Here is a 128,067-nt window from a genome sequence, read left to right on the forward strand (position 1 = left end):
GTCTAAATGGTCAATCTTTTTCCCCTTTATCAGAGCATAAGGTCCTTCTTTCCTTGTTTTTTCCACAAGGGGCCAGAGTTTTTCTCGAGCCCTCGATCCTCCGGGGAAAGTGTTCTCTTTTTTCAGTCGTTCAATGTCTGTTTCAAAATGCCTTTGTGGTGATTCAAATCCACCACAGTTCAACTGTATAAGAGAATTTTTCAGTATGTTGAGACGTTGTTTCTGTCCTGAATTCAATCACTGAAATCTTACGGAACGTCTCGTCATGTTTATTGGAGAGTTCTTGGATAGCCGCCAATATGTTGGTGCTGGCATTTGCACTGTCACCGTTACCTGTAGAGTCCCGTTTCTTCCACTTGTTGACATATTTCGCTTGGGTGTCACAGGACTGGGCCGAAATTGCGTCCATTGTATATCCCAGAGTAGTTTCTGTTTTCCTCACCTGGTGCATTCATTTCTACTGACTTTTAAGTCCCTCACGTTAGCATTGGAAGTCATCTTCTTTCTTTCTGTTGGCACGTTAGCTAGCTTGCGTTCAAATTTTTACTGTCTCAGTTTTCCGGAACTTTTTCTCTTTTTCACGGAACATTAGTCCTGGCACCAAAATGTTAATGTGTTAAAGTCACATTTTTTAGCATTAAAACGTTAAAATTGACACATATTCTGTCTGCCTGTTCACAAAGCCTCAAATTGTTTGACGGAGAAACTTTGCACCCAGCATCCTTTGCCACCGCCATCTTGGCCCCGTTAGCCTAGTAGTTACGCCTTATAAACCAGCCAACATAACATCACTGATTTTATACAGCCCCTCTCAAAACAAAGGCAGATTAAACAGTTTGGAGGCAATTTGGAATACAAAAATACATCTGCTCAGCACAGCAGCCACTGCTGCAATTGCGATTCATACATTTTAAAAACGATTATATTTCATAACGAAATTGAACACTACCGCAGCGGGCGGAACTAATATAAGTCTCCCATGCCTTCCGGACACCTTCAGAAACGGCCCAAGTGTAGATGGCGGCTACAGTTAAGTGTGGTGGGTGAATTTGTTTAGTGACAGCCTTTGCGAGAGTGTGAGAGACGATGGTCCGTGTCACCATGTCAGCTGACTGTGTGTGTGTGTGTCTGTCTGTCTGTCTGTGCGTGGCCGCGGCCGTGTTGTTTCACAGCTGATCTCCAAGCAGTTTTTGCTGTTTAGGCGCTGCAGCAACAACAGCCGCTACTGAGCTGGAGTCAGACGCAACGCGAGACACACGGTGCCGATGTCTCACAATGTTGACTACCGTTGTGTTGTGTGACTGCAGATACAGAGGGAGAAAGAGCGAGGTGAGGAGGGAGTTTGGGGCAGACAGACAGGTGAGGGATGAAAAGGGGAGAGAGGCTGGTGTTTGAGAAAGGGAGATAAGATATTTTATTTTTGACTAAATGTTCTTGTTGTTGACTTATGAATAGTGGAATAAATATTTTATTGTGGAGTTTAATGTGCTACGATGATACAGTGAGTTTTGATATCATGATATGTCTTAAAATACTGCAATAAATATCATGGGCTTGTAAGATTACATCCCTAGTAGAGCACAAAGAACAGAAAAATAGGGTGAAGATACAGTTAATCTACCGTAAATGTGAATGTGGGTGAAGAAATAGAGCATTTGGTAAATAAATATTTTTACGTGAGTGGTACTGTTGACTTAAAAAAAAAGAAAACAGCAAGACAAATTAAAAATGAAATAAAAGTACACTTGCTAAATGGTGGCTGGTAAAAACATTGAGTGGATGGTAGAATAGCATTGAATAATCGAATTGTGGCACCCTTAATCGTAATCAAATCAAATTGTGTGGTGCCTTAGATGGCACACCCCTAGTAAAATAGTACATCTAGACCTGTCTGTGTTCATCCTAGCTTTTATTTAGTGCCATTAATTAACAGTTTAATGTTGCTGTCAAGGAGTTTAATCATAGTTCTTTCAGTTATATGTGTGAATTCACCTGAGATTACTGTGAAAAAAATATGGCAAATCCAAACAAAATAAGAACTCGTTCTTTTTCTAGGGTGGTGGTGGCGATAATTTTCATCTATAAGAGTCAAAATTGGGAATTTAACCTGAACACACAGTATTTACCTATGCAAAAACATAAATTAAGTGCCTCCTGCTGACTTCTCTCAACCATTGTCTCATGGACGCATTTAGATTTGTCGAGATCACAGTAGTTCACACACTGTTGGAAAGAGTTGTTCTTTGCCACATAAGTAATTTGATGAATATAATAATTTGTCAAATATTCACGTCAGTCCATGCTCAATTGTCATTTTCAGTTCTGATATTATTGCAGTTGCAAGCTCAAAAAATGTAGCAGGCCTTGTGGCGTGCATGATGGTGGACAGTTGCTGCCTGCCTCTGCTCAGTGCTTCTGTAAGCATGTGTGTGTCTAAGATGAGGAAGGAAAGAACAGGGTCAGCAGACTTCCCATTGCTAGTGTTTTGATTGATAAACACAACATTGGATTTAATTAGATAGAATAGTGTTGTTTGTTTAAGCTTACTTATGAAACAATATTAACCCTTGTGAACCCTTTAAAAGTAATGCCATTTTTGGAATATAAAACCAGATTTCCTTGTGAAATAAATACAAAATATTTCAGCCACTGAGTAGTGGGTAGGTAGTTTCCCCATTTAATTATGTTAAGTTGAACCACCTCAAAGAAGGCTAGGAAATTGATTTTAGATTAGACCTACAGTTTACATTATATTTTTGTTTAGTAGGCTTTGTTTACATGGAAGCCTTAACAGTTACCTCAAACTGAAAAAAAATTATGATGTAGTAAAAGCCATTTTACAGGTGACAGGTAACACACCTGTGAATTTTAGTGAAATTGATTTTTTCCATGGCAATACAAGGACAAGGAGAATCAAAAGCAGGGTGCAGCAGCATTTAATGACCCTTGCCATTGAGGCTTTGGACCAGGTAGACCTGGCAGACCTAGCAGTGCAGCTATTGGATCAAGAAGTTCATTTGGTGAAATGCAGGCTGTGGATCCGGATGTGCAGGTTCAGGAATATATGGAGAACAATTCAAATGAGGCTGTAAATCAGCAGTTGGACTTAAGCAATGATGTTGATGACTTGGGTGCCTCATTCTGCACTGTCAGAGTTACTGGCAATACTCCTGGAGCTAGTTCTGGATGAGACCGTGGACCCCAATTGGACAAAAATTAGTAAATACCAGAAATACACATATTTGTTCTGAGACTGAACGTTACTTTTTTAGTCAATGTAAATTCAAATCAGGGTCAATGGTGTGAATCTTTGGGGAAAAGTGCTACAATTTATCCAAAAAATGTTTTAAAAAAATACTACAAAAACTGAAAAACTCGCAGAAATTGCATAAGTTATGTACATGATACAGATCTTTTCAGAGAAGTCTAGAAATTAGGGTCTGGAAAATGTCTGGAATTTTGACATTTGAAATGTCTAGGAACCCTGTCACGGCTGTGCCATCGGTGCAGATATAGCTGCAGTTTTTCACTGCAGATCATGTTCTTTGAAAAAACTGTCCTTAGCCTGGAACCTTTCTTTCCTGCTTGTCTTTCCTGGCAGAATTTTGCAAATAAAATATGCTTGTTGATGTGCGACATATCTTTGTAATGAATGAAGGCCAGGAGTTGAGCATCTCCACTCACATCTGTCATTTCAACCAGCTGCAAAGTGAACTGACTGGCTTGTATTTTTTTTGTTCACCACTTTCCCAATAAAATTAACTGACCAGAGGGGACACAGGTGTTGTTTGACAGGGGAACTTTCTTGAGTGTGTCAGCTGCTTTCTTGTCAATGATAATTTCAACCATAAGAGTTGACAAGAGACTAATAAAAGATATTAAAAACATAGAGTTAAATTAACTTGATGTGACACCTTTGAGTCTTGTTTTCCACTTTTATGAGTGATTCTGCGATGAACAGAGTCTTGTTGAGTTTCAGGCATCCTCAGTCCCGGGACACACACAACTATGGGAGTGCAAGCACACAGCTTATTACGTTCAAGTACTTCATAAATACTTATGAAAAATATGATGGAAATATGATGGAAATAAATATTTTTGATAATATGGCCATGTGTAATTCTAAATGGTGTTTGAAGAAAATATGTTATTAGTGTTCATAGCTCATACTGTCAATCAAATTTGTTTTACAGAGGCTCTTAAGAAGAATTCACTGACAACACAGGTGAACCAGCAGAAAGCAGAGAGGGCACTGTTGAAATGGTTCACTGGGGCAAGAGACAGAGGGAGGACAAAGGGCATCCAGCCAGTGCCAAGTGAAATTTGAGTGCAATTTCTTTTCAGTAGTTATCCTGTTAAAATTTTAGTTACATTAGTTACTTGTTTAAAAGTAAAACTTGTTAGAGGTAGTACAGAACATTAACTTCAAGCCTATCTTGTAATATTGGATTTAATTTATTTGGATTTTATTGGTTTTTCAAGTAAAACTACTAAAAGATGGTAAAGACCTTCAAGGCTAGTATTTTCATAAATGTTCATAAATAAAAAGTTGTGAATGTGGTAATTTTTTTAAAATTAGCCTGACTCAGACTGGTTGGTGATAAATATTTTTTTAATTTAATTTCATTGTTGCAGCTCTAGGTTGGATTATTTGAAAATAATCCAAATCCTTTAATTATGGTCAGTAGAGTAGCGTAGATCTTAAAACTGGGACTAAGATGGATCTTGTGTATTTAACCCAGTTGTAGCCCATCTAATACCTAGTGTAATCCTGCATTAAACCCACATGGTCAGTTGGCATGTGACCAACATGGAGCCCGCAGACAATCCCACTTGCAACCCATATTTCAACCCATACTGTCCCCATGTATGGCCTATACAGGACTAAAAGCTGGGACCAAGATGGGTCTGGTGGTTTTTGCTCAGCTGGGGCCTACCTATAACCTTATCTACTCCTGCCTTAAACCCACATGGGAAATTGGCTTGGGGCCATTTAAGAGTGTATAAAGCGTGTATATATGCTTGCAACTCCCCCTTAACCTGTTCCCTCTTGAACTCCTGAATGCAATTTTTAAGCTTCAGCTGCAAAGCATCTTTGGAGAAGTGTGCATTGCTTTGCATATATTTTGCACACTTTTTGAGAAAGGTTGAGCAAGGGCCAGTGATTGAAAATGGGGTTGATAGAGGAAGCTGGTCTCAGCAACATTATGTCTTTGCTATTATTTGATATATTAAATTCTAAAATAAATGAGAAATCATATATGGCCTTTTTTTTTTGCTGAGATTTACATTTTTTTTCTCCACAGATTATAATTGCTATTTATTTTCATGGAAGAGTTAATTTTATATTTAAGTATCAATATCAGTGTTGCAGGAAATAAATTAATCTAAATGAATTCCATTGTATTCAGAGTGCCCATTGCTTCCCCTACATGTCAACTGTAATGTTGTTCTTTTTTCATAAATATGGGAATGATAGTCAAAAATACCATCAAAATGCTTATGTTTTATGTAGAATCAAAAATTTTCACTGCTGTGTTGGGGCCAAAATCCCTAGAGTTCTTGCTGGCAACACCTGATAGTGGAAATATGTTTGGATAAAAGCTTGGACATAAATATACAAAACTGGAAGCTGAGCAACCAAGAGGAAAGCTATGAATCAAAAAGAATAGGCTTTGGAGAACAATTTAAGAATAATATATATAAAAACATATTAAAAATATGACTATATACTTGATAAAAAACATTAAAATATTAATATATTAAAATACAAGAGTGCACGACAAATTGAGGTATTCTTCTTTTATTTTCCACTATACAATGTCTCACAAAATGAAAAAAAATTATCATGCGGGGACCCTATAAAAACCCTCCAAATTTAGTGAAAAATTAGGAAGTTTCAGAGAAAATTCTGAGGAAGTAAAGAGGGGCATGATGATATGGAGAGTGATGTAACTGGGGGTCGGAGAAAAGGTTGTCGTGACAGCCAACAACAGATGTGGGTGTAACATTTTGTATATATTTTTTTTTACTTTTATTATATCCCTACATGCAAAGTGGTTTCGGTAGCACTGATTTAGGAGGGTGGTGGTAGGTGGTGTCAGTCACCAAATGGAAAAGGAGATTAGAGTTGGCAAGAGGTGGACAGAGGACACAGATATGAGGTCAGTGAATAGCAAACTGACTCTGTGGCAAAACTGTCCTTTGACAAGTCAAATATGCTAAAAAGAGGTAGAATGGAGATGACCTTCAGGGAAAAGTGGGTGGGAGAAAATTTATGAAAGTTGTGGTAAAATGAAGCCAGAGATGGTGGAATTAATCTGAATCATAAATAGTTTTATTGCCAGGTATGTGTAAACATACTAGGAATTTGACTGGATTTGTTTCAAGCTTGGACAAGGAAAAGAGGTTGTAGGAGGTTTACAGTAAAGTGAATTAAGTGTGTGACTGTTGGACAGCCAGCCAACATTAGAGAGGCTAAAAAGGTCAGGTTACCTGTCACATCCATATATAAGGTTTTACAGATGTTTCTGAGCCATCTATCTGAAGCTACATCGAAACTTACTGAAATGGAATTAGAGATAGAGACTTTCAAGGGATTTATTGTATGTCAGAGAAATGAGGGAGGAGGGAAAATTTAATACCACATCAACAAAAGCAGAATGTGAAACACCATCAGTGGCAATATATCAGGTAATTGACTGTTTGCAGCCAGGCATGTGACAAAAAGGGAAAAGAAACAGAAATTATGTTTTAAATCCTATCTATCTCACCTACCTATATGAAATATGAAATTTTGTTGTAACTTTGGCCCTGCAATGGATTGGTGACCTGTCCAAGGTGTACCCTGCCATCATCCAATGTGAACAGAATTTGGTTCCAGCACCCACTGTGACCCAGAATCAGATAAGCAGTAGACGATGAATTAATTAATTTTGTTGCAGCTGTATTGCTTAAGATAACATATTGTTTGTATCATTTTTTGACAGAAAACTTTTGTAGTTTAGATCAATTTCTGTCTATCAGTCACAGACTGTCTGAACCACCTTAAGTCACCTTTAGTGCTTTATCCCAATTAGTGAGATTGAAAAAGACACTTGAGACACTTAAAAAAATTAAAGAGCTTTAAAAGTATCATTCACTTACATTAAAGGTTCATTAATATATAGACTCTCAACAGATAATTGGGAGCCAAGGATTAATGGAATAATCTCACAAATTTGACGCCATTAGTTTACAATTTCTCCCCTGAGGGCGGCAGTAATGCACCGACAAGGACATACAACGTCAAAGAAGAAGACGAGGAAGAAGAAGGAACTTACTTTCAGCTAGCTATAACAACGAGTAGCTAGCCTACTTGTGAAATTTGATAGGAATTAAGAGAGAAAAATAATCGTGAGGAGGGACACGGTAACTGCTGCCAGCGGGTCATGCAGCTCTCTAAAAGGTAATGAGCCGTAAAGCCCCGGGGTCTCGGCTCAGCGGCGCCCACAAACTGCAGCCACGGTGGAATGACTGGCAGGCCAGGTTGGTGTTGGGCTCCGGGAGAGGCTAAGTAGAATAAAGCGGCGACTCTTTGGGCCTGTGTCGTGCTGCTTAATTTAGTTGCGGCCACAGTAGATCAAAACGTTTGTGTGTGTCTGCACCATGAATAAACGCTGACAACTATCTTAATACTCTGTCTTTGAACTCGAGTGTTTAGTGTAGCTTGAACCGAGCACTGGTCGTTAACGAACCGTTTCACGAAGCGCGACATTCACTTTAGCTCGGTCTGTTTAGCTACATGTTGATAGGCTTCCGGTGCTGCTCACTCAGCCAACGCGAACAAACAGTAACAAAAACTAGAAAAACTACAGTGTTTCTGTGATATTCCCAATCACGAGCCAAGTATGTGACATGCAAGTTATTACGTGGTGATAGAGATTGTGAATGGGCTGTGGTTCTCAATTGTGAACCGCAGTGTTTAGCCTGTAGCGTGACTACAATACTGTCTGCGCAGCTTAACGCTAGCCAGCTAGCACCAGGAAGAAGCCACCCCACTCTAATGTTGCTTTCTCAGAGAGCCTGTGACCATGGTTTCGAGACATGTTCACTGAAATCTGTGACGGCATCAATCTGGCAACTTTTAAAGCTCACACCACATACGTAAAGGTATGTAAACTACAGAGGCTGAGCGACCCTTGTTAGTACGATAATCCCCCCGCTGCTTCCGGCGCTTGGTTTGTGGAAGTTTAATAAATTGACTTTGTGACATTATTTATGGTGGGTTCTGCACAGATGCCAAGCCCTGGCGTCCAGGTATGGGAGCCATGTGTCCAACACCAGTAAAATATTTGCAGCAATACTTGGTTGACGTTGTGCTTAGTATAGTCAATGTTTCATAAGTTACATGGATGTGGATACTGCGTGAGATCTCAAGATTGGATATGGAACTCATTTAGCCCAGAACCACCATTATGGGTTTTACCAGTAGAATATGCCAGAGCAGAGGCAATATCAAAAGGTGATGTAAAAACCGTTTATTACACTTTTACCTCGACTTGCCTGCCTTCTTTGTGTCAGATTGATCACTGAAAATTATTGCAACTGTGTCATAATTGGGGAAAATGAGAACAAACCTGCCATAAATGAATGTCCAAGCGACACTACAAACTGCCACCTGTAGTATTTCATTTACTTTTCTCTACTTTGTGGGCAGTCAAAAAAGCCATGCTCTGGATATTGAGGAGGTGCAGACAGTTCCCTGTTTGGTTTTCAGCGTTCTTCATGTGTGCATTACTGCTGTTTTGAGAATGTCACATTAACATTGTGCATCATTCCTCCAGTAATGGTGCTATGTTGAGTAGGTGCTTTCTGGAAGTGGGAAATAAACAGCTGGTGCCAAAATCAAGTAGAGTTGTTACCTTTTGGTTGACAGGTATCCATTCCTAGTAAGGCCAAAGCCTAAGCTTTGTACACTTGTAATGCCAGTCCAATTGCTCACCATCTTGAAACCAAATAACCTTTTTAAATTTTTTTCTTGCATTGCTTTGAACGTGTATACCCGAACCTTTTCAGCTGAAATATAAAAATGTTCATTGCTTGTGAGTTAAAGTTAATTAAGTTATTGCTTCTGTGCTGATGCTAATTTTGCAGTCTTACTTCACTATAGTTTTGGTTTTCCTTTCTATAACTTTTGATTACTGACTGTAACAGGGTTAGTTAGTGCCCAGACAACCATGAAGTAGATTATTAGACTAGGCATTTCAAGTGTTTCCAGTAACCAAAACCTTGTGCAGGTGATGGGGGGGGAGAAAAAAAAAAACATTCTCAAACAGAAAAAAGATTGTAACACACAGTTGTAAGTAATTAACAGACATAACAGACTCAAATTTCCAATTTCATATATATATGTGTGTGTGTGTGTGTGTGTGTTAAGAGCTGACAGTGTGTCATCCAGCCAGGACGGAGTGAAGTCCAGGGAGCCTCGTCCAGGAGTGCTGTACGACGTGTTGCCCTCCAGCTGCCCTGAACAGCCAGCAGTGCCAAGCAATGCTTATGCTGCTGCAGAAAATTACCAGGAAGAGGGTGAGAGCTGCAAAATTTCCCATTAAACATGTTTTAGGTTTGCTATGACACCTAGATATTCAACTAGTATTAAAGTGTATCTAAAATTTCAATTGACTGTCTTAACAAAGGTCCCAGATGGCTTATTTTTACTCTTACAAATGTGTTGTTTGTTTGTGGCTAAGCAGCATCTAACCTAATTGCTAATTGGTATGCTAATGGTTTGAGCTGCAGATTATTATGATACAAAACGTAAGTACATAATGGACATTTTAAAGGTTCAACTAACAAAGGACAGTTGAAATATTATCAAATCACCACAAGTATAATGAATTAGCCAGTACTGAAACACAGCTGAATGGGAAATAAATTAAGAGCTCTACTATGATTATGGGACAGGTTCTTTGTTCCGGGAGAAAAAGGAAGTACTTAAGGTGAGCTTATTTCCTTATTTAACCTCTGTGGGTGGAGATGCAGGCAACAATAGGCCAGGAGAGAGAGAGAGAGATTCATTCATTTATCTTCTACTGCTTATCCATTTCTGGGCCTTTGGGGTTGCTGGAGCCAATCCCAGCTCACATTAGGAAAGGGCAGGCTACACCCTGGACAGTTGGACAGTCTATCGCAGGGTAAATACAGAGAGAAACAGTGACGAACAACCACTCAAACTCACACACCTGCCTACAGTCAATTTAGAGTCACCAGTTGTGCGTGTCGTTGGACTGTGGAAGGAACCTGGAGTACCTGGAGCAAACCCATGCAAGCACAAAGAAACCATGCAGACTCCTTACAGAAAGGCACGAGATCCAGGAATTGAACCCACAACTTTCTTGCTGTGAGGCAACTGCGCTAACCAGTATGCCGCTGTGCTACATGTTATGACATCAAATTTAAAAACTTTTTGAAGAGGAAATAATTGGCTCTATCAGAATATCTGGGTAGGTTGAATTCACTCTAATCCACAAATGACTCCTTACTGAACAGTGGTATAGACATGCTAATGCTTACTGAAAGTGTGTCCAGCTGGCCTGTGAGGATCACCTGAAGTAAGAGGTTGTGCATTTACATTTTGGGCAGCTGATAAAACCTGCTTGTGGAGGTGTCAGGAGTGACCTGACAACTTCCTGTCGTCACAGCCTCTCCGTGCTGCGTTGATATTTCATTCAGTCATTCATGCTTATCCACTTCTGGGTCGCGGGGGGCTGTGGAGACAACCCCAGCTTACATTGGGCAAGGGCGGGGTACAACCTTAACTGGTTGCCAGTCCCTATTCGTCTATCATCATACTTAAATTATTTGACTTCTCTGAATCTCAACAGCTATTTAACAATAAGCAATTAAATATGACTATTCTCCACCAAAACCCTAAAGAACTGTACATTGAAATTTTCCTGACTAACCATGCCATCTTTCCCACATTTTACTGTGATTCCACCAATAAATTATCATTATTTATTTATCATATGTTTAAATATGAGTATAGGGAGATGAAGAGTTACTGATTTGGTCATTTGATCATAGAGATACATTTGTTATAGTCCTCTTAGCAAGGCAGAACAAGCCATGTCTGATTTTTATCCTTTTGTAATAGCCTTTTAGTAAAAGGAACTTGGTTGGTTTTGCCAGGGAGACAAAGCCTGCATTAGCAGGTGTTTAATACTTGACATGAACTTAAGCCCCTGTCACATTTACAATTCAATAGAAACAATATGGTTGCTGCTGTCACTGAGGTGATTAATCAGAATCCAGACCTGATAAGTTGTCAACAAATCACACTTTCTTACCTGAAATAGACTGTTGAATAAAAGTTCTGATGTAGTTTTTTCTTTCTCACAAAAAAAAAAAATAATTCAAAAGCTCATGGAATTTTGTATGGGCAAAGTTAATTTTTCCCCAAGCTTTTTATGTACTTCACTGATTTAATTCAGCGTGATGTGTGTAGGTGGATATGAAGCTGGTCAAGGTGTCTGTGATACTACATTTGGTTGGAAGTCGCTGGGGCAAGAGTTGAGGCCCAATGACGTGACAACGGATTTGAATCCTTTTCAGCATGGAAACCGTGCTTTAGCTTCAAAGGACATGAGGAAATTGCAGGGTAAGCTTTTTTTTTTTTTTTTTTTTTCATTTTTACCTGTTATTCTCAGGTATCTTGCACAGCAGCAGGCTCTGCAGTACTACAGTACTATTTACTTGAAACTATAACCATGTTTGTCATTGTAGTAGTCTCCTTGTCATGGTAAAAAAAACCTGGTGTCTCTTTTTTTGCATACTGAACAGTATGAATATGTCACCAGTGAAATATGCATACTGAACTGTATGAATATGTCACCAGTGAAATATATAGCTGGACAAACAATTGCAATATGGGCAAGGAATCCAATCCAAGGAAGCTGGCAACATCAACAAAGTACCTTGATTACGTATCATATTCTGCAGATATAAGGAAAATAGTTATGTGATTAAAATAAAGTGTAATGTTCATTCTAAGGAATATTGGAGTTACTTTTAACCAGATTTTTCTGCATATTTGTCTGAAGTGTAAAAATGTGACTTCAGCATGTAATTTCAATTGAAGCATGATTGAAGATGATTTCAATTGTAAGATTTAAGTACCCCATACATGTGGCCATGTATGGGATATGTCAAGTATCTCAGAGCAGTATAAGACAAGTTCAAATGTTGCCTATACATCATTCAGAGGCTCTTCATGGGAGAAGATAGTGGTGGTGAGGCACAAGGATAAAAGTGTTTAAGATTGTAACCTCATAAATAATGATCCAAAATAACAAAGGTAAAACAATTCAAAGGACTTTGGAAAGCTAACACTAGGAGTTAAAGATTTGCAATTAAAAGGACAAAGCAATAATTTTCTTCTCCCTAACTGTCAGCACGTGTAAATGGTCATTTCAACACTGACCACCACTAAGCAAAGTAAGGGCACTTTCTTCACCATGGTGTTAACATAATAAAAATTATAAAAAAAAAAAAACAGCAAATCACTGTGTAGTCATGCGAGTCTACTGATGATAAACATTTTGAACATGTGCTTTGGTCCAAGTAATAGTGCAGATGGAGAAACACTGGAGTGAGTGTCGATACCAACATGTGATGTTGCTGTTGTTGCAGACAGAGGGGTGGCTCACTCAGAAGAGTCTCGGCTGGCCAACCTCCTACGGCGAGTCTCCAGGGAGGATGATCGCGAGCGCAGATTGGCCACCCTCAAACAGCTGAAGGACTTTATCAGCCACGGAGAGAGTAAAGTGGTCAGTAACAATAGCTACATTGTGGATTCATTGAAGTGTGTCCCTCTAACTGATCGGCAGCATTATTTAAACTCCCATCCTGTCTCATTATTTTAACGTAACTCTGTGATCTTTACCCACAATGGTGGGACTGTGCTTTAGTCGTAGCTTCATCCTCAAACAAATATGATAATAAATATTATACAAATATTGGCCAGATGCAGATTATTAGAGAAGTGATGTTTTTGATCAATCAGTGGCACTATGAATGCTAAATATTTACCTTCATCACTGCTTGAGGTTGTTTTCTCAATTGAAAGATTCTGTTGTAATTGAATAATTCTGCATCAGTTTTAACTACAGCTCGTGTCAACTGCATATTAATTAAAATTAAAGAATTAATTTTAATTCCAATTTTAACAAAATTAAAATTATTAATTTTAATTTTGTTAAATGTTTTTGCACAAAACTGGTGGAAAACTGTACAGCACTGTGATAACAGTACTACCATCATATAGCATACTGAAATAATTAGATAAACTTACTTGTAATGACGTTTCAGCAGGTCAGTCTTCAAGCCAGCCTCATGTTATTTTTTTTTTTTTTTCCCTTCATTCTTTCATACTTCAAGTTCTTTTTAGCCTAAACACACATCCAGTTAAATCTGGAGCAGGTGCCTGACTTGTTACTTCGGAGTGTTACTCAGTTTGAGCACAAAAATGTTGACACTGTGTTGTTTTTTCATTATTTTGAAGAGAAGTGAAGGTCTATGTCAAAACTCGCACATATTGCCTGCACATATTGCCTGCCTTTATAAATCAGATGGGGAGTCTTCTATAGCTTCCTGAATAAACAGTTTTCTGAATCTGACCCACAGAAAAGACAGAACCTGGAGCAGGCTCAGCTACTACAGTGGGATTTTACACACATTTTAATTTGTGCACCAGCTAGTTCCTCTGTGAGATTATCAAGAATTGTGTTGAAAACAATATGGAAGTGATGATCAACGAGAAATTGACATTACACTTTGTTTCTTTTTTACATAGACCCTGGTCAAGCAGTTGGACACCATCCTCAGCACCCTGAATGACATTCTTAATGAGAGGTAAGAGCAAACTGTGTGCAAAAGCAAGCATCTGCCTTGTGGTCTGTGTGGGAGGAGGCCAATCTGTTCCAGATCTGTCTATCTGATCACAGGACTGGAGCAAGACCACCCTGTCTCCAATTTAATTTTATAATGCACCAATATGTCAGTGTTTCTGCGGGTATTACCACAACATGTCATGTATTGTCAAAATGTATTTGTATTCCATTTAGAATAACTGTTTCATTCTAATGTGGTTGTGATGTATATATTCCAGTGATTGAGATGTGTAAGGTTTTGAAGGTTGTAATATCTTCAGAAGCATGGTGTGACTCCCAGTGGCAGACCTGTAGTTCACTCTCTCGTCAGGCAGCTTTCTTATTCCTAACTTATGTGTTGATGTGTACAGCAGTAAGTTGCTTTGGGAGCACCGCCAAGATGCGGCAGCCTGCCTGGGTCTCCTTTGCACTGTGCTCAGCTATGAGGCTGAGCGCATCTTCAAGTGGCTATTCCTCAAGTTCAATTTAAGCTGTCGAGATGAGGTAAAGCTGTTGTACCTGGTGGCAGCGCAGCGTGCTTTGGAGACAGCTGGAGAGAGGAAGGCCTTTTCTCATGTCATGCAGGTAACTGTGTACAGAGAAGTGTGTTTCTGTATTAGTCTAAGATTAATTAATAAAACAGGTAACCTTCATTGGAATGTTGTGGGTTTTTTTTTTTCTATATAGACAGTATTTTTTGGCGTATAAAGTTTGGCTCCTAAAAGTTGGACCATATCGGACACACTTCCGAGATCTTTTAACACTGCTGTATAATGCTCCATCCTATTCAAGGAGAGGGAAGGTGTACTGGCTGTCAGCTAAAATCCTGTTGGGTCAGTGTTGTGGACCGGGTATGTTGTGTGTTTCAGCTGGTGATGAGCAACTTGCAATCTATCCTGGAGAATGTCGACACACCGGAGCTGCTCTGTCAGAGTGTGAAGTGTATTCTTCAAGTGGCTCGCAGTTACCCTCATGTCTTCAGCACCAACTTCAGGGTGAGCGTTTCAGTACTGACTGGTGTAGCTGCCAGCTATGAGTTTGAGGCAAGAAGGTCATCTGAAGTCAGATCATGATCCTGCAATGTTTGCGCCCTTCACAGGACACAGTGGACATACTGGTGGGTTGGCACATAGACCACACACAGAAGCAGTCCCTCACTCAACAAGTGTCAGGTCAGTTATTATGCCAGTTTGCAGATTTGTTGTTATGCCTGTGTTAATACTCCCAAATTTGTAACCCAGTGGGATTGACACTGAAAATATAAAGAAATAAACTTGTTTACTTATTTCTCTTAAACATTGCATTTCATGCCACCTGACCAGTCTATTTTCTCCTGTTTTACACACAAAACCACACGTTGATCATGGTAGTGTATGGGTGACCTAGATATGCCATTCTGCTTTCACTATAGTAGGTATTTTGACAGCATAATGAGGATAATGCATTGTTCTTCATCTGCCACTCGGCTCTTTCTTTTTTGGTTTAGGCTGGTTACAGAGTCTGGAACAGTTCTGGGTGGCAGACCTTACCTTCTCCACCACCTTGTTGGGACAGTTTTTGGAGGATATGGAGGCATATGCGGAGGTAAAGTTTGTCTGAGGTCCTAAAACATCTGTTCATGAAGCTGTGTTTACATACTTTTTTTCTTTTTTTTAGAGCCTGTGATCAAATATATATTTGTGCAAATTATTAGATTATCAATAACTTCTATATTATTGAAAGTAGCAAGGGAACTGTTATTTTTCTTTAACCTCTTAAAACTGACAGGAGCACCTGTGATCATATTTGCATATTTATTTTTAAAATTTGGTGGAATTGCAACCAAATAAGATGATAATTTTAGTTTTTTTTTTCATCTAAAACCAGAGGAGTGACACTTTAATACCAGGCATTCAATGTTTCCCAGAGCGCTGTTTCCTTGCACTAATGGGTTTACAGAAATCAACAAAAAACAACAAAAATATTATACTGCCGCTGTTTACAGCACTTCCTACATTGGAATATTCGCCATCTCATTGTAAACATGAACTATCACATGATTTTTTTCCCCATGTGTTAAGACAGGAATTGCCATCATTTCCCCAGGAGTTGTAGTTTTTCCACGATAAACAGCCTGCAGTTACTTTCACTCATCTAATCTCTTGCTCTCTCAAGAATTAAGCAATGAAATTGAATTGAAAATAAATTTTCTGTGGTTTGAAAGGATTTTGTGCTTTTTTTTTTTTTTTAATTTTGAGGAATACAGTATAGTAATACAATATTTCTGTATTTGTGAAAATGTGTTTTAAAAAAGGATTTTTTTTTTGTGATTAATTCCAGTTTCAGCGAATTATTTAGTTAATATGAACATAAGTCCACACATATTATTAAAATTTGGGATCTAAGGGTTGTATTGATGTATAGCTAATTAAAATGCTCAATAAAATGGCACCACAGCATGTAAAATTGTAAAGATATGCTCTGGCAGACTTATTCTATGGTAGGTCTTATAGTAAGCACAGAAAAGCTTCCTATTTATTTTCTGATTGATAAATTAAAGACACTGTGATAGAACTGATGAGTTCTTTAGTGAGAGACTTGACTATTTGTCATCTGTCCAGGATCTGAGCCATGTGATAATAGATGAGGTGCTGGATGAAGACATCCCTCCTCCCTCTGTGTCACTGCCTAAATTGGCTGCTCTGCTGAAGGTCTTCAGTACAGTGGTCCGGAGCATTGGAGAGAGATTCAGCCCCTTCAGAGGTCCACCCATTACCGAGGTCTACGTCACTGACGTAAGAGCCACGCACTACATAATATGGAAATTATGACTCCAGTCAGTCCAAAAGAGTCAGTGTCACAGGTTTGTTTCTGAAGAGGGACCAATGATGGCTCAGACGATGAAACTTCAGTGTGGTGATTTTTATTCACACCAAGTTCCCAGACTGCAGTGACAAAGTGGCAAAATACTTAGTGTAGTGTAGTGTAGTGTAGCAAAAAAAATATTTACAGGACATGTTTTGTATGGCTTACACTGGCAGCTAGTACCCCACATTGCTACTAGGCCAAGGGAAAAAACCCAACAACTGCTAAATGGGCAGAACTCCCCCTTAAATACCGTTACCCCCTTCCCTAGGCAAACCATTTAACAAACTGTAGTGTCCTAAGGTCCAATTAGTAACACAAAAAACAACTAGAAAATTCCAAAAATTCCAAAAAAATCTGTGTGTATGTGTGAGTGCGTCTGTATATCTCTCTATTTGTGTCTGTATATATGTGTGAGTGCATCTGTATATCTGTCTCTATTTGCGTCTGTATATATGTGTGAGTGCGTCTGGATATTTGTCTCTGTGTGTGTCTGTGTACATGTGTGAGTGTGTCTATATCTGTCTCTGTGTGCGTCTGTATATCTGTCTGTGTGTACATCTCTATATCTCTGTGTGTGTCTTTGAGAAGAAATCATTCAAAGTGATGGCCATAGCCAATAGACAGAGTGAGATGAGACCAGCATGACAATTGATCTATGATTGTGTAGTAAGCGTAGGAGCTATCATAAAGCCTGTTGTCACAAACAGAGTTCAAAGTCTTCTGACCCGTTTAAACTTTGAACGGCGTTTCTGTGACAAAGTATGATGAAGTAGTGAGGCTCCAAAGAGGGGTGGGTTTGATCCACAGCAACAGCAGCACACAGACCTGAGCTGAAGGACCTGTGGTTGCCACGGTGATTTGAGAATTTGCTCTGGTCAGAGCTCAGACTCTCCCCAAAACTCTCTGAAAAGTGGCTTTTGACCACGTCCCGAACTACTGCGAATTGCGAGCAAACCGTAGCTGCGGTCTGAAAAGCGAAAACACCGTGAGAGACAGAAGAGTCTGGGTATTCTGACAGTCTTTATTTGATTTGAAAACTCCTTTAAATGAGCGTGTAGGGCCAGTGCGAAGTCAGAGTGAAATTGTTTTGAGGGACAGCCTTGATTTGCGTGACAGTCAATTGGGCCAAAACCAGGTGTTGCTGACGCTCTGAGCCCTCCTGTTTAAATTTGGTGAGGAGTAGAGCTCTCAAACTTAGATTTTATGAATCCCAAGACTTGTTTGTCTCCTTTGCATGGTTTGGCCGTGAGCTCGAGTTAAAAATGAAAATGTGGGTGAGTTTTTCACAGTGCTCTCACTCTAGTTAACGAGCGTCTCCACTCTAACTTTGAGGAAAAAGTGAATTGGACTGCTCCTTTGAAAGCTCGTAGTTCGAAAACTGTACCATTTGGGAGAAAAAGGTTTGATGTTCTGGAAAGAGCACAAGATTTCTTTTTGAATGACATTTCTAGGTGCACGTATTACAGAGCTACGTGACTGAGAAAATAGGTGTAATTTGGAGGCGATTTCTCTTCGGCTCCCATGCATTCTCTATGGAAAATTTCGGTTGGTTTTTTGGAAATAAATTTTTGGAAAAATCGCAAAATCTACTCACCAGAACTTAGCACACTTGTCCCGATCGAGCCGCACGTTTTGATATATATATTGTTGGGGTTCGTCCAGCGGTACGACCCGCATTAATTGCAGAAAATGTGACGGAATAATAATAAGTATGGAGAAGATTAAGTAGTGCCTCGTGCTATGTACAGAGGCCACAAGTAGTGCCCTCTGAGCTATAGCCCGTGGCACTAAATAAATGATAGACATCCACTTAAATGAAATTGGCACTAATCACTCTCCATACAGCTGTTGCCAAATACCCCCAAACCAGAATAATTAATAAAATATCAGTCAGTTCCCTGCTCTCAACAAAATTTTCCAAACCTGACTCTTACTGACATATTTTTACAAGCCCACCAGTAAATGAACTTTTGTTCATGTTTTTGTCATATCTAGTGCTACTTAATTTTTTTTTTTTTTTTATTGTAAAATCTGTGAACTCTGTGGCTCATGGACATTGGTACAATGTGAACTATATGTTGGCTAAATATAAGCACAATTCAGTCAGCAAACTTGATGTTACCAGGTTTCATTGTTGAAGATTTATATGTCCTCTGTTCTGTGTTCCTCAGGTCCTGAACCGGGTTCTGGCCTGTGTGACCACAGCAAAGCAGGTCCAATTCTCTGAGATGGTTCTCACTGCAGGGAATGAGTGTGTAGGTGTGTTGCTGGCCAGTGTGGAGCCTTGTGGTCAGCTGATGGAGGCCATCCTGGCCTATGGCCTGGACCAGCTGGACATCTGCCAGGCCTGTGGCTTGGACTATAACCTGGCAGTGCTTAGCCTTCTCACTCTGGTACCTTCTCACCTGCTGTTTGTATCACCTCATGTCACATTCATGTCCAAACCGTTACTCAGCTCTGCCATGTGGCAGTCGAGCAGCCTAAAGAAACCTGGTTATCAAAATCAAATAAATTTTATTTATATATTATCAAATCATAAGAGTTACATGGAAGCACTTATCTAATAGAACCAAAACCAAACTCTTTATAGAATAAGAGAATTAAAGATACCCCCAAAAATCTCACCATTAGCAAGCACTTAGTGACAGTAAGGGGAAAATTCATTTAAAATTCATTCAACTTCAGACAAATCCAGGCTTGGCCTGGGAGAAGTGGCCTTCCTTGTCTGTTAAACACTGTTAGCTGTAGGTTCCGTGACTTATATTATTCCTTCTGACAATCTGTAGTGCAGTATTAATTGTGTCTTCCTTGAACTACAGGCATATTGATGTGAATGAAGTTTATTAATGTTAATTTTTAACAATGCATAATTGTCACACAGTGCTTATATCCCTCCTCTTATCACCCCATAAACACTTCACAAATGTAGTTGGAATGTTTCACTGCTCTGTTGCACATTTTCTGAAACACATTGTTGACTCTTCTTTCAGATTGTGGACCAGATCCACACAAAGCTGCCTGCTGCCTTTGTGGAAAAGTTGTTGGCCCCTGACTCTCAGCTGCTCAAGCTGCGCTTCCATCGCGAGAAAGAGGTGTGTGAAAGGAGGTGACACATTTTCTGTAGAGCAAATATACCACAGGCCATAAGTATGTAGGTTTGCAAATGTTTCTTACATATGTGGTATTTAAATGTTGACAAAAGAAGGAAGATTCTGAAAGCTATCCCCATTTTGTAATGATTACTTTTTTTAAAAACCTGCAACAACTGATTGAAGATTTTCTACCAGGTCTACACTTTGTTCGGTTTTGTTTGTTGTTTGTTAGGTTCAGTCATCAATACTTCGATAGGTTTAAGTTCTTTAAAATTTGCAACTCTTTCAAACATAACACTTCAACATTGCTGAAATAAGAATAGATCATATTTGCTCTCCATGGATCTAGACAAATTCTATAAACGCTGGCAACCTCATCTCTCACCTTGAAGCAGCACAATCTATCATATTAAACTAGAATACCAGATAATAAATATATATATATATATATATATATATATATATATATATATATATATATATATATATATATATATAGATATATATATATATACACACACACACTCTCCACTCCTCTGGAAAGAGACTTTTCCCCAGATGTTATAATGTAGCAGCTGTAGAACCTCAGTGGACTCAGCCTTCAAGGGTTTTGTGGGTCAGAAGATAAAAATTAAATAAGATGTCTTCTAAAATGTTAATATTGGTGTGTGTGTAATTGTTTTCCTGCACTCCATAGGTGATGGCAGCTGTACATGGTGTGTACCAGGCACTGCTTAGCCTGAAGAACATACCAACACTGGAGGCAGCTTATAAAATGGTACTTGGTGAGATGGCATGTGCCATGTCCAGCCTGATGGAGACACTGGAGCCCAACAGTAGAGCCTTGGGCCCTGACAGTCCATGCACCAGTATTCTGCATCCAGCTTTTACTTCCATCACTCTTCCACTGGAGAAGGCCCAGTTCACCCTCATCTTCAACCTCAGCACCCTCACCACAATTGGAAACACCAAGAACTCTCTCATAGGGGTGAGCCACTGAATAGCACTCCAAATGACACCCCGGTGTCATGTAGACCTGGTTAAATTATTAGTTTTACCACAGTGTTATGACTCTAGCATCTCTCAGAAGGCAAGTGGTTTCCCATATTAAAAAGAAAAAACAGTGTATGACCTTGCGCTTCTGCACTGCCCTAAAATGCACTAAACACCTGAGCACAAATCTAATAATTTGAACACCCTTTGTGGTTTTGAGAGATAAGAACTTAGGTAAGAGTAGACAGATAGATTCCAATCAAAAAAAGTCTGCATCTTAATGGGAGTTGGTGAATTTTTTTAAGCAAGAACTGGCAGCCTAAAAAACAACTTGATCTGTCAACGGGTATCTTCTAACAACAGGCGGCTGATCATGAAGTCATGTGAACTAATAGTGAAATGTCTGCTGTTTTCAGATGTGGGCGTTGTCGCCGACGGTCTTCGCTCTCCTCAGTCAAAATCTGATTTTGGTCAACTCTAAGTTAGCTGTTTACTACCCTGCCATTCAGTACGCTGTGCTCTACACCTTGTACTCCCACTGCACCAGGTAATACACACACACACACACACACACAAATACAAATACTAAGTATAAGAATAAAAGTCTCTTTCCAAATGATGTTGTGCTTCGTGTATGTGGTGAGAACAAACAGAGGCCCTTCTGCAGGACCAAGAAGTGGTGAGATTGCTAAAAACTTTACTAAAGCAAAAGTGCTCTTATCTTGTAGAATAGGTACTGAGGTAAAAATGAGGATTAGTCATCAATAGAGCTACTTGAGATCTTTTATTTGGGGCTGCTATAGTAGCAGGGATCAGGCTGTTCTTGAAGGGGAGTGGAATGAGTTGGATGTTTAATTTTATTTGTTTGGCCTTTATTATACCAGGTAAAATGTTTGAGAAGTGATTTTAATTTACAAATATTACCTGTGAATGAAGGTGGAAGTTGCAACACATATGATAGCCTGGTTGTTTAGGTCACTAGGTTGGGTGTGGTGATTCTGTGTTTGGCCTTGTTTCCAACAGACAACATGTTGAAAAATCAGGTGGAACAGTACTGGAGAATGGATTGAATCATGCTTTTATACAGTAGCAGAGGAGATGGAGGACAACTTAGAGTCCTTTCAATTTGCGGATGGCTGACAGTCTTTAATGGCTTCTTTTCTGAATGTCACTGGTGTGCTGGTCGAAAGTGAGTTACCACTCGACTGCATCAACTTTTTATGCTGCACGTTAACCTGTTGTCCAATGGCCTCTGGCTTGACGGTACAGTCAGAAACAGACTTAACTGAGACTTTAGTCTCGAAGAGGAATACCACATCAGCGGTGTGGAATCATTTCGGTTTTAAAAAGGAAGATGTTGTGCAGAGCATGCCGTGCTACTGTTGCTACTTCACGGGGCAACACTGAAAACCTCTTCCAGCACTTAAAGAAGCACCGTAAAGCCATTTACGACAGTTGTATGGCTAAAATTCTGAGCACCGGTGTGCCACACACACTGAAAGTCTCACTCCGTATAAGTGTAGTTCTAAACAGCATGGGGAAATCACTCGGGCAATGACCAAGTTTATTACTAAAGATAAGGTGCCTCTCACCAAGACGACCAAGCCTGTTTAAAAAGTGCATGCTATTAAATGGTAATTTTTTTTTTTTTTTTTTGTCTTTCAATGACTTTGTAAGGTGAATACATAGAGGCAAAGCCAAAGATTTGTTGTTCTTGCGTTTCTGTAATGAGCAGTTAAATAAAAATATTATGTATTTCAACTGTTGTATCTTATTGTAATATCTATTCTAACAGACACCCGTGTTATAGGAAAGGACATTCTATACTAAATGTATCTAATATTGTGTTGGCCATATTAAAATAATTCTTGATGTTTTGTTGGGGGGGCATTTTAAATCGCAATATTGGAGAAAAATTCAATTTTTACTAATTACTATTTCCACTGCTTACTTGTTGATGAGGATCGGGTGCTGAGGTGAAGGGGGACTAATTATTAATTCTTTGGTTTTGGTGGCGTTGAGATGGTGACGAGTATCCTCACAACACTGGGTGAAATGTGCAATGGTATTGTGGTAGTCCAGGTAAGAGTTGTTCATAAACAGGGCAAAGAAATGCCCTGTTGAGAAATGGATTTAGCACGCAACTTCGTGGAGCTCTGGTGATGATTGTGATTAGCAAAGATGTGGTTGCTCCCGCTCACACTGCTGGGAGCCTGACACTCTGGAAGTTGGGATGAGATCAGATGGAGAGAGGTGTTGAGCCGGAGTAACTTCTGTATCATCATTTGCTTTTTGTTTGTATTAAAAGCAGCGTTGAAGTCAACAAAAAGTATCCTGACAAAGTGACCTGGAGAGTCCAGGTGCTGGAAAAGGTAAATTGGCAAATTGAAGGGAATCAAGCTGATGACCAGCAGAATGCATTAAGTTGCAACTTCTCTGTGCACTTCATTATTATGGATGATAGGGCAATAGTCGGTCAGGGTTTTTTTGGGTACAAGATTTATGATGGAGGTTTTACATAGTGCAGGTATGGTTGCAGTGCTTTCGTATTCGCAGAAGAGTGAATGGAGCTCTGGCGAGAGGTCGTGAGCACAGGCCTTCGGTACCCTTGCTGGAATGCCATCAGGCCCTGGGGCCTTGCCCAGTTTACATCAGCTGCGCTGGTGCCATATATATCCTCCTCTGTGAAGGGGGCTGGCTCAGCTGCTTCTGGTAGAGGGAGGGCTTCCAACAAGGCTTCACTCTCAGCTGTGAAATCCAGTGTGTCAAAATGGGCAAAAAAATTTGTTCAGATCTTTTTTTATTTTTTATTTTTTTTGTTTTAACAGTAATGCTAGTGTTTATACAGAAGTTGATGTAGTCTGTAATGACGGATTTGATTCAGATTTCCATCAAAAATACTCTAGTATGCATGCCAGGGAGCCTTGGAGAGGCTCAGTGGCATCTTCCAGCCATTGCAGGGCACTGTAGCATTGTGGTTTATAGCAATTCAGTACTTGTCTATACAGCGGAAGTAAACAGATGACATTGTGATCTGCAAGTTCAAGTGGTGGATGCAAACCGGAGCAAAATGCTTTGGTAATGTTACCGTAACACATGTCCAAGACGTTCCCCTCCTTTGTGGAAATATACACACACTGCTGCCACTAATGCTACCACTGTCTTCTGTTTTTGTCCAGACATGACCATTTCATATCATCCAGTTTATCATCTTCCTCTCCTTCCCTGTTTGATGGTGCCGTCATCAGCACAGTGACCACAGCAACTAAGAAACATTTCAGTACACTACTAAGCCTTCTAGGAGGTCTGCTTGTGAAGGAGAGTCTTTTCCCCGAGACCAGGTTCTTTTCCTCCCTCTGTCGAATATGGTTTCATATTAGTTTGTTTGTTTGTTTGTTTGTTTTTACAACTTACATTTCAGTAGATACAGTTCCTCTGACACAATTGTGTTGGTGTTAGGAAGCTGCTGCTGACCTGGGCTCAGGAAATCTCTGTGCTGATGAAGAAATCAGACACTTACAGCCCTCTATTCTCCCTGCCCTCCTTCAACAAGTTCTGCAGAGGCCTGCTGGCTAACGGTGAGACCAGCACATCCAAAAAGATCTGTTCAGCCTCTACAACCTGAAAGGGTATTTCTAAATACATAATTTACTCATCCATTCCGTGTTCAATGTTTGTCTTCTTTGTGTGGCTAGCTCTAAATGAAGATCAGAGTATCAGCCTCCAGACCTGCCACAGTATACAGGTCCTGTCGTCATCTCTATCCACTGAACTGCTGCAGAGGTGAATCACATAAACAACCACAAAGTGTTATTGCTCTCAGATAGTATCTAAAATTCAATCTGTAAATTGGTTGTATTGTGGATTTGTTTGACTGCACTTGATGGGAAATAAACCTGGGATAGCATGTGCCTGTTACGTAACGTGCATTTGTGGATTGTGTGTGTCTGTGTCCACCCGTTAGGTGTGTGGATGTGTGCAGAGTGCAATTGGTCCACTCCGCAGTGAGGGTGAGACAGGCCTATGGCAAGCTTCTCAGGTCAATCCCCCTTGATGTTGCTTTGAGGTAAGATGGTTATCTTATGTCTCTGTATATTCTCATTCAACCAGGTCATAGTCATATCTGGCCAACAATTTAATCGTAAGCACCTGGACTTAGATTTGTCAAAGACATTTCGCCTCTTATCCGAAGGGCTTTATCAGTTCATAACGAATTGGTTTGACTAGTCCTCACTAGTCTGTCGACTCAACTATATCTCTGTGTATATTCTCATTCAACCAGGTCATAGTCATATCTGGCCAACAATTTAATCGTAAGCAACTGGACTTAGGTTTGTTCAGTTCATAACACGTCGGTCTGACTAGTCTGACGACAACTGAGGACTGACAAACCTAAGTCCACTTGCTTTCGATTCAATTGTTGGCTGAATATGACTATGACCTGAATGAATGAGAGTATGCACAGACATATTGCTTCATCGGGCTAGTGAGGACTAGTCAGACTGATGCTTTATGAACTGATGAAGCACATTGCATAAGATGCGAAACGTCTTTGACAAACCTAAGTCAAGTTTCTTTAGATTCAGTCGTTGCCTGGATATGCTTATCTTACCAAACCGGTTGCACATCATCCCTGGGAAACTGGTCTTTGACCTCGAAACTCCACTTTACACTAATCGTATGTCATTTACAGTGTTAGTTCATAGTTTTGTTTTGGTGTTTTTTATTTTTATTCATTTATTTTTGATAAATGTTTAAAATTTTATACATTTTAACACATCATGTATGTATTTCTAACATTTACCTTATAAATTGCTGGATGTCTGTGGTTTTGTCCACAGTAACCACAGCCACCCTGAGATGAGGGAGATCTCCCTGGCCATCCGCCAACACATGAGTAGAGCACCAAGCAGCACCTTTCACCCCCAGGATTTTAGCGACCTCATCAGTTTCATCTTATATGGGATCCTGCACCGTGGAGGGTACATGCCACAGGGATTTTACACAAACCCTTCACAGGGGTTTTTTAAACTGCTAGAGAGATGTTTAAAAGTACACTAGCATAGTCTTTTTCCTGTACCGAAATACATTTTAATCCTCTGAAGCCCAGGGGAGTGTGTCTGCTACAAAATCATGTTGTGTTTGGAGCATCATTAGTCCACAAGAGACAGTGCTTTAGGTTAAATCAGCCAATTCTAATAAGCCCTTATTCATCTGTGTGATTCCCTCACTTAATTTCCCAAGCTAATATGCCAAGTTTTGATAGACATTTGCATGGAGCATTACTGTTTATCAATCAATTCTTGTCCCCAATCTTTGTTAGGCACAGACCTTAGTCACAACACTGAATTTGGCACACTTGTTCACTCAAGAGCATGCTGTCACAGCAGCTGCTAACATAAGGGAGGGGGGAAAAAAAAACAAAAACTTTACCACGATCAAAGTTGAAATGAATGCATGCACTTTTCCTTTTTGATGTTTTCTTTTTAATAATGCTTTTCTGTCATTATCATGGTGATTTATTGATGAGATGTGGAAAAAATTGTTACCCTCTCTCTGTTGTTCATGGGCTTTTGTCCCCTATTGCAGTGAACATACAATACAATACATACATACAATTTAGAGACATACATATAATTAAATTAGGCCCATGTCAGGCTTATGGAGTCCTTACTTACTGCAAGAGAATTCCCCATTCCATGTATATGTTCTGTAGCACATTGTTACTATGCAGCAAGTTTGGACCACTGCGCAGCAGGTACTGACGGCTGCTTTGATGAGACTATAAAATTCATTTTCTGTATAACAGTAAGGACCCCTGGCTGGAGCGTCTCTACTACAGTTGCCAGCGGATCGAGAAACGGGATGTACGAGGTGGTGCAGACAGCAGGCTGGGTGTAGTGCCTCGAGCTCTTTTGAAAACTGAAGTGGTACTGTGGCAGTGGGCATTGTGGGAGGCTGCACAGTTCACTGTGCTGTCCAAACTCCGAACACCACTCGGAAGAGCTCAGGACACCTTCCAGACCATCGAAGGTATAGGGACAAGATCTAATCTAGGTTCACAATGGAACTGTGCAATGCCATTTCTAGGTTTTGTGTATAAAAAGACACTGAAGATGTGTCATTCTTAGTGCATGGTCTATAGATTTTTATGTGGCAATACTAAAGAGTGGATTCACCAATATCAATATTTACGGGCATGTCCATTTCCCCCTTGACCCTCTTACAGTTTTTTTTTCTGCATTTGTCCTTATAGTTTACCACCACAGGGTGTCATCTTACAGTTTTCTATACCTGTGTTTCAGGTATAATTCGGAATCTGGCTGCCCACAGTTTGAACCCAGAGCAGGACGTTGGAGCTTGGGCTGGTGCTGGAGGTGACGGTGATGGTCACCACTCCAATCAGCTCCGCCTTGTTCTGCTGCTTCAGTACCTGGAGAACCTGGAGAAGCTCATGTACAACGCCTATGAGGGCTGTGCCAATGCTCTAACTGCCCCACCAAAGGTGAGAAAATAAGTTTATTTATATAGTGCATTTCATACACAGAGGTCAATGTGCTTTACATAAACAAAACCAAACAGTAATAGCAGATAAAAGCATAAATGGCAACAGTCAAAGAGTTTAAAAAAAAAAAAAAAAAAGATAATAATAAAGCATAAAATGAGGTAAAATCATTTAAAAATAAAGAAGAATTAACAAGAAAAACATAAAAGACACGGTGGAATAATTAAGACAGACACAGAACTCAGTGAAGTTAGCAGAAAGCATCTGAGAACAGTTTGGTTTTAAGTCTAGATTTAAAACTAGCTCTAGTTGGGGCCTTTGTAATGTCATCCGAAAGTTGGTTCCAGAGCTAAAAGCTGCTTCACCGTGTTTAATTCTAACAGCAGGTTTTACGAACAGGTTTTTCTCCTGAGACCTGAGAGGATGAGCAGATATGTACTGCTGAAACATGTCTGATAGGTATTTAGGTTCTGCTCCATTTACTGATTTATAAACAAGCAGTAGTGCTTTAAAGTCAATTCTGTGACTTACTGGAAGCCAGTGTAGGGACTGAAGAATCAGAGTAATGCAATCTGTTCTTGTTGTTTTTGTGGGAACCCTAGCTGCTGCATTTTTAAATCACCTGAAGCTGTTTAATAGTCTTTTTAGGAAGGCCTGTAAAAAGTCCATTGCGGTAATCAACCCTGCTAGAGATAAATGCATGAATGAGTTTTTCCAAATCATGTTTTCACATCAGCCCTCTAAGTTTGGCAATATTTTTGAGGTGGTAAAAAGCTAATTTAGTTATCGCTTTCATGTGGCTGTTGAAATTTAGATCACTGTCGATTAATACAGTATCCTTTGCTTTCAATCCTTTTGTGTCAAGGAGAGTGGCAACCCTAAGTCTTTCCTCCTTTTTTCCCAAATATAATTACTCCAGTTTTTTCTTTGTTCAGCTGAAGAAAATTTTGAGACATCCAGGTGTTGATTTGTTCTATACACTGACACAGATTCAAGGGGACCATAGTCATTTGGGAACAGAGATAAGTACATTTATGTGTCATCTGCATAGCTATGATATGAAATCAAATCATTTTAAATGATTTGTCCAAGTGGGAGCATATAGAAGTTGAATAATAGTGGCTGCAAGATCGACCACAGGTCAAGGACGTTGGTGTTGAGGTACAGTTGCCGATGGCAACAAAGAAGCTCCTTTCTTGTAGACTTGATTTGAGCCAGTTGATAACTATGCCTGTAAATCCAACCTGTGTAGTAAAATATTGTGATCAACAGTGTCAAATGCTGCGCTAAGGTCCAGTAGCACTAGGATTGACTTTTTATCTGAATCTACACTCACCGGCCACTTTATTAGGTACACCTGTCCAACTGCTCGTTAACACTTAATTTCTAATCAGCCAATCACATGGTGGCAACTCAGTGCATTTAGGCATGTAGACATGGTCAAGACAATCTCCTGCAGTTCAAACCGAGCATCAGTATGGGGAAGAAAGGTGATTTGAGTGACTTTGAACGTGAACGGCTGGTCTGAGTATTTCAGAAACTGCTAATCTACTGGGATTTTCACGCACAACCATCTCTAGGGTTTACAGAGTCCGAAAAAGAAAAAATATCCAGTGAGCGTCCGTTCTGTGGGCGGAAATGCCTTGTTGATGCCAGAGGTCAGAGGAGAATGGCCAGACTGGTTCGAGCTGATAGAAAGGCAACAGTGACTCAAATAACCACCCGTTACAACCAAGGTAGGCAGAAGAGCATCTCTGAACGCACAGTACGTCGAACTTTGAGGCAGATGGGCTACAGCAGCAGAAGACCACACCGGGTGCCACTCCTTTCAGCTAAGAACAGGAAACTGAGGCTACAATTTGCACAAGCTCATGGAAATTGGACAATAGAAGATTGGAAAAACGTTGCCTGGTCTGATGAGTCTCGATTTCTTCTGCGACATTCGGATGGTAGGGTCAGAATTTGGCGTCAACAACATGAAAGCATGGTTCCATCCTGCCTTGTATCAACGGTTCAGGCTGGTGGTGGTGGTGTAATGGTGTGGGGAATATTTTCTTGGCACCAATTGAGCATCGTTGCAACGCCACAGCCTACCTGAGTATTGTTGCTGACCATGTCCATCCCTTTATGACCACAATGTACCCAACTTCTGATGGCTACTTTCAGCAGGATAATGCGCCATGTCATAAAGCTGGAATCATCTCAGACTGGTTTCTTGAACATGACAATGAGTTCACTGTACTCAAATGGCCTCCACAGTCACCAGATCTCAATCCAATAGAGCATCTTTGGGATGTGGTGGAACGGGAGATTCGCATCATGGATGTGCAGCCGACAAATCTGCGGCAACTGTGTGATGCCATCATGTCAATATGGACCAAACTCTCTGAGGAATGCTTCCAGCACCTTGTTGAATCTATGCCACGAAGAATTGAGGCAGTTCTGAAGGCAAAAGGGGGTCCAACCCGTTACTAGCATGGTGTACCTAATAAAGTGGCCGGTGAGTGTATATTGAGGTGTATGTCCTTGAAAAACTTAATGAGAGCTGTTTCCGTGCTGTGATTTGCCCAAAAACCAGACTAAAAGTCATCAAAATACCCATTTGATGTTAGGAATGTGGTTCACTGATTAAAGACTACTTTTTCAATAATTTTGCCAATAAAAGGTTGATTGGATATGGGCCAATGATTGTTAGCATGGAGGCATCCAGGTTATTCTTCTTCAGCAGTGGCTTCACAACAGCTGTTTTCAGTGACTTAGGAAAAGTGCCAGACAGCAGTGATACATTTACAATGTGAAGGACAGCTGTAACTACAAGGTGAAAAACAGTTTTGAAGAAATTTGTAGGCAGAGTGTCTAAGCCACACGTGGAGGAGCTGAGATTCTGTACTGTTTTTTTTTCAAGTGTTTCGTAGTCTATCAAGTTGAACTCTTGACATCAAGTTAAGGTACCCTCTATTTGTAACTGGAAGTTCTGGATGTTGAATTAGTAATTAGTAATTAGAGCAGACATGTTGAGTCTGATTTTGGCAAATTTTACCTTTGAAAAAAGATGAAAACTCATAGCATTTATTAGTTGAGAGAAATTAAGGCGCTAATTGTGAGGGAGGACTTGTTAACTTATCGACAGTAGAAAATAAAATTCGTGTGTCGTTTGAACTTCTACTGAAGATGTTAAAAAAGAAAGATAGTCTTGCTTAGCATATTTCAGAGTTAAATGTGCGGAGCATCTCTTTATGGATTTCATAGTGGATCTGAAGTTTGTATTTACAGCATTTTCTTTCGGTCTTCCTACACTCTCTTTTTAGGTATTCAACTGCTGGATTTTGCTTCCATGGTGCTTTCTGTTTGTCCTTAACTTTCTTCAATTTTAATGGAGCAATGTCACCCATAATGTTTGCCATTTTTGCATTAAAGTGATCCAATAAGTATTCCCACAGCTGGTTAAAAGTATAAGAGCAGTAAAGTATGACCAAACAACTGGTCACAATGAAAACATCATCCACAGTGTCATTGATCTGTATATAAATAACATTGAATCCCTTCTTTCTGTGTCTCAGGGCATCAGAACATTCTTCTACACCAACCGCCAAACATGCCAAGACTGGCTGACCAGAATTCGCCTCGCACTGATGAGGGTGGGTCTTCTCTCTGGCCAACCAGCAGTCACAATTCGTCATGGCTTTGACCTGCTCACAGAGATTAAAAACAGCAGCACTCAGGTCAGTATGGATACATTGTTACAGCAGAATTTCAGATGAATTAATATCCTAATTCATGCAAATGCAAGTCGGTAAAATGTAAAGATGATTCCTTTAGTAGCTATCTTATACAAGCAGAGGTATTTTCCTGTGGATGCCTTTTAATTCTGTCTGGTTACCAATTAGTTTTTAAAAATTGATGAGCTGAACAAAAGCAAAGAGAATGCTGGTTTAACTTAAACTTGGACCACCTCCTGAAGATGGAACACCTCAACAATGTCAAACTTGACTGTAGATATGCAGAAGCAATTCAGCTTTCACCAGACTAAAATCTAAAGCAACAGATTCATACTTAATTTAAGTGGTGTTATTAACTATGCACTAGGCTTTTGGTCACTGTAAAAGTTCTCTGACAATCATTTTCATACCCTAATATTCCTAATGAAACCATATTGATATAATGAAAACATATGAATATCATATTATAAGTATAAGTACAGAAGTGAATTATTCAAGAAATCAGTCGCTATGAGAGCTCTGTGTGGGCCTTCTCTTGCTAGTATGTCTAACTTTGCGTGGTGTGTAATGTCATCATTTACCTCTATATTTTTCTTTGGTATCTTTTGATTAATTGAGTTTTGTTTGTTCATTAGGGTCTTGAGTTGGAGGTTCCTCTAACATTGCTGGTGGAGGCTCTGTGTGAGTTGCGCTGTCCAGAGGCCATCCAGGGCCTGATGGCCTGGAGCCTCACTGCCACCGGCAAGAGTCTGTGCTGGCTGTCATCAGTTGCCCTGCAGGCTGAAGGAAGGTAAACAACACATCAAGCAGCCCGATTGTTAACTCAGCAGACCAGTCAACTAAATCCTCCACATTCACGTCTGTACTTTGTGCATTTGGTTGTCCTCTACTAAATAGTGTATTTCTTTGTATGTGTAGGTTTGAAAAGGCAGCTCTGGAGTACCAAGATCAGCTGTCTGCAGTAACAGGGATTGATTGCAGCATTAAAAGCTCAGAAATATGTCTGCCCCAACTCTCTAGCAACATGGCTAGCCCCAAGCACAGCCACAATGGTAACTACCACATTTACTTCACCCCAGCTATTCTTCAGTAAAATCCATTTGTCTGCCTTCATTTTCCTTTAACTAGCAATTGTTTGAATGGAAAGTTGAAGTCATATAGAACAAGCTAGTGTTTAAGTTTGAGAGCTGCATTTGGCCTTAAGGGCTAATTATTATCAGTCCAAAAAACACTTGAGTTCAGCATTAAACCTATTTTTCTTTACCCATCAACATCTCAATATTCCTCTCCTACACAAATCAAATCCAATCTAATTTATTTGTATAATGCCAAATCATAACAAAGGTACATCAAGGGACTTTGCACATGGAGCATGTCTAGACCAAACTCTTAATACTCCATTAAGGAGTTTGGTTTGTAAATGAGACCCAAAATACCCCTCCAAAAGTGGAGGGAACTTTAGGAAAAACTTAAATTAAGAGGCAGAAACCTCATGGAGGGCAGTATTCTGCCTCGACTGGTTGGGTTGAGAGAGAAAGATGTTGGGGACTCGGGAGGGGACAGAGAGAAAAGGATGCTTTTCCATGCTTCTCTTCCAGATTGTTTTAAAGTCATTCAAATCTCGTATCACGTGAACAGAACCAGGAGACCTCACCTTCTGGCGCGTCTCATTTTCACGTATAGTGAAAACTAAAAGGAAAGACCAAAAAAAAAATCTTCAATAAAATAATTATTCAAGTAGTACACAGAAAGGTATTGTAAATCAGATCTTCCAGGTTTTGTGTACTCAGTCCATTTGGACCAGATCTTACTTTTTGTCATCTTAGGGAAAATGTCAGTTTTTCCATAATGTAAATTTCATGTACTATATCCACCCACTTCCCAATGGTGAGTGGTTCTACTTTAAGCCATTTCCTTGTAATAGTTCTTTTGGTAGCTGCCAATAGTTAACAAAGCAATTCTTTATCCTTCTTGTTCCAATTGTGAAAGTCAATATCTCCCAAATACGTAGATTCATAGTTGAAGGTAATATTCATCCCCTTTTGTTATATGTTTATGTATTTCTTCCCAGAATTCTGTGATAACCCGGCAGTCCCAGAAAATGAGGAGGTGATTGGCTCCATTCATGCTACATAGTCGCCAACAAAAATAACCATTATCCTGATGTTTTTTCTGAATAGGAGTGATAAAATATCTCACAATATTCTTCACGTTTGACCCTGTTGTTCTACTGTAGCTGGCACATTCCATCCCAACTCTCCACTGAGAACACTGCCTTTCCTTCTTTTTCACCCACTTCTCATTTACATGGTTTTGATATTTGGATACCATTGTACAGTCTGGATATAATTTTGTTGCAAAATCTGGACTTAAGATGCGATTAAAAACACCTGCAGGAAATCTGAGTTTAGTTTCACTAAAGCTTCTTTCATATGCTGATTAAAATAGCTTCTAACTTGCAGATACCTGTAAAAGTCCTCTTTTTCCAACCCTTGTTCGTTTTGCAAAGTTTCAAATCACTGGAATACCCTCTTGTGGGCAAAAGATAATAGGTGGTTAAACCCTTTGAGATCCATCTCTCAAATCTGTTGTTGTTTTTGTTTGGTTCAAAATAGTAAATTGTAGGCACACCACCTCAGGATTGTTAGACACATGTTCCAATCTACAAGTTTTTATTACTTCCTGACCTTTTAAGAAGGTGTCAGGCATGTGATCCTCTGAAATCTCAAGGTCATCTAGCAATTTCTTATCTGCTAGTAGGGCTGCTACTGGTGTGTCTTTCACCTTTGTACCTTCTATGTCTTTCCAGCCTGTGTTATATATTGGTTAGAGTAAACTAATTAATGGTCTCAGTTGGGCTGCATGATATTACTGCATATATTCTCTTAGGCAGGAACGGCCATCCCACCTTTTTCTTTTTTCATTTGCGAAGTTCTATATTCAATCCTGGCCTTTTCCCCTTTCCAAACATATCTCCATAACTACCTGTCCCATTCTAAAAATAGTTTAAGGTATTTCGATTGGCAGACACTGGAAAAGGTAAAGTAGTCTTGGTGGGATATTTAACCTAATTGATTCTGTCCTAGAGCCCAAACCTAGAGAGGGAGCAACATTCCACTTTTGCATGTCTGATTTTTATCTTTGAATCTAGGGGTCCATAGTTGAGATCAAACATCTTTGACAAATCCTTTGGCAATATGACTCCCAGATACTTAATGAACTCTGTATCCCATTTCTGATTACATAACTTCTTAATCTCCAACGATGGGTCATAGTTAAAGGTTAAGACTTGAATTTTACTAATAATGATTTTGTACCCAGACAATGTCATATTCCTTTAACATTTTCATCTAGAGATCATCAGCAAAAAGAGCCAATTTCTCATCCCCAAATGCGATTGTTATCCCCCTTACATCCGAGTTCTGTCTGATCCACTGGCTCAGTGGCTCAGTGAAGAGGGTGAAGAGAAGTGGCAACAAAAACATCCTTGTCTCGTTCCTCTTTCCAATGTGAATGAATGAGTTAGATCTCCATTGACGTTTATCTTGGCTGTCGGTTTATCATATAGTGCTGCTATTGTATCAATTATAATCGTATGAAAATTGAATTTTGTTTATACAGAAAGGACCATCTCACTGGATCAAACACACTATTTTGTACTATTCTGGGGTGAAACCGTCAGTCTCTGGGGACTTTTCTCCCTTTAGCCTTTCAGCCATTGCTGACTGTAGCTCTTTTGTTATTTTGGAGTCAATCTATCATTTTGTTCTTTTGTGACCTTGGGCAGGTATATCATAGATAAAAAGCGTCTATCTGATGATTATCATTGGGTTGGGGTTGAGAGTATAGTGTTTTGTAGAAGTTTTCAAAACATTGTTGAATTTTCTCTTTATTGGTTTCTGTCTCATTTGTTGTGGGGTTTCTTAATTTGTGTAAAGTTCTCTCTGCTTGTTGCTCTCATAACTTATATGATAGAAGCTTCAATGATTTTACCCCACTCGCATAGTATTGCTGTTTCAAGAAAAAAAGTTCTTTTTTTGTGTTTCCTGTGTATTTATGTCCTCAATTTCATTTTTGATTATAATTTTGGATTTAGTCCTGTCCTCAAGGGTTTCTGAGTGTTCTTTCTGAAGTTTCTTTAACTTACTCTAAGTTCTTGAGTTTTTGTTGCCTAATTTTCTTTGTGGCTATTAATCACGGCCTTCAAAGCATCCCAGAGTTGCTATCATTATATTCCAAATACTATTTGATCTCCATCTTCAGTTTGTCTTTGATGATTGGGTGATCTCAAAATAATCTAGTCTATAAAGGTCTTTTTTGAAAGTAAAGAAATAGTCGATCCGAGAGTACACATTGTGGACAGCTGAGAAGTGTGTTTAGTCAAATAGTTGAATTTCCCTCTCTCCACATGTCCACAATTCCCATTTCTTGCATCAAGGTTTGAAATTTCTTACTATTGTTCTGTGCATCAGTTATGTCGTTTGAGGTTTTAGGTTTTGGGTTTAGTACATGCCGCATATTGAAATCCCTTGACTTTTTGTTGCCATTAATTCAAATAAATGTTTTTAGGCATGCCAATCGCTACCAGGAGGAAGTCTCATTAATGAGACTTGTCACTGTTCCCTCTATTCTGCCTGTAATTATAAAAAATCTACCTTCCTTATCCTTATAGTCAGAGATATGTTCATAATTTAATGCAATGGATATCAGAATCGCCACCCCTCCTTGTCTCCCCGAATCATGTGAAGAAAAAAAAAATTTTAAAACCCATTTTATTTTATTTTGCGTGAGTCGTCTAGGTGGGTTTCCTTCAAGAATGCTATGTGGATTTTATCCTTCTTTAGGTTTGACCATATTTTCCACCTCTTGATTGGATTGAGTACTCCATTTACTTTGTTTGACCATTTTTATAGATCTGTTTTGCTTCTAAGTCATTGGCCTCTATATTTCTTTCATTGGCCTGGTAAACTCCCCCCTCCCTGCAATAACCCACAGAGAGTAAACAAATAACCAATTGAATATAATACAAATCAACGTTAATTGTCTGTATGACTCCCAATGTGGAGGTCCAAGTGATTTACCCTGTTGCGCTAATATTAGGTCATTAAGACCTTTGTACATTTGGAGCCAATGAAGAGAAGCTACTACAGGAGAAAAGTGATCTCTTTTTTTTTTTTAAGTTCCTTTTTAATATTAGTGCAGCAGCATTCTGAATCAACTGGAAGGCTTTTCAGAGAATAGTTGGGATATACTGATAGTAATGAATTACAGTGGTCTAGTCTAGAGGTAAGAAATGATTCAAGTAGTTTTTCTGCATCCTCTTGAGACAGGATGTTTCTGATCTTTACAATATCGTGTAGGTGGAAGAAGGCTGTCTTAGAGAAGTGTTTCATATGAGGGACAAAGGACATTCATTAAATTATTCATCTTCTACTGATAATCTGTTTTTGGGTTGCAGGGGGTGCTAGAGCCAATCCCAGTTCGCATTGGGCAAGGGTGGGGATACACCCTGGACAGATCTTCAGTCCATTGCTGGGCATAGAGAGAGAGACAACCACTCACGCTCATACTCAGACATAGGTGCAATTTAGAGTCCACAATCAACCTAGGCATGCATGTTTTTGGACAGCGGGAGGAAAAGTGCCTGGAGGTAACCCACGCAAGCACGTGGGCCAGGTCAGGCTCAGGCCTGGGAACTTGTTGTGGGGCAGAAGTGCTAACCAATATGCCGCTGTGCTGCATAGGAAATGTCCTGATCAAATGTGACTCCAAGATTCCTAACAGTGGTACTGGAAGCCAAAGTAATAACAGCCAGAGTGTGGTTAGGTGATCAAATAATACTTCTCTGAGGTACGTAGGGCCAAGTACAATGACTTCAGTTTTTTTTTTTTTTTTTTACACATCAGCAGTAAAAAGTTGCAGGTCATCCAGGAAAGTCTGATTAGTTGATTTTAGTTTCATTCGGCAAGTATAACTGAATATCATCTGAACAATAGTGAAAGTTTATGCTGTGCTTCTGGATAATATTGCCCAGGGGAAGCATATATATATATAGGGTTAGCATATAAAAGGATTGGTCCAAGGGCACAACCCAGTGGAACTCCATGATTAACTAAAGTGAGTGAGGAAGAGTCATTGTTAACATGAAGGAAGCACTATCTGTCTGATACATATGATTTAAACCAACTTATTGTGGCTACTTTGATCCTAACTTCATGTTTCAACCTTTCTAATAAAATATTATGGTCAATGGTCAAAAGTAGGAATGCAGCGATTATAGATTTTGATTGTATGATTGTAGTCAGAGGAATAATCACGGTATCACAATTATTATACATTAATTAATTTCACAACACTAACTAATCCATAAAATCACATGAGCATTCTACAGAGATTTTAATTTATGTATTTATTTTACACACGGCACTGTAAGCAGCTGCATCTCTGATGTAACTTTGTTTTAGTTTTGTGCAGGTTGCTGCGAAAATATTGTACCAGCATAGTGTCCGATTTTTGGGAGAGAACAGAAAATCTTGGTATAGCGGAGCCTTTGGGATTAAATTAACCGCAACATAGATTGAGAATATACATGTGAATTAGTGGTTTACTTGCTGGTTTAGATGATGAGACTATAGAAACTAGTTCGGAGAGATTTAAAGGTGAAAAAGATTCCAAAAACAAAGCAGGTGTTACAGTTGATTGAGAAGATATGATCGTAATACTGCCAGTTGTAGGTAAAAGCTGTTGAATTTTTCTGATTTTTGTTAGTAAAAAGCCCATAAAGGCATTGCTGGTAAGAGCTTAAAGAATCAATGGTTCCCACTGAACTAAGGCACTGTCAGCCTGGCTGCAGTACTGAAGAGAAACCTGGGATTGTTCTTGTTTTCTTCCATCAATGCTGAATAGTATGAGCTTCTGGCAATGCAAAGAGCTTTTTTATTACATATGTTTTTAAGATTTCTTCCCAGGCTAAATTGAATTTATCTGACTTCAACTAGATTACTAGACTACCACTTCCTTTTGAACTTCTGTGACAATTACTTTAAGGCAAGAATTTGAAGGCCAAGGTGCCAGCCTACTCTATTTCATTATTTTCCTCTTCAGATTTGAAGACAGTGAGACTATAGTTCTATTCACGAGGTCCTCAATCTCTTTGGGGAGAAGTCCTTTATTGACTATACATGGCAGTTTAGCAAATGAATAGTCTGAATATTCTCCTTATGTTTGGCCACAGCATTTTTAGATAAACATCTGCTATAGCTGAATTTATTCCCAGATGCTTTGCAGCCATTTATAAATAACAAATTAATTCATTATAACTCTTACTTTTAAATAAGACATTGCAGCATCAGAAGACTCTTGCTTTAAGTAATTTTATGTTTTTTCCACTTTAAACAGGTGATAGCAAAAAGACTGTGTTGATGAAGTCCAGTGAATGCTCTACTGAAGTGGTCAACTTCCTAGCCAATAAAGCCTGTCAATGTTATGTGGCACTCTGTGATTGGGCCTCAGTAAAGGAGTGGCAGACCACCATCCACAGCCTCAAACAGAACTCCAGCGGTCCAGTCAGCATCAGTCTGATGACAGATTTCAACTACATCCAGGCTCTGAGCCGCTTTGAGGAGGGAGATCTTGCAGAGTGTGGGTCTCAGCTGGAGTTGCTTCCTGGAGAGGACTACAGCTCACTGTCCAGCACCAAGGAAAAGCTGGGTACGTGACTCTGCAAAACCTGTTTGAAACTTTTTTGAGAAAACAAGTGTCATGACATTCAGATTGTTTGTTGAATAAAACCCTGTCAATTTTTAATCTTTCTTTTTCAGATCTAAAGAGGCTTCTGCCCTCAATGAGTCCAGATCCAACTGAGCTGCAAAGAGCCCTTGAAGTACAGCTCCTTCGAAGTGCTGTTGGTGCCATGACAAAAGCCAATCAGCAGGACCAGAGGACCACAGCCAATCCAGAGTGAGTACAGCATTGGAGATGGACGCTAGTATCAGATCCTTAAGGATTTAGGGATACAGGTACAACAGGAGTTCATTGATAGCAGGGTTCTCCAGCTCCAGTCTTTTTTATTTATTTTTTATTTTATTTATTCATTTATTTATTTCAGGGTTAATGAAGTTTAGGAGAACAGCTCCTCATTGAAACATGACGGATTAATTTTCTTGGTGGCCAAAAAACTGATTTTTAATTTTCAAGTCAAGTCCATTCACACACAAAAGAGTTGCACTTCTTTCAGTTAATTATTTTGTTGTGACTTTTTAGTACACTGGTGCGCTGCCTGAAACAGACTGGACGCATCTGCTTGGGTCCTCTTCGCCTGTCTACCCTCACTCTGTCTGATGCCCTGCCCACCCTGCCCACCATGCAGGTACACTGCACTGCCACCCTGGAGAATACACTCACTGGACAAGAGGTATGTATACCATTCATTCAACATAGTTTGATGTTTGGATTTACAAGAAGTTTATCCAGCTTTATTTTTTGTTTACTGGTTTCAACAGCAGAGAAAAACAAATATAATAATAAAATAAATTCTAAAATATAGCACAACCAAACTTATGTCATTATCTGCTGAACACCAAAAGACTAACAAAATAGTTAATGGAGGTAACTGAGACCATGTTAGTCTCAAGTAAACAGCTGAAAACAGAGCAATAACTTCTGCTATATGTGTTATGCATTTTGTGTATGTTGTTTTTAGGACTGTGTGATTCCTCTCTCCAGTGAGGCTCTAAACTCTTGTAAACAGCAGGACATCCAGCCTTTCCTCCAGGCCCTCAGATACACAATGTTCCAGAGACAGCTCCTCCACAAGCTCAAAGGTAAATGGATAAAAGTTGGTGGAGAAGGCACACAGGCTGTACTAATTGCTACAATCAGGCCAGCTTTTTTGCAACCATTGCTAAAGGCCCGTCAGTGCGGGGCAGATATCATGACATGTACTGTGAATGGCATATTCCAGTCTGCATTTAAGGTGCAGCAGAGAAAAGTCACCAGCAATGTTGAGATTCTGTTAAATTACAAACAAGAAAAGCCATATAACAATTAACCACAAGCACCTGAAAGACCTAATATCTGTCCATGTGAAGCTCTGACATTTCCCCATCTCTCCTGTTGTCCAGGTTACTCTTCTGTAGACAGCCATCTGGTGGAACTCTGTTTGACAGCTGTAAAATTTGCCAGGAAAAAGGGCAACATTGGCCTGGCGTCCCACCTGCTTAGCCAGTGTAGCGATGGGACACAAGAAGACAAGGAGCAGGTTGAGTCTAACCCACCGTTTAGGTGTATCACTCTGGAGGGAACTCTTGGAGAAAAATGGGGACCAGAGCTCCAGATAGAAAAAGCAAAAGTGCTAAGGACTGCAGGTGAGGAGCAGAGACTTTCAAATAATCAAATTTGTGTGCTGATACTGTGGGAGTAAAACAGTTCTCATCAGTGATGTGTTGTGTTGAACCTGGTGGAGCTTTTATAATGAGCAAACAGAATGTAATGATGCAAAAAGTGATTCTAATTGATGATGTCAGAAAAGAGTTAAGATGTTACATCCTCTGACTTGTCTCTATCCTCAGGCCAGTCTGTGACAGCTATGGAGATGTTGAGCAGAGCTGCTCTGTCCTATTGCCGTGTGGGGAAGAATGAAGGTGCTGCCTGCCGCTCACTGCTAACTCTCTGCAAATGGCTGCTTGCTGACTGGAAAGACATGACACCTCTGCTCAAACAGGCATGCTCGCTTGTCAATAAGTTCTCTTGTCTCTTGTGTTAATATCATGCTTAATGACATTTTGGCCATTTTGTTTGTTGATAACAGTTAAAAAACTGACCAAAGCAAGATCTTTGTTATGTTTGTGTGTAGGTGGTAAAGACTTCAGGAACAGTAAGCTCTTCCAATACTGTCGGCAGCATGTCACCTTTGAGCCGGAATATTGCTGCTTTGCTGGAGCTGCCCCTCGAGTATCAGGGTGGCCCCCACATCATCGCTGAGACTTCTGGTAACAGTTACAACATTGGAGCCTTTCAGAAAAGGGAAACGACTACAAGTCATTTCTATGGTTTTCGTAACAAAGACAAATATTCCGATACATTTTGGAATTACTGGCTATAATAAGCCTAAGCAAAAAATAGAATGAAATATTGTGAATAGCTTATTCATCATCACTTACAAGTTAAAATTACTTCTCATTTTACAAAATAGCCTCCAGATTCATGTTATTTTCCAGCCAAAAGCTGAAGTAAAGTTATTTGATTGTTGTAATAATCCCTTTGTAGTGAGTGTTGGTGTCAGTGAGCCAGACTTCGTGTTGGGCCAACTCTACCAACTCTCCACCAGCCTAGCTCCAGAGGTGGCCAAGTCCTGGGCTGCCCTGGCCAGCTGGGCATACCGCTGGGGCAGAAAAGTGGTGGATAATGCCAGGTTTGTAGACCCAGTATGCAGTTGGCTCTCATAGTGGCACTCATTTAACCCCTTTGGATTCTGCAGATGGTGGTGCCTCATATTGTTTGTATTTCTTGGCCTGCATTCATTATATTTTCCTCCTCAGCCAAGGGGAGGGGTTGCCCCTTTTGCTTGGGGAAAAGAAAGAGATTGAGGAGCTGCTGCCAACAACCACCAGTGAAGAGGACAAGGAGACCATCTTCAGCATTTTGGGACAGGCCATATGTCGACCTACTGGGATACAGGTTTGTTTTGTTTTGGTTCTCTTGTTATTTTTTTTATTAATTAATTTATTTTTATTCAGGGTGACGATTTTATTTCTGATTTTAGTCTTGGGTCAAATCAGGTATATAAAGCAATAAGCACTGGGTAATTACTGGGTAAGACTCTTTAACCCTTCAAATATAAAGGAACAAGACAAAACCCAGTTTTTATATTTGTTATGATTTTTTTTTTTTTTTTTTTTTTTTCTCTCCCCTCCATATACTTGCGACACCGGTTTAAACAGCCTGAACGTGTCCGGAACGCAGTGCGTTGGTGCCTAGACAGATCATCACGACCACGGGCCCCCTGCCCATGCCTACACACGCAAATAGTCTGCGTGCAAAGGCACTCTTCCTATTACTCACAAAACGGGCAACACACAATCAAACACACACAATGTGATAGGACTTAGCACAGGCTGACCTGGCTCTGCCGTTCGGCTACTGCCCGCCGTAGTACTGCTACGGACAGTGTCAATTTCCCAGTATATCTATCTATTTATCTAGTAGGAGGCAGTGCCGTTCCACCACTACCAAGTGTCTCCAGTGAACTTGAGCTAGCAGTGTTAGCATCCTGCTGGTCATCTGAGCAGTGAGGTGTAGTACTACCACCGCTGTTAGGAGTACCATCATCTTGCCTTTGTTTTCTGGTGAAAAATGTTGAGATGGATGGTATTTGGATGGTATACACCAAAGCAGCATTTTTGGCTTCTTTTTCTTTCTTAAGTTTTTGTTTAGCTGATCCACTGAGTGTCCGCTTCTTCTCTCAATCAGTGGAAAATGTGGTCAACACTTAATCATGCATGAAAGAAAGTCAAATACTGTGAAACTGGATTCATTCTGAAAAATACAGTGATATAGGATTTTGGTCATACTGCCCAGCTCTAACTTGCACAACTGATATTCAGAATTTATATCAGTGAGTGATTATTTAAATGCATGCAGATCATTAAATAAGACCTTTCATTACAGCAAGAAGCAGTTTCTGAAATTGTAATACATGTTAAAATTCTTTTCAAAAGTCAGTTTTTGTTTTTATTTTATTTATTTTTTTTTTTTCGATATGCTTGTACTTTAACAACCGACAAATAGTGTTTCTTAATAAGTAACTTTCAAGTCACTTAAGGATACTTTAAAACTAAGGGTAAAAAATAGATATAAATATAAAAATAGAAATGAGAAATTACCAAAAAAGGCAATAACAAAAAACTCAAAACAAGGAAGGAATGACTAAACAGTTCAACAGAATATGCTATTTTAAAAAATATGTTTTAAAAGTGCAATATGTGTCAAAGGTTTGGTGGAAGGGAGTTCCAGAGGTGGAGGCAGAGTAAGGGTTTGTAAAATGTGGGCAATGAAGCCACCACGTCAATGAAGGCAGACAGGTGGCCAGAAGGAACTGCTGTAAGGTGAATTTAGAAGGAAGATCCAAGCATGTGGGAGGGTGTATTAATGTGAAGGACTTCCAAGAAGCATCAAGGAGAAAAGTTGTGTGTGGCTTTAAAAGAGAGAAGCAGAATCTTACAATCACTCTAGAAGCAGTGGAGTTAGACCTCTGAGACAAGATAGTATCAAGGCACAAATTTGGGGAAAGGTGCAGTAAAATTTCTGCAGCATTCCCGCTGTCACAGTGGTCTCCATTGTCCGTAAATGGAAGTGATTTGGAATCACCAGGACTCCTCCTAGAGTAGGCTGCCCAGCCAATCCAATTAATTGGGGTAGAAAGTTCTTCGTCAGATAGGTGACAAAGAACCCAATGGTCACTCTGACAGAGCTTCAACATTGCTCTGTCAAGCGAAGAGAACCCTCCAGAAGAACAGCCTTTTCTGCAGAACTCCACCAGTTAGCCTTCAATGGTAGAGTAGTCACATGGAAGCCACTTCTCAGTGAAGGGCACATGGCAGCCCACCTGGAGTCAGCCAAAATGCATCTGAAGGACTCCCAGACCATGATAAACAAAATTCCCAGTCTGATAAAACAAAGATTTGAACTCTTTGACTTGAATGCCAAGCATTATATCTGAAGGAAACAAGGCACTGCACATAACCTGGCCAGTACCATCTCTACAGTGAAGCATGATGGTGGCAGCATCATACTGGGAGTTAGTGTCAAGGGGAAAGATAAGTGCAGAATTTACAGACATCCTTAATGGTAACCTACTCCGGAGCACTCTGAACCAGAGACTGGGAGGAAGGTTTATCTTCCAACTGGACAATGACCCAATTTATTTATTTATTTATTTTTATTTAACCTTTATTTAACCAGGTCAGTCCCACTGAGATAAAGAGACCTCTTTTTCAGGGGAAGTCTGTCCAAGATAGCAGCAGGGTAAGGAGTTACAACATTAAAACAGACAATGCATCATAACATCATAACAAGGACAGAGAACAAAACATGGACATACAGTAAAATTCGAGCAAAACAGACAACATAATAAAATAGGCATGGGCAGTAAAAGATCATAAAATCATAAAAAGCAAGTGCAAATGAGATAAGTCTGCTTCCAGGTCCAAGTTTTTTTTTTTTTTTTTTAAACGGGTGTGACCATAATAATAAGTGACCGCAGATTTAGGCTGCTCTGGAGCAGGTTCCCGGCTGAGGGAGCCTAATACATAAAAGCCTGTTTACCAAGTTCGATGCGGACTTTAGAAATAGTTAACCTGTATGTGTCATTAGAACGAAGACTGTAGTTGCTATGGGTTCTGATAATATAACCACACAAGTATGTAGGGAGTAAACCCAGAATGGCCTTATAATTGAATAAATGCCAGCGAGTAAGCCTGTGTGTGGCTAGGGACGGCTACTCGACCCGGAAATATAAGGAGCAGTGATGTGTAGGAGCTTTGCAGCCTGTAACAAACCTCAGAGCACCATGTCACACAGTATCAAGGGATTGCAGACAGTGTACAGGGGCATGCATACACAACAAATCACCATAGTCAAGCACAGGGAGAAAGGTAGCAGCAACTAGTTTTTTTCCTTGCATCAAAGGAAAAATATGACTTCTTCCTAAAGAAGAAACCCAGCTTAATTTTCAGCTTTTCTCAATGTGGGTTTTAAAAGTTAGACGGTCATCAATTGAAATGCCCAAATACCTACAATGTGTAACCAACGCAATCTGGTTTCCCAGCAAAGAAAATATGATCACTGACCTTCTTGAGAGAACATTATAAGTTTTGTTTTAGAGACATTTAAAACAAGTTTCAGGTCAATCAGTTGGAATTCCACAAGTTTAATAGCAGGCTGCAAATAGCCAAAGTCTTGATTTAAAGTTGAACCACAGGATTATAAACCTGTATCTATTGGTTCTCTGTAAATCATTTTATAAAGAGTTTGGTCTAGACCTGTTCTATATGTAAAGTGCCTTGATGTAACTTTGTTAGGATTTGGTGCTATACAAATGATTTAATTTGATTTGTATCATCGGTTTTATATATAAAACAAAAAGAGGGGGTTTTTTTTAAAGGAATTTGGGACAACTCTTTCAATGTCCTTGACTGGCCCAACAAGAGTGACCTGAACACAATCAACCATCTCTGGAGAGATCTGAAAATGGCTGTGATATTGACAGAGCTTGAGAGATTCTGCAAAGAAGAATGGGGAAAAAGTGCCCAAAAATAAGTGTGCCTAGTTTGTAGCTTGAGGCTGTAATTGTTGCCAAAGGTGTTTCAGCAAAATATTGACTAAAGTTGTATACATGTTCCATCAAACTTTTTATAAATTTATTATTGTATTATTGGGGCATAGAATTTAAATAAAAAAAATTCTAATCCATTTTGGAATAATGCTGCAACATCAAAACAGTATGAAATGTGAAACAGCACTTTGCTTTTTCCAAATTTAGTAGAGATGGGCAAAATTGGTCGATATTTCTCTGAACTTTTGCATTATCACAATACACAAATTTTCTTTCTCAAAGGTTTCTTTCTCACTCCTTTTCATAAATTTTAACATGGTAGTTGAATAGCATGAGCAGTCATTTACAACTTTAAATTTTGAATTAGCTTTTCGTTTTTGTGCATACAGAGTTTAAGTATATACATATTTTTTATTGTAATATTTGATAATTTTCTTACATTTTAATTATAAATATCAACACGTGTGATATAAAACAAAACTGCAATTTTGCTGCATTGATCATTGTTATTTTATGTTGTAATTTTTTTGTTAGAACAGCTTGCTTAGTGACAGGAAATGTGGGGGATCACATGCAGCAAATGACAAAAATTGGAAATTGTCAATAGTGAGGGGAAAACTGTCACATATGCTTAAGGTTGATTTGGTGTCATTAAATAAAATGTATGTTTTATTTTTTGAATTTTAGAAAGTTGTCAGAATACCAAGATTTGATTTCCTGTTGAGTCAGTTAGGCGAATGGGAGCATGGAGTAAGGGTTTGTAAAAAGGTAGCACTGGGGGGTTTCATCTACATAGCAATGAAAACTATTGTTAAATTTATAGAGGTTGACACCAAGAAGAAGCAAGTAGGTGATGCATAGAAGGGGCTTTAGGAGATAACCTTGGTGAAAACCGGCAATGACTGAATTGTTGGGATTTTAAAGATTGGATTTGAATGGACTAATGTCTACCCAGAAACCCTGAGCTTTCAGTTTGGGTTGTTCACATATGTGTCATAATAAATGAATAAATTATGAATAAATGATTGCATTCCTCAGCAGACAGTTTATTTGTTTTTGTTTTAGTTTTTTTTCCAACAGCAGTTCACTTTTTATGAATGAGGGAGTTTGGCCTGTGTTCTAATTTAAGGAATTAGTTTGATAGACTTTCTGGTGTTACCTCAGTACAGATTTCTCTGACTTTACTGCTCTGTTGTGCATCAGGATGAGGACATGGCTCTACAGCAGGAAGATGATGAGGACGACATGGTTGATGTGATCTGGCGGCAGCTCACTACTTCATGTCCTTGGCTGGGTGAGGTGGGGCAGCCTGTCACAGATGGTCTGATTCAGGTTTGGAGACAGGTGGTAGATCGTATCTTTGGCCTCTATCGGGTCTCCTGCCAAGCCTACTTCACTTTTCTCAAGCTCAATGCAGGCCAGGTGAGACTGAAGGATTCATAACTGCACTGTGGGATCCTTGACAGGAGTAACGGCCGCTTTGTGTACAATCTGACACCTGTGCTTTTTGTGTGTTTCAGGTTCCAATAGATGAGGATGACCCTAAACTCCTGCTGTCCTGTCACAACAACAAACAGAGCAATGACAATGTGATTGTCATGGCAACGTTACGTCTCCTCCGTTTGCTGGTGAAGCATGCTGGTGAACTGAGGGAGGGGCTTGAGTTGGGCTTAGCATCGACCCCCACAGCCCCTTGGAGGGGTATGTCATGGTTTTCTCCTTTTCCAGACTTGAGACGGACAGAATTTAACTTAAAAACTGCTCAAATCATGCAGTGATTGACTAACTGTGGGAAGAGTGAGAGTAAAATGTTTTGCTTTTTTTTTTACCCAAACATTCTCACTCAAGCTTCACTTCTCAGTGAAACTTGATGAATGAAAGACTGTGATGTGTGCAGCTCTCTCTTTCTGGTCTCTGCGTCTTCACTCCACCTATATGCAATGTAAACATAGTTGATCGACAGATTTGTTTTTCCTAATTTTTACCACTGCCCTTCATTTGATACATGCATTTTCAGACCATTTTTGCTTTCATTCTTCCAACAGTAGGAGTGGTAGAGTGTCAGAAGAGACAGGGAGTGGATGACATTTAGCAAATGGCCACAGATTGGTGACCCTTAGCTTCAGTCAGGACTGAGGTTTGCCATAAAGTGCTTTTTCTGTGCTGATAATCTGTGTCCTCCTCAGGGATCATTCCTCAGCTGTTCTCACGTCTCAACCATCCAGAGGCATACATCCGACAGAGCATATGCAGCCTGCTGTGTCGAGTGGCACAGGACTCCCCACATCTCATCCTCTACCCAGCCATTGTGGGTTCACTCTCCCTGGGAGGGGAGGCTCATAATGCAGGTATTGCTGCGATACCGTTGACTTAGTCATGTACTGCTCCTTATAAGACTAATTAAATAATCAGAATAGCTCATGTATTTATCCATCCATCTTCACCCACTCAATTGGAGTTGGGAAGCAGGCGCTTTAGCAGGCAGCCCCTGACTTCCTTTTCACCAGCAAGCTCAACTAATTCTTAGTGGCGCTCCCAGGCCAGTGAAGGGATATAATCTCTCCATCTGGTCCTGGGTCTGCCCAATGTCTCCTCCCAGTTGGACGTCCCAAGAGCACTTCCTTAGGGAGATGCCCTGGTGGCATCCTTATCAGATGCCCAAACCACCTCAACTGGCTCCCTTCCACGCAAAGGAGCAGCAGCTCTACTCTTGAGTCTCCCGGATGACCAAGCTTCTCACCCTATCTAACCCACCCACCCTGTGGAGAAAACCCTTTTTAGCGGCTTGGATCCATGATTTTGTTTTTTCAGTCATGACCCCTTGCTCATGACAATAGGTGAGGTTAGGAAAGAAGATTGAACGGTAGATTGAGAGCTCAGCTCCTTTTTCTCAGCGATGCAGCACCACACCGGCTGCCCTGACTCTCCAGTCAGTGAGTGAGTTCCCTCACTTGTGAACAAGACCCCGAGAAACTCCTTCACTTGGGGCAAGGTCTCATTCCCCACCTGGAGTAGCAATCCATCAGTTTCTTCATGAAGCCCATGGCCTCAAATTTAGAGGTGCTGATCCTTATTCCTGCCCCTTCACACTCAGCTGCAAACCAATCCAGTGAGCACTGTATCTCTAAGGCTAATGGCACCAAGAGGACCGCATCATTTGCAAAAAGCAACCATGCAGTCCTCTAGCTACCAGCCTGCAGCCCGTCTTCACCACTGCTGTGCCATGAAATCCTGTCCAAGGCCAACACAGACCGGAAACAAGTCAGACTTTCTGCCAAGTAGCCGCACAGAGCTCTCGTTTTGGGCATATAAGGATCAGATGGTGACTCCGTCACTCAATATTCCCACAGAACATCCCTGGGAACCTGGTCATACACCTTCTCCATATCCACAAAACACATGTGGACTGGTAGATTATATTCCCTGGCCCCATCCAAGATCCCTGCAAGCATCTCATATTTATTTTGTGGTAATTAATTTTTATCTTTATTCTGCAGTGGCAGTGCACTGACTGACTGAATAAGGAAATAATTAATTGATTGATGTGTTCAAAGGGAGCAAATTGCCATCTGCACTGCCCACCTTCCTGGGCAGCATGCAGGGAGAGGGCCTGGGTGGAGAGGAAGAGGAGCAGCCAGGGAGTGGAGGACAAGAAGGGGATGCAGAAGACCTGTCAACATTTTGCTCCAGTCAAGACCAGGCCATGATGCAAGACTGTTACAGCAAGATTGTAGAGAAGCTGTCTTTGGCCAACCCCACCATGGTGCTACAGGTACGATATGTGTGTGATGCACAGCAACACACTTTTCCGAAATGACTCTTCATCAAAATAGAGAAGATAATATTTTGCTGTTGCATGTATCACACTCTCATTACGGGAGCTGGTAACAGTCCTGTGTACTGAACAGGTCCAGCAGCTTGTGGGGGAGCTTCGCAGAGTTACCTTACTGTGGGATGAGCTGTGGTTGGGCGTTTTGCAACAGCAGCACATGTATGTGCTGCGGAGGATCCAACAGTTGGAGGACGAGGTCAAAAGGGTTCAAAACAACAACACACTACGCAGGTGAGGTTCTCCAACATATCTTGAACAGGCCTCCAACCTGTTTCAACCTTCATTAACAGGGTTGATCCTTCTTTCACTTTTTTTAGCGCTTTTTATATTGCACACCTAATGACCGGTGAATGTAGATCAGCCATACCTTATTTTGCATGCATTTTGACATTTAAGTATGCTAGTATGATTTGTTATACTTTTAAGGTGTGCAACAAGCTACACAATGTCCTGAAGGTTTCGTGGGTAGTGTTTTCCAACATTTCTAGCCTCTTATGGGGGGAGGGGTTCTTAACTTGAAAAGAAAATGCTTAAAAGTAAATTAATAAATAATTAAATCAAATGGCCACTGCGGCACCTCTTGAATGAATCTTTTACAGGGCACTCTCCAGATATCTCTAACACAAAGAGACAGAGACAACCAACCACTCACACTTCTACGACCTATGGACAATTTAGAGTCACCAGTTAATCTCCTCAAACAGTGAAATGTTCACACAGACAATAAATAAATAAAAGATAAGAAAAAAGGAAAAACAAATAGATGAATGAATAAAATATACAGCAATAACAGAGTAATTCAGTAAAATAGGATACATTGGATAAATTAATTAAATAAAATAGAACAAAATATAATACAGGCTTGTTATATAACAGTCAGTGTTGTCTGTTTCGTTGGTCAAGAGGGACATAAATGAGTCCCAATTACCAACAAACTCTGTCAGTTTACCTTAACGATGTATGTATGTGCAGAAGGTTTTGGTCTGCACACACAAGTCCTCACAGAAACTGATGTGCGATGTGTCAGTCAGTTCATTGACAAAGACGCTCCAATCAGTGCTCTCAAAACAGGCCTGTAACTCCAGCTTTGACTTTGGACTCATCTCTTCACTGTCTACACTGCAGCCTTTGTAGATTTTAACTTCTGCCTGTAGGTTGGGATGAGATGGACCATGCAATGGTCGGAGAGCCCCAACGCAGCATAGGAAACAGTGTAGCAGTGGTCCCAAGTGTTAGTGTCTTAATGTGCTGCCTGTACTTGGGGAGTTCTTGGCTGAGGTTCGCTCTGTTAAAATCCCCCAGTATGATGAGCAGGGAGTATGGATGTATTTTTCTCCACATCTGTTACCTGTAGGGGTGCAATTGTTTAAAAAAACTCACGGATCGTTTCATGGATCACAGATCAGATAATTTTTCAGATCAGCAAAAAAAAAAAAAGTAAACAATTATTGTCACATGGCTCTCTGTTCTCCTGGATGTCCACCCGTCTGTTGTGAGCAAAACAGAGGATGCTCGGGATAGTTCATCCACAATTTTTGTCTTTTCCTGCTCATAAAGACTTATGAGATCTTTTTGCTGAAGTGGGTGCGCAATGGGATGTTGAAGTTAGTGTGATGTTGGAACAACGTTGTGTCCCAACATTTGATAATTGGATTATGATATGGATTTGAAAATTGGGTTTACGTTAAAAACCTAACGTTGGCTTGACGTGTAATTATAGTAAGGTAACATTGACTAAATGTTGAATTGTGGTTGGTTGCCAGCACTACATAATTTAGTGCCACGGGCTATAAGCACAGGGGCCACTACTTCTACACAGTAGAAGTAAGTGGCCTCTGTGCATAGCACGAGGCACTACTTAATCTTCTCCATACTTATTAGTTATCTTATGTCGTCTGATGTTGCAACCCATATTCAACCAAGGACCGATGTTAATGCAACGTCCCTGTGTCAGCTGGGAATGCTCCGACAATCCATCAAGTGGAGCGGCTTCATCGCTTACCAAAGTTGCACTAAAACATTTTGACAGATTTTTGATCAGTGTACCTCATACAATTGGTTAAAGGTCAGAAAGCACAACAAGAACTCATATATAAGACGCACCGGATTGTAAGGCGCACTGCTGATTTTTTTTTTTTTTTTTTTTTTTTAAGAAAAGGCTTTTAAGTGCGACTAATAGTGCGAAAAAAATGGTACATAATTTTTTTTTTTTATATATATATAAACCATGTAGCACTTATCTGCTTCCATAAATTTAGGTTCACACATCCCAAGTTCGTACATATGCATTCCCGGTGCCACCTAAAGGCCTAACTTTGAAGACATGTATATTACATGACAAAAATCCACTGTTATTACAAAGTTTGACCCGCTGAAATTCTGAATGCAAGAGTGTTGTGCAGCACATCTCAAGTGTGCAAAGTTGGCACGGGGTGCTTTGAGTAGCCTAAATAAAGTTTACATTTTTGACCTTTATTGCTGGCAAACACAGAAAACCTGTTGAAAACAACAAAATAAGAAAATAGATAAATAAAAGTACATATAAAGATTGATGAAAAATGTAAAAGCAGGCCTACTGGGTGTGTGTGGTTGTGAACGATGGCTATACTAGGGACCTCATTTACAGAACAATGGTGAGAAGTAGGGCTGTTGAGACGTGAGTTCGGATATTAGTTCCAGACTAATACAGCCATTTGGGCTGTGTGGGTAGAAAAGCCAAATGGCTGGGCTGTGGTAGTTGTAGTATTAAATGCCACGGCAATGAGTGGTTGTTGAGCAGCCTTCGTTTTCACTCCTGTCAGTGAAACACCAGGGTGATGTTGCTTCAAATGTGTGCCCATACCCGATGTGTTTCCACTGTCCGCTTTCTTGTGCCACAGTGCCTACACACCGTCTCGGTTTTATCCACTGACCTCTTTCCATCATCACATTTGACAGGGAAGCCAAAATGCTTCCATACAGGGGATTTAAATGATGCGGGGGGTTCAAGCACCTCTGTTCCACTTAACTAGTGTGTGGATTGAACATGTGCCCTATACACTACTTCTTTTTTTTTTCTTTCCATAAACCAGTCTGCAGATCACGTGCGTGCCGAACCGTAGATGTTGATCCAAACGGATCACTTATCAGTGGTGATCCGTTGCACCACTAGTTACCTAGTCAGTCAGGTTAGTCTGACCTGAAACTTAAACTAGTTGGCTATTCAAAATATATTGTGTTATGTCTTTTACTTTGCCACAAACCTGTACATCATCCAATTTTGTGTTCAGACTTTCTCGTTGGCAGGCTTGTCACCTAGCTCATATTGCTCCCCAAACATTCAGTACACATTTGTGTTGAACCACATACATCTGCATCACCACTATCTACCACTATACAGCAGTGCTCTTTGCTTTACAGTTGCCATGTCAGTGAGCCTCTGGATTGTCATAATTTCCCAACAAGTGAAGTTTTTTGTTTTGCTGCAGGGATGAGAAAATTGCCATTATGCGTGAGAAGCACTCAGCTCTGATGCGTCCTGTGGTTTTTGCCCTGGATCACGTCTGCAGCATCACTGCAGCTCCAGCAGAGACACCACATGAGACCTGGTTCCAGCAAACTTATGGGGACGCCATCACTACAGCCCTGGAGCGCCTGAGAAACCCTGCTAATCCTGCCAATCCCGCCAGCAGCTGGCTGCCCTTCAAACAAGTGCGTATGCCAGTGCATGTGCGCATGTGTGTTATATAATAAGTGGGTCATTATTTTTATATATATATATATATATATATATATATATATTCACAAACCTGCAATCACAATGCTGTTCACATGAAAAAGACATTTTGCAGATTTGACCCATTGATCTATGTCTCTTGGGTTTGTTCTAGATCATGATAAGCCTACAGCAGCGCGCTCAGAAGCGAGCCAGCTACCTTCTCCAACTGGATGAGATTAGTCCTCGTCTGGTGTCTATGAATACCACAGAGATGGCCCTGCCAGGAGAGGTGTCTGCCTCAGACGCTGTGACAATACAGAGTGTTGGCAACACAATAACTATCTTGCCCACCAAGACCAAGCCCAAGAAGCTCTTCTTCTTGGGCTCAGATGGACGCAACTACCCATACCTTTTTAAAGGTTGGTGTGCAGCTTGGAGGGGATTCATTAAACAGTCCAGTGTGTTTTTTTGTTTTTTTTTTTAGTCATAATTGAAGAAAAGTTAATGGGTTTCAATGGGGTTTAGTGTGTGCTATTCAGGGATCTGTCATCACACATGTAGTTAGTTTCTATATACACATCCCTTTCTCAGCAGTGATCAAAATTTTATTATCTATCTCAGGTCTGGAGGACTTGCATTTGGATGAACGCATTATGCAGTTCCTGTCGATTGTTAACACAATGTTCACCAAGATCAACCAACAGGAACAGCCACACTTCCATGCCCGCCACTATTCTGTCACCCCCCTGGGAACACGGTCAGGACTTATTCAGTGGGTGGATGGAGCTACACCGCTCTTTGGCCTGTACAAGCGTTGGCAGCAGAGAGAGGCTGTGCTGCAAGCTCAAAAGGTTGCATTCTCCACTGTACTATTCTCCAGTTGAAAGAGACTTAGACCTGATCAGTTGAATATAAAAAACTTTTTGTTTTTTCTTTTTCTTCTTCTACTAGGCCCAAGATTCATTCCAACAGCAGCCAGTGCCTCCTGTTCCCCGCCCCAGTGAGCTCTACTACAGCCGCATCGGACCAGCCCTGAAGGCAGTGGGGCTCAGTCTGGATGTGACACGACGAGACTGGCCCCTGAGTGTCATGAAAGAGGTGCTGAAAGAGTTAATGGAAGCCACGCCCTCCAACCTACTGGCCAAGGAGTTGTGGTGCTCCTGCACAACACCCAGCGAGTGGTGGAGGGTCACCCAGGTAACCATGCTGTTGTGAATTTGAGAGGATTGGAGCATTTTCGTTATGATACATTCACACAACAGAACTTCTCATTACCATAGTTACGCAAATGTTTGCTCTTTGAACAAGTGGGGATTTTCAAGCCCCACTTGACACTGTCGCCCCAATTTATTGAACTGCGACTGTGAATCCTAGACCAAGATAGCGCTCATATTTTCTTTTCAGTTGGGTTTTTGGTTGACTTGGTCTTGGACCTGTCTGTCTTGTGTGTATGTGATGGTGCTGGCTCTTTTATGGTCCGCGTCACAAATTTATCCATGTTGTTTACCTTGTTGTTTCGCTGCAATTATCCTCCAGACGTCAATCATTTTTTTTGCACTTTAGTTCCAAGTTACATTTTTCTCCCGATCTCCTAATGCTCATTAATCATTTAAGCCATTAATTATTACTTTGTTTGTATTAGGGTGTTTTGTCTGGCTTGAATTACCTTTATTACCTTTAATTACCTTATTATAAAGAAAAGCATTGACAGTAAGATCGGCATGAAATTGAAAATTTCCTCCCGTTTGTCGCGCCCTACCTGTCATGTCTCTGTTCCCCACCAGTGGGTGGCGCCCCACACTTTGAGAAGCACTGATCTAAGTCTAGGTCTCTGACAGGATGTTACCGACATGCCCCTTTCTGTTGCAGTCCTATGCCAGGTCCACGGCTGTCATGTCCATGGTGGGATACATTATTGGTCTTGGCGACCGTCACCTTGACAATGTGTTGATTGATATGACCACTGGAGAGGTGGTACACATTGACTACAACGTCTGCTTTGAAAAAGGTCAGATTGCTAAAGTGATATTAAAAACCTCTTGTAGCTATAACGTGTCTGAACTCCCCTGCTTATCAGAGTAATGAATTCAGCAGGTTAGACACTGCTTTAAATATGTATGTGTCCCTAGGTAAGAGCTTGCGTGTGCCAGAGAAGGTCCCATTCAGGATGACCCATAACATTGAGACTGCTCTTGGAGTCACAGGGGTGGAGGGCCTCTTCAGGCTGTCATGTGAACAGGTTACTGACAGCTTACACTCTGCACCCATCTCCCATCACCATGCCCCATTACATTCAATATGAATTTATAGTTATGAGTAAGATCATTTCATGGCTGTTCAAACCTGTGTCTTGCTGACTGTTTTTACTTTGCTGAATGGATGCTGAAATTGGACATGATTTCAGGTGGTTCAAATGATGCGTAGGGGTAGGGAGACCCTACTGACCCTGCTCGAGGCCTTTGTCTATGATCCCCTGGTTGACTGGACTGCTGGGGGAGAGGTGGGCTTTGCTGGTGCAGTGTATGGAGGAGGAGGTCAACAGGCTGACAGCAAGCAGAGCAAGAGGGAGATGGAGCGAGACATCACACGTTCCCTCTTCTCCTCCAGGGTGGCTGAGATTAAGGTGAGATCCTAACAGGAGTTGGAACCTTTTGCTCTGTAAGAAAATACCGAGCATCAATGTTGTATACTTCTGCTGTGAAAGACTTCCTCTTGAATTTGCATTTTCAACATTTAATATTCTGAGGTTTTAGTTATGTACAGTTGATGGGCCCAGGTGAGGAGCTTCCGTGAGACCAGGAATCCGACCTGCATTAACCTGTAGAATAATGACCATTTAGGACTGGAATATGTTGACTGTGTACAGGTGAACTGGTTTAAGAATCGTGATGAGATGCTAGCAGTACTGCCACAAGTGGAGGAGTCTGTGGAGGAGTATCTAGTCCTTCAGGAGATGATGTGTCAGGGGGAGAAACTACAAGCCAAGCTCCAAGAGGAGTTAGCCTTCCTGGAGGGAGCAGAGAACAACCCAGACCACCTCATCCTCACCCTGGAGCAGAGGTCTGAGACTCTGTGACACTTGTTTTATCCAGCTCTGTTTAAATAATATGTGCCTCTGAACCATCATTTCACAATGAATATGCACAAGGAATATCTATAATATTTAGAATAGTTAATGATATTAATAGTTAATATTGAAATGAATGCCAAAAAGCTCAGTTATTTCTAACTGTTTCAGTTTCTTTGAATCATCCTTAGACCATCAGTGGCACCGAAACTGGGGATAAATACTATCATTCTGTTTGTGTTCTCATCCACGTGTTTATATTCAATAGGTCTGTTTTATTTATGTGGGATAATTTCTTTTTTCCATCTTCACAGTTAATATTAAAATAATATAATGTTCTTGGTCACCTTCTGTTTAAGTCCAGAGTTCCTTTCTATTGTAAATAAAAGGGGAGGCAAAAGTAGCACCAAACTCTGAGAACTTATTAATCCACAGGTACTCTGAACATACACAGCTGCAATCACGGCAGCAGACTGTGCAGGAAGCCATACAGAGCAAGCTGGCTGACCTTGACCAGTGGATTTCCCAGTACCAGGCAGCATTCTCCAATCTCGAGGCCACCCAGCTGGCCAACTTGCTGCAGGACATCAGTAGCCCCATTGATTTGGGTTAGTCCCACTAAAACATTAGATCTTAGATTGTAATTGAAAAGAGATTTGTTGATAGATTCGGTGGTTACAAAAAAATCTAAAGGCAATATGGAGAATTTTCTTTAAATGCCTGAGATGAGTTATACCTTTTTCTTCAGGTCCTCCAAGCTACATCCCAGCTACAGCCTTCCTACAGAATGCAGGCCAGGCTCACCTGATTAGCCAGTGTGAGAGCCTGGAGGCAGAGCTAAGCTCCTTGCTGCAGCAACGCCGTGGGGCTCTTCATGGCTGCCTGGAGCAGTTGCACAGTTATGCTACAGTGGCTCTGCTGTACCCACGGGCAACTCTGGTGCTCCATCGTGCCTACCAGTGGAAAGCCTGGCTGGAGGAGCTGATGAGAGACATGACAGTGGAGCGCTGCCAACATATCTACAGACAGTAAGGGACTATACAAGGACTCGTCTGCTGTCAAATTCTTACCACATTATCAAGCTGTTTGTAGTGTTGTCTTGTTCCATTGTTCAAGTCAGGACATGGAGAGTACTTACCGTAAACTGAGCTGTGCAAAAATACCATACAGGGGAGGAGCTTTTTCTCATTCTCTCACTCTTTACTACCCACTTCTTACCCGCTTCACTTTAGATAGTCCCACACACTAAAATCATTTAGGTAAATATTGATAATTTATAATATAATGATGGATTACACTACTTAGATGCCATGTAGCTGTTATTGTTGTCTGTTTCTGGTGCAAATGACTTCGGTAATACTGAGGTAGAGGCAGTACACACTGTAGAACTGTATTTATTATCATATTAACAGTTACAGTCACTGAGCTATGAGAAGCAGTAATAGAGTTTGACAGGCTGTTACTGTCTGTATCTGTTGCTAACCCCCTCTCCCAACCATTGAGTAACTGAAAGGTTGATTCAATTAATTTACAAAAACATAATGTCCTGGTTGTTCTCGACATACATTATGAATACATTAATGCATCAGGTTTATCGTGGACCTCATTGCCACAGCTGAGCTCTATCTGGCCCCTTTACACAGATACGAGGTGCTGTTTGCCCCGAAGAGTCCTGCCGCCTCTTGCCAGTTTTTTTCCAGTGTGGAGTTGACTTTGCAGCATCAAGTGGCTGACATCAATGACCATGTGATGCACCACGCCGAGCGACTGAAGGCTGAGGGTACCACAGCTGCTACCTGTGAGGAGCAGCTGCAGGAGATAGAGCACTGCATCACAGTCTACCTTAGCGAGAATGGAGAGCCTGGCTCCCTCAGCCTGGCTGGAATCATCACCTCGGCTCTGTGTACACTCTGCAGGTTAACACCCTATTTCACAGCTGTTTTTTTTTCTCTCCACTCAAACTAATGGGCTCAGTGGTACAAAGCTAATAGAAACATTATTTACTGCTGTATGTCTGGAACCGGTCTTATTTGAAATGTGGTGATTCTGGATAGAGAAGCAGATAAGTCACTGCGTTTTCCTCTGTCTTCAGGAGGAACTTGGTGATGGAGGGGGCAGCAGCAAGTGCTGGAGAGCAGCTAGTGGACCTGACATCTCGGGATGGGGCATGGTTTTTGGAAGAGCTCTGCAGTATGATTGGAAATGTCAGTGCATTGGCAACACTATTGCAAAGCTGCCCACTACTGCCACATGACCTGGAGCTGCCTGCACCGTCAGCTACCATCCAGGCTGTGTACCTAGCCAACACTGTGTACACCTGCTTGCAAGTAGGTTCACTCTCTACAGCAATCTATTCCTTGAAAAAGTATCTTCATAGTTTGATGAAATGTTTGATGAAAAATGCTGATGCGTCTCCTTGTTCATGGTAGGAACTGAACACCAACTTCCGCCAGATCATCTTCCCAGAGGCTTTGCATTGTATGATCAAAGGAGAGCCCACACTGGAGTCCATGTTGTCTGAGCTAGAGCAGCTGGTGGAGCAGAGCTCTGATGGTCTTGGCTTGCAGGGCCTGGCAGAGGGTCTGCAGGCCACCACAGGTTTGAGCCATGATGGGCACACCCACTGCCTCCGCATCTCCAGGTAAGTAGTTGCTATAAATGTGGATAATTCAACCTGTCGTGAATACTTAAAGAACAATGCAGATTTTCAGCCTGTAATGGTCTGTCTTGACCCCAGCCCTCTGAGATGCTAAAAATGCACATGGTTCTTGCAGAGGTTTGTAATCTGGTGTCTAAACTGCTGTTTGTGCTCAGGATGCTGCGTGCTCAGTACTCTGAATTGATCCAGCCTCGAAGCATGGACAGAGCAGGCCAAGAAACGCCAAAGATGTCTGCAGGTCAAATGTTGTTGGTGGCCTTTGATGGCATGTTCACCCAGCTGGACACTGCCTTTGGTCAGCTCACAGAAAAGGTAGCACTCATCTTTCACAAAATTCATGACCACTTGTTATGTCGGATTTCTGGTCCTGCATTAAATCAACACTGTACCTACGCTATTGCCGCTACGCCGTCGTGAACTCTTCGAACTTCTCCGTCACTCATTTCATGGCAGTGCAATTCACCTCCACAGTGGTAGAGGGCACCGCTTCTTTCCTGAATGGTTATCATTGTCTCTAGTTGATTCTTTGTGTAGCTTCCGGCTTGAGGAGTTGTAAAAGTGCTCATGTCTTCTGACTTCCTCAATGAGTTGTTCCTCAACTTGCTCCGTCCATGTATAACAACAAGATGTTTAAAAATGGTGGGGGTGACGCAATCAAGAAATATGTAACCGGAAATGCATTGCTACCAAGCAAAGCAATCACAGCCCTCTCGGTCTGCGTTGCCTCGACATTTAGTTAAATTTTTTGAGAGGTGCACATCAGGCTATGCCAGGAGCGACGGCGAGCTACAGCGAGCCTTACGACGTAGGTACGGCATTGATTTAACACAGAACCATAAACCAGGCTTTAGATATTTCAGATTGCTGATCTTTTTTGTTTTGGGATTTGAATCCAGTCTTGGTCCTCAGACCAGCATACAAATGCATCAGAGTTGATAATTCTCAAAGTTATTGTACTTTTATTAATCTTCTACCACTATCTGTTTTCTGCCTGAGCTAATCCCAGTTAACTGTTATGGTGTAACAAAATGTATGCTGGCTGGGTATACATCCTGGACAGGTCACCAGTCTATCGCCGGGCCAAGACATAGAGACAGAGACGAATGACTGCTTACATGCACACTCGTACCTATGAGCAGTTTAGAGTCACCAGTTAACCAAACATAGATGTTTTTTTTTTTTTTTTTTTTTTTTTTACCTGTTCTGTTCATCAGCTGGGACTGGCAGTATGAATACTTCTGGTGCCTTGCTGTGCTGAAACAGTTTTACTCTGTGAAGGAGTCGAACCTAAACCTGTCACCATCTGCGTTTGACTTTATTGGCAATGGTATTGGTTTGCTGGTAAAGCAACCGGGCTGAGGCTCAAGAGTGGATAGAAAAAGAGATCAGAAACAAGAGACAGAAGACATGGGTGAGACAGGGGGGCACACAAACGTGAGAGCATTGGTCGCAGCATTGTGTGCAGGATGAGTTGTGCACCTTGTATGCATACAAGTGTGTATATATGTGTGTGTATGTGTCTACTGCGGTTTGTCATTGGATGCTGTGGGTAGCTGACTGTAGCTGCTGCCGGAACAACATGCCCACGGCCCAGGATGGCAGGCAGGTCAGGACCAAGCCACCAGGTTGCCCTGTAACCCCCAGAGTGCAGGGAGCCCCAAGAGACAGCCCCAGGTCCAACCCATGCAAGGACACGCAAGAAAACATGGGCACAGCAACCCCCACTCGGAGGCAGCACACAGAGAGACAAAGGCCTGTTAGGCGCACCTACACAGCACGGGCTAAGCCCAGGGGCACAGAGTCCCCTCGGCCAGAGACCTGGCCAGGCCCTCAGCAAATGCCCCGCAAAACACTGGTGAGCTGCTCTCCCACTCCCCAATCCATCCATCCCCCCACCCCCCCTAAAAAAGAAAGAAAAGGGAGCGCTTTGCGTACCTGAGAGGCCCAGGCCCATCACTCACCCCCCCAAAAAGGAAACAGCCCCACCCTCCTCCACCCAAACAGGGGCCAAGCTTTCCTCAGGTGCTGATGTAGTCCAGTGCAACCCAGGCCCAGCAAGACCACCAGCCAGGGGCCCACTGCATGCAATGGCAAGGCCCATGACCAACCCCAGCCCAACCACTACGTTGGGAGCCCCCCGAGAATGCTGAATGGACCCACAGGCCCGGATACATGCATGTTTTGGATGGCGGGGGTAAACTGGAGTAGCCAGAGGAGACCCACGCAAGCACGGGAAGGACATGCAAACTCCTCACAGAAAGGGCCCGAGAACATGCGGCTTTCTTGTTGTGGTTTAACAATGCTAACCACTATGCTGCAGTACAGCCATCATTGCTTTGATCTGCCTCAAGACCAGCCCTCTTAGATGCTAAAAATACACATGGTTGTGCAAGATGCTCCATGCTCAGTACTCCGAGTTGATCCAGCTTCGAAGCATGGACATAGCTTCAATTCTTAATTTTCCTCCTGCTCCTCCTTTTCTTCTTTGAGTGTAATTAGCAATTGGCAAACAACTAATTGATGCATTTCCACCACCAGTTGGTATGTTTGTTTACCTTTTATGCTGTCATCCTATTGAGTGTTCACACAAGAGTTTGATGCATTCAGTTGGCTTTAGTTTGTTTTATAAATCTCAGTCTGTGATCCCCGGTCTTTCAGTCATCTGCCAGTATGTTAGTGTGTCCTCAACTTTTCTTAATTAAAAATAATCTGTAATAAAATACATTTCCAAAGGCATACAAGAGGCATGCAAATGAGGGCGTTCTAAAATTTTCAATGGGTGAGAAAACACTCATCCATGTGTTAATGAGCATTGTTATGTAGATGTAGTACGCTCAACCGTTTTATCTTCCTCAACCTCAGCTGAGTTCTCTGGAAGTGCCCTCAGCTTGGAGGAAGGTGGATGTGCTGAAGGAGGCTCGGTCCACACAACTCCACTTCTTTGACAGCCTTAGCCATAGGCAGCTGATGGAAGAAGTCTTCTTCCTGAAGAGACTGCAGACCATACGGGAATTCTTCAGGCTGTGCTCCTCTTTTGCTCAAACACTCTCTGGTAAGACTTGTCTCATCAGGTCAGGGTGATCACTTGCTTTCTTCAAAGAAAACAAAAAAAGAGCAAGAGAGAAAGTAGATGTGTTGCAAATACAGTGTTATTGGTCCTCTTAATGCTGTAGGAGTGTCCGGATGGACTTTTCACATTAGTGTCTCTCGGGTACAGAGTGAGGTGGCTATGATCCTCACTTGACTCTGATGAATGTCCTCTATCCAGGTACCTGTCCCTCAGTTGATGACCTGTTGCCTACAAATGGACCAGTTGGTCTTGGGAAGCCTCTATATCGGCGGCCGAGCACAACAGGGTCAAGTGTAGCAGTGGTGAGTGAGGAACAGATGATCCACCCCATCAAAGCCTTCACAGCAGAGTTTGTTCACCAGATGCTCATGGGTCTGCCAAGCCAAGCCATTGGTTTGGCCCTCTGCAGCACGCTGTCTGCCCTTGGCCTCGATGTTGTCACCCAGGTGGAGGCCAAAGACTTTGGTGCAGAGAGCAAGGTATGGTGCTTGTGGATGTTTATCTTCAGTCATACTCAATTATTTACTTTTTTAATAAATTGTATGAAATTGTTTTTGAAATGTTGGCTAAAGAATCTGACAGAATTAATTGGAGGCATCGTAGAAAATTGAGTTCTCATCACTTTTTTTTTCCTCACTTATTTTCACACACACACTTCTCCCTCAATGAACTCTTGCCTCTATAAAACCCAATACGCGTCTTAAGTACGAGTGATGTTATTAGTGTGCTGAAAGCACCATGAACTAAGCAATATGATCATCATCATGAGTCAGTCAGTGTCAGAGATGTTCCTCATCTGGACTTGAACATCTGTCTGTGGTGCTCTGCAGGTGTCTCTGGATGAGCTCTGTAAGAAGGCCATGGAGCAGGGCCTGTCTTCAGGCCGGGTCACCCAATTGCTACTTAATAGAGCCACAGTGTTAGCCTCATCCTATGACACAGCCTGGAAGAAAGTGGATCTGTTGAGGAGGCTTGAGGCCAACCTGGAGGCTGCTAAGGCCAGTCTGCAGAGGAGTCAGCTGCACATAGCCATGTTCCAGGTACAATGTGTGTGGAGCCTCTGATAAGGTGGATTCACAGTCTAAAGTGTTTTTTCACTACAACTAAAGTATTTTAGAGCTCAAACTGACTAGGCCATAAGATTTACTTTGGTATCAGGGATAACCAGCACTGTTTTCACTGGTTGATGGGCAAAGTCCTGTAGATAACAGATCCTACAGTAACCTTGATCTTTTAGGTTTTTGATTTGTTCAATTCTGTGATTTTAAATTCAAAATTATATAATTTTCTATTATTTTTTATAATTTTTTTTCTATTTTGTATTATTAATAAAGGCAAGCATGTGACAGTCTATAAATCGGAGGTATAATGACACATGTTGTTGTCTTCCACCACCAGTGGCAGCATGAGGATGTTCTGAGCCCCAATAATCAACCCCTGAGTGTCAGTGTTCCTCCTCGCTCTGTCATCCTCGGCAACATGAAGAAGAAGCTGTACAAGCTAAGTCAGGATGAGGGGGCCATCATCAGCATTCAGGTTAGTGTCACACGCCATCCCTCCTTCAATCAAAGGTCCTCAACCAGGGAATGGCTTGCTGGTCTGATTATATTGTTGCAAATGTTGCAAAATTGTTAAAATTAGATTCATGTGTAGAACAATAAATTTGGTGAAAAATCCCACAGGGAGATGGAACCACATTCTCGAAATAGAATAGAGCTTTGTCATTGTTTGTCATCAACATATCATACATATTATACACACACATACACGTGTGTGTGTGTATATATGTATGAACTAATGCATAAAATCACATGAGCATTTTTTAGAGATTTTAATTTATTATTATTTATTGCTGTTAGAAATAACACAATAATAATACAGTACAAAATAATAAACAAAGATAAACGTCTATCTCTCTCGTTGGAATGAAAGAAAAGTGACCTCTACTCTGTAAACATTTATGTCAGTACTGCCCTTTTGGAAAAAAAACTGATGGAATCAAAGGCTGCAGAACCTCTGTCTGCCTGGCTCTTTTGATTTAAATATCTAGTTGGCTTTTGACATGACTAACACTCTAACATTTAAAATAAAGAAAACATTGAACTCAACATTACGTGTTACCTTTACTTTGGCATGTAAAGCTGGGTGGTGATCCCACAAATGCTGCATCAAGTTTGATGTGCTGGAACAAGCAGCAACTTTTTTTCGGCAGGTTTTGCAGATGGCAATGACTCACTGGTCTTTCTTGCTGTATTCGAAATATTTGCATACTGCCTACCTTTTTTCTTAGGTGGACAGTCTGGTTCGCTGTCATTGTTTAATTCATGTAGCGCAGCCTCCATGACCCTTCATATGAACGCCACTGTAAGCAGCTGCACCTCTGGTTTAACTTTGTTTTTGTTCCGTCCAGATTGCAGCAAAAATACTGTAGCAGCATAGTGTGCAATCTTTGGGAGTGAGAACAGAAAAACCCAGTGTAGCGAAGACTTTGAGTTTAAATTAACCATGACGTTGTAAATCACAGTTAATAGTAAAATCGGTTAATCACTGCATCCCTATTTTCAGTATTAGTATTATTAACAATGAATATTATATCCATGATTATATTGATTTATACCCTTATGATAGGTCCCTGGAAATTCCTAAGCCTCTCTTCAGAAGAACAACTAATGTGGTAATTTTTGGATTTGAATGTAAATATATGCTGCGGTTCTCCTCAGGAGAAGCTAGCATCTCTGGAGGCTAGTATTGAGCAACGTCTAAAATGGGCTGGTGGTGCCAACCCAGCGCTGGCTCCCATCCTGCAGGACTTTGAAATGACTATCAGGGAGAGGCGTGGTGTGGTGGCCAGAGAGAACCAGCGCACCAGCCAGGTAACATGGCATGTTCACAAGAGAAAAGCCCATCTTGAAGACTTCCTCCAGCCATCACACATGATTGGTGACAATCGCAAAAGGGAGCTTCTCCTCCTTTGTCCTTTTCCAGGTTACCTTTTTGTGTTCTACCATCCTGAACTTCGAAGGCCTTCGGACGAGATCCCCAGAGGCCCTCAACATGGATGCAGCACTGTTTGAGCTCCTGAAGCGCAGTCAGCAAACCTGCTCTTACACAGTTCAGTTCAGCAGTTCAGTGTCACCACTGGAGCTGCAGCTGCTGCACAGACTGGTGGGTCTTACCTCTATCCAGAAATATCAGTTTGTACTGTTCAGCAGCTCAGTTTGTACATTTGAGGTCTAACAGGTGCAAGAATGTTGTTTTTGTTGTTTTTTTGTTTTTTTTATTTCATTGTTTAATTCATTGTTTGTCTGTCAGTACCTGTAAGCTTCTTGTCATCACTACAGAGTCCACTGCTGGACCTACCCATTGGCAGTCCTAATTGGTTGACCTGTGCCCAGAGGCAGCTAGAGGAGGAACTAAATGTGGAGCAAAGAGCTCAGGAGGAGCGGGAGCAGCAGCTGGAGTCTAGTGGAGAGACACTGCAGCTTCTGGTTGACAACATTAAAACCATTCTGTCCAACCACAACCGCCAGTTGGCTGACGTCAAGCATCTGTTGAGAGCTATGGCAAAGGTATCACAGACCCAGCTGCTTCACATCTGCAAATGCGTCCAGTGTTTGTCAAAGTCATTATGAGTGTGTGCACACGGATTTCACTGGTTTACAGATTAAACTTCAAATATCCAGACTTGTCTGTATCTGGTGCAACTCAGTCAGACAGTCTCAAATCTCTGTATGACGTGGCTTTTCCTCCATTCTCTGGATTCATGTCTGCATTTGCTGTATCCTCAAATAGGATGAGGAGGCGGCTTTGGCTGATGGTGAAGAGGTTGTGTATGACGGCAGCGTGCGTCACTTCCTTTTGGAGTACAAAGCATGGCAGGATAACATACAGTTGGTCTTATTCACTGTTGTCCAAGCCAGTGGGCAGCCCCGCAACCAAGAGCAGCTTGAGCTGCTGGAGGAGATTCCTGCTATTTTGAAAGAGCTGTATTCCCAGAGCCAGAGGTACCTATGCTCACTCAGACACAAACACACACTCACAATCCTTTCTCCATGTAAATGATGTCTTAACTCTCTGTTTGTCTGTGCAGTCTGTATAATGGCCTCGTAGGCTTCGCCTCACCACTGGTGACAGACAGAGACAGTGAATGTGCCAGTCCTGTTTCTGCAGCACAGACAAGCTTTGCAGCAGGTATGAATTAGGCCCAGTTGCAATACACTCCCTACACCTAAATTTTGTGCGTTCCCTTGAGGGTAGTGGTGTCCCAATTCCTTTTTTCATGTAGGGGTAGTGGGCGTAGCGGGCTATGAATCTATCCCTTCAGATCGAGGATTTTCAGATGCTGAAGGGCCAGAGAAAATTTCCCAGAATGCTTAACATCATCATTTGCATACTGAATCATACAACAATGGCAACCCCCAGAGAGGGAGAGGATGTAGAGAAGTCGGGCAAGAAAAACCACAAAAAATTCATGTATTCTTCTCCGTGTACCTCTTGGTTTCTTTATCAACCAAAGCATGATGAATCCTGAAAAACCGATTGCAACCGTTGAATTCATGTTGCTGCAGTCTCTTGTGTGCCCGCACGTAAACTATGCAGTGACGTAGCAAGTGGTGTCCCAATTCCTTGGGGAAGATTACAAGCCCTACCCCTTTTGGCTTACTTTCGAGAGTGAAGGGATAGTCGGGGAGGGCTAGGGGTAGTGAGTAGGGTGAACATTGGGAATGGGCCTTAATCTTACTGTCAGCTTCATAGAGGGGGGGAGGGAGTGGCCCCTTCTTAAACAGTGATGAGATAGAAATGTCTTCTTAGTCACTTTCTGGGTTAGCTTCAGTTTGTCCATGCTTCATGGAACAAAGCAGCATTTCTTTTTGAAGTGTTTCATCTGTGTGATCAATATGTTTTCTCTCACACCACAACTCCAGCTGTGAGGTGCAGTGGGGTGAAGACCCAGCCAGACTCAATGTCCCAAAATGCACGAAAGGGTCTGCCGCGTAACTTTGGGACCCCGAATGATACCCCACCTAGTACACTGCTCATGAACAGCAAAGGACTCAACCCCAGTCCGAAGAGGGCTGTACGAGACCCCAAAACAGGACGAGGTACAGATCTCCACACTCTTCACTCTGATTGTTCTGAGCTTCTGTTCTGTTGATTCTGTTGATAAACAAAAAAAAGAGCACACACACATCACCTTTGAGATAATATCTGGTGTGACTTCAGATATCAAACCTTTGGAATAGTATAACAAAAACATGCACAAAGCAGTGTATTTGTTTGTTTGTCTTAGACAAACAGGCTTACTAGTCTCAGAAAGATTTTGAGACAATTTTTTTTTGTCCAGTTGACGACATGACATGACAACAGGTAAGTTTTTTGAGCAGAGCTGTTCTCTTTGATAGAATCTGCTCTGAAGTTGCTGCTCTGTGTTGCAGCCGTTCAGGAGAGGAACTCGTATGCAGTCAGTGTGTGGAAGAGAGTCAAAGCCAAGCTGGAGGGCAGAGATGTTGACCCCAATAGAAGGATGAGTGCGGCAGAGCAGGTGACACTTCACAATTTGTCCATACCTGCCCCATCAGTCTGGGCAACAGTATCCAGGACATCTGTATTTAATAGACTGTGAAAGTGTGTGTGTGTTGTGTTTTTTTTTTGTTTTGTTTTGTTTTGTTTTTTTTAAAACAGCTTGGACTAACAATGGAGATTAGAGAAGTTTAGAACTAATTAAAGAAATTGCCTGTTGATTATCTGTATTTATTCAGTTCAAGATAAAGATTTTCTGGCTGTTGTAGGATTTTCTGCAGTCCACAACACCACCAAACAGCAGCAGGTGATTAGCCAGAAGAGATCCAGTCAGTCTATAAAAACAGCAGTTATTATCTGAAGTACCATAGTGTGACATAGGAAGTGAGTGACCAGTCACTCCAGACCTGAAACCAGATGTAAATCGTATTTCCTCCTCTTTCCCTGTAGGTGGACTTTGTCATCAAGGAGGCCACCAACATGGACAACCTGGCCCAGCTGTATGAGGGTTGGACTGCCTGGGTGTGAATATCATGCTACTTCATGTCTTTGGTCCAGCGAAGGCTTGGAGATTCACCAGCGTCCAGCAGGTCTGGGGTGTCGGAATAGCAGCACCGGGCCACACCAGGGGGAGGAAATGGGAAGCGAATGCTTCGTCTGCCCTCCCAAACTCCTGGGCTCCAAAACTGGGGTAGCGACCTCGTAGCACCGCTGCAACCACACTCCCCCAACCATAGGCGATCAGGCCAACACAACGCTTAGTGGGCCTGCGGCCCCGCCTTCCTTTCTGGGGTTTGACCGAGCAATGCGGCGCCGAATGGGGAGGGGGGAAGGAGGGCAAAGGCCTTCTCACCCTCGACTTGGAGATACCTTCCCCCCTCACCTGCATAGCTCACTATCCAGTTGTACTCTTAAACATCACTGCATCCTGTTGAGACAATCAGATCCACCTGACAGCAGGATGAGGCAGGAAGTGAGCGATTTCCTTATGAAGCACACAGCTCATACGCTGTGGGTGGGACTTCACTGGAGCTGAAGCTCGGGTGGATGTGACATTTAACGGCCACACTCTTTTTCACTAATCTTTCCTTGATGGCTTTGTTTCTGATTGCTCAGTGAGTGACACAGTTGGGCAGGAATGATGGGAACGTAGGTTTGGCAGCATTAAAAAAAGCGACATGGACACCCAGATGGAACTCTGAAATGAGAAGAAAACAATCATCAAATTGTTCTTTGATTGATCACCAGTCTCTCAGGTTTGTCAGATGTGGTCCAATAAAAAGTTGTTGAGTGAAGGTCTTTGTAGATCAGACTGAGACCTCCTGTCATGTGAACTCGCTTTGGAATGGGACACTTGAAACATGGGATAGCCTCAGTTAGATGCTTCTTTATTGTGTATCTTCAGTCTTGTGCTTTGTGATGCTCTTCAGTCGAGACTTCCTATTTTCTCTTGCCTGTCACAAACTGTAGCTGACCTCATGTACCCCTTGTTCGCCTCCTTCCTGGCAATGGCATTTTATTAACTTTGACTTTCTAGTTTTACCTTTTTAGTGGGAGAAGTTATGTTTTCGGTGATGGTGCAAAAATGTTCATTCTTAAAGCTTTTATTGGATTTTGTTAGACGCCAAATAAACATGGAACTGAGCAGAATTGTGTTATATCTTTAATCCACTTCACAACGTGAACTGTATCAGAAATCCATAGATTTTCCAGTGAAGTACAACACATTTCATGACCTGATGGAGATGTATTACCAGAGAAAACTGATCAGGGAAATGCTCAAAAATGTCAAACCTGTCATCCTTCTGCTCTTTTAGATCAAAATGCTGGAGTGATAAACATAATACGGAATGTGTATACAGTCGCATACCATGATGGTTGACACAGTGTATAGGGTTGTTAACATTACTGTTCAGCTCTTTTCTCTAAGTGTTTAACTTTGACCACTCATGTTAATGTTGCCATGCTGTCAGCACTTTGTCTTCCAAAGTCCTCTGTGTTCTGCTCTCACATGGTTATCTTGTGTAAACTGAGCAGAGCCTCCCTTAGAGGCAGTGATTTAAAAAAAAAAAAAAAAAAAAAAAAAATCTGGTTGATGATTATATAGCTGTGTGTGAGAGTCAGAGAGTTTCAGTCTAGTGTTGGATGGCCATGTCGGGGCACCGAGTGTGTGTGTCAGACTTTGAGGAAGAAGCCAGGAAAATTCTTCCTAAAGCTGTGTATGACTACTATCGCTCTGGAGCTGATGAGCAGAAGACACTGGCTGACAATGTCGCTGCCTTCAACAGGTACAGCACACAATGATTCAGCATGAAACCTCATACACCAGATGAACACGAGGAACCTGCAGAGCTGTGACTTGTCTGTGATCGATCCAGGATCAGGTCTAACCCTAACCTTTTGGGTTTGTTCTTTCATGAGTTCATCTTCAGTAAATTAAACACATTAGAAACCCCCTAGCAAGGATTGAGAAGAAGCTGATGAAGGTTCCATCGGGTTAATGATCAGCTCTTCTTATCACATGATCATTGTGCGCCATCTCTGGGTTTTGTGTTGTTGGGCCATTCAGAGTTGTGTCTCTCTCTCTCTCTCTCTCTGTCTGTCTGTCTGTCTGTCTGTGTGTGTGTGTGTGTTGGAAGCAACTTTCAGGCTGAGATGTCCTGTCCACCTGGAGACAAAAGTTGGGCGGGTGTGGGAACATGTATTTCATACTTTTAGATAGTATTATTTGTTATAAATGTCCTGAAAAATAAAAATATGAGCCAACAAGTTTGTTCACACAATAAGAAAATAACATGTAAACAAAGAAAAGAAAAATGAACTTATGCTATTCGAAACGACATAACCTAAAACAAATTCTTGCCTCATGGAAGCAGTCCATCCATCAGGTGTAATGGTAAATATGAGAGACCTCTGACACATGCACAGTGGCATGCAAAAGTTTGGGCACCCCTGCAAAATATGTTAATGTGAGCAGTTTAAGTAGAAGATGAAATTATTTCCAAAAGGCACAAAGTTAAACATGAAACACTCTTTTACTGTATTTTATGCAATTAATTTTAGGGTGGAAAAAGAGAAAGCAGCACACTACAAAAGAATGTGAGGGGAGGGGGCATGAGGCCATTCTGAACAGACCCGTAAAGCCAGTGACGTGGGAGTAAAGCTGGACCCTCTGACGGAGGTGTCTGAGAGGAGGATGCTGTCCAAGCTGCATGTCATCTTGGACAATGTGTCCCACCCACTCCAAATGTTATTATGCTGCTCCCTTATTTATCTCTGTAGATACGCGAATAAATGTAAACATATATTTATATTTTAGTGTTAGATATATTTTATTTCATATCAGTACTTCTGCTCAAACTTGCTGCTATATATTGCTATATTTTATACTTTCCTACTTCTTAAGACTGGAATGGGAGCATCTGAGACAAAAGCAATTTCCCCTTGGGGATCAATAAAGTATTTTCTGATTCTGAAAAAGTTGGCACACCCTGTGGTGTTAAGCTACCAGGACAAATGCATACAAAAAAAATAAATAAATAACCAAAAAAAAAATGGCGCTGAGCTGTTCAGATGAGTTCAATTGTTGTTACGGTCTAGTGAAAAGAGACTTTTTTTGAGGGGGATTGTTGGAAAAAAGTAATTTGCAGTAAGCTGATATGATGAAGGTTCAACTTTATTTACTGCTCATTACTGTCATGTAGCAATGTTGCACCAGCTACATGACTCTTATCAACTAGACATACTCAATTGTCCTTTCCATTTTCTACCCCTCTGATGGGCCTCTTTGGCCAATACAATCCAATTTTCTTTTGTCTCTTCTCATTCCTACACAACTACTTAACCTTCAGCAGCTGCTGCTTCTTTACAGTTAGCTAATTCTTCCAACTTAGCATCTTCCGTGCACTTTCAAGCCGATTTTCCGCTTCAATGTCGGCTTGTTCTTTTTGTAGTTTAGTTTCTCGTGCTGCTCTTGTGGCCTTGTGTCGTTCCAAACATCACCTCAACGGCGTTGGACATCATTCATTTATGTTGTTGACCATCAAGTAACTTCTGAGGTAAGTTGATTAAATAGCTACCTCTTTTGAATTGTCACCTGTATGTATGTAACAGAGGTTCTTTATGATGCATATGCTTATCTTTATTTGCATGTTTACTTTGCTAGCAGTGAAGGTATCTCCAGAGGTAAATTGATTAAATCATTACCTCTTTTTAATTGTCAACTCTATATTATATCAGATGCCCTTTATGATGGATATGCTTATCTTTATTTGTATTTGTATTTGGATAGAAAATTGTAGATTATCTAAATTTTGCATGCCAGTCCTGACCCTGTTTTGAAGTTGGATCTACTATATAAATAATGTAAACTCATTAGGAGTGTAGTCTATCCTTGAATTACTTGAAATGGGAAATATTGTTAGCTGCATGTATCATTCCAAAGTTTCATTTGGCGTAGTAGGTGTGGTCCATTCCGCTTAGGATTGCTGGAGGCACCCTTGAAGAAGAGGATTTCCTCCTCTTCAGCTTAGGCCAATAAATGAATACTGTTGGTATAGCATATGGCTTCAGCTTCAACTTTTCTCCTGTTTTTGTGGCAGTGAATTGGTCATCTTCAAAGTGTACCTGTTGGTACGTTTGTAAGATCAGTTTCCATGTCATAATTCTCTTCCCTTTGAAATGCTAGCAAGTGATGTCCCCAGTGAACATTACTTAGATGACATAGTTATTTGTTGTTGCTGGCCCCTGTCATTTGCAGGTTTTGACTTCTGACCATTGCCATTCACCTTTTCCTGCACTCCTGGTCCTTGGGAAAGCCATACATGCGGTAACCCTTCTTGGACCAATTGGAGCATCCAAATGCTGCACAGCCAACCATGGTATGACCACTGATTTATAAAATGTTAGTTGTAACCAATGAACCATAACAGTTGAACATAATCTGTTCTCACCTATTTCGCTTCATCTGCTTTTTAGTGTCGAGGACACAGAGGAAGAGGATGTCTCCACATGCACACTTGTTCTTGATGTTTTCACTCATTGTTCAATAAAAAATACTATTTAATTCATCCAAGTGTAATTAGTTGTTGTTCTGTAATAAATTTGATTTATATTTTCTCTATGGGTTGTCTTAAAATTATAATGGTTGTGAGGTCAACTCCTGCCTCATCAGAAGAAGTGGAATACTGCTACTCTGCTTTCTCAATCAGACCACAGTTAAGTCAATAGGAATTACAAGCAAAATCAAGGAAATCCAATAATCCAGCTATGCAAAAAAAGAGCATTTGAATCATTTTGCATTTTAAAATGAAATATTTCCCATGCTATCATGAATGTCATGATTTCCCTCCAAAACTTACAAAATGTATCTGTATATTACTTATACAGAGCTTTCAGTTGTCACCCTACCATTCCAAATGTAAAACTGACATTTATAAATATGGTACGATGCAATAACAGTCAAACAAGTACTTGGGTATGTGATTTTATTTATATTTACCATGCAATGTCATAATCGCCGCTGTCTGTCCCATAGAAGAACATGACAGCACAGTGTGTGTTTGGAACTATATGGGCTTACATGAACCACGTGGCCACTCAGAGAGTGTCGACACTCTTCTCTCTCTAGGGCACTGACCATAACGACAGTCGTTCACCAGTGGGTTCACGACTCCGAACGACGGCTGTTCACTGGAGGCCTCACGACTAACAATGGTCTCTGAAACTCCACTAACAGGCTATTGTCACAAGGCGCTTTGTGAACACTCCCACAGAGGTTAAATACCTGGATCCAACTTCGCTGTTTGTCAGACTAGTGACGTCTAGTAAGAGGTGAAATGTCTTTGACAAGCCTAAATCCTAAATTCAGTTGCATTCGATTCAATTGTTGGCCGGATATTTTTTATGTACGACATTGCCTCTATGGTGTGCACAATTAATTAGCATTTGTGGTAGGGACTCTGAACAAACTTCTCTTCAATAAATATCTAACACTATGCCTGAAAGGCAGCACACTAGGTAAACCTTTACAATGCAAAGGGACAGTGGCCACATCACTATGGACACCCCAATCTGTCTTCAATCTCTATTCAACTAGCATCACTCACTTATCTTCTACCTCGTATCAGAGGTGGGGGGCTGGAGCCAACCCCACCAAATGCTCCGGGCAAGGGTGGGCACACCCGGGACAGGAAGCCAGTCCATCACAGGGCCAACACATAGACAGACAGATATGAACAACCACTCACACTTGTCACCAATGAACCTAAACATTAGGGATGAGTGAGTACACCACTATTCATAACTGTATCTGTATATGTTCAACCAGCTACATTATCTGTATTTGTACTCGGAAAGGGGCGGGACTTAAATCAGAAGTAGGCGTGGCTTATACAAAAGTTGTATTTTCAAGCATGAAATTAAAATGGGTTGATCAGAAGTTGCTATATTTGTTGTAAGCTTCAATATATTTGTATTAAATCTTCATTTTTATTACACCAAGGTAAGAAGAGCAAGCCAACCGGGAAAAAACCTGACCCTGTCAAGAAACAGTCTGTCTGTCACACAAACACCACCTCTGTAAAAAATCAAGTTTTTACCCCATAACCGCATAAAGTGGGGCAGATTTGAAATGTTTGGGTTTTCAAAAGCTATTTCAAAATGATGATGTAGTAGTGTGGACGTAGCCTAATTTATGCATTATTTGGTTTTTATCACTATTAGGTTAAATGATTATCTCAATCAGGTAGTTGGGGGGACTCAATGAGGTAGTTGTAAATATCAATGTATCACCTCCAGCCATTCAGTGGGATCATTTCTCCATAAAAATTAAGGAAAGCAGACGGGACAATGAGAAAGACCCACAGATAAAGTTAATTGTACCGTTTTCTTCTCCAGTCCAGCTAGCGTGTTAAAATACTCATACTTGACATGTTGAAATAATGTTTCAAAGTAAACTACTGGGCATTTTTTTTTAGATTGTGCCGCCGATTGTTTTTCCCTCTGGTGGGCATGGCTTTCGGAGTATGGCGCGTTGCGCTCTGTCTCTAACCCTAACCCTAACCCTGTCTCTAACCCTGTCTCTAAACCCTAACCCTGCACTGAGGAGGATTTTCCTTCAGCCCGAGCACGGATATTGACTTGTATTACTCGCATTGGTACTTGTACTTGTCAAAATTGCTATATCCGTACCAGATACTCATTTCAGCTGAGTATCAGGCTCAACCCTACTGTGGGAGGAAACCAGAATACCCGGGGGAAACCCATGCAAACATGGGGTGAACACGCAAACTCCAAACAGAAAGGCCCCAGGCCTGGGAATCAAACCCATAACTTTCTTGCTGTGAGGCAACAGACCAAACTATTAACCAATGCTGTGCTGCCCACTTCAACTAACACATGAGTCTAATGAGGACAGTAACTTGAGGGCATTTTTATTTGTTATGTACTGTAAAGCAGGGGTCCCCAACTCCTGGGCTGTGGACCGGTACTGTGCCACAAAGAAAGAATAAAAAAAGAAAACTGCATTTAAAAGAAAACAGGTGATTCACACACTCCATGCCTGCCACCAACCCGTCCGTGGACAATTTCTCTGGCATGCAAGTGGGCTGCCACCCGAAAAAGGTCTGGGACCCCTGCTGTAGAGAGTTAGCTGAAGGTCATTCTTCAACTGTTGAAGTGGATTTCGATCTTTAGATGTTAGTATCTGTGAATTAAATATTTACATAGCAGAATCAAGTTGGTCATCAGAAAGTCCAAGTTTACCCCTCTTTCTCTCCCTACCTCCCTCTGTGTCTCTCTTTAGTACATGTACAGAGACAGAGTACTTTACATTACAGCATTGCATGTCTCTAACTTGAAGAGAGTAACCGGGAGTATGTGTTTTGTCCTGTCCCCTCTCTTCCTGTCTCTGTCCGACAGGTGCTAAATCATCATCTGTTCCATGTTCACCCTCAGTACCTTCTGCTGCAAGAGTTACCATTAGTTATCATTGTAACCTCTTCTTCTCGCCTACCACTAATATTTACTAGTGCTCATTTAGAACTATGAATTACTATATGTTTTCTGTATGTTTTCTAAGTCCTCCCTCCTCTCCTTCATTCTTGTCCTCACTCTTTCTAACTGCCTCTGCTTCTCTCTTGTTACATATACATAGTGTCTAGCGCTCTTGCCCCACAACAAGAAGGTCGTGGACTTGGTTCCCAGTCCTTTCTGTGCAGAATTTGCATGTTCTCCCTGTGCTTGCTTGGGTTTCCTCCTACCATCAAAAGATGTGCATGTTTACAGTGCTGTGAAAAAGTATTTGCCCCCTTACCAATTTCTTACTGCACCTACTTGCACCTTTGTCACTCTTAGCCATTTTAGATCAAGCAAACGTAAATGTTTGCTTGTTTTAAAAGTTTATAAGATAACTCACAAGTTAAAACAAAGTTAAGTTAATTCTGGTGTTTAGTGTTCTGTCCATGTAACTTCCTGTTTTATTTTGTCGTCCTAGTTCCTTCGCGTTCCCCGTTATTTTACTTCCTGGTTGTGTCCCATGTTGATTGCCTTCCCTGCCCTAATGTGGATCACCTGTGTCTTGTCTAGCACGGTGTATTTAAGTCCTGTTTTCGGTCTAGTCCTTGTTGGATCATTGTCGTTTTGATCCTGCCTTGTCGTTGCTTGTCCATGCCCTGCCGTTTTGTCCTTGTTCTCTTGTTCAGTTTATGTTGTAGCTATAGTTAAGATTAATTTTTTTTTTTTTGTCACCTACCTGGTTTTTACGGCTCCTGAATTTGGGTCCTCCCTGCAACGCACTCGCACCGCGTTTCCTGGCCTGACACTGATTTTATTAATTAAGGAAAAAAAACCATCTGAACCTACATGGCCCATGTGAAAAAGTAATTGCCTGCTAAACCTAATAACTAGTTGAACCACCCTTAGCAGCAACAACTGCAGTCAAGCGTTTGTGAAAGCTGGCAATGAGTCTTTCACATCACTGTGGAGGAATTTTGTCCAACTCTTCTTTGCAGAATTGTTGTAAATCATCCACATTGGAGGGTTTCAGAGCATGAATCACCTTTTTAAGGTCATGCCACAGCATCTCAACTTGGTTCAGGTCTGGACTTTGACTAGGCCACTCCAAAACCTTTTTTTTTTTTTTTTTTTTTTTAAAGCCATTCAGAAGTTGACTTGCTGGTGTGCTTTGGATCATTGTCTTGCTGCAGAACCCAAGTGCAGTGGCTTTTGCCTTGGATCTCTGCCATGCATGCCATTTTTGCCTAGTCTTTCTTATGGTTGAGTCATGAACACTGTCCTTTACTGAGGCAAGTGAGGCCTGCAGTTGTTTAGATGTTGTTCTGGGTTCCTTTGTGACCTCTTGCATCAGTCGTTGCTGTGCTCTTGGTAATTTTTGTTAGCTGGCCACTCCTGGGAAGGTTCACCACTGCACCATGCTTTCTCCATTTGTAGATAATGGCTCTCACCGTGGTTCATTGTAGTCCCAAAAACTTAGAAATGGCTTTGTAACCTTTTTCCAGACTGAGACATGTCAATTACTTTTCTCTTATCTGCTCTTGAATTTCTTTAGATCGTTGCATGATGTATTGCGTTCAATGTGGCCAACTTCACCTTGTCAGACAGGTTTATTTAAGTGATCTCTTGATTTGAAAGGTCTGGCAGCAATCAGGCCTGGATGTGGCAATGAAATAATTGAACTCAGCTTTCCACAATAATATGATCAATCAGTTACCTCATCATTTAACAAGGGGGGCAATTACTTTTTCACACAGGATCATGTAGGTTTGGATAGTATTTTCCTCTTAACAAATAAAATCATCACAGAAAAACTGCATTTTATGTTTACTTGGGCTGTCTTTGTTTAATATTTAAATTTGTTTGATCTGAAACAGTTGAGTGTGACACCCATGCAAAAAAGTAAGAAATCAGGAAGGGGGCAAATACTTTTTCACAGCACTGTACATGCCTAACTTCAAATCAGATTAATTTGTATAGCGCCAAATCGTAACAAAGTTAGCGGCACTACAGAATAGTCTGTAAAGCTTACGAAGGGGGAAGAGATGGAGTTCTTGGCTGGTATAACTTTGATAACGGTTTACTGTTGATTAATCAGGTGAATAGCAAAAGAATAGCAGAGACAGCACACGAGGCAACAGAGCACAACCACCAGTGACAGGAAATATAGAGAAGTGATTGCGATTGAAGACATAATGGCAGCTGAGGTAACTAACATTACTTTCACTTACGAGAGCTGAGACACTTGGCAGTTTTACTTTTTTGTGTGGAAACTGTTACTGATATAGTGCTTGAGTTAGCGTCTAAAATCAAAAAATCAAATCAGATTTATTCAAATCAAATCAGATTTATTTGTATAGCGCCAAATCATAACAAAGTTACATCAAGGCACTTTACATATAGAGCAGGTCTAGACCAAACTCTTTATAAACATGACCCTTATTTGGAAGAAGGGCCCAAACACCTGAGCGTGTTTCTGATCCCGTTCATTATTTTGTGAAATGGACCCAGTTAAAATAATGCACACAAAGATGCAGAATATTTGCCTCAAAATATGATTTAGTCTTGTCGTCTTTCTGCCACAACTATCACATACTAACTGAGCACTCACTCACTCACTTCCGGTTTTTAGTACTTTCCCTTTCCATTTATATTCTGTACATTTATTTCAGGGCTGAAATGCTCAATTTGTCCTTGGTAAACATCTTTATCTTATATAATTTTGTTTTAAAAATGTGAAAATGTTATCTTAAATTACATTTTTTGAGGCTTTGAAGAAGTGTTTCACACTTTATAAACTTATTTTGCACTTTGTTCATGTGTGTGCATGTGTTTTCAGGTGGTATCTTGTCCCCCGGGTGTTGAGGAACGTGTCCTCAGTGGATCTGTCTGTTACAGTGTTGGGTGAGAGGCTCAGTATGCCTCTGTGTGTTGCAGCCACTGCGATGCAGAGGATGGCTCATCCTGAGGGGGAAACAGCCACAGCAAGAGGTACACACACATACACAATATAGACAGACTACTCATGAGTCTACATTTCTCTGTATTACCGTAAATTGTACAATTGAATGGGTCTGGAACCATCCCCATTCAGTTTGGTTTCCTAGGGCTGTTAACAACTGTTCAGGACCTAAATGTCTATGGACATTACCAAACTACATAAAACGTGAACATCCATCCACACTGTAAAACTGTTGTAATGCAGCATCACTGAGGCTTGGTCTCCAGTCAAGTATGAAAATCAAATATTAGTGCTGAAGAGGACAGTCTGTGGTCAGAAGTCCTAGTATCTGCAGGAGATCATCAGGATGTATCAGGCTGTAACCAGCTCCTGTCCCTGGTGGAGCGGAGACAGGGTGTGATATGAAGTAGCACACTGACTAACACATATAGCTGTTGTTTAAATGAATGTAATAAATTTACCACATTTATTTAATGTTACATCAGTGGTCCTAGAGTAAATCCAGATTTGAATTTAGTCTTTTGTTGCATTGGTCATTTCATGTGTGGGATTAACTCTGAAACACCAGGAACACAATGTGTTTACCCAGCATGCCAAGCTATGGGAACAGGGATGATGCTGAGTTCCTGGGCTACCTCCACTATAGAGCAAGTGATGTCAGCAATGACTGCTTCACCTGAGGGGAGCGGCGTGCTGTGGCTGCAGCTGTACATATATAAAGACCGGGAGCTCACACTGTCATTGGTGCGCCGTGCTGAGGAGGCAGGTTATAAGGCTATCTTTGTTACTGTGGATACACCGTATCTGGGGAGGAGAAGAGACGACATGCGTAACCACTTCAAACTGCCCCCACATCTTAGGTAAAGAATCAACAACACCAGCAGCAACATCGACCAACACATCACCACAGAGGCTACAACAGCTCTTCATTGTGTGTGTGTGTGTGTGTGTGTGTGTGGGTGGGTGTGGGTGTGTGGGTCCTCAGTATGTCTAATTTCTCTACAGCATCTCTGGCTTTCTCTGAGCATAACTATGGAAATGACAGTGGTTTGGCAGTTTATGTTGCCAAAGCCATTGACCCCACTCTCTGCTGGGACGACATCAGCTGGCTAAAGCAACACACATGTCTACCCTTGATTGTGAAGGGAGTTCTAAATGGTACACACAAAAAGAAACCAAAATGGATCTTGACTTGTAATTTATTACTTGAAACATGTAGTCTTCTATCTGTAACTGTGTGGGTGTGTGTCATCAGGTGAGGATGCTCTCCAGGCTGTGAACTATGGTGTCAATGGCATCCTGGTGTCCAATCATGGAGCTCGGCAACTGGATGGGGTTCCTGCTACAGTGTGTGTCTTTTAACGCTGTATCTATAATGTATATATACTTATTTATATATACATATTTAGGAATGAATTACTACTGAGCAAAATGGCCATAGCACATCAGGATGTTTTGATGAGAAACAAAACAGGGAGTCTAGATACAGTAAACCAACTGCTGAAGCTGCTGACACTAAGAAAAATGTAGAATACCAGCAAATGTTCTTTGTATTAAAATATGGTATGGTAATATAAGTATGCATGTCTTCATAGCTGGATGTGTTAGAGGAAGTGGTGATGGCAGTGCAGGGTTGCTGTGACATCTATCTGGATGGAGGAGTGAGACGAGGGACAGACATCCTGAAGGCGTTAGCTCTGGGAGCCAAGGCTGTCTTCATTGGTCGACCTGTGCTGTGGGGCCTCGCATGTCAGGTGAAGAACCTCACTCAACATTCAAGATATTTATTTGTCACATGCAAATGATCACAATGGTAGTGAAATGAATAATACAGGTTCAGGCAACACAGGGGTTTGTGAGTATTAACCCTGATGCCAAACACTGAGAGCTGCACTTTCAATTAGAAAAACCTTTGTCATATGCAATTAAACACACTGTGTGTTTTCAGGGGGAACAAGGAGTTGTTGAACTCCTTGAACTTCTCAAAGAGGAGCTATGCCTGGCTATGGCACTGTCAGGTACACATTTAAATGTTCATCTGTTAATTCCCTCAGACCCATTCTCTTGTGTTTATAAGTGTGTATGCGTATGTGTGTGTGTGCGCAGGTTGTCGCTCCGTCTCTGAGGTGAACAGGTCTCTCGTCAGAAGAGTGGACTTTACCTCCAGGATGTGACAGAAGAATCTGATACAGAAATTGATCATCATAGATTCCTGATTGATCACGAGCTGAATTCATCCAATAGTGTGTTGGCTATTTTTTCCTTTTAGTTTCTACTCAGAATGTGCTGACAGCTGTTTATGTCCTTGTGTGTCACCAAAAACTTGGTCATGAGTTGCATTGTTGAGTATCAAAAAAGATGTCTGTATTCCCCTTGATAAATACTGACGTTTTACAACATGACTTCTACATTACTTTTAGTCACCTCCTTCCTAACTTGTCCTCTTGGACCTTAATTAAAACCTGTGCTGTAAAGGATTGTTGCCTTAGCCTGTCACTTGAGTGAATTGGAAACCTGGCTCACAAGCTGTAGGTCTGAACCCATTTGCTCATCAGGTTGCAGTCTGACTGCATGGACATCAGAAGGTGTTGATGACAGCTTTGGTCTATGATCAGTTGGTTACTCATGCATGAAAAATAAGAGATACTTTTTATGTAACTTTTGTGTCAGGTTTATCACATGCCTTCATTAAATATGTAAAAGTACCTAAAACTTAATTCCACCACCAAGACAAATAAAAATATAAACACACCAGTAAATAGCAGTATTTCCAAATAACAACACTTAAAGTTTTATCCTGAGCCTCGAACACTGGACCAGCTCCAAACTTTCTACAGGGTTCCTGAGGGAGTTGGCCCAACCAGACCACATGTTTTGTGGACTTGGAGAAGACATTTGACATCTGTATTCTTTGGGAGATCCGGAACAAGGTGGTTTGTCCTCTCCAGTTCAGAGGACACTGCTGTCATCTTCACATTTGACTCTGGGGTCAATCTGCCACCGGAAATATCTACCTAAAGAAAATTAATTGTTGAGAAAGTTTTTGTATCAGGCACATTGTTTATTCATTGAATACATAAATAAACCCTTGATAATGAAACCTTTTAGCAAATTTACTCTAGCGCTACTATCAGGCCAAACATTTGAATTAGAATGGATGCATCCCTTCATCAAAAATCTTTTTAAATTTACTGACCACATTAATGACTGCAAAAGGATTAGCCCTCTTGGTTTTGGTGACCCAATGACCTTTAATTTACTTATTTCTATTGTTTTTTTTTTTTTTGTATCAAGTTTTTTAGGTTACCTATTTGGATATGGAGACCCATTATGTTCATTGTGTTCAGGTGCTGCAACTCTAAAGCACATCTTGTCCAGTTGTAAGGTTAGTCTCTCACAAGGCCGATATACGTGGCGACATAACCAGGTTTTAAAAAGCTTAGCTGCAGGCATTGAAGATATACGGAGGCAGGCAATTTTAGGAGGGTCCAAGACAAAGAGAGCTGCAATAGTTTGTTCAGGAAGGACGGAAAGTTAATAAGATAATAAGGAAGCAAGGCAGCTTAGAGGATGCAAGTGACTAGGAGATGCAGGTAGATTTAGAAGAAAAGCTTGTTGTTCCCCAAGAAATAGCCTGCACAAAGCTAAGGCCTGATATAATTTTGTGGTCTAGGAGTAGAAAGAAAGTATATTTCATAGAGCTGACTGTGCCGTGGGAGGATTCAGGATTCAGAAGCATATGAAAGGAAAAAGCTATTCAGATCTAGGTAAGGATGCTGAGCAGCGAGGATGGAAGGTTAGAATTTGTCCAGTGGAAGTAGGATGTAGAGGGTTTGTAGCAAGATCTGCTGTTGCTTTGTTGAAGGAGTTATGAGGATGGGGACAGAGGGTGAGGAAAACAGTGAAGGAAATGTCAGATGAGGCAGTAAGATCTAGTCAGTGGATTTGGGTTAGAAGAAGTAATAGTAGCTGGGGGCAGGGGTGGAAGATGACTCACAGGTAGACTACATGGTAACACACTGGAAGGGATAAGACTACGAGTTGGATATTTGACTCAGTGAAGGATAGGGGCACGGACCTATTCTCTAGGACTAGAGGTGGGCAGAATAGTTTGAAGGGCATAGTGAGTGTGGCTGGAGAGAATAAGAATGGTAGATTAGAGGGAAAGATGCTCCAGGTTTGTCCTTGTGGTTGGCAGAAAGTAACATCAGTTAGAGGCCTTAGAGTGCATCAGGGAAGAATGAGATGTGTAGGAAAGGAAGGGCAGTGTGGCCGCGTCGATCATAACGTTTTAAGAAGTCAATTGAGTAAGTTGGATGAAATCCAGCGACGGGTAGAAAACCACAGTTGGACCACAGGTGGAGGAGGTGGTTATAAGAAGGGATGCAGCTGATATTGAGGTGAACAGGCCAGTCAGAGAGAGAAATATGGAGCAGAAAGCTAGAGTTAAATGGCCTAGGGCAAATGGTAGCAAGGAATGGGAGACTGTCAACAGGAACTTGTCAATAATTCTGAGTAGACTAGGAGGAGATGCAAGTGATAGATTAGAGAAAATGGGAGACAATTTACTCCTATGTTTGGGGTGCAAGATAGAAAGATGTTTGAAAGAGTACAGGTAGCTAAGTCTAGACGGTAAGGAGAAATTGGTTAAAGAAAGAAGGCAATTAAGAAAGCAGTGGAAAAGAGCTACAGAGGAAGAGAGAGAGGGAATTAATGTGTTGCAAGAGGGGTTGAGAAGTAGGCTAGCTGTACTCAGAAGGGTCCAACATCTTAGGAAAAAGAGAAAAAAGAAAGAATATGTAAGAACGGCATTTTGCAGGGACCCATTCTCATTAAAGGATTGTTTAACCAGGAAAAGGGAGGGCAGCTTAAAGTGACAAAGATTTTATTTTATTTTTTTAAACTGTGAAAAAACAGGAAAAAAAAAAAACTCCTGAAGGACAAGGGCTCCTATTGGCTCTGGTACTTTCTTTGTTTTCTCTATCACAATATTGGTGCCCTTAAAAACAAATCACATTAAATACTGGCCATGTAACAACTTTAATGTGCACAGTTCCAAATATATAAAAGTTAAACAAATAAATCACATAAGTATAATTTTAATAAAACAAAAAACATTTGAGCTTTCTTTGAACTTTGCTGAGTAGCATTATTTTTCAAAACAATGAAATGATCCTGACAGAAATGTAAAACAATACATTTACCATCAATGCAACACAATAAAGAACACAAATATGGATGAAATAATTGTTTAAAAAAAGTGCACCTTTTGGACTTTGTCAAACTAAACTAACCACCTTTGGTCCTGACAAAAATGTAAGTGTAAACTTTTGTACAGAAAGAACATTTCTAAAAAAAATAAAATCAGCTTTTCTTTCTTTTGGCAATTTCTCCATTTTCCTCACGCTGTCAGAAATGTGCATGCTCCTCGCTGTGTAAATCAAATCAAATCAGATTTATTTGCATAGTGCCAAATCATAACAAAGTTACATCAAATCCCTTTACATATGGAGCAGGTCTAGACCAAAGTCTTTATAAAATTATACAATCTTAAACACACTCACAAATAAACCCATGCACACACTATTAAAGACATGTTGAATATGCATTCCTGGTACGCACAAACACACACACACACACACACGGTGCTGGCTGTGGCTTTGACAGGTGATGACTAGAAGAAAGAATGCCATACACAAGAAGCGTCAAAGTGACGTATGTGAAGTGAAACATCACTCAAATCATGTTCATCCCTCTTTCTAAGGATCATGGCTATGCCTTGCCTACGTCTCCTACCGATCTTCCTGATCTTAGGACCAGACACACTGAAGCTTTAGCAGGAGTGGAAAGTCTGGAGTGAGAGAAGAATGCCATGGTCATACATCACATATACACCAGAATATTCTATTACTGTGAAGCCCACTATGAATATTGAAATACGCCGAACCATATGTCCTGTATCATAGCTACATGTATGACGTTTGCAGCAAAAAAAATCTGTTAAGTATTCAGGGAGTTATGATTGATTAAATGCGCTGACAAGCTCATTACGTCAGTCAAACAGACACTGAGTGTAGCGGTTGACCACTCCAAGATGGCGGCCCCAGTGCAAGGCTAGTCAGTGCAAATAGGCAGTAGCAGACGATGCGGCGTCTTCTAGCAGGATGTAAACACAACGCACTGCTTTTCTGGTCACGTGACTCGGATGGACCAGTTCAACATGCTGCGGGCTGTGGGGTGTTTCGGCAAAAAACAGTGGAGTCAGTCATCTAAAAATATTTGGAATTGACACATGCTCCTTTGTTTCAAATTTATTAATTAGAAGTCGACACTTTAATGAAGTAGTCGATGCCAAAACGTGCGACATGCGGGTATCGCAATATGGATGCCATGGAATCGATTCGCCCATTACTAGTTTGCAGGGTGCACTGTGATGGCCGTGCAGTCGAGACATACATGGTGAGTGAGGCAAGTCTTAGTTAACAAAAACCGGGATCAGAACCTGCTGATGGACCAGCTCTGTTTTTCAGTGTTGTATTCAGGTCTCAGTAATTTCCAGAGGTGTAAAGATTATAAATCCACCACATGTGCTGAACCGCGGACTCTAGCGACTATTAATTCTTGGCGTCTGTGACCACCGTTGCCAGTGGGAGATTTAGGATTATCGTACCTGATCCTACATTGTAAAAAGAGCCAATTATCGTACACCTGGCAACCGTGAGTGTGACCCGAGGGAATAGGCACGGCGGAACTAATGCCTTAGCTTAGAAGTTAAGGGAAATTGAGTCACTTTTAATCTTTTCTGAAAATGCACTCAAACTAAAGAAAGTTTTATAAAAAATATCGTTGTGATTGTTGTGGAAAACAAACCCGCTTGCTGGATCAGGTGAATTATTGTCTTTCTTTGGTAAATCGTGTGATCACGAGGAGTCTCTTCCTAGTTTTCTATCACCAGAGAAAGAAATGTGATCTGAGACAGACAGAGAAATTACTTTAATTCATTCATCTTCTACCGCTTACCGCTGGAGCCAATCACAGCTGGGTGAGGGCAGAGTGTGCAAATTGTTCACAGAAAGACTCCAGATATGGGAATTGAACCCACAACCTTCTTGCTACGAGGCAACAGTGCTAACCACTAGTACACTGCCTGAGTGTTAATTCTGGATCTATTCTAGAGTTTAGCTGTTCAGGTCAGCATAGATTAAATCTGTTATTCTCTTGATAGTACGTCACTCTTGTGTTGACTTTTGTTGTCTGGCCTCTGTGAATGATGTGTGAATTTGGTATATGTTGCACTGGAGGAGCTACTAATTGGTGGGCCAACTTGGCACTCGATGCTAATTAGCTACTACATGAGTTAAGCAGATCACCAACATGGCCAACCATTTGGAAATTGAGAATAGAATGACAAAATGATATTAGGTCATCTTCATCGTCATTTACATCCAGAGCTGAAGTTTGCACCAGATCACTTATTATAGTGAGGTCTGGTCTTCCAGCTCTCACCTGTTTCGCAATAACTCCATTAATAAATTTCCCTGTGACATAACAGGCCTACATAGGGCACTCCAATGTGCAACAAAGTGCAAAGGCAGTGGAGTTGCATTATGGATAATGTAGCGGCCAACTTTCAACGGGGAAGAATGTGGTATGCAGTAAAATGGTTTTGCTGTTTTATTGATGTATTATGGTGAGTTTATTTGTTCGGGTACTAATACTGGACCAGTGTATCCTCTGTGACTTCAGACTTTGGGGAACAGATCACTGGGCTGACCATGAGCCATGGACCAGATCACTTTCCATTATGATACCGTGCTGTCAGACGTACACATGTTCCTGCCTAAAGCACGCCACCTCATGACACATCTCAACCATGTTGGTCAACCTGGTGTGTATCACATATCTACCAAAAGTATTCACACATCTCAAACAATAACTAATATTTTTGTGTTACATATGATTAGGTATGAGAAGAATGATTATCTGAGAACTGAGAATTGAGAGTGAATTGCTTTGAGCTTGATTATTAAAGTTGCTCAGACACAGAAAGTGAATGCGTTGATGTTAAACACTACATTTGTTTGTCTCCACCCAGTCTTCATCTCCAAATTCAAAATTTTGTCAGCTTGTGAGAGATATCACAACAACATTGGCACCAAGGGGAAGAGTGAAGAGGAGGAGCAGAAGCACAGTGACTTAAAGCAGGACAGGGACAAAGATGCTTCCATAGAAGAGGCTGGAGAGGAAGTTGTGAATGGAAGTGTGAAGCCAAGCCTGGACAAGGATGGAGACCTGGATATTACACACAGGTGTTGGCCAGCAGTGATCTGTTTAGTAAGGTCCCGAAACCAAACCAGGATTTTAAGTTCACATAAGACACAGAAACGCACATACAGTACAGGCCAAAAGTTTGGACACACTTTCCTATTCATTTCAATGAGAAGGTGTGTCCAAACACTAACTGTGTACTTGGCCTGTACTGTGTGCACCAAACTAACAGAAACACTTCCTCTCTTATGATCTCCAGACCAAGGAAGAAAGCTGTGGCAAACAGAAGTCATGATCTGGTCTGTCCCATTATTCTTCAACAGTCCCACTCTGGAATTGAGGAAGAAGAGGAAAGTACAGCTGATGAAGATGAGTTCTTCAGCGATGTTATCAGGATTGGTAATAATCCTGATGTCAACATTTTTGTGCTAATGTATCTCATACAGCATTTCATAGTACAGGCCTTGATAGGCCAAGGTTGAAAGTGGGACCTACACAATATTAGGCAAGTGGTCAATATGCTGGTGCAACACTGTGAGGTGCTTTGAATGTAATACAAATGTATGCAATTCTATAGGAAAGCTGTAGGGATATGTTATGTCCTCTGAGTGTGTTCAATCCTCCAGCCTGTGTGTTTAACATCAAGTTCATCCCTCTGCAGAGCACACTATGGCCACACCCCTGGAGGATGTTGGCAAACAGGTTCGTAAAATTCACCTGCCTCTCTGTCTATGTGTTGCTCCTTCCTTCACCATGAGCCCTCCCACTTCCAGTGTAACATGACATGTTTCCCATCAGGAAATGTGTTTTGGTATTAGTGGTGGGAATCGTTATTTATCTCCCGATTAGATTCAATTATGATTTCTGGGGGCTACGATTCAATTAAAAATCGTTTTTCAATTCAAAACGATTTGATTCATAATGATTTCTGCTTCAATCTGTAGGTGTGCAAAGGATCCTCATGATCTACTCCAGTCTGCTTTGCAAATGGAGACATTAGTGTCTTTTTTCACTTATCCATGCTAGATGGAATTGCTGCAACTATTATTGAAGTGACAAAAATAAGTGTCTCTATAAAAGAAATAGTGCTGTTAAACATGCTGCCTTTTAATTTTAAGGTAAGTGCCGTTTCCAATGTGTGTGCACCACAACTGCTACTCTTAAGTAGCTAGCCATAAAATTAGTCATGTCAATCTTGGTCTTCCTGAGCATTTTGTAAAAACATAACTGAGTCAAAATCTTTGCCTTCAAAGAGGACGGGTGCAATATTACAAATCCTAAAATCGCGGATGGGGCCGTTTGAATCTCTCTTTCCTCCATTATTGTAGTTACTGCCTAGTTTTGGTGCTTACAGTGCATGTGTATCTTCCGGAACTGGCTGCGTAGTGTCAGGAGGACCCATGAACAAAATGGAGGCATACAGCTTGCAGATTTGTTTTATTTTTTTTTTTTTATCGATTTTGGGACATTTTAAATGGATACTGAATCGTAGTAAATGAGAATTGCTATGAATCAAATTTCTGCCCAACTCTAGTTGGCATGGGTTGATCAGAAGACATTAACAGCTCAGGTCTTTCCCCACAGGTGTGGCGAGGGGCCTTCCTCCTGGCTGACTTCATCCTGTCTGAGCCCACCATGTTCAGAGAAGCAACCGTGCTTGAGCTAGGGGCGGGGACAGGCTTAACCAGTATCATCATGGCGACCATAGCCAAAATGGTGTACTGCACAGGTATTGTGGCTTAAAGTAGATATCTGCCATGTTTCTCTGTATCTGAACACCTGAACTTTTAACAGCATCTCATGATCTTCATCACTGAGCAGCAAATTGTGCATCAGGACGGCGATAGGTCTTTTAAAGGCTCAGAGGAAGAGAGTCACTGAATCTGAGAGTAAAGGTCAGAGGTGTTGTAGTTCTTGTCGTTCTCCTCCTGAATTCTGCTGCTCAACAGTTTTGAGCAAGATCTGATGACCTCTGCTGCACTGAAGTCTGCATAAGTGAGCCTACTACAGACCAGACTTGACTGACTCACGGATGGAGGGAGCTCTGCCGTCTCTGACTCTATTTAGTCAGACTGATCCACAGCAAGGGTCTGTATCACGAAGATGGATCAACATGCCGGGGATCTCTTTTGGCAACCTGGTTTAATTTACCCAGACAGCTGCAATCCAGATAATCTGTGTCTCAAAGCCGATTATCAACTAATTGAACCCAGACGTTTTTTTATATAGATCAGTGCGCATTCACATAAAAGGGTGGGGTTTGCTCTATCCAACCAATCGCACCATGGAGAAGATGCAAAGAGCAGCAAAATTTACAATGGATGAGCAAAATGTGATATATCAAGAATATATTGGAATACAAATCTATTAATCAAGCAAAGAATAACACAAGTCCAGCAGCTGGGAAAAAATCAGTGACTCTCTGTGTAAATTAACAGGATTATAATATTCTCCACCACATCGGCGAGATTAATGCATGTTCTCCATAAATTTATGTTTGCAATTTAAAAAAAAAAAAAATCAATCAAAATCATCAACTCCAGTGGAGCAAAAAGGATTTGGGAGCAACTGGAAAACAAATGCAAGAACATAGTTCAAAATGGTCAGTAGGTCTACCATAATATCTTGTAGGCTGTCTTATGTGTCCATTTTGTGGGCTATAACTAACATGTATAAAGCTGTACTATTTTAAACCTTTGCTTTGCTTTAGGATGATCACAATGGTAATGATTTGATATTGTTTGCAGGCCACAATAAAAAAATGTGACATGGAAAAAATAGTAGGGGGGAGGGGGTTCTACTCCTTACATTCCTGCTGAAGAGCATGTCATTTAAAATAATGAGGCTACTTCTTGCTGCAGGCTCTAGAGGAGTCACATCAGACCCTGGAGGAGGTGGCAGCCCACCACATTAGTACATGGTATTTTTTAATTAACTGAGTTGCCAAAACACAAGTATCCATTCACTGTGAAAGTAATATATTTTTTTCCACAGTGGATAGTAAGACCTGTGAGTGATAACAGTGACCCTGCTTCCCCCGAGTCATTAAAAACGGTGTCCTCCAGAGAAGCAACAGTAAATTCAACCTATTGTATACATTTACATACAATCTCTTGCTGTTGATTGTACATGGGGTATGAGGTAGGGAAAGAGAGAGTCACAAAATGTAAATAGCTTTATTTCATAAAGCTAGCCAGCATGACTTTGGCAATTTTTTTTACAGTGAACCATACAAAAAACAAAGTACTTATGCTAAAAGGATTGTTTTATCTATTTAATTTGTTTCAGGTGGGTGCTGAGACTGGGAGAGAGAAGGGGAAGATTCTTTATCTGCAAAATAAAAACAGGTTCACTCTATCAGGGAATTTCTCTTTTCAGAGCTCTTCTTACAATTCTAGCACCCACATCAATGGGCTCGTGTAAAAATGGGCAGGTCATTTTTCAAGAAAACTGATTGGTCAGTGGGCGGTCTTGTATTCCTGCTGAGCACTTATCCAGAATTTAACCTACTCCGAAGCAGGTTAGGTGTTCCCCACTACCGTGGCAATATGACCTGATAAAAAGGAAGCCAGCTTCGTGTCACCGAAAACCCAGGGATAACCTAGAAGTTAGCTTGCTAAACTGATATCCAGCTTTGTGATACAGACCCAAGGAGACTCTCCATCCAAGCAGATCTACTCCATGCCATCTGGTGGAACACCAAAATCAGAGGTTATAATAGGTCATAGTAGTGGTTCACTGGGTAGAGTGATTGTCATTAAGGCTTAAATCCTACCCATACCCTTTGGGTGTGGAGTTGGCATGCATGGGTTTCCTCTGGGCACTCCGGTTTGCTTCCACCGTCCGGACTTGCATGTTTGGGGTAATTGGTGACTCTAAATTGCCCATAGGTCTGAGTGTGAGTGTGCGTGTGAGTGGTTGTTTGTCTCTGTCTGTCTCTGTGTATTGGCCCTGCAATGGACTGGTGACTTGTCCGGGGTGAACCCTGCCCTCGCCTAGTGTGAGCTGAGATTGGTTCCGGCACCCCCAGGACCTGGGAAAACGGATAAGCGGTTGAAGATGAATGAATGGAGCTCACAACTTCACTGTGACAGCATAATTTAGCATAATGTGTAAAAAACGTTTGGTCATCATTGAACCACCACTTAGGAAAGACAGACTGACCATGTTTTCAGTTTGGTGGAGGAAACACAGACACATTGGTAACCCTTTAACACTTAAAAAAAACAGGTCTTAAAGTCACAAATTTATGGAGATGTACTGTTTATTGTACATAAATCACCTACAGCATCTATCCAACAATGACAGCCAGGCTAACAGTAAGGTCTGAAATGTGTAGTGTGCATGTCTCATTTTTGTTGAGCTGTGGTTTTGTTTGGACTCATTTGTTCTTGTCAGTCCATGTTAGTCACTGAGACACTGCAGAAATGAGTGTTTCATAAGAGACATCTTCACTTTTTTTGGTATTTTATGTTACAGATGTGGGAGAAGATCTTCTAAGAATGTGCAAGAGAAATGTAACACTAAACAGACATATGGTGGAGCCTGCTGGTGAGATGATGTCATTAAATCACTTCTTAGTCAATTTTATCTTTTCATAGATGGGTTTATATTTGTGAGGTTATGAAAATATATGGACAAAGAAATTGATTGATTTTATTTTTCACCTTAGTGGAAATTTTCTTTGGCTTCTCCCATTATGCCACAAATCTGCAACAAATGACTGCAGTCAATTGTACCAACCATTTAGCATTCATTGCTTTTATGATATATGGAATTAAAAACGTTTTTAATAAAATAAATAATTGCTGTCAATGTTTTTTGATTACTCAACATGTTACAGATGTTTACTGTTTATTTATATATTTAGTTCTTCCTTTAAAAGTGAACCCCCAGAGAAGCTATAAGTAAATGTCTTAAGTGAAATCTCTGTCCCTCAGGTGGAGAGGTGAGAGTCAGAGTGTTAGACTGGCTCCAGCATGACCTCTGTACAGGTAACACACACACATCAACTAGCATTCAATAACGAAACATCTGGTCAACACACAAAGCAAATACACATTTGGGCAGTCATATGGAACACTAAACAATTCAATTATGTTCTACAATCTGTAATTTCCCAGCCTGGGATAAATAAAGTATATCTATGTAAATTAATTTCACCGCTTTATAAAGCTGTACAGCTGGAGGGCTGGTGATAGGTTACATCACATCCCAGTGGCTCTTGCATACTGATTTAAAACCTTCAGTCAAGATGTAGCATCATTAACCAGCCTGTAATCTTCATGAATATGCCGGATCCATATAAGTACTGCCCCTTGGACTCTAACCCAAGACACATCAGGCCTTATGACTCTAGCCCAGGACACAGGTCATCATAGAGCTCATTCCTCTTTTTTTTAATATATATATATATAAACCGTCCTCTCTGGCTACAGAAGTCTGTCTTTCTTTGGTCTGTACAGATGCTGATGTTGCCTTTAGCTGGAAAAAGGATGAAATAGCTGACATGTACAACAACACCAGTGTCATCTTGGCTGCTGATGGTAAATCACTGTATAAACACACCATGTGCACAGAGCTGACTGAAACAGAAGCAGACACTGTGCAGGGCAAAGTGGTTCAGGTAAAGTGTAATTGAAAGCAATTGTTGCAGGCACCTTATTGTGACCCAACCATAATCGTGTGATATAATTCCTGTGACATCACATGGAGGTGTCTGGTCAGGAAGTGTACCTCAAAAAAGCAAGCAGTTAAAACAGACATGGGCTTTTACTTACCTGTAATGTAAGGTGTAAGGGAGTGTGACCTGAGGGATGGTGGTAAGAGTCAGACTCGAGAGACTTCATCCAGGTATAAAAACCAGTGTTTATCTACAAAGTATGGCACCATGCTACAAGTGTAATACAAAATTAGATTTGTACAAAACTAAAAAACTGTTAACAGTTAACTCCCATTAACTGAAGAAAACTCAACTCATACTCAACTTAAATTAACATAACGTTCATATAGCTACACACTGACATCCATCCCCTTGACAGCCGAAAGCAACTGCCGAAATAGACCTTTCCATCAGCAGAAGACACTCCTGGCTATACATTCCTACAGGTAATCACAATACCTCTCCTGACCCATGGACCCATTCTTACTAATCACCCTATATAAACACTGACACATAGTTTTCAATATAACACACATTGACAACCATACATAAACAAATCACAATCAACTGAAATAATGCATTATACCTCATTAATCTTCCCCCATGCTTGGTCTAACTCTTGACGTCACTGATGAGGTCACCCAGTACATAAATACAGGAAAGGGTTTTGGTGCTTCCTCCTTTTGTCTCTGGAAACATGGTGAGTATCATAAGTAAAAAGACAACGATTAACTTGTGGCACAGAACCGAACCAATGAAAAAACAAATAAACTTAATAGTCCTTGTCTGAGTTGGTTACTATAACCAGAAATGTTGAATTATGTGACTGTATTCAAATATCATGCAAAACACAAACAAATCCGGGATAGTATGTGTCTGCAAGTTACGTGTTCATGTTGGATCCATGGCTAAACTAACAATTCCGGTGCATAGTTAACCTAACAAAAAATATGTTGCTGATGCAGAAAATGGGACAAATGGTGTGTTATCACCCATTTTGTTTTGTTGTTTTGTTTAAATGACTAATGCATAGTAAATATTTATTGTTCACATCAGGATATTTTGACAAGTAAAACAAATACTTGAATGAAGAAAACTTGACCCACTGTCACCCTGCATGAAACAGACCTCTGTGATGTAAGTGTTCCAGCTCTAAACTCTATCACCTGAAGGGCTAAGACCATGAACTCTGTACTCTTTCTCATTAGTGTGTTACGACAATGATCTGACTGATGGCCTCTTCAGGACTTTGCACCGACTCTGCACCAACTTCACTCACAGCTGTGTTATCTTCATCTCCTTAGAGAAAAGGTGACTGAGGTTTTCTTTCTTCTTTATTTTTTTTTTTTTGGCGGGGGGTGAGAAAAAATTATAAAAAGAAAGCAATATAGTTTGATCATAAGACTTGTTTGTCTGTGTATGGTAGTAGTTGATTGTAAATAACAATTATACAATAATAATAATAACAATAATGGGGTATTGCTTAATATTGTATGATCATTTATTTGTATACATATATGCACAGATGGCTTAGTAATGATAACAATTCAAATAATACTGAAAGATAAATATATACATGTAATATTATACAATAATATACATTTGGTTGCCCCACAATAAGAAGGTCGCAGGTTTGGTTCCCACGCCTGTGGCCTTTCTGTGCAGAGTTTGCATGTTTTGGTTATTTGGTGACTCTAAATTGTCCCTAGGTCTGAGTGTGAGTGTGAGTGGTTGTTTGTCTCTGTCTCTCTGTGTTGGCCCTGCAATGGACTGGGGATCTGTCCAGGGTGTACCCTGCCCTCACTCAGTGTGAGCTGGGATTGGCTCCAGCATCCACCACGACCTGGAAACGAATAAGTGGTTGAAGATGAATGAATGAATGAAATAAATGAAATTGGTTGTGACACCCTGCATCATACTCAGAGGCCCATTGACAGGACCCCTGGGGCTGCCTGCCAACAGATGTGTTGCTGGTTGAGAATCCAGTCTGAGCCTCTGAAAGTGATCAGGTCTCCTCTGAATGTCTCTCTGCACCAGAATGAACTTCACCCTTAAACGCATGGATGTTACCTGTGAAGCCTACAACCACTTCACCGTCTGCTTGTCTCAGCTGCAGGACCTGGGGAACAGACAGTGCCGCTTCAGGGTGGAACAGCTTCCTTCTGATTTCGCACAGTTTTTTTTGTATGAGCGTGTTGAGCAGCTGGTAAGAGATGCAGTCACAGTTTAGCCTGAGAAAGGGTTAGGGGTGGCTCTACCGTGGTACTGTGGGAGCATAGACAGAGGACACATGCTTCTCATGTCTCACTTTGCCTATGCAGCCTGTGAAGGTTGTTTTTAAATACATTCAAAGTGTAATTTAACACACCACCTGTTACACAAAGCTGTTCTGATGATGATATGAACTGTCATAACAAGTGTGTCAGGTGTGGTTTGCCATGAGGTACAGATTATATCAGGCACATTAAAAGAGGAAGATTTATATCTTGTTACTGGAGATACAGTATGTAACTTTGGTTATGATGGATCTCCATAGGGTAATATACATACACACATATCATAAAATTATTTAGAATTTATTAAACACAATACAACAGTCACGTACATGTATTTGGAATTGTCCAAGCACTCGAAACTTAAAATTAGTTCCTTCAACTTACCACTGCATGTTTGGATGGATAAACTGTAGACAATCAATTCAGAGATTTTGATTAATGTGCATTATTCTGATTTTGTGCAGGAGCTATGGAAAGTGACTTCAACTCCACTGCCACGTGAAGAAGCTCAGCCTGATTCTTAGGTGTTTGCATCGTGATCTGGATTTTGGTCAGATTAGTGTGAACTGTGTTTTTTCCTTCTTTTAAAAGTGGTCTCCTGATTAACTGCATGAATGTAGCTTTCAAGCAGAGATAACCCATAGGTTTCCAACTGGCAATAATTATCAATAATAATAAAGCAGATTTTCCGGTCTCAGGAAAAGGAGATAGTTTTATTGATGACGCAAAATCAGTGTCATTGTCCTGATTATATAACACCAACTATTGTAACCATTTAATTATCTAATTTCAATCAGAGCTCAAACTTTACATTTAAAACTTAAAATGAATTAATCATAACGTTGACAGAAAATAAAACAGCTATGTATTGAATATGCACATGGGGGAATACACATCTATTTCATCTGTTCCCGTAATGGTAACAGTTTGTCGCAAATTTGCGAAATTCAGCATTACGGGGTTAAATTTCTGTAGCTTGATTGAATAAACATTTTTTCCTTGGCAGAAATTTTGAGAGTGCCGCTGCCGGAATGAGTACATGATTCATTTTCCTGTCTTCAAGTCTTCACCCCGATCATATTATGCTTTGGAGGAATTACTTGTTATAATACTGTTATTGTAGCACCCCCAGTTTTCACAAAGGGCTTATGTAGGGCAAATCCACCCTATTTTGGGACAGACGTTTGATGATAATGCTTAGGTTGTCGTCTTCACTATGGCAACGATCACTGAGGATCATGGGTATTGTAGGCTAATGTAGTTTTGTGTGACTGTATATTTGTCTATGTTCTAGAGTTTAACAGAAATGTCAGCAGTAATAGTTGATCAGCTGCTCTCATATCAGAGGAGTCTGATGACATCATTGCTTAGAGTGCCTGATTACATCATTGATTGCAGCTGTGTGTCTCCCCTGAAGCTCAGACCTGCGTGAAGCTGGCCCTCCCCCCCATGCAAAATTTCAGGGAAATAGTCTGTTGTTTGTTTGTGCTGTAAAAAATTTTGTTTTTTGCTGCTACAATTTTTCAGTTATTAGGGTTAGGGTTAGGGACTATTTTGTAGGTCATCCAGAGTTCACCCAGCCCCCCCATCTACTCTGAATGGACCCAAAATGGTACCGTTTGCTTGTGCTTCGTTTGTGCTGCTATAGTTTTATAGATATTACACACTTTATTTTCTGGTGATGAGGTCACCCAGCCCCTCATCTACTCCTAACCCTATGGACCTGAAATTATACGTTCGTTTGTGCTGGCAAAGCAAACTGACATTAGGTGATTGCCTGCTTCAACAGTCCTGTCAACCAAAATTATGTCTGAAATACCAATAAAAGATTGCAATCCACAGCCAGCATTTTGTTCTTTATTTGAAAGAAGATCATGCCCTGCACCTTATTTGCCATTAAAGTTGACTCATGTTACTTTAACAAGCACTTTGAGAACACAGATTTCACTCCCCCTCTGCAAAATCAAACTTATGGCCAATGTAAGTAAAATGTGTAAAAACTATGTTAAGTAAGTATAGAATGAAAGACCTTACCAATAGTCTGTGAACAATGTCTGCAGTGCAAAATGACCAGAAATCTTCATCTCTGCTAGCTAGTTAGCTAACATTTTCACACATCACATTTAAAAGAGACAAGGCCTATCCATCAGTCTTAAATAATTATACTGAAATCAGAGGATACTGTAAGGAGTGTCATGGCCTTCCTGACATTAGTTGTGACAGAGAGATCAAAATCAACAGCCTAATGGTGCTCAACTGTTAGGTTAAAAACAGTGACTCCCTGCACACTGGCAACTCAAAGCGATTCATGCCTGGACAGTTACGTGTGCAGATAGCCAAAGAACTCTGTGAGGGCAGGATGAAACCACATGTATGGCAGGTCACAGGCAGAGAAGCTGATAGAGTTTCTAGATCTTGAGACAAGCCATCTACCAAATTTGGCCACCGTGTGCAAAGCAAAACGAGAGAAATGATGGGGCCTATTTTCTCATTGCAGCGATTGAAGTACAGTGCACCTCACAGTGGTAGCATTAAAGACATTGGACAAGACTTGTTTTTCTGTCACTACTGGAGTCAAACACAAATACATGTGTACAAGACCCTATCCAAGAAATCTCACCCAACAGTATGTTTTGATGCAACTGGCTCAACTAGTGAGACTGAATGGCTTGTCTGGCCATATCTTCTTTTATCAGGGTGTTAGGACAGGGCATAACACCTCTAGTGTCCCAGTGGTGCAAATGTCAGAGAAACATGATGTTAGTGCTATCACACAGTGGCATATAAAGTCATTGTTTCAACCTAAATGTCTTCTTCATGCTGTCAATTCCCCATACATGTATTAATTGAAATAATTACATGGGCTTAATAAATACTGAGAAAATAGATGAATAAACATGGGAACAACAAATTTTTAAGAAATATTATGTTCATACTAAAGGTCATTTACAATAGTGAAAACGGTAACAAGAAAGTTAATCTGTAGGCTAGCAAAAAAAAAGCTACAACAGTGTAACAAGTTTACCTGAAGTTCGTCCTGCAACAGTGGCATTCCAGGAGTTTGAAGAATGACAAATGCGGAGAAACGTACAAAACTACATGGAATTAAAAACAAAATGAGCGACTTACTCAGCTTGGTAGCACGAGACAAACCTTGTTTGACCACATCCAAAGCAAATGAAGGGGGTAACACCAGCACTACACAACACATTCGGAGTAGATGGGGGGCTGGATCAGGCATGCGTTGTGCCCCTCCGTAAAATTCTCAATGAAATTTGATGAATGAGTCTTTTTTCCATTACAGAATACCCCTGCGTTATTACTGAAGCGTCTAGGAGTAGTAGACAGCTCCTGTAATGGGGCTGCAACAAAATCACTTCAAAGTGGAGAGATTTTGCATTGCATGTGCAAGCGCTGTCAGTGTGTGTGGACTGGACGTACACTTGTCAGCGGACAGCTGTCATACAGGCATGGCCCCTGGGCTAGGTGAACTCTGTATGACCTAAAAAATTATTTTTAAAAACTGAAAATCCGTAGCACCAATCACCATCACCAACGAAGCACAAACGAATCAGACTATTTCCCCGAAATTTTGCATGGGATGGGGGGGCAGCTTCACGCAGGTGAAGGTCAGGTTGTAATGTGATGATTTCATTGCCGCCATGTTGTTTATATATCTGGCGCATCACTCTGGCGCTTGCACAGACTGTGCGAAACCGTCAGAAACGTGGATACATGCTCCAGTATCCCGGCTTCTATTGGAGTTCTCCAGTTGGCAAAGCCGGGAAAAGAGCATAACCCGGTTTCTAAATTCGGGATGAGGTGCTTACATGCACAAACACAAAAACCCAAATAAAAAAAACCCCAATAAAAACAGGGATACTAAAGACCATGTAAACACAGTCATTGCTTGGATTGCATCATCCTCCTCCCCAGTTATGCTCCTCCTCCTCTATAAAATAGACAGGCTTTGGCCTCTTGAACCTGGACTCTGAACTCTGGAGCAATTTGTGCAGTAAAAGTGACTCCTATCACAAACCTAAGCAGACCCTGAGTGCCACAAGTTCCTGAAGCTGTGTGTGTATGTAGGTGTTTCTAGGATGTAAAATGTGGACACGAGAGTGATTTAAAACCATATTAAAAATGTGGACAGCTCTCAATCTTTCCTGAGAAATATACATAGAAAGAAGTGGGAAACACAAGGAGTGAGCATGTCCTTTAAAGGGGCACAGTTAAAGTAGACACATTTTTCAAGAGAGGGCAAGACTACTGCTTTGGAGAAAATGGCATGTGTACCTCACATTATGTTAGGGCAATTTACCTCTCTTTTTTTTTTTTTTTTTTTTGATTATCATCACCTCAGCCACGCACTCTAACTGAAGATCGTTCCATTCTAAGGCATTAACATTTGATGCAATACACACATGGGAAACTAAAATTTTCACCTAAAATGAGATTAACTGACCATGACACTTGAATAATTGCTGATCTAACAGTTTAAAAGATATCAGAAAGATGATTACACAGCTTAGTAGGGAACATATTTTCCTAAGTTTTACAGTTTAAATGGATTGTATAGCTGTAAGTATGCCAAAGTATCAAAGGCTTGAAAAAGCTTAAAATTTCTGGGTATTTTCGCTGTCTTATCCAAAATGAATGGGTTTTTTAGGCCCCACTGTTCCCAAACAGGCCCCAGATGATTGGGTTAGGTCCGTGTGGGTCTTTCAAAGCCCTCTGATGGGCTTGCAGTAAGAATAAGAAACGTGAGCAATAGCAATTGTGACTCTGTGCAGGCCCAAGGCACTAATTATAATTTGGACAAAAACTAGCACAAATCTCAGAGATCAAAAGAGCTAAGAATCTTGATAAGAGTCAGGCTTATTTGATGTCTGGAGAAATTTACATGCTCAGAATAAAGAATTCACAAATTATTCGGCTACCCATCAAGTGCACTCCAGATTGGACTTTTTCTAATGACTCTCATCAATAGACACAGGGTTATAGAGACAAGACAATAGAGACAAGTGTGCTCAATTGGAACAGTGTATTGGATCACAATGTAATTTATCAAAATATTTTGTTAAATAATAGACCAAAAAACACACTTTGGAGACTAAATACGGGAATCTTAAATAATAAGGGAGTGGTAGATGAGATTAAGATGGCAATTGGTCAATATATAACTTATAATAAGAATGGCCAGGTTGATCCAACCATCCTATGGGACATGGTCAAAGCAATAATGAGAGGGAGGTTGAGGGGAACAGCATTTTTAAGGAAATTGAAGAAGTCAAGATATGACAAATTAGAGGAGGAACTGAGGAAACTGGAGAACCAACAGCCTAGAGATGGGAATAAGGACTGAGCATGTCAAACCATAGATGTAAAAAAATAAAAACAAATAGAAAACATGACTGATGAATTAGAAAAAAAAATTGAAGTTCACTAAACAAACTTTCAATGAATCAGGCACAAGGGTGAAAAGATTGTCAGCAAGGTGTCTCGAGGTACAACAAATTACAAACTCAATACATAAAATCAGAGATCCCTTAACAAATGGAATAACAAATGAACCAGAAGAAATAGCTAAAATCTTCAAAGATTAGTACAAGCAGTAGCTTCACCATCATGGAAGTGAACCGTGATATCCATTATTCCCAAAGGAACTAACACAGGATAGGGCTTTTTGCGGATGATATTATCACGTAACTTCAAAACCCAAATACAACAGTTCCCAAACTTGTAAAAATCATGGAGGACTATGGACTAATGTCAGGTTATAAACTGAACATCACAAAGACTCTCCCTCAACTACAGACCAAATTAACCAATAGGGAAGCAGTGCAAATTAAGATGGGATACAAAGTCAATAAAATGTCTGGGAGTACTCATTACTCAGGAAGTTGATAAGATTTATAATGCAAACTACAAGGTAATAAATGGATAAAATACAAAGGGATGTGACAAAATGGTCCACACTAAAATTTGATCTCAGTTCAAGAATTGAAGTGATAAAAATTAACCTATTGCCAAGGCTGCTGTATATCTTCTTATCCCTTCCAGTTAGAGTACTACAATCACAATTTGAAGCCTGGGATAAACTGATATCCAGGTTCATCTGGGTGGGAGCCAGGCCAAGGATAAAACTCAGGACCCTCCAAACAGACAAGGAAAATGGGGGACGGGCGCTGCCAAAATTGAAAGATTATTATTACGTGACCCAATTAAGGTGCATTGTCTGTTGGTGTTCCCCTTAAGCTAGATGGAAATGCATTGAGATGAAACTTTGTCAAGTTCCCCCTCAAGCCAGGCCAGGCTAAATCCCACAAAGGACAATGCAATACTGAAAATACAATTTGACGAACAACGTTAAACTTCTCAACTGGCCATTCCAAACTCACAAATTTAAGTCTGGAGAACTCAATAGGACCTTTGAAGGTGGATAGACAAAGAAATGACAGCAATGTGCACACTTGTAGAGGGACAACATCTCAAATCCTTTGAAAAACTTTAGAGGGAGTTTGACCTAGATAATAGATAAATATTCTGATATTTTCAATTGAGAAATTTCTATGATTTAGAGATTAAAAAAAGAATTACGACAGAAGGAAACCAAGTGATAGGAATGTTTCCAGATGCCTCCAAGTGATTACTTCAAAGAATCGTCTCTGAGCTGTACAAAGGTCTTCAAAAAGTAAATGGAAGAATATTTTGTGGTGGAAAGAGGTGGAAAAGAGGAAATCAGGTTGTCCGGACACAGCTGTCAGATGGGAAATCTCTTTATTTACATCAGCCATACTAACAACGTAGTCAGAGACAGAACCACCAGAAAAACACGTGACATGCTTCTTACACCTAAGACAGGTTACGTGTGTGTGTTGTTTGGATAGCCTTCACCCTTATCAACCATAGTGATTGTGCAGTACTATGTGTGTATGTGTGTGGTGTAGTTCTCTTCCCTGGCACCCAGATGTCTTCTACTTATTGTTTTGACTTGTTAGGTGCCAGAGCAGATCCTGATGACCAGACTCTCATATTGACGCATAAACAAGCAACAAGGCCTCTGAACCCTGTCTTTCCCCTAAATATCCCCCCTGAAATCACTATAGTGACTTAAGCTAAATGTATTGATTATAAATGATGGATAAAATAACATTTCAAAACTAAAACACAAAATGACATGACATACTAGATATTGAACAAGTCCAACATTACTGTGATAACATGCATCCAAATACACTTGGAATACATGAGATATTTCACAACTTCAGAGATGTATGGGAGTGAAAAACTTTTTTTTGTACTGAAAAACTCCTTCTTCTTTTACTCTAATTCGTCTTCTAAATCATCGGCATTGTTCAAATAATTAAGCGTTAATTAAGTGTTGCAAACCACTTCATGTCCCCCAGTAGTCCTTGGACCACTGGACGCATGTGAGTCATTTGTCTATTTTCCAGATTATTTGGCATCCAAGCTCCCTGCAGGCCCATCATCATGTTTGTGTGTCTGTCCATTGCTTGCAAACACCGTCTCCTTGTCATGGGAACAATGCAACATGTCAAAAAAGAAACCAGAATTATGGCTAGGACAGCACTCATAGCTGCCTTGGCAAAAACAGCTCCTCATTTTCCTAAATTTAGGCCGAGCCACTCCAAAAACAGGCTACCTCCCCTACTAGCATTCTCCCTTAATTCGTCTTTTAACGTTAGTAAGTTAGTCATGGCCTTTGTGAATGATCTATCAGCATTTGTGTTATTTGGGAAGTGTACATCTTGCTCATTCTCCTTTGTCTTATCTGGGTTGGAATAATTTCTTCAAACTCAGTACTTTTAACTGTTGGCTAAATGGTAATTGTATGGACTGTAGTTAGTACTTTCTCAGCCGTAGTTCTGTCGCTACTATGGCCACAGGGGTCATAGTCTTATTGGCTTTTACTGTAGTCGTAACTGTGGCTGCCTCATCTGCAGCATTGTTTCCTCTTATGACATCCTCATTCCTTTTGTTCGCTTCTCCCATTATTTTAGAAATTTTAGTAATTTGTTTCAAGAATCCTGGATACCTAGCCCCGATCAGGGCTGTTGGCTGACTTTCCTCAGCAAGTTGCCAACTAAGTTGACTGTACTACCACATCCACACACGCCTTCTTCACTTCACACTGGCCACTCACACCAATCACACTTGACTAGGAGGAGCCTGTCCAGCCAGTCATTCACCCTTTTCCTTTAACTCTTTAACTTTACTTTAATTCCTTTGATTCTGACTTCACAATTTCCTCTCTGTGCCACAGCCTGGCCTAAAAACCTCACTGTATTTGTTCACTTCCAACAGTCTCCCCTCAACCATACAACACTTCTCACTCATCCATTCACTTACGCCCAGCCTATGTATCAACATACATTTTATGCATTTTTTCAGAACAACCACAAATTGCAGATTCACCAAAATAAGGCAGCTTGCATTATAAAAGCCTTGTGTTCATAGAATGGAGTTTTGCTCATGCAAAATACTTTCAGAGTTTTAGAGTTGCTGCAGTATATTCAGTGACACAGCATGTCAGGACAAACAGCTTTGCTCTGTTCTGTTGAAAAGTCCACTGGACCCATCAAGATTTGAACAGCATTCAACGTATTACTTTCACCCAGCACTTCTCTTCCTCACACTTCATTCACTCACTCTCTTTCCCTTTTTTTACACTCACACACACATGCGGGGGCAGCATGTTGGCGTAGTGGTTAGCACTGTCGCCCCACAAAAGACGGTCACAGGTTCAGTTCCCGGCTTGGGTTTGCATGTTCTGCATGTCCTGGCACCCAGATGTCTTCTACTTATTGTTTTGACTTGTTAGGCGCCAGAGTAGGTCCTGATGACCTGACTCTCATATTGACACATGAACAGAGACAAGGCCTCTGGACCCTGTCTTTCCCCTACAAATACACTGCATGCAAAAATGAAATGGGAGATAAAATTAAATTCAATTAAATTGCCCGAGTGACTGGCAGTCCATGTGCAAGAAGCAGCACACTTCAACCTGTTCTAAAGCCTGGAGAGAATTCAGCTGGAAAAATCAAATTTGCTTTTTCTCAATAAATCTAAGCAATTGGGTAAACAGCAATGCTGTTGGAGAATGTGTTGGCATTGGAATGCTGGTCACTTGCACAACTTCTGGTCATGTCTGGAAAAACATTCTGGGAAAGTTTTGGGCTATGGGATTCCTAGTGACCCCCTGGTTGTGTATCTGGTACTGAGGGTAAAGTTGTTAAAAGAGGACATCTACCTGTTGAAAATACTGACACTTGTGGCTAACAAAAAAACAAAAACATGACTAAGAACTTCCTAAAAAGTAAACGTCCTGAGCTGATACTATGGCTGGACATTGTGGATCAGATATGCTCCTTGAAAAGTCTGACTTATTGTTTGAGGACTAAAACGGACATCCATCAACAACAATGGGAAAAATTGTATATATTTAAGAGAAAGTAGTGTTTCCTCCAACCTTCCCTTTATGTTGCTGTTTTTTTTGTTCTTCTGTAATGTGTATTTTATTATGTGTAAAATGAAGGGTTAGGGTTAGGGTTAGGGTATGAAGTAAAGTTTCAAATCAAATCAAATCAAATCAGATTTATTTGTATAGCGCCAAATCATAATAAAGTTACATCAAGGCACTTCACATATAGAGCAGGTCTAGACCAAACTCTTTATAAATTCATTCAAAGAGACCCAACAGATCCCCTGATGAGCAAGCACTTGGCAACAGTGGCAAGGAAAAACTTCCTTTAAGAGGCAGAAACCTCGAACAGAACCAGACTCAGGGGGGGCGGCCATCTGCCTCGACTGGTTGGGTTGAGAGTGGGAGAGAGAGAGAGAGAGAGAGAGAGAGAGAATGAGACAGGCATTGGATGGGGGGGGGGTGTAGGCAGGAACATGTTGCTGCATGGAGTTCATGGAGTTGAGCTGTAGTGCAGAATTCATGAAATATGGGACCAGCAGGTGTTGCAGGAACATGGGATGGCGATGAGCCACCACCTGCAGGATGAGGACAGGGAGAGAGAGGAGAGGAACTGGGAGAGACAGAGACTTTGGCAAAACATGGTTAGCAAATGCAGTATAATTGCTTAGAACTGGGTGTTTTTTAAGAAGGATGGTTCTTATCAGCGCATGCAAGGAGGGAGGGAGAGAGAAAGAGGGAGAGGGGGAGAGAGGGTGACAGAGAGAGAGAGAGAGAGAGAGAGAGAGAGAGAGAGAGAGAGAGAGAGAGAGAAGCTCAGTCCTTCCCCCAGCAGCCTAGGCCTATAGCAGCATAGCTAAAGAATAGAGGACTTTAACTTTTTAACTATCAGCTCTGTCATACAGGAAAGTTTTAAGCCTGGTCTTGAAAATTACTAAAGAGTCCGCCCCCCGGACCGATGCTGGAAGTTGGTTCCATAGAAGAGGAGCCTGATAACTGAACGATCTGACTCCAGATTTACTCTTGGAGACTCTAGGAACCACAAGTAAACCTCCATCTAGAGAGTGGAGTGGCCTACTAGGATAGTAAGGAACTATGAGCTCTCTGAGATATGATGGAGCTTGGCCATTAAGAGCTTTATACGTTAAAAGAAGGATTTTGAATTCTACTCTATATTTTACTGGCAGCCAATGAAGAGCAGCTAACACAGGAGAGATATGATCTCTTTTCCTAGTTCCTGCATATTCGTGCAGCAGCGTTCTGCCTTTTAGAGATTTGTTTGGACATCCAGATAGTAATGAGTTACAGTAGTCCAGCCTAGAAGTTACACATGCATGGACTAGTTTTTCTGCATCATCCTGAGAAGGGATGTTTCTGATTTTCCTAATGTTTCTCAGGTGGAAGAAAGCTGCCCGACTAACTTGTTTTATGTGAGGGACAAAGGACATGTCCTGGTCAAAAATTACTCCAAGGTTTCTTACAGTGGAGCTGGAAGCCAAAGTAATGCCGTCCAAACTGATGAGATGATTAGATAGTATTTTTCTGAGGTGCTTAGGACCGAGTACAATAACTTCTGTTTTGTCAGAGTTGAGAAGTAAACAATTTCCAGTCATCCAGACTTTTATGTCTTCAAGACATGCCTGCAGTCTGACTATCTGAGTGACTTCATTTGTTTATTTTTTTGGGATGGGATTTTTACACATTATGTACATTATCACATTATTATGTACATTGTTGTTTTTTAGGGCTGGGTTGTTGCGTTAACACATTAATTAACTAACGCAAACATTCATTTTCAAATTGTTATTCTTACTATTTTGAAAGTCTGTTGTTACATGGATCTGAATACACAAATGATTGGTCACAGGAGGGATGGGATACCAATAAGGGGATCCAAGGCAAGCCTAAGAGTGCTGCAGCACTCACATAAACTGGAATAGAACCGAATGGTTGGGGACAGAAAAATGGAGAAAGAAACTGTGTGGATATTTTCATTTTAAATCTCTTCCATTATTGTTTTACATTAAGTTTTTTTTTTTTTTTCAAATTCAAATTAGATTTATCAAATCATAACAAAGTTACAGCACTTTACATGTAGAGCAGGTCTAGACTTTATAAAATTATTTAATAGATTTCGATAATGTGAGTAATGGCCTGATTCATCATGCTGTAAAATTGTTACCATTTTTCAGCACTATTTGTTTTTCATAAAATCCCATCTAATTTTAAGACAATTTGCATAATCTAAAATTATAAGATATTTATAGCTAATATCCCATAAATGAATAGGCAGTGTATTCTCCTGCCAGTTAGATGTGATTGGAAAATCTCCTCTCGAAGTAACCAGTAGTGATGTGGCTGGATCTTGTTGTATTACATGACATCAAACATGGATGAATGGATTAAATGGGATGAATGAATGAATGGGTTTGAATGGGGTATAGGCATTTGTTCAAAAAGTCTCCCTCATTCGTAAAAAAATCCTTGTGCTTTGTCAGATACCAGTCTAATGCCCTGTTACAGGACTCTCCTGGACAAGCTCAGTTTAAAGGGTCCGATCCCGATCCTCCGGCAGAGTTTCTTCTGGTTGCTCCTATTTCTTCCCACCATCGAAAGACATGCATGTTTAGATTAATTGGTTACTCTAAATTGCCCATAGGTAAGAGTATGAGTGGTTGCTTGTCCTTGTTTGTATCTATGTGTTGGCCCTACAATGGACTGGCGACCTGTCCAGGTTGAACCCCGCCCTTGCCCAATGTTAGCTGGGATTTACTTTTTACCATCACACAAAAGATGCTAAAATGGTATTTGGACAATCATTGATCTTTCTTCAACTGCAGTAGCTTTATTTCAGACTTTTAGCAGGGGCTCAAGTTCCAGTGCATTGATCAATCATTCAAAGATCCAAACCAAAACATGAATAAAAACCACATTTCCATAACCATTCTTAGAATCAAATTACTCTGATATTTTTTGGGTGGGAAGAAATGGTATGGCATGGCCAGTGCCAACCTCACTCAACCGTCAGAAGAGATTGACATCTGAGCGTCTACTGTCACGGTGACAGAGTCAGCTGAGTAGTTTTCAGACTTGCTGGAAAGGGAGACTGGGGACTCTCCATGTGACAATTGTGAATTGAAGATGGTTCCTTGTTTTCTCCAGTCATAGTTCTGCTTTGTCAATGGTCCCACAAAGTCCTCACTTGTGCCGGTGAAACTCCCTTGTCTCTGTTCATGCGTCAATATGAGAGCCAGGTCATCAGGACCTGCTCTGGCGCCTAAGAAGTCAAAACAATAAGTAGAAGACATCTGGGTGCCTGGGAAGAGAAGTACACCACACATACACACATAGAGCTGCACAATCACCATGGTTGAAGTTCAAGATATCCAGCTATCCGGCTATCCAGACAACACACACGTGTAACCTGTCCTAGGTATAAGAAGCATGTCACATGTGTTTCGAGTTGGTTCTGTATCTCAGTACGTTGTTAGTAGGGCTGATGTGAATAATGAGATTTCCTCTTTCCGCCACAACACTTGGTCCCTTGCTGTCCTCCATCGCGGTACCTCACAAATCCAGTGTCTCGCAGTTCCTCTTTGTCCAGGGACATTCTTATGCTTGCTCTTGACCTCTTGCAAACTCCTGGTGAAATCTCTACAAGAACCTGAAACTCTCCCATGTTACACCCATCTCTTTGTGGTTTGCCAATCACACTGCTGATGCAGTTTCATTTTCCGATTTGTTAATTTGGTCCTGCCATTCTACCAGTGTATCAGGTATTTGTCCATTATCTTATTGCTTATTCTGCAAATTTTCCCAACTTTCTCTCTCACTTCTGTCACTCCTTCTCTTTACCAAACAGCATTATTGCGACATCACAGACAGTAAATCATTTACAGTTTTTCTCAATTGTTTACACACAAATTCTGGTACTTGAGACACAATGACTACAACATGTAACTCATGCACTAACCCCCTGAACCAATTCTGTGGAACTACAGGAATTGTGCTTGTTGCAAAGCAGGAATTACTGTACACTCAAATTGCAGTTCTAAAACACACTTTTTTCAAAACACTACAGACAATTCTCTGCATTTGGCACAATTTTCATGACGAAAATCTTTTGTTTTCACAAGAAACATACTGTTATTCAAAATTATAAAGTTATTGCCCTACCATGCACACTGACTCATCATATGGGAAAGTTTTATAATTAGGAATCAGAGCTGTAGCTTGAAAGGGCAACAGGTGAGCTCCTCTGTTTTGGAGCAATGATTGCCAACATTTGAAACACAGGCATAGCCAGAGCCAGAGGATTGAGAGTAACAGGAGGAGGACAGGGAGGATGAGGACGAGGACGAAGAAGGCCAAGGGACTGTAATCTCTGATGAGATCCGAGCCACTTTGGTCATGTAGCCAACCAGGGTCTAACAATGAGACTTCTGAGACTCTCCAAGTGTAAATTGGGAGGCAGATCTTTCAGTGATCAAGCTCCTCTTCTATGGAACCAACTTATAATATTGGTCTGGGGAGCGGACTCTAGCAATTTTCAAGACCAGGCTTAGCTATGCTGCCATAGGCCTCGACTGCTGGGACTGATCACTGATTCCCCCTTGCATGTACTGTATATGGTGGCGGATGGTCGCCACCCCTAGCCTGGTTCTACCTGAGGTTTCTTCCTGTTAAAAGCAGTTTTTGCTTGCTCATGGGGAGATCTGTTGGGTCTCTTTAGATAGATTTATATTAAATAGGACTTACTTGCACCCACACTTTGTAGTTGTTTATCTCCCTCCTTATTCTCCATTCCTCAATCCTATTGAGGAATTTCTATTTGCCTGGAGATGGAAAGTGTATGACCGAAATCCACAAGCACATATACCCCTTCTTCAAGCTTTGGAAGACACATGTGGGGATATCGCGGCTGATGCTTTTCACATCTGGATTCGTCATCTGAAGAGATGTTTACCCCGCTGTTTGGCCAGGGGAAACATCGCTTGTGATGTGGATGAGGTGCTGTAGCCAGACCGAAACAGAAGAGAGGATGTAGCATAGTTTTTTTTGTTTTTTACTCTAAATGTATACAGTAAATTCTTCTGTTTTGTATGTAGACCATTGTATGTGCAACTTTGCGTTGGTTGGGATCTACACTGTACATTATTTTTGTGGGAACAATCAAATATATTTGTTATTGTGTATTTGTGTATTCTGAGTATACAAACAATATTCTAAAATATTACATACAACATACTTATACTGTGTGTGTATATATGTACTGTGTCGTTCGAATTAAACACAAGAAACTTGTGCTACCAAAAAACTAAAAAATAAATGGACCTGACTCTGTGACTTCAGTCCTGAACTTAACAGCAACCTTGCAACCTGCCCTACATGCCCTAAAAATAACTATATCTAACAGCCCAGTGAGCAGTAATAACTAACATCTTTGGGGTCATCAGATGGGAACCTACTTTCACCAGTGTTTCAGTGATCACTGGCGTCTGGGAGTGACACCCCTAATGCCAGCTACCACTGCTCCTCACACCAAGACAGTTATCTCCTTTACTTTGCCTATGCTACCACAAACAGCACTATAATATAAAAAAGAGATTGTTTACAGAGCTCTGGACCAGACTATGTTTCCCTGACCAGCGGGCAGCTCCAGCATCAGTTCACGAAGTCTGATGTTCTATCTTTCCCTGGTCCAGCTTTTGTTATGGTTACACAAATGAAATGAGGTATGTGGGTGTGACTTCTTTGGGTTGCACACTTCCTCCTCATATTAGCTGGCTCCATTCCTGCGATCAGCCCCTAGTGTCTGTTGTAGGTCCCTGTTTTCTGTGGATGAGAAAGGAGAACAGACACAAACCACAAAGTCCACAACCCCAGTGTATCTCCTTCATTCAATAATAAAAAGGCCATGATTATATCTACTATATATAGATATTTCATATAATTTCATATGAAATCAGATATTAAAACAATATGTGATTCATTAGGTTAAAACAGCATGATTATCAACTGTACAAAAGTATGTAAATAACATATGGTCAGAGATCCCAACAAGATTTAGCAAACAAACTCACCTAAACAGTTGTATAATCAGAGACAAAGACATAATACAAGCCAATTCAAGACAATACAGGCCAACTCACCTGGACTAACCGCATCATAGACATATAAAGAGAGAGACTAGAAATGTAAATTCTCAAGTTATACTCAAGAACAGCGGTCCCCAACCCTTTTTGCGCCATGGACCAGTTTAATATCAGTCAAAATTTCCACGGACTGGCCTTTAAGGTGTGGTGGATAAATGCAACAAAATAAAATGATATGATCAGCATAAAAACTGTGCTATTTTCTAAATTTCATAATAAACGTGAATCCACTGTGCACTCGTGTGCAATTTTAATAGCAGCGTCCTCTCTGCCCCCTAACCCCAAACCTAACCTGCAGCTGTCTTTTTCATGGAAGTCGCAGGCTCTTCTTCTGTCTCCTCGCTGGGCCTTTATACGGTGCTCAGACACTTTACAGAGCAAAGAAAATAAGAACAAAGCAACTTTAATGTAGCTCTTTGAGCTCTTCAATCATTAGGTTTTTTCCTTCAAATCCCCCAAAAGGCTTCTCACTGTTGTCTTTGCCCTCTTTTTTGGCAGAATGAATGAAAGAATGGCATTCTTCCACTCTTGCTAAGGCTTCATTGAGTCTGGTCTTAGAAGCAGGCAAGGCATAGCCACAATCCTTAGAAAGAGGGATGAACATGGTTTGAGTGATGTTTCACTTCACACACATCACTTTGACACCACTAGTGTATGGCCCACATTCTTATAGTCTCTTATAGTCATCACCTGTCAAAGCCACTGCCAGCACCATGTGTGTGTATTTGTGCATGCCAGGAATTCATGTTCAGCATGTCTTCAATAGTGTGTGTATGGGTTTATTTGTGAGTGTGTTTAATATGAGTGGCAGCAAACAAATGAGATTTTAATAAGTCCAGGATGTTTGTGGATGTGCATGATATGTTGAAAGTAGAATACTCAGATCACTATGCTGATTTTGTTTCTGGGGCAGCCTGAGGGGCCACGGACAGGCTCTCTTCAGGTCTTCTGGAGGTAGACGTAGTGCTGCCCTTTTCCTACTAAAATGGGGAAGCAATGGAGAAGCATTATACATATGGGGATAAGTATCTCATCCTGCACAGTGATTGATAATAGAATATTTACAGTTATGAATGCTAATAGGCTTATGATGATACACCTACTCTTTGGAGGTGAACCAGGAAGCTGAAGATGGATGGAACACCATCTCTGAGTTAGTCAATCTGACCTATCAAAATTGTCCTGCTTAAAATGTTCACAGCAAAGCACTGAAGAATCACTTGCAGTGAATCCTTCTCTCCTCAAAGCCACTTCCCAATTCTTCCTCACATCATTGTCTTTGGGAAACCTTAAAAATGAAAACTGGGGATTTGGGAGAGCCTCCACAAAAACATTTTACAAAGGAACTCAAGCTTATTTTCTTCCTTCAAATTTCTTACAACCTTCCTTCAACAAAACTCATATTTTGATGCATATCTGTTGATAATGAACCAAAGCTGTTGAAATTGGAAATTCTTGTGTGCAAACTATTCTACAGTCAGATGTTCTGTTGTCTGTATTTTTCCGTGGGGTGGGTATGAGAGGTATCTTACTTTTGTTAGGGTGTATTACATGTGAATAATACAGTCTGTGCCACCTGTATTAAATTTGCTGGTCAGTGTTATACCAGTAATATTGGTTTTATTTGTATAATAGCATTCTTTTGTCCATTGAAATCTAAGTCAGTGTTTTGGAATATGACTTATAAAGTCTAAAAGTATAAAGTTCATAGCCAGGTGAACACCAGCACTAAACATAGCCTAGCTAGTTGGCTATGATTTCACTGGTGGACATAAATACAGTACAACAATATTCTATTCATAAAATACATCCATTACTATTGGATGTATAGTAATGTTCAATCTTATTTGTGAAAAGTAATCCCCTGATACCTGTTTTTGACGGTCCGCCGATTTAAACAGGAATATGCTGCCACAGTGCTGTGGCATCTTTATTTATTCTGCTGCTAGGCACCTAGTCCGTTGGCCGTCCCAAGATGGCAGCTGCATTTCTTGTGCTTCAGCCCCTAAGTCTTAATACCTAAGCTTTTTCCTTTCATATGCTTCTACAACTGAATCCTCACACGAAACAGTCAGCTCTATGAAATATACTCTCATTATACTCGTAGAACACAAAATTATATCAGGCCTTGTACAGGCTATTTCCTGGGGAACAACAAGCTTTCCTATTAAATCCACCTAGAGCATCCTCTAAGTTGCCTTGCTGTCTTGTTGTCTTATTAACTTTCTCGGACACGGGTGATCCACATTAGGGCAGAGAAGGCAATCAACATGGGACACAACCACAACAAAACGGAACCAGGACTACAAAATAAAACAGGAAGAAACAAGGACCGGACAGAATTAACTCAAAACCTGACAAAAGGTCCTTCAATGTTTGTAAACCTGTAGTCATAATAGGAGACTCTAACCTCTTCCGTATTCCCTCTTTCACTAACCCACAAGTTCAATTGGACAGTTTCCCTGGCGCCAACTTCCTCCACATCAAGGAGATCTTAAAAAAGAATCCTCCTATGCCAAGAGCAGAGAGAGTCATCTTATCATTAGGACTCAATAACTGCCTGAAAGGACATAACAGCTCCCCCATATGGAAACAGTTCCAACAGTTATTGAAAACCTACGAGACACTCTTTCCAAATGCCCACATATTTGTCCCTCTTATCAACTACTCAGAGAAACTCAATAAAATACAACAGGAACGGCAGATAGTGTTGAATGACACTATCCAACAAAAATGCCTGTACTTACCAGACATGAACAAACTACTATTTAAAACAAAACCAAATGATCCAGTTCACTGGACAAAGGAGGCAGCATCCAGGATCCTAGAATTCTGGCTGGACCAAATAAATTTTTCATTGGGGAGAATGGCTCCATTACTATGCCCCCCCATTGCAATATTATGAATCTTTCTTCCTCCTTTATACTTTCCACTCAACAGGCGGAAGTATTGGAGAAGGGCCTCACTTTTATCCTTACTCCCACCAAACTGGACTGAAGGGAACTCCACAGGGACCTATACAAATATCATAGATGGCTGAGAATATTGGATTACTTTTAATATAATTCCAATTTGGGGCATGACATCCCTCAGCCTCCCTGGCAAAGTCTACTCCAAGGTGCTGGAAAGAAGGGTCCAGCCGATTGTTGAAATTCAGATTGAAGAGGAGCAATACGGATTCCATCCTGGTCATGGAACAATGGATAGAGCACCAGGTGGGGAGAGTATATCACCACACTGGCCTGGGAGCACCTTGGGATCCCTCAGATCCCTCGCTGCAAACTGACCAAATCAAATCAAATCAAATCAAATCAGATTTATTTGTATAGCGCCAAATCATAACAAAGTTACATCAAGGCACTTTACATATAGAGCAGGTCTAGACCAAACTCTTTATAAATTTATTTAAAGAGACCCAACAGATCCCCTGATGAGCAAGCACTTGGCAACAGTGGCAAGGAAAAACTTCCTTTTAAGAGGCAGAAACCTCGAGCAGAACCAGGCTCGGGGGGGCGGCCATCTGCCTCGACCGGTTGGGTTGAGAGTGGGAGAGTGGGAGAGTGGGAGGGAGAGAGAGAGAGAGAGAGAGACAGGCATTGGAGGGGGGGAGGGGTGTAGGCAGGAACATGTTGTTGCATGAAGTTCATGGAGTTGAGCTGTAATACAGAATTCATGCTATATGGGACCAGCAGGTGTTGCAGGAACATGGGATGGAGATGAGTCACCACCTGCAGGATGAGGACAGGGAGAGAGAGGAGAGGAACTGGGAGAGACAGAGACTTTGGCAGATCATGGTTAGTAAATGCAGTATAAATGCTTAAAACTGAGTGAAACTGTTTTTTTTTTTTTTTTTTTTTTTTTTTTAAGAAGGATGGTTTTTATCAGCGCATGCAAGGTGGGCGTTAGAGAGAAAGAGGGAGAGGGGGAGAGAGGGTGACAGGGAGAGACAGAGAGAGAGAGAGACAGAGATAGAGAGAGAGAGAGAGAGAGAGAGAAGCTCAGTCCTTCCCCCAGCAGCCTAGGCCTATAGCAGCATACCTAAAGAGTAGAGGACTTTTTAACTGTACGCTCTGTCATACAGGAAAGTTTTAAGCCTGGTCTTGAAAGTTACTAAAGAGTCCGCCCCCCGGACTGATGCTGGGAGTTGGTTCCATAGAAGAGGAGCCTGATAACTGAACGATCTGCCTCCAGATTTACTCTTGGAGACTCTAGGAATCACAAGTAAACCTCCATCTAGAGAGCGGAGTGGCCTGCTAGGACAGTAAGGAACTATGAGCTATCTGAGATACGATGGAGCTTGGCCATTAAGAGCTTTATACGTTAAAAGAAGGATTTTGAATTCTACTCTATATTTTACTGGCAGCCAATGAAGAGCAGCTAACACGGGAGAGATGTGATCTCTTTTCCTAGTTCCTGTTAATATTCGTGCAGCAGCGTTCTGAATTAACTGAAGGCCTTTTAGAGATTTGTTTGGACATCCAGATAGTAATGAGTTACAGTAGTCCAGCCTAGAAGTTACAAATGCATGGACTAGTTTTTCTGCATCATCCTGAGAAAGGATGTTTCTGAGTTTCCTAATGTTTCTCAGGTGGAAGAAAGCTGCCCGACTAACTTGTTTTATGTGAGGGACAAAGGACATGTCCTGGTCAAAAATTACTCCAAGGTTTCTTACAGTGGAGCTGGAAGCCAAAGTAATGCCGTCCAAACTGATGAGATGATTAGATAGTATTTTTCTGAGGTGCTTAGGACCGAGTACAATAACTTCTGTTTTGTCAGAGTTGAGAAGTAAAAAATTTTCAGTCATCCAGACTTTTATGTCTTCAAGACATGCCTGCAGTCTGACTATCTGACTGACTTCATTTGGCTTCATTGATTGGTACAGTTGAGTATCGTCTGTGTAGCAGTGGAAGTTGATGCTGTGTTTCCGGATAATGTTGCCTAGAGGAAGCAGATAAAGCGTAAAGAGGATTGGTCCAAGTACCGAACCCTGCGGGACTCCATGACTGACTACAGTACATGAGGAGGAGCTGTTGTTTACATGAACAAACTGATGTCTATCTGATAAGTAGGATTTGAACCACTGTAGTGCAGTTCCTTTAATTCCAATTTCATGTTCCAGTCTCTGTAGTAAAATATTATGATCTATGGTGTCGAATGCAGCACTAAGATCTAGAAGGAGAAGTATGGAGGCTGATCCATTGTCTGAGGCCATTAGAATGTCATTGGAGACTTTAACCAGCGCTGTTTCTGTGCTATGATGGGCTCTAAATCCTGACTGAAACTCTTCAAACAAACTGTTCCCATCCAGGTGCTCGTGTAGTTGTTTTGCTACAGCTTTCTCAATGATTTTAGAAATAAAAATGCAACAATTTGCGTGAGATTGAAGCAAAAACGAGATTTGTTTTGTTTTGAGATTTGTTTTGTTTTTTAATGGAAAAGAGTTAATTGCATATTTGGGATTTCTTAGCTCCGAGTTCACACCTGTTGATTAATTATATAATTTTTAATGTATAAATAAATACCATGCTTTGTTGCAAAATTATTTTTGTGTCTATGCAATAGTTTAACTTGTTGATCATTACAATGAGAATTATGGAGGCCTACTCTGGAGCTACTCTGGTATAGCTAGGCTAGCTGGCACCCATTTACATAAAGATTGACAATGAATGGTCGAGCAAATGCATTCTACATTTCTCGTTTTAATGTGATAAATAACATATTGGTAACCTACACATTATATTGTCCCATTTAGCTTTCCTTACACCCAGCTGTGTTTCTATTTGCGTTTCTTCCTTGAGTACGTATGGTAACATAGCAACTACACATGACTCAGCAGTAAATCAGCGTAAAGGGGAACAAGAACCTGAGGGAACCCAAATCAATCACACACCGGCCATCTGTTTCACCCGAACCTAAAATGTTGCTACTGTGGGGAATTCACATAATATGTTTGAGTCATAATCTGGTACTGTAACAAGTGTGAGAATTCATATAATATCTTTGAATCATAATATGTTTGAATCATAATCCGGCACTGTAACAATTGTAAGAATTCATATATGTTTGAATCAAAATCTAGTAGTGTAACAGTAAAGCAGAGCAGCTAACGTAATCATGGCCTTGAGGAGCTGCTCATGCAAAGCAGAACAACCTATGTAATAATGGCCTTGAGAAAACTGCTCTGAACAAGAATAAAGTTGAATAAAGAAGTGTTTATCCTCACCCGGTTTACCTGTCTTCGCATTAATTTGGACTTTGGGACAGCAACCATGAGAGGAGCATAGCAAGTGTGGTTGCAACACTACACAGTTTGAAGTAAAGGTGGATGTTTGTTTGAGCTGAAAACAAACAGAATTAAAAAGAAAAAGTCTTAAGGCTAAAAAGACACTGCCCGCAGCTGTCAGTGCTACTGCTGCCGGAGGAAGAGCTGCTTAAAGATTTATCAGTCCTTTTCCTGGATTTTCCACAGGGTTCTGGAAGCCTTCGACCTCGGCGGTGGCGGCAGTGTGCAATATTCCTTCACCTTCACCAGGAGAACTTTCTCTGAAAGTTCTGTCAAACTGTCTGGTCAAAAAAGATGGAGATAGTAAGAAAGGATATGAAAAAATGTCATGAATATAAATCTTGGTAAAGATGCAACACTTTCATTCAGGAAAATTATCGTTCATTAGAAATCCCAAGTAACGCTCTAGAAAGGTGCTTGTAAAAACAAGTGTATAAAAAAAAATACTCGATCAGAAAATATTTCTAAAACAATAAATGAAGTGCGTTATTGTAGAATACTTACCGCACTTAATTTTTCTGCTGGGCCTGAGTGGTCAACTGGTGAACTGATCACAACTTGACGATCGTTCATCAATACACGCACTGGCAGTGTGTGTTGTGAATATCATTAGTTTTAAAAAATACCTTGTTACGTGATCACAATGTGTCGATTGTTTTTTTTTTTAAATCGAAATCGAAATTTAGATTGTCAATACATGCATTGGTGGTCTCTGTCAAACCGTGGATATCATTGTTTTTGAACAATAACTACTCAAATTACTGTCAACACTGGGGTTTCCTGTCCTTTCAGGAGAGGACAGAACCGCGAATGCTACTTACCTCTTGTCCAGCCAAACTGTGGCCCAGTCCCAATATTCCCCCTACCCCTACTTTTTAGCCTTACCCCTAAATTTTGCGCATTCCTGCGAGGGTAGTGGTGTCCCAATTCCTTTTTTCAAGTACGGGTAGGGGCTATGAATGTAGCCCTTCAGATCAAGGGCTTTCTGATGCTGACTTCCCGAGGAAGGGCCAGTGAAAATTTCCCCTCATTTTGCGTACTGAATCAAACAACAATGGCGACCCCCAGAGAGTGAGAGGATGTGGAGAAGTGGAGAAGCATGATAAATGCTGAAAAATCGATTGCGCCCGTAGACAGTTTTTTTGTTTTGTTTTGTTTTTTTCCTTGAAAAAATTTACATTGACAGACATAGTACGAACAGGGGGAGGGGGTGACATACAGTGCTGACTGAAATGTACATGAACTGTAGACTCCATGTTGCTTCTAGTACTATGCAGTCGCTTGCGTGCCCGAACATAAACTACACAGTGACGTAGCAAGTGGCGTTCAAATTCCTAGGGAAGATTATAAAGCCCTACCCTTTGTGGCTTCCTTTCGAGGATGAATAGGTAGTGAGTAAAGGCTAGTGGTAGTGAATAGGACGAACATTGGGATTGGGCCTGTAAATTCTATCTAACTAACTATCTGCCCTGGAATGCTGTTATTGGTTGTGACCTGATCTCCTAGGAGGAATGGTTAATGGAATGTGTTTAAGACTGACTATTTGACTAACTTGATTTGGCTTCATTGATAAATACAGCTGAGTGTTGTCTACATAACAGTGGAAGTTGATGCCGTGTTTCCTCATAATGTTGCCTAAAGGAAGCAGATATAGAGTGGAGAGGATTGGTCCAAGTACCGAACCCTGTGGGACTCCATAACTGGCCCTAACCCTAACCCTAACCCTAGTGCGTGAGGAGGAGCTCTTATTAACATGAACAAACTGATGTCTGTCTGATCAATAGGATTTGAACCACCTTATTGCAGTTCATTTCTTGCCAATTGCATGTTCCAGTCTCTGTATTAAAATATTACGATCAATAGTGTCAAATGGAGCACTGAGATTAAAGAGGAGAAGAATGGAGGCTGACCCATGGTTTGAAGCCATTAGAATATCATTGGAGACTTAAACCAGTGCTGTTTCTGTGCTGTGATGTGGTCTAAATCCTGACTGAAACTCTGCAAGCAAGCCGTTGCTATGCAGATGGTCATAAAATTGGTTTGCTACTGCTTTTACAATGATTTTAGAGATGAACAGAAGGCTCGATACGGGTCTGTAATTGGCCAAAACTTGGATCAAAATTAAAGTTTTTAAGTTGGGGTTTGATGACTGCAGTTTTGAGAGTCTGAGGTACATAACCCAAAGATAAGGTCAAATTAAACAAATCTAGAATGAACGGCTCAATTAAGTAGTCTTTGAAAAGGCTAGTTGGTGCTGGGTGTAATTGACAAGTTGATGGTTTAGATGATGAGACTATAGACACTAGCTCTGAGAGATTCAGAGATGAGAATGATTCCAGATGTTAAATAGGCATTGCAGTTGATTCAGGAGCTGCTGAATTCAGTAGATTATTGTCTCATGGAGGAAAGACATGATTAATTCTTTCTCTGATTGTTATAATTTTATCTGTAAAAAAGTCCATAAAAGCATCACTGCTGAGACCTAAGGGAATCACTGGCTCAATTGAGTTATGCATCTCTGTCAGCCTGGTTACAGTGCTGAAGGGAAACCTGGGGTTGTTCTTGTCTTCTTCTATTAGTGCTGAGTAATATGAACGTTTAGCACTGCGGATGGCTTTTTTAAGCTATCTTTCCAGGCTTGGTGAGACTCTTCTGAGTTACTGCAACGCTAATTTCTTTCTAATTTCCTTGACGTCTGCTTTAAGGCACGAATGTGAGAATTATACCACAGAGCCTGCCTCCTCTCTTTTATTACTTTCTTTTTGAGGGGGGCAGCATCATCAAGATTTGAACACTGCGTGACCTTAGTGCTAATCACAAGATCATCAACCTGTGTATGGGAGAAATCATCATTTGAATTTAGATATGGCATTGCTGCAAATGATGACTGGATGTGTTAGGTTAGTACAAAGAACTGGATCCACAATGCCAACTCTTTCAGGAAACAAGGTTTATTTCTCCAACAAAAAAATCAGAGAGAGAAAGATGAGAAGGTCAAGTGCTGATACTCAGGGAGGAAACCCAGGGAGATGGAGAGGAAGCTAGTCAAGGCGGGGAGCTGGTCAGCAATGTGTCCATGAGGAAAGAACTGACGAATTGGCGAAGCATGGAGAGTTTGGCCTGGCTTAAATACTGGAGATGCTGAGTAGTGGCAACCCAGAAGATGAGCGGCAGGTGGTGGTGAAACACATGAGGTGATTATCCGGGGAGCCTGCCTTGACCAGCTGAGAAAACTGAGAAAGCTGAGAGAACCATCACCTTATAGTGGTTTTTTGCCCCAATTAACTTGGGGGCTGTGTTGTCTATTGCCAAGTGCCCCTGGTTGAGTCTCCCAGGGCAAATTGGTCCCAGGTGAGGTGCCAGACAAAGAGTGATTCAAAAAAATCCCATGAAACAGCGAGGGAAGAAAATAGTGACCCTGAACCGAGAGGGAACCCTTGGACACCGAGGTGGACAACAGTGGTCAGGGAAGCTGTCCGACTGAAGAAGGAGGCCTTCTGGGGTATGTTAGCCCGGGAGACTCCTGAGGCGGTTGCACGGTACCAACTGACCAGAAGGGCTGCAGACTCAGCAGTGAGGGAGGCAAAGCAGTGGGTGTGGGAGAAGTTTGGAGAATGCATGGCGAAGGACTTTTGGGAGGCACCAAGGTGTTTCTGGAAAACCATTTGACATCTCAGGAAGGGAAAGCGGGGGACCATCCAAGCCACCTATGGCAAGGATGGTTCACTGTTGACCTCGACTGAGGAGGTAGTCGGAAGGTGGAAAGAGCACTTTGAGGAACTCCTGAATCCAACTTGCACGTCCTCTGGGGTGGAGGCAGAGCTGGAGGATGATGGAGCATCAGTGTCGCTCTCCTGGAAGGAGGTCACTGAGATAGTTGAACAACTCCACAGTGGCAAAGCCCGAGGGATTGATGAGACCCGTCCGGAAATGTTGAAGGCTCTGGGTGTTGAGGGGCTGTCGTGGTTGACATACCTCTTCAATATTGCATTGAAGTCTGGAACAGTACTAAAGGAGTGGCAGACCGAGGTGGTGGTTCCCTTGTTTAAAAAAGGTGTGCCAATTACTGGGGCATCACACTCCTCAGCCTCCCTGGGAAAGTCTACTCCAAGGTGCTGGAAAGGAGGATTGTCGAACCCCGGACTGAAGAGGAGCAACACGGATCCTGGTCGTGGAACAATGGCCCAGATCTTTACTCTTGCACGTATCCTGGAGGGGGCCTGGGAGTATGCCTATCCAGTCTAAATGTGTTTTGTGGACTTGGAGAAGGTGTACGACCGGGTTCCCCGGGATATGTTGTGGGAGGTGCTGCGGGAGTATGGGGTCCCAAAGCGAGAGCTGTGTCTGAGTTCTGGGGGGGGTTGGCCTCTACCAGGGCTGTGCTTTGTCACCAATACTGTTTGTCATTTTCATGGACAGGATATTGAGGCGTAGTCTTGGGGGAGGAGGGCTGCAGTTCGGGGAGCTGAGGGTTACATCCCTGCTTTGTGTGGATGATGTGGTCCTATTGGCTCCATGGGTCTCTGACCTCCAGTGCTCACTGCACAAAACAATTAACTGTTTGCATCACGAGTTGCCATAAAAAAAGAACAACAAACAAACAAAACTTTCTTATTCTCTTCTTATACATGTTATTAAACTGAAAAATATTTGTACAGCTCTTCTCTTCCATTGTTAAAGAATTCCATGTTATAACACCAACAACAGAAATACACATTTGTTTCCAAGTAGTCCTTGCAATTTGGTGTTTGAAAATAAATTTTCTTCTATGATTGCCATCCAGTGTCATACTCTTCTATTCTCGGCAGGGAACTGCTCTGACTGAGGCGCAGAGGAGCATGTTAAACTGTGGCTCTGGCTCCTGTTCTAGACTCAGGGTTGTTAAGGTTTTAGTTTTTTAAAATATTCTTCGATAAGGGAGCAGCACCAATCATGGTGGGATGGACACCATCTCTCTTAATCAGACCAGGTCTCCCCCAGGAAGTACACCAGTTATTTATGTAGCCCACATTGTTTTCAGGACACCACCACGACAGCCAGCGGTTACACTAACATAGGCTGGGATAGCTAAGGCGCGGAGCCATGACTCTGACTCAGTAATTCTCGCCTCCATTTCTGCCATCATCCTGTATCTAGGACAAGAAGTACTATCATAAAAGGAGGCAGGAAGCTAAGTATAAATCTGATAACAGTTTACTGTCAATTAATCAAAGTGAATAACAGCGATAGAACACAAGGTGACACACAGCACAACCACCGGTAACTGGAAATGACACTTGCTGCAACATGCTTGCATAGAAGAGAGCAGAAAGGACCAGCAGGCTTCAGTTTTATGGTTACTGGCAGGGCTGACTTGACATACCCAACATCCATTTTGTGTTTGGACCACAGCTCCACTGGCACAGCGTTGAGCAGGGTGTCTTGCTCTTTGGCATTTGCATTGGCTGTACTTGTATTTACTATTACCTTCTAAGCAAGTCCCTCATTGTGTGTCTTCATTGATATTCTCATATACTTGGACATAAATGTGTTTGTTATTGGTTGAGTTCCATTATCGGGCCTCCAGGGCTGCTTTCACCATTGGGTCCAGTTCATGCAATTAGTGTCCGTCGGTTATTATCAATGTGACATGGGGTGAGGAACCTGGGAATCGAAACAATTCTTGTAGTTCCTTTGGGAGCTCTACAGTTGTTGCTGCACCTTGCAGTCCAACATAGATGTTGTGGCTGATGAGGGGGAAATGTCGCTTGCTGAATATTGCTTCCCAACATGCGTCACTGTTGTTTCAACGTTCATCGTACAGTAGAGTGCAGTGGCAGTTGAGTCCCTTTGGTAGTTTCCAGTTTGACCTTTACCCATGGTTCCTATGTTTTCCATTGTTGGAGTAGTGCTGGTTCTTGCACAGTGAGCTGCGGTGTCGTTCGAGTCCCATTTCCTTGCACTACTGCTCGTATTCCTGCACACGTGAAAAGGCCCTCTATGGGGTCTTTTCCCACAAGGTGCATCACCAGGGCTTCCACATCTCCGCAGGTGAGTCTGATACCCACCGTGTTTTCTTCTAGTGCGGTGATACATTTTTCCGCACTCTCAGTTAGGGCAGGCAGTTGGCTAGCCCTACCATGTTCATGAATAACCATGGCACATAGCACCAGACCTGTCTTTGTCCTTTCCTCTGTGAAGGATATTTTCTTTGCATCCTGTGCTATACGCTTTCCCACTTTTGATGCCCCTTCCCGTGTCTCCCAGGAACACCAATCTTCCAGAGACTCTGTGGTTGTTTATTGTTCATGTTGTTGCTCGTGTGTAGGGATCTCCAGTCTTTGATGTTTTGTTTTTCCTTCATTACCTTTTCACCTTGTATCATGCCTAATAGATGCACCACCATTCTTCCTGAATCCCTCTGAAACCTTCCCATTTCATTACTTTGTCCCATCAGTTGTTTTGGCTTGAACCCTAAAGTTGCTGCAGGGACTTGGGTGAGTCTTTTTAGCAGTTTGCGACTTTCCTCTATTTCTCAGTCCATTTCTTCTTTCCTCATCCTCATGTCCCTCATGGCTTCCTTACCCTAATCTCTCTTCATGCTGCTGGGAGCGACCTTCTTCATCCTCTGACCGCCACATCAGACTTGCTTCACTTTGGCTTTCATCTACCCTCTGGGTCTTTTTCTTAGTTTCCCTCTCGTAATCTAATATGTTCTGCCATTCGGCTGCATGCCTGGCCTCCCTTCTCACTGCTTCAGTGTATTTCTCTCGGTCTCAGGTGGCAGATGCACTGTCACTGGTGGCATTCGTATCTTCGTTGTCTGCACGTTCTGAGTCCTCCAGCTCACACTTCACCAGTCTTTCTTGTTTTTATTTTCCTTAGAGAGTTATATGTACACCTTCTCGTCAAACTTGACAGGTCCTTTGATCTTAGTTGAACTTTTTACCCCTCCCCTCTCGACCAATGAGAGCGTTTCCTGCTCGTAACCACTTCCCCAGTGTTTCCATGCCCCTGGTGATGAGGTCACAACCAATCAGATCATTTGAGGGCGGGGACAAGCAGAATGGCTCAAATTCATTTCCAGGTTGACAGGCAAAGAGGGAGGACGTGTTTTGCTAGAGTGAAAGGAGCAGATTGAGTATGTATTTAAAAAAGGATGATATTCAGAGTGTTTCTCTCTACAAAGAGGGAGTATATTGACAAAACAATGGTTTTAAATCATTGTTTTAAATCATCTGAAAGTTGTGGTTTCTCCCTGTGAAGGGGTTACTTACTAGGGTCTTTTGTAATTTTCGGTTTCGTCCGTTGTTCAAACCTCTGTTGTAATGAAAGGAGAGGACGATATTCACACAGAGTGTTTCTCTCTACTCAGGGTAGACTGGAGAGGAGGTAGGTTTTCACCCACTGATCCGTCCATAACCACTCCCCTAGTTTGTCCACACCCCTGAGGTTACAACCAATCAGATCATATGGGGGGCTGGTACGAGCAGAATGGCACTCAATTCATATAGAGGGTGATGAGTTTGGATGTGTGCTGCACTGAAAGGAAAAAAAAACTTAAAGTGTTGAGGATTGTTTTTTTGTGAGAGTAAGAAAAAATGGCTGAAAACAACATGAAATCAGAGTCTGCCGCCCCGAACGTTGTGATCAGCGAGACTCCTGTAACGAGCTATCATGAATTACGAGGAGCTCAGAAGAAGTGGATGACGTATTTGTGTCGGATTCAGACTGCAGCACCCGAGGCTCTCCACAGAGAGTGGAAACTGTCGGACGGCAGTGCCTGGGGGTATGTGTTCAACTATACCTCTCAAGAGATGTGTTTTTACCAGTTGGAAAAAGATGAGGTTTACAGCCTGACGGGATCAAGAGCGACACTCACCTCAACAGACTGGTTGGTACTGACGTTGGTGGGTGTAACAAATTTAAAAGTGAATGGTGTGAAAAAAGAAGAAGGCTCATCAGGAGTTCCGAAAAAAGGAATTGCAGCCAACATTGTGTGGGAGACCAAGAGCACCCCCTCGGGTCAATGGTACTACAGAGCCGCCCGTTGGGTGAGTGAAGGGTGTGAGGAAGAGTTTGTGTTGGAGTATTTCAACTAGGAGTGCGGACTCCCCGACGATTATGCAGATTGCTCCTGGCCGATCTCTGCGATATGCAGGCTTTGGCCGAGCACAACGACGGTTATCGTTATCTCTTGACGGTCATAGATGTATTTTCCATTTGAATCTGTTTTTAAAGAGAGCTGGACCCCGGAAAATTTACAAACGGACTCTGGAAATTCTTGTTGAAAAATTCTTTACCAGAGGCTGATGCAGAAACACAAAGTAAAACATTTTGCCACATTTTGCAATCTGAAAGCTTTGGTGGTGAAAAGATTTAACCGTAGCCGGTGCTATGGACTCGGTGGTTGTCACCAACGGGCCCAACAAAGGCCTGTGCGAGAGGGCCCCTTTTATCTCCGAGTCCAAAGAGGTCCACCTGCTGGGACCTCTCAACACCATATTTTCAGTGAACTGAACGCGATGGATTTGAGAGTCAAGCTCACCAGAGCCAGCGAAGCCTTCAGCCTCATGTGCCCCGGTGACGCCACCTACCGTTTAAAAGTACTGGGAGCCTCTCTGTGAAAAAAGCCACCGTGGCCCCCGCGGTGGGTTTAGGACACGCTGCGGCCTTAGCAAAGGGAAACACTCTCTCTCCTTTGGTCCGGGTGAATATGAAAACTTATTCCATCCCGGAGAATTCTCGAATATGTAACCAAGAAAATCTATTTCTGGGGACCATGCCCAAATACGTTGTTTTGGCTATGGTGCACCACAAAGCTTTCACGGGTAGAAGAGACTTGTCTCCGTTCGTTTTTATCCACAATGACGTGGAATACATGGCCCTGTGTCGTGACGGGAGACGAATTCCGGGCAAAGCTTTTCAACCTCAATTTAACCGAGGTGTGTCCGTCAGAGATTTTTACAACATGTTTACCGCCACAGGGAGACACTTGAAAGATTTACCTCTAAGCATCAACGGGGTAGAATTTGAGCAGGGCTACTCTCTTTTGTCTTTAACCTCAACGCCGCCGAAGACGCCGACGCCTTATCCCCTGTGTCCAATGGAAATTTAAGGCTGGAAATGGGATTCAGGGTACCGTTACCTCATACCACCACCCTGATCGTTTACGCTTGCTACGAATCTATTTTGGAAATCAACTCCAAGCGACAAGTGTTGGTGGATTACTACTAAAAGTCAAACTGACGCAAAAATGAATAACCTTCAGCTGGAAAGTCTCATGCATTTACTGCATGCGTTTACTGGGAAATGTTTTCTGCAGGCTTTGGGCCTCGGATCAGTTGCCTTTACTGACTGTCATCTTTCACACTCCCCGCCTACATGATTGTGAATACACATCCGCGACACAAGCCCGGAGAACACTGGTCGGCCCTTACTCTGGAAGAAGACGGAATGGGGACTTTTTTCGACTCTTTTGGATTCCTTCCTGATTTTATATACTACCCTAAAGACATTTTAACTTTTTTGGAAAAAGGGTGCAAAACTGTGTCATATCGTGGCAAACAGCTGCAACACACCTTGTCCACGGCAAGTGGCCAGCATTGTGTTTATTATTTATGTTACAGAGCCTGCGGTTTAACTTTTGAAAATGTTTTATCTTTGATATTTTTTCACAAAACGAGTCACTGTATCATAAAATTTTTAATGCCTCATCTTCACCGCCGTACAAAGCTGTACGAGGAGTCGTAAAGACTGTCACCACACTATCTGCTCTTTACAAATGTTTAAAGATTGTCACAAGCTGGTTAAAAAATAAAAGACGCACACGCGTATAGACTTTATCAAAATTCAATCCACTGAGGTTTCTTCATCTCTTTATATCTTTTCTCCGCCGGGGGTGTTTCTTCTTCTTCATCATCATTGTGTCTTCTCTCTGGGGGGTGTGTTCCATCGTGGGGATGGGATGATTTTCTTCCGAGCGGTTTCAAAACCAGCGCCATCACCACCACCGCCGCTCTCTTCCTCTTCCTCCTCTTCCTCACCCCCGTTCTGAGTCTGCTGTATTGTTTGCGAGCTTGAGGGTTATTCACGGAGGATAGGGGAATGTTGACCTCCGCTAGAGTATTTAAAAAAACCATCCGACCCTTCGGCGCCGGTCTGTGGATTTTTTTATTATAAGATGAGGACAAATGTTTAAACAGGTCCACTATATGAGAACCTCTCACAGTCTTTCCCTCATACACAAATTCACCGTTTGGAGTACATCCACCGTTGCTCTTGCTTAATGTCTTCATGATATAGGAGGCATTTTTACGATCGTGAGGAGCGAGGTTTTGCATGACTTCAGAGACCGCATCGTCCTGTTGTTGTTGTTGCTGTGGCAACGGCTCCGCCTCTTCTTCTTCTGCAGCGGCATCGGGTGTAGGTTGTCTCTTCACGGCCCCCTCTCTGTCATCTTGTTTGATGAGGGTGAGATATCTTTACAAGAGGGCGTTGTATTTTAATTTTTTCTCGTAAGGGGTTAGTCCCGCCTCATTTAATACAGCCCTCATTTTTTCATCCAAATCACTTCCGGCCACACGTCTCATGGTTTGAGCCGGAGTTTCCGTACCCAGGACGGCTGTGGGGCCTGGCGTCTGCATCAGTCGGCTCAGCTGTTGAGGGTGTAGTTTAATTGAATAAGTTTATTTGCATCAGGAATAGTCTACAAAATAACATTAGTCCCGTTAGTTGTCCCGTCATTTCCTGTTTTATTTTGAAAGTTCTAACTCTCCTCTCATTTCAGAGCACTTGCCCTTCCTCATGTGTCACCCTGATTACCGATTGTCTCCACCTGTTCCCCATTTCCCCCCATGTGGTTAAACAGTTTGTGTTCCCCTTGTCTAATGCCAGAGTTACTTTGTCCTTCGACCAGCACCTGAGCCCTTTTCCACGCCCACAGCCTCAGAGAAATTTCTAGTAAGCCTTTGTACCTTGAGAAGAGTCATTTCTTTATTAGGTCAGGATTTCTTCCTCGCAGAGCGTTTTGTGTTAGCCCTTTTGCCTTTTGTTTATTAGCCTTTTTCCCTCCACCTGGAGTGGTTTTTGTTTCGCCTTGTGACCTCAGGATAGAGCTACCACCACCACATACATATATACAGAAGTATAGAACATATTTCACATGTGCATATACAGGACTTACACATCACAAGCACTCAAGTACAAAAAATATTAGTATTAATATATTACATACTTTGACAAAATTATAATTAATTTAGGCTTGGGATTAATGCTCACAAGTCTGATTTCTGAAGATCCACTGTTTGACTTCCCGTGAAAACGTTAGGGTTAACGTTGTAGTCTGTGCAAAATTGTGGATTGTGCAAAAGCAGAGCTACGCTCTAGGGATGTTACAATCTCCATTTGAGGCAGATCTTAAGGTTCTGACAGTGTGTTCAGAAAGGAGTTGAACAAAGTTTTTCAGTGAAGGAGGAGCAGCATTACGAATTATTTTATACAATAAATGGATGTTTGAATACAACATGAAATTATCAGAATTATCAACATTAAATTTTATATTTGTTGAGTATTCCACAATGATGATACTGTCGTGATTTTTTTTATCTAGGAAACCTGACAGGTTTCAAGACAGATGTACTTGCCTGAGACCAGCACGAAATACAAAAACAGTAGGACAAAATCATGGCATTGAAATAAGTTTGACGCTTCAACTGTTAATGAATTCCCTATGTGTTTAAAATTTAATAAGTTATGTTTCAATGTTTGGCTCATTTTTTT

General features: G+C 41.2%; 3 protein-coding genes across 12 annotated transcripts; all 3 read left to right on the forward strand.

Annotated features, from left to right (window-relative positions):
• Positions 1-7,306: 7,306 nt before the first annotated feature.
• On the forward strand, positions 7,307-68,893 carry smg1 (SMG1 nonsense mediated mRNA decay associated PI3K related kinase). Of its 2 annotated transcripts, none has more exons than XM_029507649.1 (64): positions 7,307-7,527; positions 9,419-9,567; positions 11,489-11,641; positions 12,673-12,809; positions 13,835-13,893; positions 14,282-14,495; positions 14,780-14,905; positions 15,010-15,082; positions 15,397-15,494; positions 16,511-16,684; positions 18,929-19,150; positions 19,748-19,849; positions 20,547-20,837; positions 21,259-21,389; positions 24,022-24,183; positions 24,302-24,420; positions 24,538-24,625; positions 24,807-24,908; positions 25,684-25,824; positions 26,652-26,875; positions 27,148-27,347; positions 30,908-31,069; positions 31,702-31,856; positions 31,985-32,118; positions 38,465-38,776; positions 38,887-39,025; positions 39,329-39,479; positions 39,768-39,888; positions 40,189-40,431; positions 40,636-40,787; positions 40,920-41,055; positions 41,333-41,477; positions 41,605-41,743; positions 46,602-46,820; positions 46,919-47,099; positions 47,585-47,746; positions 48,953-49,170; positions 49,307-49,461; positions 52,698-52,920; positions 53,100-53,346; positions 53,549-53,778; positions 53,879-54,124; positions 54,797-54,935; positions 55,057-55,166; positions 55,332-55,550; positions 55,794-55,987; positions 56,430-56,602; positions 56,743-57,022; positions 57,638-57,910; positions 58,087-58,321; positions 58,424-58,635; positions 58,809-58,965; positions 61,516-61,705; positions 61,922-62,202; positions 62,554-62,763; positions 63,122-63,259; positions 64,444-64,596; positions 64,709-64,888; positions 65,065-65,292; positions 65,516-65,727; positions 65,814-65,914; positions 66,649-66,825; positions 67,159-67,265; positions 67,694-68,893. In XM_029507649.1, exons 1-64 carry the CDS (start codon positions 7,451-7,453, stop codon positions 67,769-67,771), a joined length of 10,959 nt encoding a protein of 3,652 aa, XP_029363509.1. In that variant the 5' UTR covers positions 7,307-7,450; the 3' UTR covers positions 67,772-68,893. The 2 variants fall into 2 exon arrangements, with proteins under 2 accessions (XP_029363509.1, XP_029363511.1); XM_029507651.1 differs by having other exon boundaries at positions 14,285-14,495.
• A 484-nt stretch (positions 68,894-69,377) lies between these two features.
• hao1 (hydroxyacid oxidase (glycolate oxidase) 1) lies at positions 69,378-80,450 on the forward strand. The gene is made up of 8 exons (XM_029508962.1): positions 69,378-69,531; positions 78,096-78,247; positions 78,808-79,078; positions 79,204-79,376; positions 79,474-79,565; positions 79,814-79,972; positions 80,167-80,236; positions 80,325-80,450. Exons 1-8 carry the CDS (start codon positions 69,389-69,391, stop codon positions 80,390-80,392), a joined length of 1,128 nt encoding a protein of 375 aa, XP_029364822.1. The 5' UTR covers positions 69,378-69,388; the 3' UTR covers positions 80,393-80,450.
• A 3,987-nt stretch (positions 80,451-84,437) lies between these two features.
• mettl22 (methyltransferase 22, Kin17 lysine) lies at positions 84,438-96,254 on the forward strand. Of its 9 annotated transcripts, none has more exons than XM_029508946.1 (13): positions 84,438-84,677; positions 85,945-86,106; positions 86,314-86,557; positions 86,746-86,885; positions 87,148-87,188; positions 88,071-88,215; positions 90,966-91,037; positions 91,427-91,480; positions 91,952-92,032; positions 92,528-92,594; positions 93,394-93,459; positions 94,186-94,354; positions 94,889-96,254. In XM_029508946.1, exons 2-13 carry the CDS (start codon positions 86,001-86,003, stop codon positions 94,946-94,948), a joined length of 1,245 nt encoding a protein of 414 aa, XP_029364806.1. In that variant the 5' UTR covers positions 84,438-84,677; positions 85,945-86,000; the 3' UTR covers positions 94,949-96,254. The 9 variants fall into 9 exon arrangements, 5 of the variants coding, with proteins under 5 accessions (XP_029364806.1, XP_029364805.1, XP_029364810.1 ...); XM_029508945.1 differs by having other exon boundaries at positions 85,965-86,106; XM_029508950.1 differs by having other exon boundaries at positions 85,965-86,106; positions 86,314-86,527.
• The last annotated feature ends 31,813 nt before the right edge of the window (positions 96,255-128,067 follow it).

The sequence above is a fragment of the Echeneis naucrates genome, chromosome 8 (genome assembly GCF_900963305.1).
Source record: "Echeneis naucrates chromosome 8, fEcheNa1.1, whole genome shotgun sequence".
In the NCBI taxonomy this organism is placed as follows: Eukaryota; Metazoa; Chordata; class Actinopteri; order Carangiformes; family Echeneidae; genus Echeneis; species Echeneis naucrates.

Bases quoted from the DNA above. Each gene is read 5' to 3' on its own strand.
- mettl22 (XM_029508946.1), top strand. From the start codon at position 86,001: ATGGACCAGATCACTTTCCATTATGATACCGTGCTGTCAGACGTACAC. The intron at 86,107-86,313 runs GTGTGTATCACA...GTCTCCACCCAG, and splicing joins CAACCATGTTGGTCAACCTG to TCTTCATCTCCAAATTCAAA. The intron at 88,216-90,965 runs GTATTGTGGCTT...TTTATGTTACAG, and splicing joins CAAAATGGTGTACTGCACAG to ATGTGGGAGAAGATCTTCTA.
- hao1 (XM_029508962.1), top strand. From the start codon at position 69,389: ATGGCCATGTCGGGGCACCGAGTGTGTGTGTCAGACTTTGAGGAAGAA. The intron at 69,532-78,095 runs GTACAGCACACA...ATGTGTTTTCAG, and splicing joins AATGTCGCTGCCTTCAACAG to GTGGTATCTTGTCCCCCGGG. The intron at 80,237-80,324 runs GTACACATTTAA...GTGTGTGCGCAG, and splicing joins CCTGGCTATGGCACTGTCAG to GTTGTCGCTCCGTCTCTGAG.
- smg1 (XM_029507649.1), top strand. From the start codon at position 7,451: ATGAGCCGTAAAGCCCCGGGGTCTCGGCTCAGCGGCGCCCACAAACTG. The intron at 53,779-53,878 runs GTTGCATTCTCC...TTCTTCTACTAG, and splicing joins CTGTGCTGCAAGCTCAAAAG to GCCCAAGATTCATTCCAACA. The intron at 61,706-61,921 runs GTAAGACTTGTC...TCCTCTATCCAG, and splicing joins TTTTGCTCAAACACTCTCTG to GTACCTGTCCCTCAGTTGAT.